Here is a 107,936-nt window from a genome sequence, read left to right on the forward strand (position 1 = left end):
TCATTTGCCTTCAAAAACAAGCACTTTAGTTTCACCATTGTTACAATTCCCCATGCATTGCTTAAAGCAGTGTTCTTCAACCACCGGTCCATGGACCAGTGCCGGTCCACAGAAATTTCCTGACAGTCCACAGGGCCAGCATGTGCATCAAGCCCAAAACAGTGTTCTTCAACCGCCGGTCCATGGTGAGATCAATGCGGCGTTATCTTCGAGCCAGCTCCCTCTTCCTAACTGATTCAGTGCACAAAACCATGGGCAGTGGCTCCTACGGGCATCCTGTGCCTGAACCGATGAGGCGCAGGATGCACGGGATGTGCAAGGTGCAATTTGTACTATTATGGGGCGGGGTCTGGGGGTAGAGATTGGGTAGAGATGGGCGGGGTCTGGCCCACGACTTAGCCCAGTGTTCTTCAATCGCCGGTCCACAGAATAATTCTTTTATTTCTGCCGGTCAATAGGTGTAAAAAGGTTGAAAAACACTGGCTTAAAGGACTTTAAATAAATAACTCTCAAACTGATTTATTTGTTGCTCGAGTTAGGATAGCTAGTGTATATTTATGAAGGAAATCTTTTAAGTTAAAATAAAATTTTGGAATCTCTCATGGTGCACCACTGTGCCTTTGGGAGACACTGAGTTTGAGTTTGAGTTTGAGTGACACCGAGGGCCTGTTGGACAAAGCCGTGCGGCAACAGCTCTGAAGCCCTTTAAATCTCTTCGTTACCGCGCTGCAGCTGCTAGCGCGGCTTTGTAAAACAGGCCCTGAGTTACACTCATTCATTTACTCCTTCCATCGCTCTTGCCTCATATTCTGTCCCTTATCCTGTCTATACCCAGAATATATAACCACTAGTTGTTTGTAGATGCCTTCTAGATATTGACCGCTGACTTTTGAGAACTTTTTCATAATTAGTTGTATAAGCCTCTTTGGACAATTGTCTTCCTATTGCTGAATTTCCTGAGGATTGTTTGTTTGCCTGTTTTTTATTTTGTTTTATAAACTTATGTATGTAACATTATGACCCTCTTTTTCTAAGCTGCGCTAACCGATTACCGCACGCTAAACGCTAACATAGAAAATGACGGCAGAAAAGGGCCATAGCCCATCAAGTCTGCCCACTCTACTGACCCACTCTACTGACCTACCTACTCTTCTAGAGATCCCACTCCTAATGACCCATCTCCTTAACTCTACCCTCTTAGGGATCCCACATGGGCATCCCATTTACTCTTAAAATCTGGTACGCTGTTGGCCTCGATCACCTGCACCGGAAGCTCGTTCCAATGATCAACCACTCTTTCGGTGAAGAAATACTTCCTGGTGTCCCCATGAAATTTCCCGCCCTTGATTTTGAGCGGATGCCCTCTTGTGACAGAGGGTCCTTTTGAGAAAGAAAATATCATCTTCCACCTCGATACGGCCGGTGATATATTTAAACGTCTCAATCATGTCTCCCCTCTCCCTACGTTCTTCGAGAGAGTAGAGCTGCAATTTGTTCAGCCTCTCTTCGTACGAGAGATCCTTGAGCCCCGAGACCATCCTGGTGGCCATCCGTTGAACCGAATCGACTCTCAGCACATCTTTCCGGTAATGTGGCCTCCAGAATTGCACACAGTACTCCAGATGAGGTTTCACCATGGTGTTGTACAATGGCATTATGACTTCAGGCTTCCGGCTGACGAAACTTCTGCGGATACAACCCAACATTTGTTTTGCCTTAGATGAAGCCTGCTCCACTTGATTGGCAGTTTTCATGTCTTCACTAATGATCACTCCTAAATCTCATTCTGTTGTAGTCCTAGCTAAGGTCTCACCATTCAAGGTGTAAGTTCTGCACGGATTTCTGCTGCCGAGGTGCATGACCTTACATTTCTTAGCGTTGAAGCCCAGCTGCCAGGTCGAGGACCAATGTTCCAACAAAATGTGCATGTTAGTCTATGGATGCGTTAGCATGCGCTAATTGGTTAGTGCAGCTTAGTAAAAGAGAGGGTATGTAAACCGTTTAGGTTTTAAATGGTATAGAAAATTTTAAAATAAAATAAATAAATAAATACATAACCGCACTGTTTCTTTAATAAGCAGCTTCTTGCCATCACTGTTACCTTGGGAGAACTGAGGTAATTCATTTTGAATGAAGCTGATATTGGATGAAATTTGAGGTACATTATTCCACTGGCTGAAATACATATTTTTGCCACTATTAGCTGTAGAAAAAAAAAAAAAAAAAAATCAGAGTTGTGGAAGTAATTGTCTGAGAAAGGTGAGCTCTGTGGGACTGTTCTGAGCCTTAGAGCCCTTAAATGGCAACATTTTCTACGTTTCTGGAGGTTGCCAAAAGTGAAAATGCTGAAGTTTTTGCGGGTTCTATGTTTGAGAAAACAGGTTCTACACATAACACCTCTCTAGGCTTTGAAAGTCATAAGCTAGATTTACATTTTACGAAATAACTATAAAATACAGTTACATCATCACACGCAAGAATCATTATATAAATAGCAAATATTATGGGCCGTGTTTGAACCTCAAGGGCTGTTAGTGACGCTGCAATAGGTCCTCCCAGTGGATGGGCTGCGAAAACACTTCTCTCTCTAGCCACAGCTCATAGGTGTAGTGGAAATCCTCTGGGAGCTCCACCCTCTGTCCCAGCACACTCTGCAAACAATTGTCCACTGGTAAAAACTCCCAGCCAGGGTTCTGGTCATATCGCCGGCTGTTAAAACTTTCAATATTGGCTCTCAGTATGCACTCTTCGGCTTGGAAGTCCCATGGCCTGGCATCGATATCTTTAGAGGTTTAAAAAAGAAAAAAAAGTATCAAGAATGTATGTTTGTGCCGGTATATTTGAAAATAAAACTCCACCCCTCAGTTTATACTTGAGTTAACAGTTTTCCCTCCTTTTTTGAGGGAAAACGTAACTTGGCTTATATTCAGAAAGGCTTATATTCAAGTATATGGCGGGCCTTAGGGCCTGATTGGGCCAGTTGCCTTAGGCCCCTCCTGTGGGCGGGGCCTTAGGCACCTGGCTCAATCAGGCCCTAAGGCCCGCCATTCGGTGGATGGCGGGGCGGACAGGCTTGGGACCGTCCATCTGGCCAACTGATTTTAGGTAAGGGGGTGTCGGGGGGTCATGGGGTTGCCGGTTGGGGCCAATCAGGGGTTCAGGGGCAGTCAAGGGGGGGGTGCGTTGTGGGCAGGAGAGCCTGGGATCCCTACTGCCGGTATCGGATCGGGGTGGGGGGGTTGCCAGGGCATGAGGGGTTGGGATCCCTCCTGCCCATATCGGTTTGGTGGGGGAGAGGGCAGATCACGGCAGGAGAGATTGGGCACCTCTCTTGCTGTGGATCGCGGCAGTTCAGAGATGGGCCGATCGCCATTGCGATCGCGGCAGGGGAAAAGAGCCATCTCTCCTGCAATGATCGTTATGGGGGGAGGGGGTGGATTCTGTTACCAGTGTTTTTGACAGACACCGGTTACAGAATCCAGCTTTTAGGTGAAGGACTGGCCCCTCCTTCGCCTAAAAGGTCTCGTTTTGGGCGTTTGAGGTTGATAATGTGTTGTAAGTGTAGACGTAGTGATGGTATGGTCGTTTAAACTGCTGAACGTAGAGGTAGGCCATTCTCAAAAAAACCCCTCATTTTGGACTTTTTTTTTGAGAATGGACATTTTCCCTGCTTCCACTTTCAGCGTTTAGGGCCTAGGCCAAAAGGGGCTTAGACGGTTTGTTTGTTTTTTTGTTGTTTTTTTTATTTATAATTTTGAATACTTTACAATATCCAATAATTCCAAAGAAAAAAAGGATAAGCACATAAAACAATACATAATCAAACCATACATACATAATTCCTTTTAAGCCCACATTAATGGGGAGCACATATTGCTATTTCTAATCAAATAAATTCAAGAAAATAAAGGACAATAATTCTCGGTTCGCACTAGAGAACCTTGAATCATTCCTTAAAATGGGATATTAATTTGAATTAATTCTCCTCATATTCTCAGCTAGATGAAACAAATCTCATTTCTGTTCTCTTGCAACTAAAAATTGTTGTAGTTGTATGGGATCCCAAAAGGCGTACTCAATATCTTGTAACTTAACCAAACATTTACAGGGAAATTTCAGGTAAAAGGATACCTCCAGGGCCAAAACTCTTTCCTTCAATTTCAGAAATTCTTTCCTCCTCATTTGGGTGGTCCTGGATACATCCGGAAAAATCCTAACCAAATCCCCACAAAATTTCATTAACCTGTTTTTGAAGTAAAGTCTCATTATCAACATCTTATCCATCTCGCTCATGCATGTTATTACCAGGGTGGACCGACTCTGAATCACATCCTGTGTATCTTCCAAAAATTCAGTCAAATTTACCTCTGGTGTGGTCAGATGGTCCACCTCCTGGGCAGATTCAACTTTTTTTGGAGGAATATAGTAATAATTATTTATTGGAAAATTCTCCGCATTGGCCATTCCCAGTACTTCTTTAAAGAACTTCCTTAACAAAATCTCAGGTGGCAATAAATGAGTTAGACGGGTTTTTTTTTTTTATTATGCCCTTCAAGGTGTTTAGGGTTACCAGATTTTACATTAGTAAAATCCGGACACTTAGCCCCGCCCCCCCAGGGATGCCCAGGTCCACCCATCCCATCCCCCACTTCCTGCTCCTGCTCAACGTGATTTGGAGGAAGCTTTTCAAAACCCAGACAAAGTGCCGGGTTTTGAAAAGCCATCTGGACCCCCGGACATGTCCTTGAAAAGGAGGACATGTCCATGGAAATCCCGACGTCTAGTAACCCTAATGGTGTTGCACTCTAAGAAAGACCACTTTCAACTGAGCTAGGATGGAAACCATCAAGGCGGACCAGAGGCATCTCTCACCATTGCCGTATGCCCAGTCATCATTCATGCGGTGGCGCACTTTCTGATAGATGGCAGACATGGTCTTCATGTTGCTCTTCCTCCACTGGCGGCCCAGATACTTTGTCTGGATCTTCAGCAACTTCAGGATGTAGAGCTGCATCATGGCTTGTTTCACTTTTAGGGCTCTTTTCAGGATTGGGGCCGATTTAAATACCACCAGCATCTACCAATCAAAGCGTGTGTTAGAAGAAGGAGCAGCAACATTTCCCAAGCAGTTACAGTTCTTTGAATTAAACAAATACTCAATATGATCCACCAAAAAGAACTCTGAATTAGGGATGTTGGTGCCCTCCTCTGAATGCTACAGTTCCAGCAAAGGTGGTCTTCGGGGTATAGAAATAAATCTACTTTTGAAACCCACTCGGGTGTTTGTTGCTTCTGCATCTTGGAGCACCCTCCTTTGAATGGTTCACCGGAGAAGATATCGGAAGACTTTTGAGTCCTAGGGGAGAAGCTGAAGCAGATGGAAGCACAGGTGGTTGTCTCCTTCATCCTACCAGTAAGAGACAAGGGAAGAGCTAGAGAAGAACGGATCTAGAGGACAAACGAATGGCTATGGGGATGGTCCAAAGAAATGAACTGTGGCTTCTTGGACCATGGAGAGGCACTGCAGGGACTGCAGGGATCAGATGGGCTACACCTAACCAGAAGAGGGAAGAACGTCCTGGGAAGACGTCTAGCTCACCTGCTCTGGAAAGCTTTAAACTAGGTGAGCTGGGGGAGGGGACCCACTCTCACACTAGTAAGGTAAGTAACTCCATCTTGGAGCCTGAGGTAAGTAATCGAGCGAGTACTGATGGGGATACTGAAAGGGACACAGGCAACACTAAGAGCGACAAAGGCATGATTAGGGGGACAAACTATCTAAGAGAAAACACTCCATGCAAACAGAAAGAATGGACGGCCAAGTACGCTAATGCCTGTAGCTTGGGCAATAAAATTCTGGAACTGGAAACAGAAATAAGAAAAGCCGACCTTGATGTGGTGGCGATATCAGAAACTTGGTTCTCGGAGTCCCACGGATGGGATATAGTTATACCAGGATACAACTTACTCCGTCACGACAGAGAAGGCAAATCAGGAGGAGGAGTAGCTCTATACATTAGAGAGGACATCAAAGTTACTAAAATCACAGGCATCAAGTATACAGGAGAATCCCTCTGGGTGAACCTTGCCAGGGGCAATAACAAATGCCTGTATCTTGGTGTTGAGTATAGACCACCATGACAAAAGGACGATACGGACCAAGAACTAATTGAAGACATTGAGACCATCACACTGCGAGGAGACACAGTTCTTTTGGGAGACTTCAATATGCCTGATGTGGACTGGAACAAACTTTCCGCCGCAACCAGCGGCAGCAAGAGGCTACTATCCTCCATACGAGGAGCACACCTTAAACAGATGATGTTTGAACCCACCAGGGATCAGGCGATCCTGGACCTGCTGCTCACCAACGGGGACAGTGTCACAGAGGTATCGGTGGGAGAAGCTTTGGCCTCCAGCGACCACAACATGGTGTGGTTCCACCTAAAAAAAGGAACCACTAGGACAAATACTTCAACTAAGGTCCTAAATTTTAAAGGAACTAACTTTCAGTGCATGGGGGACTATGTCTACAAAGCGCTGCAAAACCAGAGCACGGCGGACAGTGTGGAGGTACTATGGTCGGCTCTGAAATCCACCCTGCAAGAAGCAATCAACATTTACATAAAAACCACTAGTAAACGGCGCAGAAAAAATAGACCACATTGGTTCTCTGCGGAGATCTCAGAACTAGTAAAGCAAAATAAGAAAGCATTCGTAACCTACAAACAATCGCAAAGGCTGGAAGCTAAAGAAACCTATCTGGCAAAATCTAGAAATGTTAAGACGGCAGTCAGGGAGGCCGAACTCCAGATGGAAGAAAATATAGCAAGACAGGTTAAAAAAGGGGATAAATCCTTTTTTAAGTACGTTAGCGACAGGAAGAAGAACTCAAGCGGTATTGTGCGCCTAAAAAAAACCTGATGGTAACTTCGTGGACTCGGACATAGACAAAGCAGAACTATTCAATAACTACTTCTGCTCAGTCTTCACCTGTGAAGCGTCAAGATCCAGACCTCAGCTACAGACAAAGGGGTGCTCGGAGGACCCATTCCGGGACTTTGCATTTACCGCAGGCAATGTCTACCACAAGCTATCAAAGCTAAAAGTGAACAAAGCTATGGGCCCAGATAATCTACACCCCAGAGTACTTTGGGAATTGAGTGATGTCCTAGCAGAATCTTTAGCTGAGCTTTTTAATCTTTCCCTAAGCAAGGGAAAAGTTCCCTTGGACTGGAAAACTGACAACGTTATTCCGCTCCATAAAAAGGGATGCAGGTCAGAGGCCAAAAATTACAGACCAGTGAGTCTCACATCAATAGTATGTAAACTTATGGAAACATTGATCAAAAACAGATTGGACATGTTTTTGGATGACGAAAGACTAAGGGATCCCTACCAGCATGGCTTTACTAAGGGAAGGTCTTGTCAATCCAATCTGAAAACTTCTTTGACTGGGTGACAAAAAAACTGGATAAGGGAGAGTCCCTGGACATCGTGTATTTAGACTTCAGTAAGGCTTTTGATAGTGTCCCACACTGAAGGTTATTGAACAAGATGAACACGATGGGCCTTGGAGAAACACTAACAGCATGGATAGAAGACTGGCTTAGCGGCAGACTTCAAAGGGTGATGGTAAACGCTACTCCCTCAAAAACGTCAGAAGTGACCAGTGGCGTACCGCAGGGCTCGGTCTTGGGCCCGATACTATTCAATATCTTTGTAAGGGATCTGCCTCAGGGACTTCGAGACAAAATTACATTATTCGCTGATGACGCTAAACTATGCAACGTTGTGGGCAGCGCAGCAGAACTTAATGGCGCAACCATGCCCAACACCATGGAACAGGACCTAGTTTTACTAGAACAATAGTCCAGTACTTGGCAACTGAATTTTAATGCCAAAAAATGTAAGGTAATGCACCTTGGTAACGGAAATCCATGCAGAACGTACACCATGAACGGTGAAAACCTAACAAGAACTGCAGCAGAACGGGACTTGAGAGTAATCATCTGGGATGACATATAAAGTTGCCAATCAGGTGGAGAAATATAATTTCTTTATAATGTCACTGGGGTACTAATAGTTAAATATTAGTGGAAGTCAGAAAAATATTAGAGTTCAAATAAAAGAACTGTCTTCTCATTCAAATTGGTAACCAAACTTCAGGATTGCAACCGTCACGTTTGAAAGTCACTCAGAGGTATAGAGTTCTTCAAGAAGAGAGTTGCGCCCTCTAGTGATGAACCAAAGTATATTTTTCAGTCGTTGCAACTTATATTCTCTCAAAGAGCACAGAGAAAGGGGGGACATGATAGAAACATTCAAATACATCATGGGCCGCATGGAGGTGGAGGAAGAAATCTTTTATCTTACGGGTCCCACGTGACAAGAGGTCACCCGCTAAAGCTCAGGGGGGGGAAGATTTCATGGGGACACCAGGAAATACTTCTTCACCGAAAGGGTAATTGATCGATGGAATGGTCTTCCACGTCAGGTAGTTGAGGCCAGTACCACGCTCGACTTCAAGGGACGATGGAACCGTCTGGTGGGGTCGCTCCAGAGGAATGTTGAAAAGATGGATCTCGAGGAGGGAGGGATCTTGAGTGGGCAGACTTGTTGGGCCATCAGCCCTTTTCTGCCGTCATACTCTATGTTTCTATGCTGCTTTTTCAAATGTTGAACCCTCCCCCCCTCCAATTGGCTTACCATTGTCCGTGAATGTTTCCACTTGGTCAGCTTGTTGAGGACCCTCAGCAGGTTGATACAGGAGTAAAGGTTTCTCCAACAGAACTGACTGTTGTCTCCAACTTCCTGCAATGAAAAACTTTGAGAGATTTCAAGTTTCCAGCAAAAGCACAGCCTGTTCTCCTAACCCATTTCTCACGGTGCACATTCTATCACAATCACTGCTATCCTTCTGCATGCTGGACCCTCAAGTCCTAGGCCAGGATGTTGATTTTAGTTGAAATCTTTGTTTTATTGATATATCACATACCAACCAAAACAGTATCCAAGACAAGACACAATTTTTATTTATTTATTTATTTTACAAATTTTGTGTTCATACATAAAAACATACCTCCTTTCTTATTAGAAAACACCCATGCCTAACTAAATGCTAAGATGCCTAGTTCCTTATAGCCTCTCATCCTTCTATACAACCCACCCCTATACCCGACAGATTCAAATTTAAACTTTTCCCCATCTCTAAGCCCCCTACTCTCCCCAACCCTCCAATTACCTCTGTTCCTCAATGTCTCTGCAACTGAGAGCTCAATAACATGGACTACAAGGAGGAAAGTGTTAGTATTATACAGCTTTTATCACTAAAACGCACGTTGTAGACATGAAAAATAACCACTATGGCTGGTGTAAGTGCCTGTGTACATTTGTATTTTACAAACAGTGCTTCTGATCGAATTATGAGTGTGTTTAAGTTGTAGAGTGTGTGGCACGGTGGTTAGAGCTACAGCCTCAGCACCCTGAGGCTATGGGTTCAAATCCCTCGCTGCCCCTTGTGACCCTGAGCAAGTCACTTAATCTCCCCAGGTACACTAGATAGAGTTTGAGCCCACTGGGACAGAAAGGGAAATATGATAAAGTACCTGAATGTATACCACTTAAGATATAAGCGGTATATAAATAATTAAATTAAAAAATTGTCTTCTGAAAAACACTACCTGATCCTCAGGCAGGCATCTACATAGCCATTTCCTCTCAGCCTTCTGCATCTCCAGCTTACTCGATTGATCTGAATATGTTTATTAGCACTTACATACCACTCTTCACTACAACATCAGTGTGGTTTACAAAAATTAGGAAAAGAAGAATGCCAGTACTTCAAGAACAGATTGGAAGAAGAAGGAGCAAAAAACAAAACCCGAATAATTTATTAGTTGATGCAGGACCCATTTCTCAAAAAAAAAATTGAATATAAAAATTAATAAAATTAAGGGAATGCCAATCAAAAAAGATAAGTCTTCAATGAAGATCTAAATTGAATATAAGAGAGCTCGCATCGTAATTCATTAGGAAGAGAGTTCCATAAATTTGGAACCGAAGCAAAAAAGGCAGAGTTACAAGTTGACGTTAGTCTCACCAGATGAATTGAAGGTAAGGTTAATCGATTTAAGGTCGATGAGCATAGAGTACGAGTAGGTTTATATGGAACAAGTAATTTTGCTAGATAGGTTGCCCATTGTGTAGTACTTTAAATGCTAAAATTAAAGCTTTATGCATTAAACGATATTTGATATGAATCCAGTGATATTTTTTAAATAACGTAGAGACGTGATCATAGTAAGAATTCTAATAGCAGCATTTTGAACAGTGTGTAATTTCTTTTTTGTTTGAAGTAATTTTTATTAAACAGAAAATAGGATGAACATACACAGCAGGCCAACATGGCACACATAGCTGATGGAGATACAAAGACAGAAAAAACAACATAGAGACCCAATACTGGGGTTGAGGACAAAGCCCCAAAACCATCCCCCATGACCAATCCCCAGCTATCAACCAGTAAACGGAAGGCAACAATCAGAGAGAAAATATCCCCCACTTCACCATTTTCCGCAATTTTTGTAAAGAGAAAGAGAGAAAAGAAAGAAAACACCTCCACCCCACACACAGACCAAACACATAGAAGCACCTTGACGCACCCGAACACCAATCTGCAGGCACACCCACACAGACACACACACACTCATAGACCCACACCCAACCCCCCCATCCCCCCCACCCTACCCAGGTGATTGGAAAAGAGGAAAGAAAGAGAATGAAAAGGAAAATAGGATTAAGAAAGGGAATGAAGACAAAAGCCATCACACTGAAGGAGCCCCCTCTAAGGCTGCCTGCCAAAGAGAACGATACAGCCGCTGGGAAGTTGTCATCCCCCTCCCTGCACCCCGGAGTTCCCAACGGGCCACCTCAACAAGAGACCTATGCCAGCCCAGCACATCAGGGGCACACTGATCCATCCACCGTCGGAATACCCCCCGCTTAGCCACCAACAGCGCAGTATAGAGAAATCGCCAGTGTTCCGTCCCCAGGCCCTGGTCATGCACCGCTCCCTCGCATCCCAGGACATGGAGCAAATAGGACCACTGAATGGGCTGCCCCACTATCCCCGCCAGGAAATCCAACACCCCATTCCAGTAAGTATGCAGCTGGGGACATTCCAGCAACATGTGCAAAAGGGTCCCCCGCAGTCGCTTACATTTAACACACAAATCAGAGACCCATAAGCCCGCCCTGGCTCCCCATGTCCTAGTGAAATACGTACAATGTAGTAACTTAAACTGTGTTTCTTGCAACTGAGCAGTCCTGGCCCCCCTAGCAACATCCTCAAAACAAACCTTCAAAAGGTCAACACTAACGGGCTCACCCAACTCCAACGTCCATCGAGAGGCCAATGGAACGAGCAAAGAGTCTCCCCGTTCCTCCCGGGCCATCCCATACCAAAGAGACAGGGAGTTTAGAGGTGCAGGTATGGACAGAAAAAGGTGGTCCACTTTTAAGAAACTAGAGCCGGAGGTGTTCCGCCGACGATAATCGTCAAAGTAGTGTCGCAGCTGAAGATACGCATAAAAGGGCATGGTGGGCAAAGACCAGGTGCGACGTAGTTCGTCATGCGAAGGGAATTGCGATACACCCGGAGGGGTGTGTAATTTCTTAATAGATATCCGAGGAAGTCCAGAATGCACGATGTTACAATAATTCAATTTCAAGATAACCCAATGCATACCATTGAGGTCTAAAATCTCTCTGATAGCACTTCCTGTCCTGAATCAGTATTTACATCTAGAGCACTCACAATAAGGCTATTCCATTTGAATACTGAGATCCTCCTCAATGAGAGACTGGTCAACCAGGCCCTTTATTTTCGTCTAATCATATTCCTGATACCAAGCTCCCATCTTGGGATCAGTCTTTGAGTAGTGATCAGTTTACAGTGACGAAGGAAAAGACATTCCCTTACAAAAAGTAACAGCCCCTACTCTCTACCTCATAGCAAGGAAGAAATAGCAAATCCAAAATATGCCCAGCAATATGCACAGGATCTCCCACCAGCTGAGAAAACCCTAGAGCAGCCATTGGATTGACAGACATAGGGACTGCCCAAATTTTCTGCCTGAATATTGAAGTCCTCTGCTACTATTGTATTCATCAAAAGTTGTGAAGAGACAGAGGTCAAACGTTCCATGACTTTGTGGGAACCTGTAGCATACGCATTTGGCGGACAATAAATCAAGAATACGGAGCAAACGCTAAACTTCACCTACAGCCCCTCACACTCTTCATCTAGGATGACCTTACATGGCATTAGACAGGCTTCATTATTTAGCTTATACCTTTTCGTGTGTAGTTTATTTATTTATTTAAAAATTTATAGCCCGCATATCTAACAATTCTATGCTCGTATCATAATAAAATCACAATATAACTCTTTTGGAGACCTCAGTTCAACAGCAGAAGGTTGAACTTTCTAAACTAGAGAAACTAACAATTGAGAATAAAAATTTGGTGACTAAACAAATGACTGATAGAATGATGCTTCTGAGGAAGATAGAAAACCTGGAAAATCAACAGAAAAACTTGAATTTAAGGATTCTTAATTTTCCAATAGCTAAATTTCTGTCTCCTCAGGAACTCTTTAAGAACTTTATGTTGACAGTCTTAAAAGTTCCGGAATCGAATCTTCCCACGACGCAGAGAACTTATTATTTAAAGAATGTGCAAAAAGAAAAAAGTTTTAGAAGCTGAAACTATGCAACTAGATCAGGGGTCTCAAAGTCCCTCCTTGAGTGCCACAATCCAGTCGGGTTTTCAGGATTTTCCCCAATGAATATGCATTGAAAGCAGTGCATGCACATAGATCTCATGCATATTCATTGGGGAAATCCTGAAAACCCGACTGGATTGCGGCCCGCAAGGAGGGACTTTGAGACCCCTGAACTAGATGTATCAGCTATATTAAAATCTTCTGAAATTGAAACAGTGGGTCGGGCGACATTGTTGGTCTCTCTTGTATTTTTACAGGATAAAGAAATGCTGTTGAAATTGTACTTTAATTTAAAACAAGTCACCTTTTTAGGTGAAAGGCTATACATATTTCCTGATGTCTCAAAATGGACACAATCCAGGAGGAAAGAATTCTTGCAATTTCGTCCTAAAGTGATTTCTATGGGGGCAACTTTTCAATTAAGATTTCCTTGCAAATGTTTTATTTCCTATCAAGGGAATAAATATATATTTTTTGAGCCTGCCCAATTAGGTTTTTTTCTTGGATAGTAAAGGGACTCCAACACAGCCAGAATGAATCAAGTGTTTAGTGCAGAATTTAGTTAAATAGTAGGTTAATATCTAAGTACTGCTCTTTTGCTTTATGTTTTAATTGTACTTGTATCCCTTCTCCCCAGAGTTTTTTCTGTTTACGTCTTGCCTACCTCCTTGAATAGAGGACTTTATAAATTGTATATTGCTTTGTACATTTTTCTTTAGTCAGTGTTGACTAAATTATATGTATTTCAGTATTTCTTTGTACCATTTTTGGTTGTATAGAAATTATAAATAAATTAAAAAAAAATTAAAAAAATCACAACAATAGACATAAAAGATATACAATCAAAACAAATCAATATAACGAGACAATAAACATTCAAAATATAATTTACTACAAAACTAACAACATTCTCTCTTACTTTTAAAATCACCAAAAATACATAATAAAAAGCAGGTCTTCAAATCACTAAACTTCATTAGAAGCCCTGAGTATTAGATCTTCCAGCAGACACCAAACAGATGTCGAAGTACTCCAACTCCTATTGCAAGAGGTCATGGACTGAAACTGAGAGGCAGCAGGCCCAGGACAAATGTCAGAAAGTTCTGTTTCACACAGAGAGTGGTAGACGCTTGGAATGCTCTCCCGGAGGAGGTTGTGACGGAGACTTCCATTCTGGGATTCAAGCGCAAGTTGGATGCACACCTTCTTGCAAATCACATTGAGGGATACGGGTAATCAAGGTCTCCATCAGGGAGCACCTAGCTTGGCCTCCGCGTGTGTGGGTGGCCGGACTAGATGGACCTATGAAGGCGTTTCTTATGTTCTAAATGTCCTTTCAAACAATACAGTTTTTAACATCTTCCTAAACTGTAAAACACTTGAAGCTTGCCTTATTTCCAAAGGCAACATATTGCAACAGATTGGCCCCTGTACTGTTAACATGGTCTTACGATGCCCATAGAACCTCACCACACTCAAATGAGGCACATCCAAACATATCCTACCCATGGACCATAAATTGTGTGTTGGCTTATGAAAATGTAACAGTGATCGCAAAGCCGTTGGGCAATCATCATGCAACAACCTAAAAATTGCACAAAGAACCTTAAATTTGACGCATACGCTGATAGATAACTAATGCAGTTCCCTCAAGCTTGGAGTAATATGCTCAAATTAGTTACAAATAGTTACAGATTCAGATACAGTAAATAATTTTTCCCTGCTTCCAGAGGGCTTACAAGCTGAAACCCCCCCTTTTATTTTGCGAAGCCGCGTTAGGCTTTTTTTTATCGCCAGCCGCAGCGGTATTAGCTCCAACGCTTATAGGAAATCTATTAATGTCGAAGCGTCACTTAAAAATGATGACAAGTACTCACAGAGGGATTTTAACCCTGGATTCCCTGATTCTGAGAGGTTAGCTGTTCTAACTTCAGGTGGGGGGGGGAGGGTTTGTCTTGAGTAGACTTGTGGGTGGGAGGGTTATTGTGTGAGTCGCCGGCCCTTTTCTGCCGTCAAACTGTTTATATGTCTCTAACCACTAAGCTACTTATCCATTCCTTTAGTTTTATTTGAAAAGAGGATCACCAAACCAAGGGTGGCGAAGAAAATTTTATTTCAATGTAAGAAAGAGAGGGCCTAGTTCCAAGTGTTAGAAATTATTGAGGGGCTCAACTATGGGCTGCCACCAACCTTTAACACAATGGGTGGCTGTTGAGTGATCTTCCATCAGGCCAGTGTCCTGAGGGTTGATATGGGTCCCAATGAACCCGTGTCATACTCCTATCAAACATTTGGAAGAGGTGAAAAGGTTGAAGGGTTGGTGATAGAGATGTACTTTTCACTTAAAAATGATTTGATATCAGATTCATGGTTGCCATAAATGCTTGCCTCACCTCTCACTAGTCAAGGGAACAATTAATCAATAGGAAATGATTAAACGACAGTTCTAGTTCCCGAGAAGGGTCCCGCCTCAGAGCTTTCTAACTCCTTTAATGAAGAGATCACTAGGAGTCAGTGGCTACTTCCTGTTTTCTCTCATAGCCTTCAGTCTCTAGGTCCCTTCCTGACATCAGAGGAACCTAGTGAGAGGTCCCTGAACACCATCCTAGCTTCATACATACTGCTGGAGGGGGGGGGGGGGCTGTGTGTGTGAGAGAGCAGATGACAGAATATCTACGACAAACAGCATCAGTTCAAAAGTAGTGCTGGCTTTGCCTAAGGGGCAGGGGTATTTAAGTAATTAAGTGTGTGGAGTGTGAAGTGTGTGTGATGCGTGTATGCATGTGTGTGGTGTGTGTGTGTGTGCATTGGGCAAATGTGGCAGGTAATAAGAGTGTCTATGGCACAGATAATCAGTGCATAGTAGTCAAGGTACTTATACCACAAGACTTCCTCTACTTTCTGCATGGAGTAAATTAGGGCCTTGGATTCCAAGTCACCTGCCCTGAATTTGAAGAGACAATCCCTCACTGGGTGACAAATTGACAATTATTGTCATTCTCTCCAGTAAAATAATTCGTCTACTCTAGTGTATTTGAGTAGGTCTTTATGATACCCATTTTTCTCTCACGCACATCCCAAAATGTCCCTACGTACAGTGGAGGAGTCGCCTAATGGTTAGAGCAGGGGTGGGCAACCTGTAGCCGACCGCTAAATATTACAGCCTGCAGAACTATGGGAAAATGCACAAAAATGGCCTGCACAAAAATCATTAACCAGAGTTTGGCGCTTTTGCAAATATTCTCAAATTAGCGGCAAAGGTCTCAACTAAACTTTCAGAATAATGACAGAAGTAAAGGGTTACAGACCGTTCTGATATTCATTTACAAGGGTCATTTCATAAATAATGCCCACTATTTTTAAAAAATTTACATGTTTGGTTTTTGGGTTTTTTAAAAATTTTATTTATTAATTTTTCATTCTTACAGCAATTGAATCATACATAATATAATTAATAATTACATGACATTTATAACTACAATCAATACATCATATCATATATGTTAAATCCCTCCCCTTTTTCCCAATTCCTATTTCCAAAAAAGTATACAAATCCCAACCCATCCCTATATACCTACTGCCAATGTGCTAAGAAATCTGATCATTAGAATAATTAGTCAATGGTTCCCAAATTTTCTTAAAATTGTGAAGATTCCCTTGTTGTAGCGCTAACACTTTTTCCATTTTGTATATATGACAGACAGAGTTCCACCAGAATGTATAATTTAATTTGGTATAATCCTTCCAATTTTGAATAATTTGTTGCATGGCGACCCCTGTCAATATTAATAGTAGTTTGTTTTTTTTCTTTCAAGTATTTCTTTACAATCCTTCAATATAGTCTCCCTGCTTTGCAATGACCGAGTTCCAACAGCCGGGAAGCTTCATTATTCCATCCCAGACACCTTTTATGTTCAGTTGCCGAATGGCTCGGGTAACAGCGGAAGAAAGCTCTTCCAGAGATGCAAAACGATGTCCACACATAGGTTGTTTCAACTTTGGAAAAAAGTCGAAGTGGACTCATGTCTGGACTGTAGGGACCATAAGGTAACACCTCCCAGCCGTATTCGCATAGTTTTTCAATGACGACATTCCCTATGTGCGGGCGAGCGTTGTCGTGAAGAATGAGTGGCCCAGCCAAGAGCAACTGAGGTCGGGTTTTATATATTTTTCTGCGCATTTTTTGCAAAAAAATTCACGATAATACACTGCTGTGACACTTCTTCCGCATGGAACTTTGTTTGTGATGATGATGCCTTCATTATCATAAGCAAAAATCATCATTTGTTTGACTTTTGATTGAGCTTGTCGAAATTTTTTTGGTCGTGGAGGTCGTTGGACTGTGATTTCAGCTCCAGCTCAAAGTCTCTGACCACGTTTCATCAATAGCAACAATACGATTCAAGAATGCCTGACCTTTTTCCAAAGTTGAAACAACCTATGTGTGGACATCGTTTAGCATCTCTGGAAGAGCTTTTTTCCGCCGTTACCCGAGCCTTTTGGCAACTGAACAAAAACGGGGTCTTGGATGGAATAATGAAGCTTCCCGGATGTTGAGACTCGGTCATTGCAAAGCAGGGAGACTATATTGAAGGATTGTAAAGAAATACTTGAAAAAAAAAATAGAATAAAACATGTAAATAAAAAAAGTGTGCATTATTTATAAAATGACCCTCGTATATTCATTCAGTCATCACATTGGAGCATTTTTTCATTTTCTGTGTGTGCTTCTCTGTATATAGAGGTTATCCACCCCTTACTGCAATAGACTTGAAAACCAGGGAAGCCCAGTTCAAATCACATCGCAGCTTCCTATGACCTTGGGCAAGTTACTTAACCTTCCACCTTAGATTGAGAGCCTTCCAGAGATAGAAAAAAACCCATTATCAGTGGCCTAGTGAGGGTGAGAGGTGCCCAGGGCGTGGCGCCCCTACCCCGCCCTCATCTCCATTCCCCCCTGCTACGCGCACTCCCCCCTTCCCAAGTGACATCAGCAGGAGAGCCGATGGGGTTGCGAAGAGCACATTATGGACCGCCACGAACAACTACTTCAACTAGAAGTATGGGGAAGGGAAGGGGGGGTGCACACATGGAGGGGAGGACTGGGAAGAGGTGGGGGGGCAAAGAGGAGGGGTGTCGGTGCCCGGGTTGGACCAACCCCCATCCCCCCTTATTACGCCACTGCCTATTAGACCTAAATATAACTCATTTTTAGCTAGGGTGGGAGGCGCCCGGGGCCCTCCTCTCTGTCCCCCGCACCTTCCCCGTCCCCCCACACCATACTCACATCCTCCCTTCCCCCATGTACTTCTATAAATCTTCGACAGTGCGAGCAGTTTCTCCTGCCTGCTGCTCGCGCTGGCATTGGCATTCCTTCTGATGTCACTTCCTGGCCCCATGACCCAGAAGTGATTTCAGAGGGGAGCGAGGCCAGCCGGCCTGAGAAGCTGCTCACACTGGAGAAGATTTAAAGAGATACCAGGGCAGCACAAGCATGGCGTGGGGGGAAGAGAAGTGCCCCTACCAAGATGGCGCCATTGCTTTCAGCTACAATTGAAAATGAAGGGGAACCAACTACAAAATCTTTTCCCGTCCCTTCCCTATTTGCCATGTAATAGAGAGCTTGGATCCAACAGATCATGCCCAAAGTCCCTTATCTCTTATTGTTTCAGTTTAACAGCATAACTGATGAGCCAGAAGTCTAATACGAGGGATCTTTAAAAAGTTTCTGCAGTTTTATTTTCGTAAGTAAAAGGACACTATTCTGACTGGGAAGCAGACACGAGCGGTGTCCCGCAGGGGTCAGTGCTGGGACCACTGCTGTTCAATATATTCATTAATGACCTGGAAGTGGGGACGCAGTGCGAAGTTATAAAATTTTCGGACGACACAAAACTCTCCAGTAGGGTTAGAACTGTTGAAGAATGTAAAGAACTACAAAGGGACTTGAACAAGCTGAGTGAATGGGCAAATAAATGGCATATGTGCTTCAATGTAGAGAAATGCAAAGTCTTGCACATAGGGAAAGGAAACCCGATGATCAACTACAAGATGGGGGGGGATGATATTGGGGAAGAGCAACCTAGAAAGGGACTTAGGGGTCTTAGTGGACCAATCAATGAAGTCGGGAGCACAATGCGCAGCAGCCTCCAAGAAGGCGAACAGAATGTTGGGCATTATTAAAAAAGGAATCACTACCAGAACCAAAGAAGTTATCCTGCCGCTATATCAGGCGATGGTACGCCCGCATCTGGAATACTGCGTTCAATACTGGTCGCCGTACCTTAAGAAGGATATAGCAACACTCGAGAGGGTCCAGAGAAGAGCAACAAAGATGATAAGGGGCATGGAAGGCCTCTCATATGCTGAGAGGCTGGAGAAACTGGGGCTCTTTTCTCTGGAAAAACGGAGACTTAGAGGGGACATGATAGAAACTTACAAGATCATGAAGGGTATAGAGAGGGTGGAGAGGGGCAGATTCTTCAGACTGGCGGGGGAAACAAAAACAAGAGGGCACTCAAGAAAATTGAAGGGAGACAGATTCAGAACAAATGCTAGGAAGTTCTTCTTCACTCAGAGGGTGGTGGATACCCGGAATGCATTTCAGGAGGAGGTGGAAGAGCAGAGTACGATTTTGGGTTTCAAAAAGGGGTTGGACAAGTTCCTGAAGGAAAAGGGGATTGAGGGGTATAGTTAGAGGGGTACTATATAGGATAAAATGTCTTAAGTAAAGGATCACTTACAGATCACAACCTGGGGGGCCACCGCGGGTGCGGACTGCTGAGCACGATATACCTATGGTCTGACTCTGCAGAGGCGATGCTTATGTTCTTATGTATTAAATATCTCTACAGCAATTTGCATCATTTTTCCACATTATGACCCTGTTTTGCGATACATTTTTCCCAGCATCCTACTAGCTTCTTAATGCTATCCGAAAAGAATGTTTTTTTGTTTGAGTACGAAAATATGAAAGTGTGGAAACTTTTTTGAAGAACTCTTATATATTATGATGTGCCCATTGGCTCCAATCTTTTTCAGTTTTACTGTATCTCAGACCATCACCTCAAGACAATGCCTGTGGAAAATGGCACCCTGATGCTGAACGGCAAAGACCTGTAATTAGCAATGAAATCACTAGGTGGCGCTATTGCACCACACGAAATAAAGCAAAAACAATTTATCTTTAACATTTACATCTCCATAAGTCTAATTTTTTTTTGTCCAAGAGTACTTTCAGTCTTAACAATGAAGTCTTAGCAGAAAAGATTACAGCCAAGGATTTAAAAGTGCAGCCTATATTTTCTATATAATAGAGAATTAACACGGTGACAAAATTCATCACCGTTCCCGTCCCCTCGGATAACTGCAGGAAACAATCCCATGTCATTCTTTAGTGTATGTCTCAACCTCAATCATAAGAACATAAGAATTGCCATTGCTGAGTCAGACCAGTGGTCCATCGTGCCCAGCAGTCAGCTCACGCGGCGGCCCTCTGGTCAAAGACCAGCGCCCTAACTGAGACTAGCCCTACCAGCGCACGTTCCTGTTCAGCAGAAACTTGTCTAACTTTGTCTTGAATCCTTGGAGGGTGTTTTCCCCTATGACAGACTCTGGAAAGGCGTTCCAGTTTTCTACCACTCTCTTGGTGAAGAAGAACTTCCTTACGTTTGTACGGAATCTCTCCCCTTTTAACTTTAAAGAGTGCCCTCTCGTTCTCCCTACCTTGGAGAGGGTGAACAACTTGTCTTTATCTACTAAGTCTATCTCCTTCAGTACCTTGAATGTTTTGATCATGTCTCCTCTCAGTCTCCTCTTTTCAAGGGAGAAGAGGCCCAGTTTCTCTAATCTTTCGCTGTACGGCAGCTCCTCCAGCCCCTTAACCATCTTAGTCGCTCCTCTCTGGACCCTTTCGAGTAGTACCGTGTCCTTCTTCATGTACGGCGACCAGTGCTGGACGCAGTACTCCAGATGAGGGCGCACCATGGCCCGGTACAGCGGCATGCTAACTTTCTCCGATCTGTTCGTGATCCCCTTCTTTATACTTCCTAGCATTCTCACCCTTTTTGCCGCCGCCCTTTTCTATACCAGCATTTTTCAATGCAAGTCTTGAGGGTCGGTGGTTGGGCCCTTTCAAACTGGGTTCTTTTCATCTAGCTGCCCCCTATGCCTGGAATAAATTAACCGAGTTTGTCCGTCAAGCCCCTTTCCTTGTTTAAAAGCAGACTGAAAACCCACCTTCTTGATATAGCCTTCAATCCTTAACCCCACTGCCAACAGATTAATCTTAACTGTATCCATAGCATCCTGTTTGTATGTCTTGTCTGTTTAGATTGTAAGCTCTTTTGAGCAGGGACTGTGTTTTTTGCAACCCGGGTCTAGGAAGTGATGTCAGAGAAAGCCGATGCTGGCACGAGGAAGGAATGGGGGGGTAACAGAGAGGATGATGATGGATGCCGACATCCCCACCAAGATGGCACCCGGGGTGGACCTCCCCCTCCCCCTTAGTACGTCGCTGTCTCACTGGAATTCTGACTTTGGGCCATTGATTAGACGGTCTATGATTTATATGCATTTTAGAAAACTTTAAAAAACTTATTTATATGTGGATAGATAGGTTAAAGGAAGAACAGTGTTAAAGCAGGTCCTTGTGGCTTTTGTTTCGTTTCGTTTTCCTTACCAGGGTTTCAGCAGTGAGCTCTGGCAGCTCATGAACTGTGCAGTATGGGTAATCCAGAATACAGATGCTGCAGGAGATAGAGACAGGAAAGATTGGTCACCATTGGGGCAGTGCCAGTTCTTAATAGAGGCCGGCACAGAGGTTCCATATGCCAACCTTGGTTTCAGGTATAACGACTATATTCCAAGCAAGAGATAAGGAAAGTGGCACAAATGATTTTAAAAAATACACAAATACCTTCCAATGGTTTAACTGACTAAAAGAGCGAATTTAACACGAACAGGCATCAAAATATCAAAGTCAGCATGTATTAGGCTTACACATAACTGCAGTTTTTACACACAACAAGAATATATACATGGTATCAGGTTGTATTCAGAACACGCTCCGCTGAATTTAGGGTTAGAGCAGTGGTCTCAAATTCGTGGCCCGGGATCCACATGCTGCCCACTAGGTACTATTTTGAGGCCCTAGGTATGTTTATCATAAACACAAAAGTAAAATAAAACCGTTTCTTGATCATCTGTCTCTTTAGCTATAAATGACAATATTATGATTAAGACTCAGCCAAAAGGAAAGATTTATAAACTATAAAGAGTTTTACCTCATGCAAAATTGTCATTTCTTTAATAAGACATTAACTCTTTTTTCTGAGGCCCTCCAAGTACCTACAAATCCAAAATGTGGCCCTGCAAAGGGTTTGAGTTGGAGACCACTGGTCTATAGGAAGAGGAGATGCAAATGTTAAGAGCCTTAGCCAATAGGGAGAGGAGGAGATAGTGGATGCTGTGGACGGGCCATTTGGCCTTTATCTGCCATCATGTTTCTTTAACCATAAAGATCTATGACCTCACAATGCAGATGTAAAGAGTCTTAGCCTATAGGAAGAGGAGATGAAAATGCTAAGAGCCTTAGCCAATAGGGAGAGGAGAAGATAGTGGATGCTGTGGATGGCCATCGTGTTACTATGTTTCTATAATCATAAAGTTCTATGACATCACAATGCAGGTGTAAAGAGCCTTAGCCAATAGGAAGAGGAGAAGATAGTGGATGCTGTGGATGGCCATCGTGTTACTATGTTTCTATAATCATAAAGTTCTATGACATCACAATGCAAATGTTAAGAGCCTTAGCCAATAGGGAGAGGAGGAGATAGTGGATGCTGTGGATGGGCCATTTGGCCTTTATCTGCCATCATGTTACTATGTTTCCATAACCATAAAGTTCTATGACATCACAATGCAGGTGTAAAGAGCCTTAGCCTATAGCAGTGGTCTCAAACTCACAGCCCACCAGGTACTAGTTTGAGGCCCTCGGTCTGTTTATCTTAATCACAAAAGTAAAATAAAACAGTTTCTTGATCCTATGTCTCTAGCTATAAATGACAATATTATGATTAAGACTTAGCCAAAAGGAAAGATTTATAAACTATAAAGAGTTTTACCTCATGCAAAATTGTAATTTCTTTAATAAGACATTAACTCTTTTTTCTGAGGCCCTCCAAGTACCGACAAATCCAAAATGTGGCCCTGCAAAGGGTTTGAGTTTGAGACCACTGGGTTAGAGGATGACCAAAACAAGGTTTTTCTTGGTTCCGTCTGAAACTTAATCTGCGGCTGAAATTTGCCATAGAGCAAACATTTTTCTTGGCACACTACACGAACCAATTTTTTCGTGGCACATTATAACAGAAATTATAAAATTGCAAAACCAACAAAAAGTTCAATTTCAGAGTTATTTATTTAAAGTTCTTTACGTTATGTATGGATAAAGAGCCGCTATACTCACGTTCCTCCTCTCCTAAAGTCACGTCATTGGCTTCCCATCCGTTTCTGAACACAATTCAAACTCCTCTTACCAACCTCCAAATGCACTCACTCGGCTGCCCCTCACTCTCTCTCTCTTCGCTTATCTCCCCCTGTGTTGATTGGGACTTGTATATCTCTTTTTTGGGGTTTTACAATCACACTCAAAGCGGTTTACCTACAGGCACTTCAAGCATTTTCCCTACCTGTCCCGGTGGGCTCACAATCTGTTCCTCCCCCTATGAGCTCCGCTCAGCTGCTAAGTCCCTCCTATCTGTGCCCTTCTCTTCAACTGCCAACTCCAGACTTCGTCCTTTCTGCCTTGCTGCGCCGTGTTGCCTGGAACAAGCTGCCCAAATCCCTATGGCGGGCTCCGTCTCTGGCATCTTCAAGGCCCAGTTATAAGCCCACCTCTTCGAGAGTGCTTTCAACTCCTAACTCCTTTTACCTTGTGTTCTGCATCTCCAACCCTATATGTCGAGTCTGTCTGTCCTAGTTAGATTGCAAGCTCTTCCAAGCAGGGACTGTCTATAAATGTCAAAACGTACAGCGCTGTGTACGCTTTTCAGTCCTATATAAGTGATAAGAAGTAGCAGTAATCGTAACAACAGTGAAACTAGATAGAATAGCATTGCTAATCAATACGATGGATGTGCTTGTTTCTGAGTGTAAATTAACTCAAAACGCATTTACATCTTGGATTCTGATTTGAGGACTTGAGTTAAAAAAAAAAATTCTTCTATTTCTTTATAAATGTAAGTTTCTGTATTATTAAGCCTTAATCATACTTTCTGCTCAAGATTATATGCTTGGAAAATTATTTTGAAATGAAAGAAAGACAGGAAAAGAGGGAAAAAAAAGAAGGAAAAGAGAAAAGAAAAGAAGGAAAAAAGAAAAGGAAAAGAAAGAAAGAAAGAAGGAAGGAAGGAAAAGAGAAAAGAAAGAAAGAAAAAAAGAGAAAAGAAAGAAAGAGCACTATACCAGATCACAGATTGGAGGATGGGGAGAAGGGAGAGAAACATAATAGACTTCAGAGTTAGGGGTGTGCCAATATAAAAGTATGCTCAAGACACCACAGTCCCTGGAGCCAGCCCTGGATGAGAGGATGTGAACATAGACTCCACCCTATCGCAACAGTAGAAGATAACAAGGCGATTAGAGGGGGTCTTTCTTTTTTTATAATATCAAGTTCTATGTTTCTGTGGTACATTCAATGTTAGATCCACTCGTGGTGTCAGATGCTACATTTGTCAGGCTGTACACACAATCACACACTAAACACACAGTGACAACTGGCCAACCTCAGGCTCCCCACACAACCCTCGGCATTAGGTGCGAAGTTAAAGAGCAGATTCTAAACACATCAGGCTCTTGGCTGTTAGTCAGGCTCCACACCGAACACTGGTTTCCGCATGCTACCTGTTCTTTGCGCAGATGTAGGACATGATATTCTGGTTGAAGAATTTCAGGACCAGGGGTATGCAGTTTGCAAACACCAAATGCTGAGAGACATATTCGAACTATAACGAAATACAAAATAAGAGAACACTGCATGTGAAGGATCGGTAGGTTTCAGATAAGAGCCAGATGCTACCTGCCTTTAACCACTGTGACCCGTTTGAATCAGAATGTGTGGTTCCTGGAGATGGCTAGAATTATTCGTGAGGAGCACACCCCAGTATTTCAAGAGTAAGATGACCATTTATCAGCCCACAAGATCATTGCGCTCTGAAAATTCTGCTCTGCTAAAGGCCAATGTTAACCCGAAATATGTAGGAATGTAGGGCAATGGACCTTTTGTTGTGCTGGGGTGAAATTATGGGATTCGATGGTAGGGGGAGCTAAGGAAATGCGCCGACAGAGGAACTTTCAGAGAACGCCTCCAAACACAATTGTTCGTTAAATGCTTTTTTTATAGGGTCTGAGTTGTCCTGATCGAGGATTAACTGTAAACTTAAATTCTGATGATTTGTCCCTTTTTTGTACCGCTTTTACATATTATGTCTGTGGATATATGGAAAACCGTCTAGAAACTAGATGGTATAGAAATTTTAAAAATAAAATAAATACATAAGATGGGAAGCCACAGACTACAGGCCTCATCCTCTCATTTTCTGCACCTTGGAAGCAATTTTCATAAGAGACTTCATCCTGTGCAACGACATTGTACATGGTCAAGTAGACGCTCATAGAATTACCCATATGTATAAGGGCAAAACAGGGGCATAGAAATACATTAAGAGCCTGATTCTCTAACCATCTGGCAGCCATTTTGGACTCATGCTTTCCAAAAAAAAAAAACACAAAAAAACTCGGGCAAGGTAGGACGCCTACATTGTAGGCGTCTGTTGCGGGTCTACAGAGATGCGTAGAGACACTTTAAGCATGCCCAAAGTGTGGCATGAGCATGATTTCGCCCTGAAGTGGCCTTGGGTGTGTTTAAGCATCCCTACGCATCTCCGTAGACCCGAGACAGATGCCGGAAATGTAGGCCTGCAAAATGACGGCCTACATTTCCCAAACATAAAAGTAGATGCCGAAGCCGGCTGAGCTGATCGCGGTAGGGGAATTTCCGCTCGATCAGCTGAGCTGTCAGGATGCCCCAAAGCTGCAGTTTCAGCTGATCGGGGATTCCCGCGCTGCGATCAGCTGATGGCAAAGGATCCCTTGGCAAATATAGGCATCTGCGCCACCTATCTTTGTGATCGGGCAGGCATGATTCTCTAAGCATCACCGGTTGACATGGGCGCCGCTTAGAGAATTTGGAGGAGTAAGGGATCTGTTCCTTAAGGTATACATTAGAGAATGATACCGGTAAAAAATCTGTCCCTGTCACTGCATCGTCCCCGGCCCACCGTTCCCTTCACCGCCCCATCACCGTCACTGCCATCCCATTCACCGCCCCGTCACCTTCCCCGCAGCATCCTTACAACGCCTCAGTACTGCAATATTTAGCTTATTCCTTCCTTATAAATCAAAGTTCTGGCTGCTGAACTGGAGAAAGAGATGTTCAGCTAGCAGGGCTTTGTTTATAAATTTTTATCAACACAACTAATATACTACTTTATCCTGAAGCAAAAAAAAAAAAAAAGAAAAAGAAATAGAATTTTTTTTCCTACCTTTGTTGTCTGGTTTCTGCTTTCCTCATCTTCTCATTCAATTCCTTCCATCCACTGTGTGTCTTCTCTCTGCGTCTTCCATTTGCCCTGTTACTGTGCCTCTCCCTTTCTCCCCCTTCCAAATTGGTCTGGCATCCATCTTCTTCCCTCCACTCCCCCCATAGTCTGGCATCTCTGTCTTCTTCCCTGCCAGCATCTTCTCCCTACTCTCTCTTCCCCATTTCCCTTCAGCGTCTTCTCCCACTCTGTCTTCCCCATGTCCTTTCAGCGTCCTTCTCCCCACTCTGTCTTCCCCATGTCCTTTCAGCGTCCTTCTCCCCCCTCTGTCTTCCCCATGTACTTTCAGTGTCCTTCTCCCCCCTCTGTTTTCCCCATGTGCTCTCAGTGTCCTTCTTCCCCCCTCTGTCTTCCCCATGTGCTTTCGGCATCCTTCTCCCCACTCTGTTTTACCCATTTCCCTTCAGCGTCTTTTCCTCTCCACCCCACCTTTCCTCCCTTTCTCCCTCCCTGCCCCTTACCTTCGTGGCGCTTTCACACCCCACCCACCCCGGACAACAGGCCCGGTCCGACAAACCTCCCTGCCCTTTACCTGTGGTCGGCGATGTCTAAAATGCCTTCTTACAACAGCCGGAGCGTTGAAGTTGCATATGGCTGCCGAAAAGGTCGTCTCTGATGCAACTTCTGGTTGCGTCAGAGATGACTTTTACGGCAACCACACACAGCTTCAACACTCCAACTGCTGTAAGAAGGCAGTTTAGACATCGCGGCCACAAAGGTAAGGGGCAGGGAGGGAGTAGGGAGCTGTTTAAACTCGGCGGCGGTGGTAAGGAGGGAGGGAGCACGATAGGTGACCACATGCATTCCCTCCCATAATTGCGGGGACAAGGCCATTCACTGCTCCACGGGGCAGTGAATGGCCTTGTCCTCGTAGCCACGGTGAACACAAGTTTTTCCTCACCATTTTGGCGGGTTACCCACGGCTAGCCACGGGTAACAGCCAACATGTCATTCTCTAGTATACATGATTCTGTATCGGATGCCAGTGTGTGATTGACATGCGATTCTCAGCCGCTACTTAAGCTACCTCATATAGAGTACCCTGTCATCAAAGAAAGGAGCTGGCAGCAGGTGTGGTGCTGACTGTAGAGAATGGCACAGGGTCAGAATTTGTCCCCATCCCCGTGTCATTCTTTAAGGAGAGAGGGGAGAATTAGAGTGTGAATGGGCCCAGCCACTGGCCCTCAAGCCTTCCATTGATGAATGCTGGTGTAGAAGGATTAAGGTCAAGATAGACACTAAAGAATGACAGTCTCTGGTATCCAGAGCAGATATTGTGATGTCATAATGCCTCATTCCACCAATGCCTAAGAGCCAACCTCATCAGTGATGTCACAATGGCTTGATTGTCCTTTACTTGGCTCACATAAGAATCAGAGTACGAATGGGCCCAGCCACTGACCCTAGAGCCTTGCATTGAAAAATGCTGGTGTAGCAGGCCTGAGGTTCAGACAGACACTAAAGAATGACACGAGATGGTTTCCTGCTCTTATCCGCTTCCCCTCACCTGGTATATGTGGTTGAGCTTGAAATGCTTGAGCAGCAGGAGCAGCAGTGCCGAAATGCTCTTCACGATGATTTCCTTGTGCCTGTTCACATCCATTCCAAGTTTCATGCTCTGCAGGATGGTAATGCTGCTTGCCAGAGAGAAAAATGAGTGAAATGGTGTGGTGGCTGGGTTAGTCCACTGTCCAAGAAATAAAACAAAAACCAAAGGAAATAAGGCGATACCCTTTTTTATTGGACTAACAGAGAGAACATAAGAATTGCCGCTGCTGGGTCAGACCAGTGGTCCATCGTGCCCAACAGTTGGCTCCCACAGCGTCCCCTAGGTCAAGGACCTGAGCCCTAACTTCTAGCCCTACCTGCATACGTTCTGGCTCAGCAGGAACTTGTCTAACTTTGTCTTGAATCCCTCGAGGGTGTTTTCCCCTATAACAGACTCCGGAAGAGCATTCTAGATTTCTACCACTCTCTGGGTGAAGAAGAACTTCCTTACATTTCTACGGAATCTATCCCCTTTTAACTTTAGAGAGTGCCCTCTCGTTGTCTCTACCTTGGAGAGGATGAACAACCTGTCTTTATCTACTAAGTCTATTCCCTTCAATAGATAGCTTTACGTTTTGGAAAAAAGCCAGGTTTTCAGATGCTTTTGGAATGAGCCTAGGTTCAGCAGCGGGGCAGGGAGGTTATTCCAAAGCTCAGTGAATTTTAAGACAAGGGATTTCCCTAATTTACCTGCATACATGACACCTTTTAATGAGAAAGAGAAAGAGAGAAAAAAAAAAAGAGAGAAAGAGGAATAGAGAGAGAAAAAAAAAGAGAGGAAGAGAGAGAAAAAAAGAAGAGAGAGAGAGAAAAATAGAGAGAGGAAGAGAAACTAAACTAAACTTTAAGTTTGTATACCGCATCATCTCCATAAAAATAGAGCTCGGCATGGTTTATAGGTAATTCAATAAATGAGGGAAGGACATAATAATAAATTAGAGGTTAAGAAGAGGATTGCTAGCTTTACATTTTCAATAGATAGCTTTACGTTTTGGAGAAAAGCCAGGTTTTCAGATGCTTTTGGAATAATTGGAATGAGCCTAGGTTCCGCAGCAGGGCAGGGAGTTTGTTCCAAAGCTCAGTGAATTTGAAGAAAAGGGATTTCCCTAATTTACCTGCATACATGACACCTTTTAACAAGGGGAAAGATAGTTTGAGTATGTGGGCGGATCTGGTAGTGTCAGGTCTCGAAGAATTCCAGGATAATGGGATTAGGGGAGGAAGAAGGCCATGTAAGATCTTGAATATTTGGCAGCTACATTTAAAGTGAATTCTAGAAATCATCAGAAGCCAGTGAAGTTTTGACAGAAGCGGGGAAACATGATCGAATTTGCTTTTTGCTATCAGTAATTCCTATGAGTTTCAGAGCTGTTACCGCCGCAGCCGGTGATAAAAAAAACACACTTTGGTTTTGTAAAAGGGAGGGGAGGGGGGATAGTTTTACTAAAAGCAAATGAGTGGTTTGAATAGTATAGAAATAAATTTGTTGAGAAAAACCCATTAAAATGAGTTGCATTCATTGTAGTCATGATAGTTTCACTTTTACTTAAGTATTATATCAAGCAATAACTTTATTTTTTTTTACTTTCTCTTAGCTAAATTTTTTGAGTTCTTCATTGTATTTCTTTTCACTTCTACTTAAGTACCTTTGGGTTCATAGACAACGGCGCGAAAGGCAAAGGCGCGCCCGAACAATTGAGCGCGGCGCGGAGGCGCGCGCCGCTCAAGATTACTGTTTTTAGGGGCTCCGACGGGGGGTTTTGTTGGGGAACCCCCCACTTTACTTAATAGACATCGCGCCGGCGTTATGGGAGGTTTGGGGGGTTGTAACCCTCCACATTTTACTGTAAACTTAACTTTTTCCCTAAAAACAGGGAAAAAGTGAAGTTTTCAGTAAAATGTGGGGGGTTACAACCCCCCAAACCCCCCACAACGCCCCCACAACGCAGCACTATGTCTATTAAGTAAAGTGGGGGGGGTTTCCCCCCACGCCCCCCCGTCGGAGCCCTAAAAATAGTAATTTTGAGTGGCGCGCACCTCCGCGCTGCGCTCAATTGTCTGGGCGCGCCTTTGTCCCGGCGCGCTTTTGACCTGACACCGTACCTTTGACCGCTGTTTCTCTAAAGTCACAAGCAGCAGCCATGAGATTTGAACCCTGACCACTCACACTTTACTGACAAGTTGTTTTTAGCCTACTTCCTGCCTGATATAGTGCTTTTAAGCTTTTGGTTTTCAATTTGCTAGAATTTGTTTAACATGCTGTTCTTCAAATTGGTAGTTAATTTTTTTAATGAGATTTTGATCGTTTGTTTTTATATATATATATATATTATTATATTATATTATATATTATATATATTATATTATATATATTATATTTATTATATTATATATTATATAATTATATTATATATTATTATTATTATTATATATATATATATATATATATATATATATATATATATACACACACACACATTTCATTGGTATGAGAGCTTTTCAAAACTACCAAACAAAATTCTCATCACCAACTCAATAAGGCCTGCAATAACTGAGTTATCATGCCTTAAAGTCCAGTCGTGACAGGGAGATATCAGTCATTTTGACTTCAGTAGGCCTCATTCTTTCTTTTTCCTGGACTTAGCTGCCATAGTTCTGTTGCTTTTGCTTATGTATCTGTCCACTTGTCAATCACATTTTCAGGGGGTAAAATTAATTAGGATTTAAGGGAAGACGGAGAAAGAAGCAGAGCTGACCCTTGCAGTGACAATAAAATACATCCTCTCCCCGCATGACACAATCCCAGCTTGCATTGTTTCTGTGCACATATTTTTTTCCGAAGGGGGTTATTTTATTTACTGAGTAAGTTTGCTGCCATTTGGCAACTCTGTCAAAAATACTTACGGCATCTCCTCAGGTAACACATCTGCCAGGATGTTGATGGAGTCGGTCTTTGCTTTGGAAGTAGGGGCCGCAGCTAGGAGAATCTTTAGCAGCGCAATCTATAGAGGGACAAAGGTGGTTTATCAGAGTAACTCAAGCAGATCAGCAGCTATCCTCTCACAAGGCTCCAGGCAAAAGGCTTACTATGGCTATACTAGACTTTCCTTCGGGAAAATCCAGACCCATGGTCACGCCCCCAGGACCGCCCAGTTTCATCTCTGCCCCCCCCAGTCCCTCCCCCCCCCAGACAACATCCAAGCATGCCCCTTCCTGATGCAATTTTGTCGGGAAGCTTTTCAAAACCCGGACAAGGGGTGGGGGTGGGGGGACTCTCAAAAAATTGTCTACAGTTAGGCGCTAGGATGACACATTAAGTGCAAATTCTATATCGGTAATTGTGTGTGTGATTGCCATTATAAAATGTTAGCAAATATAATAATTATAAATCGCTTTGATTGTACCACAGAAGGGCAGTACAGTAAACCCCCGCGACTTCGCGAATCGCGGACTCAGTAATTCGCAGTATTTTCCGACCGCCTCATCCTGGTACTAAAGTCAGGCTACACCAATCAGGAGCTGCTTTGACCTGCTATCTGGCGTGTCAAAGCAGCTCCTGATTGGTGTAGCCTGACTTTTAGTACCAAGAAGAGGCGGTCGGAAAATACTGAGAATAATTTTCAGCACTTGCCGGCGCCCCAACTGCCTTCGATCAGCTCCTAAACCGCATTTGCGGTTTTTCAAAATTCGCAGGTGGCTCCTGGAATGGAACCCCCGTGAATTTCAGGGGAGTACCGTATATCATATCCCATTACCCATATTCCTTTAATGCTCTCTCTGGACTCCCTGTGACCAGCCGTTAACTGGAAAAGCAACGACTTAGAGGAGACACGATAGAAACCTTCAAGATCATGAAGGGCAAAGAAAAAGTGGACAGGGACAGATTTTTCAAACTATGGGGAACCACAAGTACAAGGGGGCACTCAGAGAAATTGAAAGGGGAAAGGTTTAGAACAAACGCCAGGAAGTTCTTTTTCACACAGAGGGTGGTGGATACATGGAACGCGCTACCGGAGGATGTGATAAGCAGAAGCACGCTACAGGGCTTTAAAGAAGGTCTGGACAGATACCTGGAGGACAAAGGGATTGAGGGGTACAGATAAGAGTAGATGTAAGGTTATAGGGATAGGATTAGAGGTAATTTATAAAATTAGTCAGAGACCACTGTTCAGGCAGTGGGCCTGATGGGCCGCCACGGGAGCGGACCACTGGGCGAGATGGACCTCTGGTCTGCCTCAGTGGAGGCAACTTCTTATGTTCTAACAGTGTCACAGATTCTCTCCCTTTCTCCTGCCCCGGGAGCTTCAATCGTCGGGTAAGTCTCTCTTATCTGTTCCCTTCTCCTCTATAGCCAACTCCAGAATCCGTCCCTTCTACTTTGCTGCACTGTATGCTTAGAACAGCCTGCTTGACTCGGTACGTCAGGCTCCGTCTATGGCGATATTCAAATCCAGGCTTAAAGTCTACATATCACCCCATACTTCCAAATACTCCACTAGTTGCCGGTGGAATCCAGAATACTCTTCAAGCTTGCCTGCATCAGCTACAAAGCGGTCTTTGGGATGCTACCAACTTACCTCGCCTCCCAATTCTTCATCAACTGCCCGAATAAGAGCTCTCGCAGAATAAACCTCTTTAATTACCCATCTCTGAAATCATTTCACTACAAGAAGTTCCTGGACAGAATGCTATCATTCCAGGCAGCTAAACTGAACACATGGCTCGCAAAACCCATACTCGAGGCCGCGTCTTACGCTGACTTCAGAAAAAGTGTAGTTACTTATCTGTAACGTAGGTTCTCCGTGGACAGCAGGATAGTCAGCCACATATGGGTGTTGTCCCAACAGCTCCCAATTTGTGGATAAGCTCTCCAATAGCTCAGAGAGATTTTTTTTTTTCTCTCTCTCTCTCTGAGCACGTGCAGTGCCCAGGCCCCACTGGGCATGCCTGAGCCCTACCCATTTCCCCCTGCTTCAGAAAATCACTGAAGATCTGTCTCTTTAACGCAATTTGAGTTCTCTTCCTCTGGCAATTTTGTATCTCTGAAAGTCCTTTCTCTCCCCATTACTCCTCTTACCCCCATTGCATGTATATTGCTGTAAACCTCTCTTATTCTCATTACATCAGGGGTCTCAAAGTCCCTCCTTGAGGGCCGCAATCCAGTCGGGTTTTCAGGATTTCCCCAATGAATATGCATGAGATCCATGTGCATGCACTGCTTTCAATGCATATTCATTGGGGAAATCCTGAAAACCCGACTGGATTGCGGCCCTCAAGGAGGGACTTTGAGATCCCTGCATTACATGTATCTTCTTGCAAACCACTCTGAACTTATGTATCTTGCTGTAAACATCGCATACTCTCATTGCACGAATCTTGTTGTAAACCGCTTTGAACTTATGGTATAGCGGTATATAAGAAATAAAATTATTATTATTAGTATTACTCCCTTTAAGCCCTGAGCTTACCAACTTGCAAAGCACAAAAATCTGTTTGCCATTCCCTCTATATCCCACATCCTCTCTACCTCTCATTTTCTCTGTGATTCTATAACTAAACATAGGGTTACCAGATTCTTTGGAACTAAAACCTGGACCCATGGCTCTGCCACAGGCCCACCCTCAACCTGTTCACTTGTAAGGAAAGCATCTGCACATGAACTGGTGTGAAGCCATGTGACCCGCATGCGAGTGACATCACCTGTTGCATCCGCACATGAGCAGATGTCGTCCTGACGGTTTTGAAAGGAGGACATGTCCAGAGATTCACCATTTGTCCTGTATGTCTGTCATAATTAGATTGTAAGCTCTTCCGAGCAGGGACCATCTCTTGCGTGTTTAATGTACAGCGCTGTGCTCATCTGGTAGCAGTAGATCTGGAGAGATTTTGAGTTAAATGACTCATCTCGTAAATCAAGCTGAAGAAAAATCACACTTCAGACATAGGAGAGGAACTGTTAGCCTTCTGAGACAGAAATCTAGGTTGGCGCCTGAGGCAAGTGAGGAAGAGTCATTTGCCCAAATGGGAGAAGCAAGAATCTCTGGCTCTCGGCCCATTGCCCTGAGCACTAGCAGCCCGTTCCTCCAATTAAAAGCAGTCTGAGTGAGGTAATTTGAAATCTCTAAAAATAACATTGAAATTGAATAATCAGCAAGACAGATTATCTAGTGGAGTTGCTGTAACGGCTCCAGTAGCCACCAGATTGTTTATCTGTCGGTATGAAGCAGTTAAATAGGAAATAATACATTACCCAGAAAGAACACTCAGCATCACCACTTCTGATCTGCAGCACCCCCTGCTGTCCAGACACCCACACAGCTTTGTTTTCTGCACATAAATCCTCCCCTGTTGTACCCTTGGTACTTCAGTAGTAAAGATGAACATATAACCCTGCCAATGCACCTTTAGCCCCGATCTGCAATACAATCCCTTTCTAATCAGGATGGACAGTTCTTGGTGATCATTTTTGACCGGCATACTGAAAGTTAAAGCACATTTACTTACCATGTACTGTGGAAGGTTGTAGAACATTGCGCGGTACAGTATCTCACACGGGGTCTCCTCCACTTCCTCTTCTCCCTATATGGGGACAGAGAAAGCTAATGTACGTGGGGCACAAGGAGAAGCAGGAGAGATAAACTGACAGGCTGTCCAAGCTATATTTATTTATTTAGTCCTTCCCAGAGAGCTTAGAACGGGTTACAAGGTAACCTCAATAATAATAAAAGGCTAAGCGCACATGCGCTTTTCAAAGATCGTGATTCCTGGTGGCGTGAGGTGTGCTTCTGTGTCACACCTCACGGCACCTGCGCTAGCTGGAGGCGCGTGTTCCAGGGACTCCTCCCTCCCACTGCCGCTGCTCTTCAAAGCGGCCTGCTGAGGGAGAGAGAGAGAGGGCGGGTCAGAGGGCGGAGTAACTCAGGGCAACGCCCCTGATTTCCCGGTGCCCGGGCTGCTGCTACTGGTGCTCCAGTCTCCCCGGTAACCGTCTCCAGGGGCAGTAAGCAGAGCAAGAGAAAGATCCCAGAGCGCTGCTGCTCAGGTACCGGGGAGGGGGCCGAGAGGGGGAGGGGTCGCAATAACCACCGAAGCCCGGGATTGACTGAACTGGGCAGCTGCAGGGTGCGGTCGGGGCTCGGTCTGTCTCGCTGGCGGAGCTTCAGACCCTTCCCGATGCAATGTAAGAAACAAAAAAGAAAAAAAAGCTAATTCAAGTAGGCGAAGGCAGAACGGAGGCTGCGATCGGCAGCGGCTGCTGCTACTCCTCCAGCCGCCTAGCTCCTCTCCGCCGGCCCCGGCCGGCTGCCCCCTCCACCCCGTCCTCTCTGCTCCGGTGGCCTCTCAGGAGAAGGAGTGGATGAATCATGATCACAAGGGAGACCGTGCAAAGGGAAATGCAAGGGGGTTGAAATAGCGAAAGGTGGGACGGGAAGGGAAAAGGGAGGGGGGAGGAAGCCTAAAATGAAAAAAAAAATCTTTATACAGGAAGAGGAGTCTCTAGCACCCGTTAATGTAACGGGCTTAAAGACTAGTACATAATAATTGAACAAAACGAGATACAGAAAATTAAGGAAGTACGGGCTACAGTGATACTTTCGTGTAATACGATTGTCTAATGCATTTATTAAAAGATTTACTATACCATCTAAGATCCTGGCAGTTTACAACAATCAATAAAAATTCAAAGAACAATAAATTTATCACTACAAAATCAATCGTCTATTTTTACAGGCTTTTAACACCACAACGGGGATCATGCTTGCAATGAGAAAAAGTTGATAGATTCCAGCATAGGACTTTTCAAGAATTTAACCAGATATCTTTAGAAGGAACAGGAGGTGCTGGGCTGCAAGGCTTAAAAGTTAACCAGAAAACACCGATATTTTAACTCAATCCCGTTAATTTTAGCCAGGTAAAGCGGCCACAGTTAAAGATATCTGGTTATTTTTCACCGGCTGTATTCAAAGGCAACCAAATAGCCAATTATCTAGCAAAATATCTGGTTAATTTGGCTAAATTTAACCAGATAGCTCGCTGCTGGCTATCAGCTCCATTTTATTTTATTTTTTTTACATTATTTCAAACGTTCATATGACAAGTGGTAATAACTAACCTGTATTAATTACACATTGTATTTGCCAGTTATTAAAATAAAAACAGGGGCTTAGAAAGCCCTTTGCTTTGGGGAACCCAGGTTGAACTGGGAGGGGGGGCAGCGCCTTTCCTCCTACCCCCATGTGTTAAAAATATCATCACTGCCCGAGTTGCTCCCCTCCTCATGCAGCTGCAGTAAAAGACCCCCTAAATGCGGCCACCCAGGGTTTACAAGAAGCCAGTGTAATCCACAGAAACAGGAAAAACAACCCCATGTAAGGTAAACCTGAACAAAGCAACTGTACACATCAGCCTTGGGAACAACTAAAATTTATTTTATGTTATTATAAAAACATATAATAATTCAAAATGTTGTGTGATCGTGGCACTGAGGTACCCCCCTCTTCAAACCCAGCATGCACCCAAAAAGAGGGCAAAAAAGCCTCAGACTAATGTAGCAGTATAGAACCAAAGGTACAAATCAAAGCTGCTTTAAATCCTTTCACTGGCAAAAAAAACTCCCTCACAGAACAGCTCAGGTTTAGAAAAGGGTAAAGTCACCCGGAGGCACGTTCAAGGACTTAGCTGACGAAAGACGACTTGAGCTCCAACGCTGTCACGTCTTCTCCAATCTTCCCAACAAGTGACCTTATTTCACCAATCTTTGGCTCATCAGGGGAACAAACAATACAGCCTTGAAAAGTGCAGCCACGCTGAGACCAGCCCCCTAAATCTGAGCTGTTCTGTGAGGGAGTTTTTTTGCCAGTGAAAGTATCAAAAGCAGTTTTGATTTGTACCTTTTCTATACTGCTATATCTTTTTAATGTTTGCTTTTGAAATATACAGTACATGGTGCAAAGTAAGAACAGATTTTGTGACCTTACCAAAGACACAGGACATCTCTCTAAATCTTCCTCATTCTTGATCTGTATATCAGCAATAGAGATGTATTTGTGCTGGTAAGAAATTCAGAAGAAAAAGAGATCCGGTTAAAGAGAGGAATAAACTGAAATGAACACATTACTAGAGGTAATAGGGTACTAACAAGTATAGTATTCCCTCAGGATGCTTCTGGTTGACCCTGGAAACCCAGTGTGCTCCACCCAAGCCAATGAAGATGACTGTGGATTGTTTCCTACAAATGTTACAAGTGCATACCGATGTTTGCCATAGATTTGTTGGCCTTATTAAAAACAGCAGGCCAGTGAGGGATGAATATTTATGCTTAGCTAGCCTTCCACTGGCTCTCTCAATATGTAAATTAGATTCTGGAATTCTTTACCAGAGAATGGGGTGAAAGCAGTTAGCTTAGCAGGGTTTAAAAAAGGTTTGGCTAATTTCTTAAAACAAAAGTCCATTAGCCATTATTAAGATGGCTTGAGGAAATCCACTGCTTATTCCTAGGATAAGCAGCATAAAATCTGTTTTACTTCTTGGGATCTTGCCAAGTACTTGTGACCTGGGTCAGTTGTTGTTAGAAACAGGATACTGGGCTTGATGGACCTTCATTCTGTTCCAGTAGGGCAACTCTTTATGTTCTTATCACAGAAAGACAGAAGTTTGACAATTAGAAGAGAAAGGAACTTAATGAATCTCTGGATATCTTTATCCCAACCATCCTTGGATTATGGCTTTCTGGAGGGTTGAGGACACTGCAGGACATTCGCCTGAAAATGTTATGTCTGTCAGGGGCAGATTAAATGCTAGGATTAGTAGACACATGATTCAGGTCTGAACATTTAAGGGGAGCCCACTGATTTTAGGAGGACCTGCCACCTGCTGCCAGTGTGCTGCTCCAATAATAATAATAATAACTTTATTCTTTTATACCGCCATAACCAAAAGTTCTAGGCGGTTTACATGAAAAAGAGCTGGACAATCAGCAAAATACAAATATTTGTATAATATAATTTCAATAATAAAACTCACTAAGTAATAAACTTATCAAAAAAAAGTGGTCTTAATTAATTTTCAAAAATTGCAATAGGATAATATAGCTTGCTAAATACATTTACCTAAGCAAGATTATTGCCTACTGCTGGCTCTCCCGACTCCCCCCCCTGCCCCCACCTATCTCCTCCCCACTGCTGCATTTGAATCTTTGGGCAGCCAGCAGTGGCAACAAGGTGAGCCTGCCGCCATCAGCCTGCCCCAGAAGCCGCCTCTCTGCAGCCATTTCTTGTTCCCGCATAGGTGGGACCTGCAGAGAGGCGGCTTCCGGGACAGACCACAAGGATGTGCTGAGAGTGGAATCGGTCCAGAGAATGGCCACCAGGATGGTCTCGGGACTCAAGGAGCTCCCGTACGAGGAGCAGTTAGGGAAATTGCAGCTCTACTCACTCGAGGAACGTAGAGAGAGGGGAGATATGATCGAGACATTCAAGTATCTCAAGGGCCGCATTGAGGTGGAAGAAGACATCTTCTTCTTCAAGGGTCCCATGGCAACAAGGGGGCATTCGTGGAAAATCAGGGGCAGGAAACTGCACAGTGACACTAGGAAGTTCTTCTTCACTGAAAGGGTGGTTGATCGCTGGAATAGTCTTCCACTTCAGGTTATTGAGGCCAGCAGTGTGCCAGATTTTAAGGCCAGATGGGATAGACATGTGGGATCTATCTGCAAAGATAGATAGGGAGGGTCACTGGAGTGGGCAGACTTGATGGGCCGTGGCCCTTATCTGCCGTCTATTTCTATATTTCTATTTCTATGTTTCTATGATGGCAGCAGGCTCACCTCACTGCTGCTGCCGACTGCCTGACGAGTCAAATTGCAGCACTGGAGAAGGTAGGTGGGGAAGTTTTTCATCTTTCCCATGCCTCCTTGGCCTTCCTCTCATCTCCGGGCTACTGGGCTTGATGGACCATTGGTCTAACCCAGGAAAGCTATTCTTATGTTCAACAGTTCATCTGAAGTACAGGAAGACCCAGTGACGTAGCAAGGATTGGAGGCGCCCCCTCCAATGCCATCCTCTCCACCCCCCCAACACCGCTCCTTCCACACTTCCCATGCCACACTCGCATCCTCCCTTCCCAGCCCAAAAGCTTCTTTAATTTTTCGCCAGCATGGACAGTTTCTTTGGCCTGCTGCTCGCGCCAGCATTGACTCTCTCTCTCTCTCTGACAATACTTCCTGGTCCCTAGACCCAGAAGTGATTTGAGAGGGAGCCAGGCTGGCGCAAGCAGCAGGCCAGAGCAGTTGTTCCCGCTGGCGAAGAGGTACGGGGGAGCAGAGAAGGGAGGGCGTGAGTGTGGCTGAGGGGGGGGGGGGACGGAGTGGGGACGGAGTGGGGGGGGACGGAGTGGGGGGGGGACGGAGAGGTACCGGCGCTCCCACCACGACGGCATCCGGGGCATCTGCCCCCCCCTTCCCTTACTATGTCACTGGGAAGACCGCAATGTGAAAAACACTTGAACCCCCCCTGCATGAAAAGCACGATTCACAAGAAATGATCAAGGGTCAAGTGTTAGCTGCAGGTCCAGTACCTGTTTCAGGGTTTTCACACTTTCATGGATAGGCCGGGGGAGTCCCACTAAGGTGTCTATGTCACTGAGGAGTGAAAAAAGGTCAACAGATTACAAACACGGCATAATGACTAACCCACGGTGTTGACAACCTAAAGATTCTAATTTGATTCTGTTGCACTCTTAGCAAGCGAGGGGGAGCAGTCCGCCCTCAGGCACCATCCTGTTGGGGGCGCCGGTATCCATCCTCCTCTCCGTTTCCCCCTGCTCCTTCCCCCCCTCTCCCCACTACCACACATGCCCCCTTCTCTTCCCCTTTACCTCCTTAACATTCCTGGCGCGATCAGCAGCCCCACAAACCTGCCCCTCACACCAGCGTTGGCTCTTCCTCTGATGGCGCGAGCAGAAGACTGGGGTTGCTGCTCGCGCCAGGAACGTTAAGGAGGCACAGGGTAAGGGAAGGGGGCGGGGAAGGGTGCCACGCCCCCTCGCTACGCCACCGTTTGCAAGTCACGTAACTTCCCTGTGCTCACACTTAAATTGTAACCCTTTTCCCTTGACATCAATTATCTTGTGCAGTGCCACAGACACCGATGATGCTAAATAAAGGTGATTTTTTGGGGGATGAGAAATTATCTATTTTCTTAAAGTGGACACAGATTAGAAGGAAAACATTTCTTCTTTATTGACAGGAGGCTCTAGCTCAGTGGTCTCAAACTCGCGGCCCGCCAGGTACTATTTTGCGGCCCGCGGTCTGTACTAGTGCTGCCCGCTCTTTGCAGTGTCCTCCGGCTTCCCCCCTGGCCTCCCACTCATACCTTCAGATAATTACCGCAGCCTGCAGAGAGGATTGCCAGTGCTATAGCAATCGTTGCAGGCTGCCGTCATCCTCAGCAGCACGTTCCCTCTGCCGTGATCCTGCCCCTGACGTCAGAGGAGGGTCAGGATCGCGGCAGAGGGAACGTGCTGCGGAGGCCAATGGCAGCCCGCAAGGAACGCTACAGCACCGGTGATCGTCTCTGCAGGCTGCAGTAATTAGCTGAAACTAAGACCCGAAGGCCAGGGGGAAGCTGGAGGACGCTGCAAAGAGGGGAACATGCAGGCCTTTGGGGAGGGGGAGAGAAGATTTATAAACTATAAAGACCTTTACCTCATGCAAAATTGTCATTTCTTTACTAAGATATTAACGATTTTTTCTGCGGCCCTCCAAGTACCTACAAATCCAAAATGTGGCCCTACAAAGGGTTTGAGTTTGAGACCACTGCTCTAGCTCTAAGAGCAACATTTCAATTATGTTATCCCCGTAAATGTTTAATTTCCTTAAATAATAGCAGATATGTTTTCTTTGCGCTTCTTTTTAGAAAGGAACGGAGCATCCGTTGAATGAACAAGGCATAGCATAGTTTAGAAGGAGTTTTCGTGTTTTCTTTGATTTATTCAGTCTTAATTGCTTTCTGTCTTTTTTTTATCCCCCCCCCTTGGATCCCTAATATTGTGGGCTATCATTGTATCTTAACTTACCCCCCCCCCCTTTTACAAAAGCGTAGCGCAGTTTTTAGCGCCAGGCGCAGCGGTAACAGCTCTGATGTTGATAGAATTCCTGTGAGCATAGGAGCTGTTACCACTGCGGTTACGGTAAGTAATTTCTTTGTAATTATTCCTATTAGATCTTTGGGTTAATTGATATACTTTTCCATCAAAGTTGTTTTTCTTTGATTTGTTGCATAACTAAAAATTAATAAAAGAACCAGTATTCACAAAAAAAAAACTCCTCTAAAACAGACCACAGACAAAGATAAAAATTTTAAAAAACCATAAAATAAGGTTGTTTTTTGGTTTTTTTTTATAGTTTTATTTTTTCAAATTTTAAAGATATGTACATTCAGCAATTAACAGCATAAATGAAAGAAATACATCGTAATATTATTTGGAATTGAACAAACATTAAGAAATACTTTTTTTTTAGCCCACAATATATGGGAAAAGCCCATCTGAGAATTTAAAAACCAGAAAAAAGAAAATTACTTCACATCTTAGGTGTACAATTCTCTGCGACCAGCTGGTTAAGGTATCTCTGTGGGGCAGTTAACTACTACAAGATTTTCCCTTGCTATTATAAAATTCAGCGGCTGTTTGGAATCTGTAAACAAACGTTTCTTCCCCTCTAAAGCAGGGGTAGGCAATTCCGGTCCTCGAGAGCCGGAGCCAGGTCAGGTTTTCAGGATGTCCACATAAATATGCATGAGATAGATTTACATCTCAAGGAGGCAGTGCATGCAAATCCATCTCATACATATTCATGGTGGAAATCCTGAAAACCTGACCTGGCTCCGACTCTCGAAGACTGGAATTGCCTACCCCTGGTCCAGAGCAGTGTTTGTCAACTCAGTCCTGGAGTACCCCCTTGCCAGACAGATTTTCAGGATTTTCACAATAAATATGCACAAGATAGATTTGCATCTCAAGGAGGCAGTGCATGCAAATCCATCTCAAACATATTCATGGTGGATATCCTGAAAACCTGACCTGGCTCCGGCTCTTGAGGACTAGAATTTCCTACCCCTGCTCTAGCAGTGATTCCCAACCCTGTCCTGGAGGAACACCAGGCCAATCGGGTTTTCAGGCTAGCCCTAATGAATATGCATGAGAGAGATTTGCATATGATGGAAGTGATAGGCATGCAAATTTGCTTCATGCATATTCATTAGGGCTAGCCTGAAAACCCAATTGGCCTGGTGTTCCTCCAGGACAGGGTTGGGAACCACTGCGTCTAGAGTAACAAGGTTTCAAATCTTAAATGTGCCAATACTCACTGCCCAAGAGTGAATCCAATGAATTTGCTCCTGCTTGCTTCCAAGAAATGTTCAATGTCTTTCTCTCTAATTGATCAAGAGGCACGTGAGGGAAGAAATGAAGAACACAAATCATTTTATTTATTTATTTATTTATTCGATTTTTTAGCCCGTCCTCCCAAAAGAGCCCAGAACGGGTTACAATGAATATATTGGTGCATTCAAATTATAAATAAGATAGGTACTTAGAAATTCCCTTACTGTCCCGAAGGCTCACAATCTAACTAAAGTACCAGGAAAAATGTCAATTAGAAGAGTAATAAAGAAAGAAAATAAAGATAGAGGAGAAAAATATGTAACAAGTATTATCATTCATCTCAATTAATATCTGCAAAATGTGTAGTAATAATAAAACTCCTAATTAAAATAATTCCCTAAAAGATTGTAATATATCCCCCCCAAAAAAACCCATGTTTATCCTCCCCAAATTCATTATTATAATCTATATTTCCCAAAAACCAATATAATTATTCTTAAACCATAAAACTGACCTTAAAAATTTTATACTAAGGTATATATTAAAAAATTTCATTAAATCAAGAGGAAATATCATAAAAACAATAAATTTCATTAAAGATATAATAACCCATTACCACTAATCTCATAAAGCTTTCCACATATATGTAATTAAATCAGAAAAATTTTTACATTTTTGACTACAACAACAAATTAAAAATTTCATAAACTAAAACTTTTCCTCAATAAGAACATAAGCAGTGCCTCTGCCGGGTCAGACCACAGGTCCATCCTGCCCAGCAGTCCGCTCCCGCGGCGGCCCAAACAGGTCAAGACCTGTCTGAATCATCAGAAGGGGCTCCCTTGCCACCTTGGTTTCCCATTTAAGTCCTGCCTTCCTATCGAAGTCCTAGCCCTCCGGTCTTGCACATGCACGACCTGGTTGGTTTATACTCATTACCTGGTTAACTTCCTATACTTGTGTTACATCCCAGCTCCTCCCTCAATATCCCACGATCCCTTTATCCCTCAGGAATCCATCCAATCCCTGTTTGAAACCTTGTACCGTACTCTGCCTGATCACTTCCTCCAGTAGCGCATTCCAAGTGTCCACGACCCTTTGGGTGAAAAAAAACTTCCTTGCATTTGTTTTGAACCTGTCTCCCTTCAGTTTCTCAGAATGCCCCCTCGTATTTGCTGTCCCCTTCAGTCTGAAGAATCTGTCCCTATCCAATGAATAAAACCTTTTCATTAATATGGTCTATTTGCAAAAGTAAAACTCATTCATAAATTCATTTTCCCAAAATCTTGAATGTGAACTCCACTCCATAAATTCTGAAAAGTGAGTCTTCTCATTCCTTTCTTATCCCTTCAAAATAAAGTCCTTCATGTAGACATTGGTTCTTCTTGTGACAGGAACTCTTTAAGTTTAACAGGATCCTGGAAATACAATGACTTATTTCCATTAGACACTCTCACTGTTGATGGATAATACAATCCATAAATGTAGCCCTTCTCTTTCAACTGCTTTCTCAGCATAAGAAACTGCTTTCTTATATTTGCAGTTGGTTTTGCAAAATCCGGGACCAGCATCAATATAGAGCCTTTGTAGTTTAAATTTTTATTAGCTTTTGCCACTTTTAAAATTTCCAAAGCTTGCTGAAACCTTAAAACTTTGAAAATCAAGGGTCTAGGGCTAACTTGGTTTGCTGATCTCTTTGAAGGGATTCTATGTGCCCGTTCTATTTCCAACGGCCACTTCGAATTTAACTGTAATATCTTGGGCAGTAAATTCTCTAGAAACCGTATAGCGTCTCCCCCTTCAAGATTTTCAGCCATACCAAGAAGTCTTATGTTCTTTCTCTTTCCCCGATTTTCCATGTCCACAAGCTGATTCTTTAACAACTCCACTGGTTGCCTATCAGCTTCACACTTTTGTGTGATCACTTCCACCCGATCGACTCTCTCCTCAATCAGTGACATCCTCTGCCTTATCAATCTGGATCTGCTGCTTTAGACTCACTACTTCCTCTTTGACTTCCGATATTTTGTTGGCATTGTCTTTCAACATTAGTTTAATTTTGAACAACTCTGACAACAATTTTGACAACTCTTAGAACCTTTCCTATCATACATACTCTGATTCCTATATAAACATTTTCCACACTATCCAATAAACTTCTTATGACATTATTAGGTAACTTCCAATCTGTAAACCGTATATACTGATATTCTCCACTATATTCTCTTATCACTTGATTCCCTGATATGTAATTTTCATAATTGAATCCTCTACCACACCATGTAATGTACATGAATCACTGTTATGTAATTTATCTAGATAATCTTTATTACGCAATTCTTTTGGTAATGTCCAAATCTCCTATAATTTGTATTCCGCCTTGAACAATATATAATGTATAATGTATTCAAAATTAATTTTCCTATAAACTGTTTTCCTACCTTCTTCTACTCTATGTTTATAACCTAACTAATTTATTTTTCTCAAGTACTTTAGCAAGAATGTGAGCCTTTGGGACAGTCAGGGAACTCTAAGTACTCTCTCTTCATCTTAATTAATCTTACTTATTGCATTTCTTCTGTTTCTACTGTAAACCGCTTAGAACTTCACGGTACAGCGGTATATAAGAAATAAAATTATTATTATTATTAATTATTATTATTATTATAATATCCACTTTTTCAGAGTATTCTTCGTTTTCCAGCGGGATTGGCACTTTCGACGGCGACAGCTGAGAGACCTTCGATCTTTCCGCCGTTACACCCGATGTGCACGGCTTCTCCGACTTTCCCTGTCGCATAGCTGCCATTTCCGACGCTGATTTCACTTATTTTAAACATCAGGGAGCGAGCATAAACTCCACTTTTCTTTCAGTTAGTTGCCTGGCTTAAGGAGCTCCACGGCTATGCCACCATTTTGCGCGCTCCAAGCCACGCCCCCCCTTTGATTGATGCTTCGTACAGCGCTGCCTGAACTTGGTCATAGGATGCTTAGAATCCATCCAGTGCAGTTTGCAAGAAGGGGCCCATCCTGTAATGACGAGTCATTAACTCCCATCATTCCGTTAACTTTAGAATTCTAGCACTTACAGAGGTAAGCGTACATTACGACAGTAAATATCACGTGTGCGCTAGCAGTATTTTCTAAGTTAGTTGCATTGTTTGCTTAGCATGGAAATGCAAGAAGGCATCTACGTGGCCAGAGTGTGGATGGAAGGGGCGTGACCAGCCTGCCAATTTTTTTTGGGGGGAGGCAACATACAAACATAAGAATTGCCATACTGGGTCAGATAAATGGTCCATCTAGCTTAGTTTCCAATAGTGACCAACCCAGGTCCCAAGAACCTGGCAGAAACCCAAAGAGTAGCAACATTCCAGATTGTGATGTCATAATGCCTCATTCCACCAATGCCTAAGAGCCAACCTCACCAATGATGTCACAATGGCCTGATTGTCCTATACTTTATTTATTCCGTTTTCTATACTGTTCTCCTAGGAGAGCTCAGAGCAGTTTACATGAATTTATTCAGGTACTCAAGCATTTTTCCTTGTCTGTCCCCATGGGCTCACAATCTGTCTAATGTACCTGGGACAATAGGGGGATTAAGTGACTTGCCCAAGGTCACAAGAATCAGCATGGGCTTGAACCCACAATCTCAGGGTGCTGAGATGTAATTTTAACCACTGTGCCACACTCTCCCCCTTGGCTCACATAAAAACCTAAGAATAGCCATACTGGGTCAGACCAATGGTCCATCTAGCCCAGTGGTTCCCAAACCTGTCCTGGGGGACCCCCAGCCAGTCAGGTTTTCAAGATATCCCTAATGAATATGCATGAGAGAGATTTGCATACCTGTCACTTCCATTATATGCAAATCTCTCTCATGCATATTCATTAGGGATATCTTGAAAACCTGACTGGCTGGGGGTCCCCCAGGACAGGTTTGGGAACCACTGATCTAGCCCATTGTCCTGTTTCCACAGTGGCTATTCCAGGCCACAAGTACTCAAATTGTAGGTACATTCCACACTACTGATCCCAGGGTAAGCAGTGCCTTCCCTTATGTCTGTCTCAATAGCACATTTCTTCTCTAACCTCCCCCCCCCAAAAAAAAAACAAACAAACAGGTAATTAATCATGCACCGAGAAACACAGGCTAGATTTGGATTTGCTAACAGACATCCAGTTTCCAGTGTAACGGGATGATGGCTGACATACCTGACTTTAGTTGCCCATGGAAGGCTCTTGGGAAAAGACACTCTTTCACTGTTCAGGCGGGGCTGGGACTGAAGGATGGTATCCCGCTCCAAAGGGTCTTCCCCCTCGGTCCCATTTTCCAAGTCATCATTGTCTTCCTCGTCCACTCCAACTTCCTCATTCTTAAAGGGGTCCCTCTCATTGTACAAGTCCAAACTGTCCTGCTTCACCAGTACCTGGAATGCAAGGATCGGGGTTAGACACTCTTTGCAAGTTTGGGTCCAGTTCTACGTCCATTCTGCCACATATTATGTGAAATAATCAGAGATATCTCAAATGACACTAAACAAGAGCAGCTCTAGTCAATAGGTCAAGACAGGAAGCCAACTGTAACACACTTCACTCATATAAAAGTTAATGGTGAATAAGACGTGCCCTCAGTGTGAGGGAGTGTTTTTCTTTACTCCAGCGCATAAAGCAGAATCTGATTAGGAAGGAGATTTAACTCACTTCCAGCCGCACACCATCATCGGGCTCGTCAGTGTGCATAAATCAAACAGTGATAATAAACAATTCAATATATTTTGAAAAACTGAATGTGATTAATTCACTAAAACAGTGTGGCACTATGTAATGACCAACTCCATCCTTTTTATATCTTTTTGAAGGTGCGGCCTCCAGAACTGTACACAGTATTCTAAAAGAGGTCTCACCAGAGTTTTCATACAGGGGCATCAATACCGCCTTTTCCCTACTGGCCAAACCTCTCCCTATTCACCCTAGCGTCCTTCTAGCTTTCGCCGTCACCTTTTCAACTTGTTTGGCCACCTTAAGATCATCACATACAATCCCACCCAAGTCCCGCTCTTCCGTCATGCACATATGTTCTTTACCCCCTGAACGATACCGTTCCCTTGGGATTTTGCAGCCCAAATTCTTGACCTTGCATTTCTTAGTATTACATTTTAGCTGCCAAATTTCAGACCATTCTTCAAGCTTCACCGCAGCCAGGTGGGCGAGCGGTCCTTCGGGGGTGGGGGGGACTGAACGGCAAGGCCGGGAGCACCCCCTCAGGGCTTGTCACCCGGGGCGGACCGCCCCCCCCCCCCGCTCCCCCCTCTTAGTACGCTACTGCCTTAGCCTATAGGAAGAGGAGATGCAAATGTTAAGAGCCTTAGCCAATGCACTTCCAGAGAGCGTAATAGGGCAGAGTACGGTACTGGGGTTCAAGAAAGGATTGGACAATTTCCTGCTGGAAAAGGGGATAGAGGGGTATAGATAGAGGATTACTGTGCAGGTCCTGGACCTGTTGGGCTGCCGCGTGAGCGGACTGCTGGGCACGATGGACCTCAGGTCTGACCCAGCGGAGGCATTGCTTATGTTAATACCTGCAATGTATAAATGCACAAGAGGTGAGTTTCTTGCCATTGAAAGGAAGCTCTGGAATGAGTGGGCATAGAATGAAGATGAAAGGGGACAGACTCAGGAGTCGCCTGAGGAAATATTTTTTTTAACAAATTGTATTTCAGTCTTAACTAGGGTTGCCAGATTTTACATTCGTAAAATCCAGTCCCCTAGACCTGCCCCCAGGCTCCCACATCCCGCCCCATTATGCCCCAGTCCTGACCCTAATCTCGCCCTAGTCTCACCCCTGCAGCTTGCTCTGGTCGGGCAGGAGGGCATCCGTGCATGCCATGCAATGATGTCACACTCGCGTGTGCATGATGTAATTGTGTAATAATAAGTAGGAGACTGACTATATTGATACTATATACCAGTGGGAAGAGAGCAAATGACTCCTAAAAACGCTCAGAGAAGTGAAACTCTGAAGGGGAGGTGGATACCTTCCCTTGGGACAAGAGTTTACCGTCCAGTCATTGCATTTTACTTTACAGAACTTCACTTTCTAGCCACTGGTAAAATTGTGAACAGTTTAAATGTTTTGTAAATTGACAAAAAATGTTCAAAAATTTTTACAAAAAGACTCTTGCTCATTGGAAACTGTACACTAAGACCCCTAAGAGCCTGTACAACCACAATCTTTAAAAAGCTTGCACAGATAAGTGTACAGTTTCCAATGAGCAAGAGTCTTTTTGTAAAAATTTTTGAACATTTTTTGTCAATTTACAAAACATTTAAACTGTTCACAATTTTACCAGTGGCTAGAAAGTGAAGTTCTGTAAAGTAAAATGCAATGACTGGATGGTAAACTCTTGTCCCAAGGGAAGGTATCCACCTCCCCTTCAGAGTTTCACTTCTCTGAGCGTTTTTAGGAGTCATTTGCTCTCTTCCCACTGGTATATAGTATCTACATAGTCAGTCTCCTATTTATTATTTCATCTAATTTACTGACTAGTATTCACATGAGTCCCTGTATGTTTTTCTAATGATGTAATTGTGTGGCATCCACGCATACTCTCTTGACGGACACAATTTTGAAGGAAGCTTTTCAAAACCCGGCCAGAAGGATTACCAGTGGAGTGGGATGGTAAGATTTTAATTGGAAAGAATAATTTGTGGTACAGCCTCCCAGTGGAGATGAAAACTGTCTCAATTCAAGAAAGCATGGGACATGAAATTCCTCATTTGATACTGGATCTCCACCTATGTTGAGGATTTGAGCAATGATTTGAACTTTGAATTATTGTTTTCATTTGTTTTTCCTTTCCATCGTTAAGCTTTGCTGTAACGTTTTCTTTGCTTTATTTACTATTGTAAATTCATTTTTAAAACTCCCCAGCATGGAACAGGTGCTGAAGTTGGCTATGAAGCAGACTCCTATGGATGCCCTTTGGCTGAGGTGGCAGAGAGATTTGGGGATACCATTTGAGAAACCACAATTTTTAAAATCTTTTTACCCAAGTCCATGATATGGGGGGTACTGTGGACCTGAAAGGTGCAATATAAGATCTTGCATGGTGCTTATATCTCTCGAACATGGGGTGTGACAATGGGTTTATGGGAGGAGAGTTTGTGTACTAACAGCTTTACTACCCTGCTTCGAAGCCTGGCCTCCCTCCAACTCTTTCGAAAACATTTGAAAACTTGGCTTTTCTCTAAAATGCTATGACCCCCTCCCTCATCGATATACGAAGTCCCTCTAAACTTTTCTCTCTAAGTCTTTCTACTTTTCATTGTAGTTCCTTTCTATACCAACTCCTGTAAACCGTGTCGAGCTCTACTTCTGTGGAGATGATGCGGTATACAAACTTAAAGTTTAGTTTAGTTTAGTTTAGTTTAGTTTAGTTTAGGAACTCTATGGGATAGACGGTATGGATGAATAGACTGGGTGAGACATATGGTTTATATTTGCAGTCATTTTCTCTGTTAAGAACCAGAGCCGTTCCTCGAAATGCAAAGATTAAATGACTTTCACCCTAGAGAATGACACGGGGACAAATTTTTCCCTGTCCCCATGGGAACTCATTTTCCCATTCCTGCCCTGATCCGGCAAGATTCACACAGCAGGCCAACCCAAAGAAATAATAAATCAAGTGAGCCGCACAAGAACCCGCACAGTACCAAAGTTGCTCATACCCTCCTACGGCGCCGGCCACGCTTCTGTTGCTGTTCCGTCAGATCACCAGCGGAGGCAGGCGGAGACACAGCCCTCATGTTGCGGACCACCTGGATACTGTCCTCAAGGAGAGGAGGCAGCCCCAGCTCTCTCCGTTTCTTCACCTTCACGGCCTGGAGCTCTTCAAAGCCACCGAGGGTGAACTGGTAGGGAGGCAAGAGAGAAAAGAGTACGAGGGTGAACGCAAAAGAGGGCCAAAGAGATACGGAGAGGCCAATGCATAATAAACATTTTGCCCGTGTTATTTTTTTTTTTTTAAATAGAAGTACCGGTATGTGTATATTTCAATTTTAAGAAATCACCACTAGCTTAGCAGGGAAAAGTATGTGTTTACTCTTTATATGCAAACTCATTTATTCAGATAATAATAATAATAACTTTATTCTTATATACCACCACACCACATAGTTCTAAGCAGTTCACAACAAAAAGGACTGTACAATCAGTATAATAATAAAAAAAATACAATTAACATGGAAGTACATTCAAGAAAGGTCAAAGTTATGACTTTACATTGAGGTACAATATCAATTTACAAATTTACCAAATAAATCAGTTTTCAATAACTTCCTAAAAGACAAATTAGAATGAGCCTGAGAAATAATGGTGCACAGCCAAGAATTCATTTTGCCTGCCTGAAATGCAAATGGTTTATCAAGAAATCTCTTATACCAACAAGATTTTATAGGTGGATAAGCAAACAAATGATTTCTTTGGGTGATCTTGTTCGGTTTATATCGTTCAAAACGTGAGGACAGGTAAGCTGGAGCCAGACCAAATAGAGCCTTGAAACAAATACAACCAAACTTAAACACTATTCTTGCCTCAAATGGAAGCCAGTGTAACTGTTGATAGAATGGACCAACATGGTCGTATTTTTTTCCAGCCAAAAAAATCAAGTGAACCGCTGTGTTCTGGATGATTTTTAATAAGAACATAAGAATTGCCACTGCTAGGTCAGACCAGTGGTCCATTGTGCCCTGCAGTCCGCTCCCACGGTGGCCCTTAGGTCAAAGACCAGTGCTCTAACTGAGACTTGCCCAACCTGCGTAAGTTCTGGTTCAGCAGGAACTTGTCTAACTTTGTCTTGAATCCCTGGAGGGTGTTTTCCCCTTTAACAACCTCCGGAAAAGCATTCCAGCTTTCCACCACTCTCTAGGTGGAGAAGAACTTCCTTACGTTTGTACAGAATCTATCCCCTTTTAACTCTATAGAGTGTCCTCTCGTTCTCTCTGGAGAGAGTGAACAACCTGTCTTTATCTACTAAGTCTATTCCCTTCATTATCTTGAATATTTCGATCATGTCCCTCTCAGTCTCCTCTTTTCAAGGGAAAAGAGGCCCAGTTTCTCTAATCTCTCACTGTACTGCAACTCCTCCAGCCCCTTAACCATTTTAGTCGCTCTTCTCTGGACCCTTTCGAGGAGCTTTTTATGAGATCCCAAATATATTATATTACAGTAATCAAGAACAGACAAGATGGAAGATTGTACTAATAACCTAAAGGATATTTGCGGACAAGATGGAAGATTGTACTAATAACTTAAAGGATATTTGCGGAGTACCCCTTTTCCCTTACCTTCTCTCAGTCCTTGCATCCATGGTCCTCTTAGACGAAGTAAGGGCGGGAGGGGGGAGTGGAGTGAGGGCAGGAGGGGGAGTCACCACCATGGTGGTCACCATTTTAAACTGTACACCTCCGCATGCGCAGTAGGAGCCAGAAAACCACTGCACACAAAACGCCACAGGCTCGTTCTACTGGCATGGAGTTATGGATCACAGACGCAGGGAACATGAAGTTTGAAGTGCACATGTGCGTTTAGGGTTTTATTATAGTGGGAGCTCAGAATGGTTTACATGAATTTATTCAGGTACTCAAGCATTTTCCCTCACTGTCCCGTCAGGCTCACAATCTATCTAATGTACCTAGGGCAGTGGAGGATTAAGTGATTTGCCCAGGTCACAGGGAGCAATGCAGGGTTTGAACCCACAGCCTCAGGGCGCTGAAGCTGTAGCTCTAACCACTACGCCACACTCTGCTCCCTAATTGATGTTTGTAAAAAAAATGTAAACAGACCCTATTAGAAACTAACGCTGGCATTTACAAAGCCGCAATAGAGGTTTCTACTGCAGGCTGGCAAAGTAAATGCTCAGACGCTTATAGAATTTCTACAAGCATAGGAGCATTTACCTCGCCAGCCCGCAGCTTTGTAAAAGGGGACCTAAATGTGTTAATATTTGAGAAAAAAAAAAAAAAAAGCTATGCTGTTTACCTGCAACAAATGTTTTTCATAGACAGCAGGACTGAAATCAGCTACATAAGTGGGTGACGCCATCTAATGGCACGGGGATGGAACTGCTCAGTACTTGGTAAAGAGTTCTGAGCATCCAACAGTTTCCTCAATTCTTGAGTTAGTTCTAAAGCTGCAGAAGGAAAGACAACTCTCAGGGAGGTGGGTGGTATTCTGTGCAGTGGCGTAGCGAGAGTGGGAGGCACCCAGGATGGTGGTGCTCCCCCTCCCCTTTTCCCTGCCCTCCATCTCCACATGTTCCTTCCCTGCCCCCACCTGCCACTCACACGCAACTTCCCTTCCTCCGTACCTCAGACACATTCCTGGCGTGAGCAGCAACCCCCAAGCTGCTGTGACGCCAGCGTCAGCTCTGCCTCTGACATCACTTCCTGGGTGCGGGTCCAGGGTGGAGGGCTAAAGTGTGAAAAGAGGTCTGTCTTTAGTTTCTTCCAGAATTCCAGATAGTCGATGGGTTGTCTTAGGTGCATTGGCAGGTTGTTCCACATGAGAAGTCCCTGATATTCGAAGGTGGTTTTGAACACCTTCTAAGTGCATGAGTTGAAGGAGTATGGGACTTTGATGCCAGAAGTTAGTCCCCTCAGAGTTCTCTCCATTTGTTCATAGTGGAATTGGTTAGGACTGATCCATGTCTTTAGATGGACAAAATGCTATGGCCACTTGATGAATAATGATCACCAAATCAAGCTCAGCACGTGTGGTTTGAGGCCTGTGCAATCTGAAGTAACTGCTTGGCCACTGCTGGGAGGGAATGGGATTTGTAGACTGCTTTTTTGTGGTTACACATTCAAAGTGGTTCACATATACACAGGTATTTATTTTTGTACCTGAAGTAACAGAGGATTAGGTGACCTGCCCAGGGTCACAAGGAGCAGCTCTCGGATTTGATCCCACAACCTCAGGTTACTGAGGCAGCTCTACCATTAAGCCATGCCTCGCAGGGCTAGATGGACCATTGTTCTGACCAAGTATGGCACTTATGTTCTTATTCCAGAATGCCCAACATTGCCGGATGATAGTATGTACTTATGTATCTGATTCAGACCTGCTTGTTAATGGGAAATACATATTCCTCTCAAGCAACTGTTTTTCCAAGATGGCAATTGGCATTTCTGTGGTCCTAGAGAATTACTACCCATTCCCAGGTCATAAGAAACAGGGAAGTCAGTTTTTGTGTCAACTCTTCACACTAACTCCCGTGTCTTGGAGTTTGTCAATTTGATCTTGTACAGGAAAGTAAAAGAGAGAGAAAAGGAATGGATCACCCACCACAATCACTTTCCAGAGCAAAAGCAGGACCTTCTTCATTGGGAAATGCGGAGCGTGCCCACTGCAGAACTTTGTCACCATAGTGAAGAGCACAAGAGCAAAGGGTTCGTCACCTTGCACAGGAAAACCTGTGAGGAAGAAAATATGAAACAAGAAAATAAATCTCATCCATAGTCTCCTCATTCCCAGAACTGTATCAAGCTGAGACTCACGGCTGAAAGAGTTGCCCCGTAGTTCCCGTACCATGTGGCTTGAACTTGAGAGTTGCGCACAATGATACTGGTCAGTCATCTAGGGAAGAGCTTTTTAACCCAGTTCTCACGGCACACCCAGCCAATTGGATTTTCACAATGAATATGCAGGATATAGTTTGGCAGATCTCTCCCCTTGACATGCAAATCTCTCTTGTGCATATTCATTGGGGATATGCTGAAAACCTGCCTAGATGGGCGTGCCCAAGGACTGGGCTGAGAAATCAGCGATCTAGGGCAGCAGTGAGCAGCTATGGTCAAAACAAAACATTAGATCATGACAGCTTTCACTTGTCCCTGTAAGTGGCTTTTGGAAAGGGCCTTCACTATGTGTATATTTGCCAAACAAAGTTTAATATTTATGGTTTATTGAGGCTTGATAGTAACATAGTAACATAGTAGATGACGGCAGATAAAGACCCGAATGGTCCATCCAGTCTGCCCAACCTGATTCAATTTAAATTTTTAATTTTTTCTTCTTAGCTATTTCTGGGCGAGAATCCAAAGCTTTACCCGGTACTGTGCTTGGGTTCCAACTGCCGAAATCTCTGTTAAGACTTACTCCAGCCCATCTACACCCTCCCAGCCATTGAAGCCCTCCCCTGCCCATCCTCCACCAAACGGCCATACACAGACACAGACCGTGCAAGTCTGCCCAGTAACTGGCCTAGTTCAATCTTTAATATTATTTTCTGATTCTAAATCTTCTGTTGTTCATCCCACGCTTCTTTGAACTCAGTCACAGTTTTACTCTCCGTAAAGTAGAATTTCCTAACATTGCCCCTGAATCTACCACCCCTCAACCTCAAATTGAAATACCGCCTTTTCCACAAATGGGTCAATGCGGTTTACATGATAAAATGTAACATAAAAATTAAAAAGTATAACGTCCAAATATATGTTTACAGTACATAGGATTATTCTGGGAGTGATAGTTTTGGAATGCCATGACTCTTGAGTTAATTATCAAAATTTATTTAGCTTTTGTCATGTGCTAACAATTTGAACTGCCATCTATAGTTCCAATGATTTTACAGTTTTCTGTATACAAAGTTAACATCTGGTGTCGCGGACTAAACCTTCCCTCTCTGCACATACTAACAACAAACATTCCGCTTCAGAACTTCCCCCGGGGTCTTTTTAAAGTTCCAACCACTTTCCTTTTCCCTCTCAGGAGGTGAGATGGGAAAGGAAGAGTTATAAGACAGTCTGGAGCATTCCCAATGTAGCCGAGGCTGAAAGGGTTCAAGAGGCACGTTGCCATTTGCGATGCAATACAGGAGAGGATAAGCAGTGATGCGGTAGGTTGGTTATGGCTTGATATTTTGTATTTTGCTTATGAGGATACGCTAAGGGTTATTTTACATCTAACATAAGAACATAAGAACATAAGAAGTTGCCTCTGCTGAGGCAGACCAGAGGTCCATCTCGCCCAGCGGTCCGCTCACGCGGCAGCCCATCAGGCCCACTGCCTGAGCAGTGGTCCCTGACTAGCTCTATAACCTATCTCTACTCCTATTCCTATACTTACCTCTACTCCTATCCCTACAACCCATATCTACACCTATCTACACCCACACCTCTACTCCTATCCCTACAACCCATATCTACACCTATCTACACCCACACCTCTACTCCTATCCCTACAACCCATATCTACACCTATCTACACCCACACCTCTACTCCTATCCCTACAACCCATATCTACACCTATCTACACCCACACCTCTACTCCTATCCCTACAACCCATATCTACACCTATCTACACCCATACCTCTACTCCTATCCCTACAACCCATATCTACACCTATCTACACCCACACCTCTACTCCTATCCCTACAACCCATATCTACACCTATCTACACCCACACCTCTACTCCTATCCCTACAACCCATATCTACACCTATCTACACCCACACCTCTACTCCTATCCCTACAACCCATATCTACACCTATCTACACCCAGACCTCTACTCCTATCCCTACAACCCATATCTACACCTATCTACACCCACACCTCTACTCCTATCCCTACAACCCATATCTACACCTATCTACACCCACACCTCTACTCCTATCCCTACAACCCATATCTACACCTATCTACACCCACACCTCTACTCCTATCCCTACAACCCATATCTACACCTATCTACACCCATACCTCTACTCCTATCCCTACAACCCATATCTACACCTATCTACACCCACACCTCTACTCCTATCCCTACAACCCATATCTACACCTATCTACACCCACACCTCTACTCCTATCCCTACAACCCATATCTACACCTATCTACACCCACACCTCTACTCCTATCCCTACAACCCATATCTACACCTATCTATACCCATACCTCTACTCCTATCCCTACAACCCATATCTACACCTATCTACACCCACACCTCTACTCCTATCCCTACAACCCATATCTACACCTATCTACACCCATACCTCTACTCCTATCCCTACAACCCATATCTACACCTATGTATACCCCTCAATCCCTTTGTCCTCTAGGAACCTAACCTATCTGCTTTAAATTGTTAATGAGGCCAGTGACTAGACCGTGTATCATGGTGCTTTCCATTCTTTGGTGTAGGTCTTTGCTGGTTTTGACTGTTCAGAGATTAAGATTTCTATTTTTATTATATTGTAAACCATCTATGTTATAAAGCTAGGGTTACCAGACGTCTGGATTTCCTCGGACATGTTCTCCTTTTCGAAGACATGTCCGGGGGGGTCTGGATGGCTTTTCAAAACCCGGCACTTTGTCCAGGTTTTGAAAAGCTTCCAGCTAGCAGCGACGTCGGGATGGCATCGGCGGTTCATAGACAACAGCGCTAAAGACAAAGGCGCGTCAAGACAATTGAGCGCAGCGCGGAGGCGCGCGCCGCTCAAAATTACAGTTTATAGGGGCTCTGACGGGGGTTTTTGTTGGGGAACCTCCCCACTTTACTTAATAGACATCGCGCCGGCGTTATGGGGGGTTTGGGGGGTTGTAACCAGTGTTCCCTCTAAGCGGGCGGGTGTTGTGAGCAAACTTTTTTCACCGTGAGCCAAAAATATCGGGCGCCAGCAAGTTATGAGCCAACTCGCCCGATTCTCCTCTCGCCGCCCTGCCATCTGCCGTACGCCTCTTCCGATCGTGCGCTGTGACGAGAAACGTGTGCGCTGCGATGTAATATTTTGTGCGCCAGCGCACGCCAGCGCAGCTTAGCGGGAACACTGGTTCAAATGGTTTTATTTATTTCCCCAAATTTATTTTTGTTATACGCATTGAAAATATTTGATATTGCGTTTAAATCAAAATCTCAATAAACTTGAAACGAGTGCCCGTGAGATTGTGGGAGGGTTAAATACTCAAAACTTAGAAGTTTTTGCTACGCCAGCTTTCTGGTATCTTTACATACAGTGGCGTACCTAGCATATGTAACATCCGGGGCCCATCATTTTTTGGCACCCCCCCCCCCATCTGTAAGAAAAACATGATTTTTAGTAACAAACCACACGTCACACATGAGTACCTAGGAAAAGGCAGCATCTTACATATTGCAGTAGTACATCAATACACCCATTGTAAAACTAAACAAGCCAGACCAGCACAGATCAATCCTACACCGTCAATCCTAACAGAAAACCATGTCTTTCGAACACACAGAACACAGAAAACACCTTCGCCTAGTAAGGAATATGTAATCACAAACTAACCCCTCCCTCTTTTACAAAACTGTAGTGTGGATTTTAGCTACGGAGGTAACAGCTCTGATGCTCATAAAATTCTGAGCATCAGAGCTGCTACCACCAAGGCTGGTGCTAAAAACGCTTCACAGTTTTGTAAAAGGGGGGATAAAATAAAAATACATAGACAAAGGTTAAATTGAACCAGCAAGAAGCTGGACTCTGCATACAATGCTTCACAGAAACAGTGACACATGTCTCCTAAAGCAATAAATAAATAGAAATTTTTTTCTACCTTTGTCTTCTGTGGTTTCTCCTTTCCTCATCTTCTTGTAACTCTCTTCCTTCCATTCACTGTCTGCCGTCTCTCTTCCCCTATATGGCATCTTCTCTCCTTCTATGCCCCTTCCAGAAACTGTATGCCTCCCCCTTCCATCTCTCCTTTCACCCCATTGGTCTGGCATCTCTCTCCTCGCCTTCCCTCTCCCACACCTCTCCTCATAGTCTGGTATCTCCCCTTCCCTGATTCTCTGGCATCTCTCTCCTTTCCTTTTCTTCCATCTTTCGTTCCCCCTCCATGCTCTCACATCTCCCCCTTCCTTTTCCCTTAGACTGGCATACCTTCCTCCTATGCTCCAAGCCCTGGCATCTCCTTTAATTCCCTCCCTCATCTTCCTTCTCCCTCCAGCTGGGTACCGCAACACTCTTCCCTGCAGCTCTGCACTTCCCCACAATTGCCATGCTTCGGTTCCTCTTCTTCCTTCCTTCCTCCCCCCCCCCCCCCGCGGGACCCTGCGGCACCATCAACTCTTACTCCCTCTAATGTCGGCCCTGCAGCTCCAGACTTCCTCGCACCTTCTCCCCTCCCCCTTTGGATCGCTATTATTTTAAATGTTATAGCCGCGGAGCTGTATCCATCAGTGGAGATGTCTAACCTCGGCCTGCCCCGGAACTCTTACTGCAGCAGCCGCCCGTCTAGGCAGGAACAGGAAGTCACTGTTGCAGTAAGAGTTCCGGGGCAGGCCGAGGTTAGACATCTCCACTGATGGATACAGCTCCGCGGCTATAACATTTAAAATAATAGCGATCCAAAGGGGGAGGGGAGAAGGTGCGAGGAAGTCTGGAGCTGCAGGGCCGACATTAGAGGGAGTAAGAGTTGATGGTGCCGCAGGGTCCCGCGGGGGGGGGGGGGAGGAAGGAAGGAAGAAGAGGAACCGAAGCATGGCAATTGTGGGGAAGTGCAATCCCCCCAATGCGTCCCCTTACCTTACCTCCCCTTACCTTTGCGACGCGTGTGTGCGCTGTGAAGAGAAACTTTGCGCTGCGATGTAATATTTTGTGCGCGCGCGCAGGCCAGCGCACCTTAGCGGGAACACTGGTTGTAACCCTCCACATTTTACTGTAAACTTATCTTTTTCCCTAAAAACAGGGAAAAAGTGAAGTTTTCAGTAAAATGTGGGGGGTTACAACCTCCCACACCCCCCACAACGCGGCGCGATGTCTATTAAATAAAGTGGGGGGGTTCCCCCCCACGCCCCTCCGTCGGAGCACTAAAAACATTAATTTTGAGCGGCGCGCACCTCAGCGCTGCGTTCAATTGTCTGGGCGCGCCTTTGTCCTGGCGCGCTTTTGACCTGACACCGCATCGGCGCATGCAACGCGGTCCGGATGGCTTTTCGAAACCCAGCACTTTGTCTGGGTTTTGAAAAGCTTCCAGCTAGCAGCGACGTCGGGACAGCATCGGCGCATGCAACGCGGTGACATCATGTGCATGCATGTGACATCGCATCACACCAGCGCAGATGCCCTCCCAGCAAGCGACCTCATTGAGGGGGTGGGGGCAGAACAGGGTGTGACTCAGGCAGAAAGGGGCGGGCCTGGGAGGCGGGGCCATGGGTCTGCATTTTCATTCCCGAAAATCTGGTAACCCTATATAAAGTCATTCTTGTATTGTAAAGCACTCTGGTTAATTTTGACTGGAAATGGGTATCTAAACTTTGCAAGGAAATGAAATATTTGTGCAATGAGCTGGATCTGGGATTCTATGTTCCGTACATTACTTTACAGTCAGACTCTATACTTTCCTTTAAGCTACTCACTCAGTTCTGTCCTGAAAGTCCCTCGGATGTTCTTCCAGTCAAGCTGATCATTCTCCCGCTCCAGTCGAATGTTCTCAACCATTAAGTACATGACGCTTACCAGAACCCTGAAACGGACAATGCAACTGTGCCAAGAAATGCAGGACTGCAGGAAGGTCCCCCACAGGTCTCATACGCTACCCACATCACATACTTTACAGGTTGACAAAGGACTTGAATCTATAAGGTCCAGAATCAGAGGCAGCACATTATTATGAAATGATTCCACTTTCTTTTTAAAAAGGTCAAGAGAAATTTATTTATTTAAGTAATTATAATTTTATTTGAGGTTTGGGAGGTTCGTACATTTCCTAGACGAACTCGTCTCTTTTTGAAAATTTGGACCCATATATTCAAAATCTAGAGCACGAAGTAGGATTCGTAATGTTTTATATTGAAGCTTTGGAAACATTCATTGCATTCCGACATCTGGTAATTTGTTACAAAAATTAGATACAAAAATAGGTTACAAAAATTAGATAATTCTTTGTCTAATAGATGTTGGCATTGTAATTTGGAAGCAGGAACTTTACATCATTGATTGTTTCATTGCCCATATATTATGAATTTTTGGAAATCAATTTGGGACCAAATTAATAATTTATTAGATAACCCAGTGGCATTATCCTATGATACTGTGATATTTGGTTTGGAAATGAGAGCAAAAAGTCAAATTTCTGCAAATAATAATAAATTACTGCTAATAATGACTGGTGTTGCCATTCAGCAAATTACATATAATTGGAAGGATTGGAGGAGATTGAATTACACCTTTTGGTGGAATTCTTTATGTCACATCTATAAAATGGAAAGATTCATTGCATTGCAAAAGGGATATTTCAAGAAGTTTCAGGATGTGTGGGAACCATTGACAAGATATTGTACAGAGTAACTGGATACGTTTCCCTTAAATATATCAGTTTAAAAGGGTAGGGTGGGGATTGTGGTATTGATGTGTATTTATATGATTATTAGTTATGTGGTAGGGAGGGATGGGAGGGGGTGGGGTAAGAAGTTATGTAATTAACCAAAGATAGAATGTAAGTGAAATTTGCAATGATTATCTGATTGAATATGTACTTACACTTTATGTAATTTTGAAAATGAATAAAAATTTTGAAAAAAAAAAGATTTTCAAGCTGCAAATTGGGATACAAATTAGATTTAATTCTGTATGGATAATTGCACAAATCTACAGCTTTATGGACCGTACTGTGGAGTCTTGTAAGAGTATCAAGTAAGGCAGCAGTGACTGCACAGAGAACTTTGTCTGAATTGGATGGTGCCAACACAAGGTCTTCATGACGTTTCAGCACACAATTACCTTCATTTACTTGATTCTCTAATAAATTCACTGATTTTCTCTCAGGAATAAAGTTAAGATGCTATAAAAATTTATTTCCCGAAGACCTGGTTGGGTCTGGTAATTTTGGATCCACTGTAGTCCAGGGCTTACATGCCTTTTCCGAGGACTAAAAGAGATGGCTTCTTTGGCGGGTCATCTGCAGGGATCGGTGAGTTTGATGCTTCATTTGGAGTTGTTTATTTTAAAATTGGATTGATGGCTACAGCATCTTTGTTATTATGTCTGTATAGGGCAATGGTCTCAAACTCAAACCCTTTGCAGGGCCACATTTTGGATTTATAGGTACTTGGAAGGCCTCAGAAAAAAATAGTTAATGTCTTATTAAAGAAATGACAACTTTGCATGAGGTAAAAAAATACTCTTTATAGTTTATAAATCTTTCCTTATGGCTAAGTCTTAATAATAATATTGTCATTTATAGCTAAAGAGACATAGGATCAAGAAACTGTTTTATTTTACTTTTGTGATTATGATAAACATACCGAGGACCTCAAAATAGTATTTGGCGGCCGCATGGGGCCTCTGGGCTGCGAATTTGAGACCACTGGTGCATGCATGCATGTGATGTCATTACGTGAAGGCCACTCATAGGTGGACTTCCTACCTGCCTGACAAGAGGAGGCTGCAGGAGCGGGATTAGGGCAGGCTTGGGGGCGGGATTAGGGCAGAGATAGGTGGAACTAGGCGGGCCTGTAGGCGGGGCTAGGGGGTCCAGATTTTCCAAAAGGAAAATCTGGCAACCCTATGTCTGTACCTTTCTTCTTTTGTGTTTCTTGGTTGACATCAATAAAAATTGTTTATCCATAAGATGCTATAAAAAACCAAGCAGAATCTTGAAGACGGTCAACGAAACATTTTAAACCCTTTTCTGGGCAGTCCTGCTGCCTTCAGGGCGAAGCAAAAGCAAGCAGATAGCTCAGCTGATGACTGGGGTGTTACCTGAGCTCAGTGCTGTCTGCAAGGGAGATGGCTGGCTTCCTCAGGGCACTGCTGCACGCCTGGCTGTTGCTGGAACGAGGAAGGGAAAACATAGCAATGTGTTACTTCATTGGACAGTAGGGGATGATTCTCAAAGCCATTTCCAAGCGGTGAACAATGGTTTATGGATAGAAACAGTTCGTTATAAATTTGCATGGAGTTTATATGGGTAAACTATGCAAATAGTTGTACCAACAGCAAGCAGAGGTGTTTCCAGTTGGAACGGGGTTTGAACAGGTTTTTCAGAAGTTGTTTCAAAGTTCACAGAAATGTTGTGCAATTGGAAGAATTGTGATCGGCCCAACTTTCTGTTTTGGTGGGCCAGTTTATGTTTAGGGTACAAATACGAAAAGATGAATGCAGATATGTTGGGGCAGAGCAAAGTATTTAATTTGGTTTGGTTGACATCCTTTGTTAATTTAACATAGTTTCTTGGTTTAAAAATCTTTTGTTTATTTTTATACATGTCCAGGACGGGGTGGGTGGGTGGGGGGGATATATTTCTGGATTCCTGTTACCAATTGTTGGAGGGGAGGGGAGGGATATTTATTATCAGCATTGTTACTGATGGAATTTAAGTGCTTATTTTGTTATTATTGTATATATAATTGATGGTACTTTGTATTAATTATGAAAATTAATAAAGATTTTTTTTTTAAATGTGTGCATGTAATTTTGGTGGAATAATTTTCAAAGGGAAACTATGCATAAAGGTATAGGGTTCCCATATTTTGCATTGAAAAATCCCAGTTGCATGGCCACGCCCTGTTCCACCCCCAGACCTGCCTTGTTCTGCCTCGAGCCCAACCCCGATCAGCTTCGCTCCCCCAGAAAGCTTTGTCTTTTCATTCCTGATCTCTGGTCCACATCCGAGGGCCTCCGAGCATGCACGGATGCGTGCAACATCATCCACGCATGCTCAGAGACCCTCCAGATGCAGCCAGAGCTTTCCAAAACCTGGACAAACTGCTGGGTTTTGGGAAAGTCTATCCGGGCACCCGGACAGCCCTCTAAAAAAAGGACATATACAGGGTTTTTTGGATATCTGGTAACCCTATATAGGAAATGGAGGGTTTAGTGATTTGCCCAGAGTCATAAATATCTGCTCCAGCAGTGGAAATTGACCTCAGTTCTCCTGGTTCTCAGCTACTCCATATAAATCAGTGTCGGGCCATATCTGGGCATGTGTCTCTCAAACTTTTTTAGCTCTGGCGCACTAAATTGAGAAAATGTTCTTCGCGACACGTTATAATTGAAATGCGAAAATTGCAAAACAAACAAAAAATTAACACCCCCCCCCCCCCCCGCTGACAGTGGCGGTAACTGCTCCGATGCCCATAGGAATTCTGTGAGCATTGGAGCAGTTACCGCCCCTGCCGGCGTTAAAACCCGCGCTACACATTGGTAAAGGAGAGGGTAAATTTGAGGGTTATTTAAAGTTCTTCAACCTATGTATGGGTAATTGTAGCAATGGTGAAACTAAAGTACCGTATTTGCCGGCGTATAAGACGACTTTTTAGTACCTTAAAATCCTCCCCAAAGTCGGGGGTCGTCTTATACGCCGGGTACAGTTTACATGCCCTTATTTGCGCCCTCAGTCGCGCGGCTCTTCTTCTCCCTACCTTCTCTGCTTGCAGCACAGAGCCGAACGGAAGTCTTCCCGACGTCAGCGCTGACGTCGGAGGGGAGGGAGGGCTTAAACAAAGCCCTCCCTCCCTCCGACGTCAGCGCTGACGTCGGGAAGACTTCCGTTCGGCTCTGTGCTGCAGGCATGGCAGGTGAGGAAAAGGAGAGTAGCCTCGCGGTTCGAGGGGCGGCCACCCCGCCCCGGTTGCAGCACAGCCGGCCAGGTTCCCTTACTTTTGTGGCACTTCCCTGACCGACCGATAACAGCCCGGGTCCGACAAACTTCCCTGCCCTGTAGCCGCGAATCTAAATTACCTTCTTACAGCAGCTGTAAGAAGGTAATTTAGATTCGCGGTTAAGGGCAGGGAAGTTTGTCGGACCCGGGCTGTTGTCGGTCGGTAGGGGAAGTGCCACAAAAGTAAGGGGACCTGGCTGGCTGTGCTGCACCCGGGGCGGTAGAGAAGGAGGGGGGGAGAAAGACGCTGAAATGCCATGGTGAAGACAGGAGGGGGGGGGAAGGACTCTGAAAGCACTTGAAGACAGAGGAGGGAGAAGAACGCTGAAAGCACATGGGGGAATACAAAGGGGTGGAGAAGGAAGAAGGGGTCGTCTTATACGGCGAGTATAACACAAAGCTCTATTTTTTAACTAAAAGTTGGGGGGTCGTCTTATACGCCCAGTCGTCCTATACGCCGGCAAATACGGTAGATAGAATTTCTAATCAATGCGGTGGAATGTGCTTGTTTTTGAGTACAAATGAACTGAAAACGCAGCTTGATAGTCAATAAGCAAACACGCATTTCATCATCAACCACCTGCAGGCGATCTTTTTTTTTTTTTTTTTTTTTTTAATTTAATTTCTGTCCGAGCTGAAAATCCAAGTTCGCAAAGATAAGAAGATCCCAACGGTAACAAAGCCTTGATTGCTTTGTTGCTCAAGTCAGGATAACGACTGCATAAGAAATAATAAAAATAAAATGACTTGCCCTTAGTTTTCAAGGACCAATCACGTCAAAGAATGAGACTTGTCTGGGCGGTTGCATTCTTACGCACACAGACACTCAGAACATGGACAGACTCCTGCATACGCGACTTACATGTCATCTATTCTAGTGTATATTTACGAAGGGAACCTTTTTTAAATAAAGTAAAATTATGGAATTTCTCATGATACACCTGAAATCTCTTCGGGGTACCCCACTGTGCCCTGGCACACAGTTTGAGAGACACTGGAATAGATGGATCAGAGGCACTACCTGAAAGTTATGTGGGTAGGACCGATATTCAGTGACGTACCTGCATAGCTAACTGGGCAAAGACAGAATTGCTGTTTAAGTGGTCCTACTTGCCTGGTTAGCTGTATGGATACTGGCATTAATATCACTGGTGCCTCTATTACTCCCAGACCACCCTAGTGCTGCTCAGACAGTCCCATGCCATTCAGAGGGGACCTGTCTGGGCAGCGAGATTTAGCTGGACAGAAGCCTCTCTTGCCCGGTGAAATCAGTTTGAAGAATCAAGACAAGTGTTTGTAGGCACTCATTTACAGAGCCTTTCATCTCAAAGAAGTCCCAAACAACGGCTTCGACACAACCCAACCATCTTACTCAATCTCCATATTTAGGAGCTCCATGAAAGCGCTGAATGTCCCCATTTCATAGAGCAAGAAACTGTTGTGACGAGACCAGTGGAGGACCTCCGAATCGGAACCGCACTCTCCAAACACTCCTAAGACAAAGAGATACATGTAATAGAGCGAGACTTAGTCATTCAAATACCAATAGCATCGAGAGATCCTCTCAACAGGCAGCATTACCCACTGACCTTTAAGGGTTTACTGCTGTCTTCTTCAATGTTACTCTTGCTTTTCATATTTAAGCACTGGACTAGTAAGGGGGAGGGGCGAGGGGCGGTTCGCCCTAGGCGCCGTCTTGTGGAGGCGCTGGCAACCATCCTCCGCTCCTTCCCCCCGCTCCCTCCCACTACCGTGCATGCACGCCCCTTCCCCGTACCTCTTTAACATTCCAAGTATGAGCAGCAACCCCCAATCTGCTACTCACGCCAGCGTCAGCTCTCTCTGATATCACTTCTTGGACCCACATGAGGAAGTGGGGGGAGGCGAGGGTTGTGGGCACCACCACCTGTCCTCCTCCCCCCCTCCCCTCGTACCTCTTTAATGTTCCTGATGCGAGCAGCAATCCTAACCTGCTCTTCCTCTGATGTCACTTCCTGGATCTGACCCTAGTAAGTGACATCAGAGGAAGAGGCGGCTCTTGCGCGAGCAGCAGGTTGGGGTTGCTGCTTACACTGGTAACATTAAAGAGGTATAGAGGAAAGGAAGGGGCGTGTTCAACAGGAGTGGGCGTGGAACAAGTACATAGGGGAGGGGGAAAGGGCGGGGGAGTGGCTCCACCACTGTTCCCATTATCATTAAAAAGCCACCTGTAACAAATCACTTCACAATCCCATCTGTAAGCCATATCAGTCAGGGGAAGCCTTTCATGTAGCTCAGCCTTACAGCTTCTCTTGTCCTGTTAAGTGTTACAGTTTTCTGTGCCTCTAAATTTCAACCTGTAGTTAACGTTATATCCACTGCACCTGCTCTGGGGTGGGGCTATGTGTGAGGAAGCCTTGAACTCTAGCTCCCTTACGTGTTTCTGGAAAATGAACAAGAAACTCATCCTTTGTAGAACGGACGAGCTCCCCAGTATGGGATGTCAAAATCCTGTACAGAAGGTAACATTGAGAAGGAACCCAGTTGGCAGTGTTCAAGTTTTCAAGTTTAATTTAAAAAAAAATTTGATAAAATCGCTTTTCTTGGTATACTAAGTGAATTATAATAAAATATTGCGTACAATTGAAAACAATAGTATAACACTTCAGACAATACAGGACATCAACTAACTGGTACAAGAGGGTAAAAAGGGAGAAATACAATCTTTTTGAGAAAGGAAACAATAAAGGCAAACACGACAGGAATGGGGAAAAAATCAGCTAAAAAGAGAGCTGCACTCTGAAGACAGCCCTGACATGCTCTTTAAAGAAACCACAAGGAGTCCAACAGGATACAGAGTAGACCCACGTAGACAACAAAGGAGCAAAATAGGAGTGGGGTGGGACGATGGACCTTCCACCAAACAAAGCCAATGGCTAAAGCCAAAGGGTGCTGTTAAAACTATTTATCAATGTCCAAGTTAAACAGTCCAAACCCAACACAGTACTGTGTTTCGGCGTGGAGAACATGCCTGCATCAGGGGTACTAAGAACTTGAATCTCGTTCACTACAGATGATGCTTAACAAGTATCTGTACATAATATAAAACTTTGCCACTCTCTGTTTCCTCCCAACCCCAACAGTTTCCTGTGGTTTTTGGACGGTATTCACAATTCAGCCAATGAGTGTTCAAATTCTCAGGATTCTCAAGTTCTCAGAGTCAAGTTCTCAGATTCAAGTTTTCAAGTTCAATGAATGTTCTAAGCCTCAGATTCAAGTTCTCAAGATTCTCAAGTTCAATGAGTGTTCTAAGCCTCAGATTCAAGTTCTCAAGATTCTCAAGTTCAATGAGTGTTCTAAGCCTCAGATTCAAGTTCTCAAGATTCTCAAGTTCAATGAGTGTTCTAAGCCTCAGATTCAAGTTCTCAAGATTCTCAAGTTCAATGAATGTTCTAAGCCTCAGATTCAAGTTCTCAAGATTCTCAAGTTCAATGAGTGTTCTAAGCCTCAGATTCAAGTTCTCAAGATTCTCAAGTTCAATGAATGTTCTAAGCCTCAGATTCAAGTTCTCAAGATTCTCAAGTTCAATGAATGTTCTAAGCCTCAGATTCAAGTTCTCCGTACCCCTGATGCAGGCGTATTTTCCATGTTCGTTAAGGAGTCAGAATGCAGCTACGACATGTACTTCTTTCTGCACTTACCTTGTGCCAAATAGAGAATAGCTCGGGCCACCCTCAGTCTTCTGTTCCTGTTGACTACCTCCAGGCCATCCAGCAGTCGCATAACATAGGCTTTCTGATGAGCCACATCCAGTTCCACCCATTTTGCATCTCTCACTGGAAATCAAAGAAGAGTTATCACATCATTGTTATTTTAATTTCCTTATCTTGGGTTTTATTAAATATAATGAGTGAACGAATTAGGAGTTATTGTTTTCCTTGGTAAAATAATTTATTTCCTTTGGATTAATGTGAAACGTGTTTGTTAACAATATTTTTATTGTCACTATCAAATTTGAAATATTCAATAAAACATTTTTTTTAAACCCCATAATTCTTGGCCAAGCTACATATTTTGGCCTGCATCTGTCTTGGAATCAATGGCAGATGGCGTCCTCCTTGAAAAGCATCTATTTGACACAGTGCAAATCTAAACCTTTAGGTGGCCTATATCTGGCTTCTGCTCATATCTGCTTAGGTTACAATGCGAGGGGATATGATAGAGACTTATAAAATAATAAAAGGATTCGACAAAATAGAGCGAGAAGCATCGTTATTCAAGTTGTCAAATGTGAATCAGGCAAGAGGCCATGGACTGAAGTTGAGAGGCGACAGGCTCAGGACAAATACCAGGAAGTTCTGTTTCACGCAGCGAGTGGTGGACACTTGGAATGCTCTCCCGGAGGAGGTTGTGACGGAAACCACCATTCTGGGTTTCAAGGGCAAGTTGGATGCACACCTTCTTGCAAATCACATTGATGGATACGGATAAACAGGTCTTCATCGGGGAACACCTGGCTTGGCCTCCGCGTGTGCGGGTCACCGGACTGGATGGACCAAAGGTCTGATTCGGTGAAGGCGTTTCTTATGTTCTTATGTTTCTTATGTTCTTAATGGACCAATATAACTAGTCATTGGAGTTAGCTATTAATCTGGACTGGAGTCGGCTATTAATTGGCACTGGAACCCTTCTCTCATTCTTCCAGTCATGGTGTCACCTCCTATCAGGCACAAGGTTACTTCTGTAACCCTGTCAGTCATCATACAAGTTATTCCCCAGGCATTGAGGCATATTTGCCACTATCTGCAATGATACCAAATTCGTAGTGGATGGCAGCTGTCTGGAAAAATTTCAGCCGAGTCAGAATGAGGAGGTAAAGCGACCTGCCCAAAGTCATTGACAAAGAGTCAATAGTGGAAGGTATTAGGATTTTTGTTCTAGGAGGTCTTCTGAACCATGCTTGAAAATTATGGGGCTCATTTTCAAAACACAAAGATGGCCAAACAACGGCATAAACTGGCACTTGGACGTTTTTCTCTTCAAAACGTTCAAGTGCCGATTTTCAAAACTGACTTTCTGGATGTCTTGCTAGGCTTCTTGTCTGCTGAGCATCCAGAGGTCAAGAGGGTATTTTGGAGGCATTTTATATGTGGGCTTTGGGCGTTCTTAGCACCTGGATGTCTTGTGGTGATAATCAAACCTTTCCCAAGATGTCCAGGATGGAACTTAGACCTTCGGAGCTAGACCTGTTTAAAAGCATCTAAGTGCTAAAAAGATATCTTAACTGACCAGATGGCCACTAGAGGAATTAAGTAATGACACCCCCCACACACACACTCTCCCCCAAATATCTGAATGAAACAGGACATACCTGCCTCTAGAACAGTATGGGAAAGTCTAGTAGAGTAGCAAACAAGTGTCTAGAGTAACATGGTAGGCTGTGTAGTGAACCATAGAGAGGGGGACCCAGGTCCATATCCCACTCTAACCACTACAATTTATGGTAGAAACTGCGAGATCACCAAAACCCTACTATACTGCCATATAGTTGCCACCTGGAGCCATAAGAGTTATTGGGGTGGTAAACAGGTGGGTATATGGGTTTTGGGGGAGTTTTGGAGGGTTCACCATACATTATAAGGGGGTTATGGTGATATGTACATCTGACGCCCTTTATGTGAAGTTCACAGCAGTGCCCTCTAAGGTGCCCCACTGCTCTGCTGGCATGTCTGTGTGGCCAGTGTAGTATAAATAGTGGCTCTGCCTACATTCAAATGGCTTGGGTTTAGACATTTAGATCTTGAACGCTTTTGTGTTCAAAAATGGCCCAAAAAAAGTTAGGCATCCTAAGGTTGAACGTCCTTGAAGACCAAGATGTCTAAATTGGCCATTTTCAAAACCAAAAGATGGACATCTAGCGGTTTCAAAAATGGACATTTTTGACACCCGAATTTTGGACGCACTTCTCAGGACATCCAAATCGGACATGGGCGCACTGTCAAAAATGACCCTGCAGGTGAATAAGACCATATCATCCTTCCATTTGCTAGGACAATTGTGGTTATCGTTACTGGAAGCAAAGGCCATGGATGGGCAAAGTCAAATACCTTGAATTTTGAAATCCTCTTCGAAACATGCTCTATTGAGGTTGAACTCTGGCTCTTCAGTGTAGCTGAACAATTCTAGCCAAAAGAGCAAGAGATCGTGAAAGCAAAGAAGAGAGAAAATTAGAAATTCTGTTGGCCATTAGATACCTTCTGCAGCACTGGTAGAAAGACAAGTGTCTGGTTTTCTTTAGTACTTCTTGTCCAAACTGAACAGGCTATTTTGGAAACACACATGTAAGCATATTTGAAATGAATGGCTTGATAGATTACAAAGAAAATAGTAGTAACAGGCTCATTTATAACTGCAGTCATTATTTTCTGCATCCAAACTGTGCCCATACATTTTCTCTTAACCTCCCACTTCCCAAACCATCATCGTATCATCATCCACCCCCTCCAAAGGTATTGAACATAAGAACATAAGAATTGCCGCTGCTGGGTCAGACCAGTGGTCCATCATGCTCAGCAGTCCGCTCACATGGCGGCCCTCTGGTCAAAGACCAGCACCCTAACTGAGACTAGCCCTACCAGTGCACTTCTTGTTGAGCAGGATCCTGTCCAACCCTGTCTTGAATCCCTGGAGGGTGTTTTCCCCTATAACAGCCTCTGGAAGAGCATTCCAGTTTTCTACCACTCTCTGGGTGAAGAACTTCCTTACGTTTGTACGGAATCTATCTCCTTTTAACTTTAAAGAGTGCCCTCTCATTCTCCCTACCTTGGAGAGGGTGAACAACCTCTCCTTATCTACTAAGTCTATCCCCTTCAGTACCTTGAATGTTTAGATCAAGTCCCCTCTCAATCTCCTCTGTTTGAGGGAGAAGAGGCCCAGTTTCTCTAATCTTTCGTTGTACGGCAGCTCCTCCAACCCCTTAACCATCTTAGTCACTCTTCTCTGGACCTTTCGAGGAGTACCGTGTCCTTCTTCATGTATGGCGACCAGAGCTGTACGCAGTAGTCCAGGTGAGGGCGCACCATGGCCCGGTACAGCGGCATGATAACCTTCTCCGATCTGTTCATGATCCCCTTCTTTATCGTTCCTAGCATTCTCACCCTTTTCGCCACCGCCGCACATTGCATGGACGGCTTATCAAATAACCGTTTTCAAATAACCGCTTATCAAATAACCGTTAAACCTTTTGAACATTATTCTCACCACTCATCTCCCAGCACATGTTAACCTACATCACCTTTAACTCACTCTTAGTAGACGCAACATAAAAAAGAATAAAAATATAAAATTGACAGACTGCCAGGCTACAAACGCCTTCCACCTTTGATCAAAAATTGCAACGTTACTGTGAGATCCCTTTGTCCATCTTTCACGCCATTCAAAGATACTTTCAATTTATAGTCATTAAATACCACATATCACACAGATGAAAACCCCTTTCTAACGTACTTACCATTTACTATCGAATTTCTACCCCCTACCCTATGAGCTCACTGAATTGCCTCATCTTACCTCTCCTGAAGTTTGGTTGCTGGAGGGCTAAACATACATAGTAACATAGTAACATAGTAGATGACGGCAGATAAAGACCCGGATGGTCCATCCAGTCTGCCCAACCTGATTCAATTTAAATTTTTTTTTTTTTTTTTTAATTTTTTCTTCTTAGCTATTTCTGGGCAAGAATCCAAAGCTTTACCCAGTACTGTGCTTGGGTTCCAACTGCCGAAATCTCTGTTAAGACTTACTCCAGCCCATCTACACCCTCCCAGCCATTGAAGCCCTCCCCTGCCCATCCTCCACCAAACGGCCATATACAGACACAGACCGTGCAAGTCTGCCCAGTAACTGGCCTTAGTTCAATATTTAATATTATTTTCTGATTCTAAATCTTCTGTGTTCATCCCACGCTTCTTTGAACTCTGTCACCGTTTTCCTCTCCACCACCTCTCTCGGGAGCGCATTCCAGGCATCCACCACCCTCTCCCTAAAGTAGAATTTCCTAACATTGCCCCTGAATCTACCACCCCTCAACCTCAAATTGTTATCTGTCTATTGGCTGTTCCAAGTAGTTTTCCCATAGATAACACACGGGGGAAAATCTCTAACAAATCTCTCTCAGGTACTCAAATTTGGATAAGGTATAATTCCATCTGTAAGTGAGATTTTAGTTACCTGATAACTCTGCAGGGAAGCTATCAGTGTCCCCATATTCAAATTCCAGACCAGGGCAATCCATCGAGTCCTAAAATGTAGAAAATGAACTCTCAATAAAACACCCACAATAGTGATAAAATACAAAGTTTTGATGATTTACATAAACTGGACAATCTAAAATCCTAAACAGAATTACACATTCCCCCCATAACGTGGTTTTTAGCTCCGAATTCTATGAGCGTCAGCTATTACTACCGCGGCCAGCACTAAAAACCACGCTAGAGTTTTATAAAAATGGAGGGTTATTTAGGAAGGGGCTGGAGTCTGGCATGAACAATAGTAGCATCATATTGCCAGGACATGATTGCTCTTTACCGTGGCTTAACGGGAGATTTTTCCGGATGGTACCTTTTGGGGATGTCCCTACTATATGCCATTGCAGATCATGTGATAGCATGTGGCGGCGTGGCTTAATGGTTAGAGCCGCTGCCCCAGAAAGTTGTGGGTTCAATCCCAGTGCTGCTGCCTGTGACCCTGGGCAAGTCACTTAACTCTCTATTGCTCCAGGTTATCAACAGGGACAGATAGGGAAAATACCTGATTTCTATTCAATGTATTTTAAGAAGAAGAAAGCTTTGGGTGAATCTCTTCATGAAAAGGCAGTTAAATAAACATTCAGATTCATGTCTGGTGCCTTGGGGGAAAATTCTAGAAGTGGTACCCAAAATTCAGTGACAAAAAGAACAGGCACGGAACTCCTAGGGTTACCAGATTTTCCAGTGAAAACCCCAGCCCCACACAAAACTCATCTCTTCAGGGCCGCGTCTGGAGGGCTTTGAGACGCAGTTTCCATTGTTGTATGTACTTTGATGTCTGTCCTGATTCTCTGAAGAAGATATTGCGAAACGAGCTCGTCAGAATCAGAAAGAATCAGAAAGTAGTTAATAAGCAAATAAGGAAGACAAGGCAGGAAGGGACAACTCAGACACAGGAGGGGATGACCGTACAGCAAACAAGGAAGACAACACTGGAGCAGTTAAGGAAATCGTGAAAGAAACAGTAGAGACAGTAAAGAGTAGGAAGTCCAAAAAGGTAACACGAAGAGAACTCAAATGTATGTATACGAATGCTAGAAGTCTAGGAAACAAAATGGGGGAACTAGAGACAATAGCAAGACAAGATAAGTTGGAAATCATTTGCATAACAGAAACATGGTGGAATGAAGAAAACAAATGGGACACAGTGCTACAGGGATACAAACTATATAGAAGAGATCGAGTAGGGCAGAAAGGTGGAAGTATTGCCCTATATGTTCAGGAAGGAGTAGAATCTGTTGAAGTGGCTACGACGGAAATGAAAGAGAAGCTAGAGTCCCTCTGGATCAAGATTCTTGGCCAAAACAGCGCAGACACAAAAATTGGCCTTTACTATTGTCCCCCAGGACAGGCGGAGGAAACTGACTCAGAAATGATAGAGGAAATCAAACAAGAATGCAAGACGGGCAATGTAATAATATTGGGAGACTTCAATTTCCCGAGGATAGACTGGAAACTAGGAACCTCCAACTGCGGCAAGGAGGCCAAGTTCCTGGAGGCGCTAGGGGATTGCTTCCTGGAACAAATGGTAAAAGAGCCGACAAGAGGCAACGCCACCCTGGACTTGGTACTAAATGGCCTCACGGGTCCGACAAAAGAAGTGGAAGTTACGGTACCACTGGGGACGAGCGATCACAATGTGATCAGCTTTAAGCTTGACATCGGGAATAGAAAACATGCCAAAACCTTAACCAAAACCTTAAACTTTAAAAAGGGCAAATACGATCGCATGAGAGCCATGGTGAAAAAACGACTCAAGAAAAAGGTGGACAAACTTGAAACGGTAGACCAGGCATGGTCCCTACTGAAAAATACTATCACAGAAGCACAAAATCTCCACATTCCGAGGATCTCCAAAGAGGGGAGAACAAAAGGTAAGGGAGAACCGGCATGGCTTACCAGACAGGTGAGGGAAGCCATAAAAGAAAAGAAGGACTCTTTCAAAAAATGGAAACACATGAAAACAACCGAAGCATGGAAAAAACATAAAGATGATCAGAAGAAATGTCACAAGGCGGTGAGGGATGCCAAAAAGGACTATGAGGAAAAAATAGCGCAAGAGGCCAAAAACTTCAAACCCTTCTTTAGATACGTGAAAGGGAAAAAACCCACAAAAGAGGCGGTGGGACCCCTGGACGACCAGGGAAGAAAAGAGTACATCAAAGAGGATAAACAAATTGCAGATAAACTAAATTCCTTCTTTGCGTCCGTCTTTACGGAGGAGGATACCGCAAAAATACCAGAAGCAGTGAAAGTGTTTAGTGGAGAAATAGAAGACAGCCTCACCACAGTTGAAGTGGAGTTGGACCAGATATACTACCAGATCGACAAACTTAAAAGTGACAAATCCCCTGGACCGGATGGAATTCACCCGCGAGTTTTAAAGGAACTGAAGGTTGAAATCGGAGAGCTATTGCAAAAACTTGCCAATCTGACAATCAGAACTGGACAGATACCAGAAGACTGGAAGATAGCGAACGTCACGCCAATTTTCAAAAAAGGATCGAGAGGGGAACCGGGCAACTACAGACCTGTGAGTCTTACGTCTGTCCCTGGAAAGATGGTTGAAGTACTGATCAAGGATAGCATAGTCCAGCACTTAGATACACACAACTTGATGAAACCCAGTCAACATGGGTTCAGGAAAGGGAAATCATGTTTAACGAATTTACTTCAATTTTTTGAGACCGTGAACAAGCAAATTGATAGTGGAATGCCGGTGGACATAATATATTTGGACTTCCAGAAGGCATTCGACAAAGTTCCACATGAAAGACTTCTCAGGAAACTACAAAGCCATGGAATAGAGGGAGATATACACAGGTGGATAGGCAAATGGCTGGAAAACAGAAAGCAGAGAGTGGGCATAAATGGGAAGTTCTCAGACTGGGAGAAAGTGACTAGTGGTGTGCCCCAGAGCTCGGTTCTTGGGCCGATCCTATTTAATATTTACATCAATGACCTGGAAGAAGGAGTATCCAGTGAGATCATTAAGTTTGCAGATGACACAAAGCTATGCCGGGCAATCAGATCGCAGGAGGATAGCGAGGAACTCCAGAGCGACTTGTATCAGTTAGAGAAATGGGCAGAGCAATGGCAGATGAAGTTCAACGTGGAGAAATGCAAAGTAATGCATTTAGGTAGTAAGAATAAGGAACACGAGTATAGAATGTCAGGCGCAACTCTGGGTAAGAGCGAACAAGAAAAGGACCTGGGTGTACTGATAGATAGGACCCTGAAGCCGTCGGACAATGCGCGGCAGCGGCAAAGAAAGCAAACAGAATGTTAGGCATGATAAAAAAAAAGGAATCACGAGTAGATCGGAGAAAGTCATAATGCCGCTTTATAGAGCAATGGTCAGACCACACTTGGAATACTGTGTCCAACATTGGTCTCCCAACCTAAAGAAGGATATAAAACTGCTGGAGAGGGTGCAGAGACGAGCAACGAAGCTAATAAGAGGTATGGAGAACTTGGAATATGAGGAACGACTCAAGAAACTGGGACTGTTCTCCCTTGAGAAGAGGAGGCTGCGAGGGGACATGATCGAGACGTTCAAAATGCTGAAAGGCATCGATAAAATAGAGCAGGAAAATAAATTATTTACATTGTCCAACGCGACACGGACAAGAGGACATGGTTTGAAGCTAAGGGGGGACAAGTCCAGGACAAATGTCAGGAAGTTCTGCTTTACACAGCGAGTGGTAGACGCCTGGAATGCTCTCCCAAAGGAGGTTATTAAGGAATCCACTGTGCTAGGATTCAAAGGCAAATTAGATGCACATCTCCTTACGAGAGGCATAGAGGGATATGGGTGACTAAAAGTACATCAGGTGTATACCTGACTGGGCCTCCGCGTGTGCGGATCGCCGGACTCGATGGACCATGGGTCTGATCCGGAGATGGCAGTTCTTATGTTCTTATGTTCTAAGCGTTTTTAGGACGATTTGTCTGACGCCACCGAGATAAGTGGTTTTTCATCTTTTGTAGTATTTCTATAATATAAGCGTGATTTTGCACAGGAGGTGGTAGGAGGAAGGCCAGTGGTTGAAACTTTTTGTCCGTATTGGCTGGTATGTGACACTTGGCTCTTATGTGGATGATTTACTTTTATGTGGATGGAATTATTTTATGTGGATGATTTACTTTTATGTGGATGGAATTATTTTATGTGGATGATTTCAGTGTACCTTTGGAACTTTGATACTTTCAAATAAAGTCCATTTGGGAACATCGTCACTCCACAGAGTTTTTTTGGTTTTCTCTGGTATGTGACACGGACATATAGTCTGAGGCCTTTCCTCCCTGCCACAGATTATCTAACCTTGTATGAATTGATATGTTGGATAAAATGATGATGTATTAAGTTTTATAGTAAAAGTTCCCTTTTGCAATTGTTGGTTGTGGAATTTTTTTTGAAGTTTTGGTTTTGTTACGCACACGCATGTGCGTGTATGCTGAGGCCCTCCGAAGAGATGAGGTTTTCAGAACCCGGACAAACTGCCAGGTTTTGAAAAGGACAGGTCTGGGTAAATCTGTTCATCTGGTATCCCCTGGGCCTTCCATAATCAGTGTCCACTACAATGGAGGAGTGGCCTGGTGGTTAGAATCCCTGCCTCAGCACTCTGAGATTGTGGGTTCAATCCAACATTCCTTGTGACCCTGGACAAGTCACTTACCACTCTAGTGCCCCAGCTACTGTAGTTAGATTGTCAGGGACAGATCATAATAATTTATTTTCTTGTCTACCGCCCCACCAGTAGTGCTGGGCGGTTCACAAGAGGAAAAATACTGAGACATTTCAACACATGGTACAGTTTCATAGAACACACTATCTATGTAGAGTCTAAAATTATATAGTAAAAGTAATGCAATTGTTAAAAACATTCAAGTATAATATTAAAAATTAGTAAAAATTAAAACATACTGTGACAATAAGAACAAAAACATAAGACCTCATTTAAAAATATATAAAAATTAATATTCTTGTTTGTCAAATAAATAGGTGTTTAATGATTTTCTAAATGTGAAGTAAGAATTAGATTGAACAGTCATTGGACTTAGCCGGGAGTTCATCTTCCCAACTTGATACTCCAAAGATTTTTCCAAAGGGAGAAATACTTAGGGCTCCTTTTACTAAGCTGTGGTAGCGTTTTTTAGCGTGTGCTGCAGATTAGCACGTGCTGCCCCCCTGTGCTACATGGAAAAACTAACACCCAGGGCAGGATTAACCAATAGGCCTAGGGCCCGAAATGGTCAGGGGGGTCCAATGAAGGATAGCATCAACATTGTTTTTTCCAAACGGCGATGGGCCCCTCCAGCATCAATCGGCAACGCGGGCCCCCCCCCCAATCGGCATCATGGGCCCGCCGATCAGCAACGCCCATCAACGGAAAGTAAGACAAGCAAGCAACGCAGGTAAGAAAGGCAACGGGAACTGTAATTGTGTAAGCGGTGCTGCTTGCCCAAAGCTTCCCTCTAACGTAGCTTCCTGTTTCCGCCTGGGCGCAGGGTGGGGTGGGGCGGGGCAGGGGGGCCCAGTGTACTTGTGTGCCTAGGGGCCCTCAACGAATTAATCCTGCCCCGCTAACGCCAGCACACAGGGCAATGTAACGGGTGCTAAAACCACTAGCGCACCTTCATAAAAGGAGCCCTTAGAGTACCTGAATGCAAATATAAGAAATGTGAATAATAAAATAAATAATAGCAAGCAGAGCCAGGATTCATGCTCAGCTTTGGGCATAAGGAGTCATCTTGAGGGAATGGTACAGTTTAGGGGGTGAAGAACTTTTGTGCACAAAAGAGCAGCAGGATTTGGGTGAGATAGAAACATAGAAGATGACGGCAGAAAAGGGCCACGGCCCAACAAGTCTGCCCACTCTAATGACCCACCCCCTAATTTCTTCCTTGAAGTGATCCCATAGCTTATCCCATTTTCTCTTGAAATCCAGCACGCTGCTGGCCTCAATTACCTGCAGTGATGACTATTCCAATGATCAACCACTCTTTCGGTGAAGAAATACTTCCTGGTGTCACTATGAAATCTCCCACCCCTGAGTTTCAACGGGTGTCCTCTTGTCGCCGAAGGTCCTTGAAGAAAAAAGATATCCTCTTCTACCTCAACATGGCCCGTGACATATTTGAACGTCTCGATCATGTCTCCCCTCTCTCTACGTTCCTCGAGTGAGTACAGCTGCAACCTACCCAGCCGTTCCTCATACGGGAGATCCTTGATAGTATTTTTTTTTTCTCTCCTCTTCTTCTTCTTTTCCATTCATCTATTTTTCTTCTTTTTTTCCCCACCCTCTTGGTTTGTCCCTTCCCCATCTCCTCCTATTTTAATATGATGCATCCTCTTATCGTTTTTTCCCTTTTGTGTCCAGCTGGTCTGCTAATGAGTTTTAATAATCCTTGTAAGTTTTCCCTATTATATTTTTGTAAAAATTTGGATGGAAACCGCTTAAGCTTGAAACTTGATCATCTTTAGGTGGCCAAACGGGTTGAAAAAGCGACAGCGAAAGCTAGAAGGCTGCTAGGGTGAGCAGTGGCCAGTAGGAAAAAGGAGGCATTGATGCCCCTGTATAAGACTCTGGGGAAATCTCATTTAGAATATTGTGGACAATCCTGGAGGCCTCACCTTCCAAAAGATATAAAAAGAATGGAATTAATCCAGAGGACGACTATTAAAGTGGTCAGTGGTCTTAGTCATAAGGTGTATTAAAGATTCCAATATTTATACTTTGGAGGAAAGGTGAGATATGATAGAGATTGTCTTTTAAGGTGAGTGTCTTTTAAGAGGAATCTCCAAAATGAGAGAGCTTTTCAATTCCTAACTCCAACCCATTTACAAAGCTCCCATCAACCTCTTCAATTCCCCCTCCCCAGCTGCCTTATCGCTCCCTTTGTTATTCCCTACCTAAGCAGCATGAATTGATGCATCCTTTCTCTCCTGTTTGTCGTAATTAGATTGTAAGCTCTTTCCAGCAGGAACTGTATCTTGCCTGTTTAACATACAGCACTGAGTGCATCCAATAAAGCTACAAAAATGATAAATAGGATTGGTGGAGGGGATAAATAGAGATCCAAGGTGTAGAGAATGAACACGGGGACAAATTTTTTCCCGTCCCTCCCAGGAACTCAATTTTCCCGTCCCTTCAAATTTAGTCATCGTTCCTGTCCCATTCCTGTAAGCTCTGCCTTAACCACAAAAGCCTCAAACACTTACGATTTTAAAGTGAGGCTTGTGCAGATGAGAACGGAGCTTAGGCATTGGCGGAATGAAGCATTATGAGATCACAATCTGAGCTCTGGAATGTTGCTAATCTTTGGGTCTCTGCCAGGTACTGTGAACCTGGGTTGGCCACTGTTGGAAATACTGGGCTTGATTGACTTTTGGTCTGTCCCAGTATGGCAGTTCTTTTGTTCTTATGTGAGCCAAGTATAGGAAAATCGAGCCATTATGACATCACTGATGAGGTTGGCTCTTAGGCATTGGTGGAATGAGGCATTATGACATCATAGTCTCAGCTCTGGAATGTTGCTCAGTGGGTTTCTGCCAGGTACTTGGGACCTGGGTTGGCCACTGTTGGAAACAGGATACTGGGCTTGATGGACCTTCGATCTGTCCCAGTATGGTAATTCTTATGTTCTTATGACTTGTTTTAATAATGAATAAGTACCTAAAAGGCGCTCACACTGACCAGATGACTACTGGAAGGATGTAAGCGTGAACCCCGCCACACTTTCCTAGTCGTCACTGACCCCCCTCTCACCGCCTAAGGATGTGAATGAAACAATACATACCTGTATGTATGACAGCTTCAGATGTTATGGCCACTCCCAGTAGAGCAGCGAGAATGTTCCTGGAGTAGCTTGGCGGACAATGAAGCAAATCGTAGAGATGGGAACTCCGACCCATACTCCACTGTCCACTCTTACCACTACACTTCCAAACCCTATCCTAATCCCACTGTACCCACATATAGGTGTCACCTGCAGGCATAAGGGCGACTGGCGTGGGTACAGTGGGTTTTGGAGGGATCTATGGTGAAATGGATACCTCTGACTTATGTGAGGTTCACTGCAGTGCCTTTTAGGTTGCCCCACTGCTCCGCTGGGGTGTCTGTGTGGCCGGACTACTAAAAATGCTGGCCCCTCTACATCCGAATGTTTTATTCTGTGTGTTTTTCTTTTGGATGGTTTTTTTTTTTTTAAGAGGGGGGGGGGGGGGTTTAATGGTTCGAAAAGATAGCAAGCACAAACACATCCAGCTTCAAAAGAGACAAGATAGACGTTTTGCAGTTTAGAAAATAGGCACGTTTGGTACTGGATTTTTGTGCGTACTCCAGCTTTTTTGTGGCAATCGGAGCTCTTTCGAGCAGGGCCTGTTTCTTCTTCTTTGTGACTCTTTGCAGTGCTGCGTGCGTCTGCATAATTAATAGTAGTAGTTATAGTAATATTGCACATCCTTGATGGCATTTGTTGGAGGGGGGGGGGGAACCCAGTGAATCACTAACAGGATAATAGGTCCTTTGAATCCTGCTATATTGGTTGCTTTGAACACATCCTTCATCAACAGATTCAATAGCTTAATTAAGCATTGCAAAAACATCTTTCTATGATTTGTTTTCATTTTTCTGGTCATTAATTTCATGCCGTGTCCTTTTGTTTTCAGACGTTTAAAAGGTTAAACAATTATTCCTTATCTAACATTGCACTCCACTGATGATTTTTTTGTTTGTATGATAAAGCAAAAGGACAATTTTTTTGCCTCAAAGAAATACAACAGGAGTCTCCAATATAATATGAGGGTTCTTTGAAGACCACTTTGTTTAAGAAATTCTTGTCCTAGCCAGACACTCTCCCGCGAACATAACTTCAATACCTTATCCCGAATTTCTTCCTCACACTAGGTATCCACATTCCCTGTCTGCTAAAAATTCCCTCTTCATAATTGTATCCTGATATTCGCTGATGTTAGAATATTTTCAATTGTAGGATGTAAAATAGTTATTTATACATTACTTGTTGGACTATTCATATTTATCTCTATATTTCTACCTCTGTCTTTATATCTTTATCTTTACTTTTCATAAATTGTTTCTTCAGGTACTTTAGTTAGATTGTGAGCCTTTGGGACATTTAGGGAAATTTTCCAAGTACCTATCTTATTTATTTTTATCTATTGTATCTTTTTAATGCATCATTTTTGTAAACCGCTTAGAAACCTCACGGTAATTAGCGGTATATAAGAATTAAATTAAATTAAAATAAGGAAGATGATGAAGTGAGATTGAAAGGAACCTTCCACAAATACAAATCGCCCCACTTCAGAGTGTAATGTATAGGGAAGGAGGGTAAAGGGTCTCAGCTACCCGCTCGATTCAACACATACATGTGTAATCTCAAAGCTAAATGGGTTCGTCTTAATCACTGACCCTTGTTACCACCTCCTCCATAATGTTTTGCCAAAATCTTACTGTTTGCTAATTTACTCTATAATTAGATTTTAATAAAGCATTGTCACAGTAAGTTCTATCACTTATCTTTTAATGTGCAGAATTACTAACCAGCCCGACGGGACCCGTTTCGTCATACAAAGGCTTTATTAAGGGTTCGAAAGGAGCTATTTTGAAGCATCCTTCCTCATTTAAGGGCTAGGTTTAACTGCACCTGTATGGGTTGAATCAAGAGGGTTTCTGAGACCCTTTCACATCCTTTCCTATACATTACACTCTGAAGTGGGGTGATTTGTATTTGGGGGGGGAGGGGGAAAAAACCCAACAAAACGTTTTGAGTGCTCATTCCTTCTCAGCTTTGGTATGCCTTCACTCTTATCCTCGTCACTGTTTAGCCAGCATGAACACAGGTGTGGTTCCAAAGCTGCCCCGCTTATAAAAAAACTTTTTTATTAGACTAACTCAATTCATTTTATAATGAGCTTTCGAAGGTAACCCTTCTTCAGATCAGAAAAAAAGCAAATGTTGACAAGCATCAGTATATATAAGGAAAACAGGAAAGCATTTCAGGGATAGAGAGAGGGAGGGAGGGCTGGGCGGGCAGGAGACAGAAAGGTGGCAGCGTAGCTTTAACCCTTTATTGGCTGGGCGGGCAGGAGACAGAAAGGTGGCAGCGTAGCTTTAACCCTTTATTGGCTGGGCGGGCAGGAGACAGAAAGGTGGCAGCGTAGCTTTAACCCTTTATTGGCTGGGCGGGCAGGAGACAGAAAGGTGGCAGCGTAGCTTTAACCCTTTATTGGCTGGGCGGGCAGGAGACAGAAAGGTGGCAGCGTAGCTTTAACCCTTTATTGGCTGGGCGGGCAGGAGACAGAAAGGTGGCAGCGTAGCTTTAACCCTTTATTGGCTGGGCGGGCAGGAGACAGAAAGGTGGCAGCGTAGTTTTAACCCTTTATTGGCTGGGCGGGCAGGAGACAGAAAGGTGGCAGCGTAGCTTTAACCCTTTATTGGCTGGGCGGGCAGGAGACAGAAAGGTGGCAGCGTAGCTTTAACCCTTTATTTGGCATTGTTGCTCAGAAGCAACTTGTGTCTTCTATGGCTCTTATGGGAGAGCTGCATTAGAGAATGACACAGGGACAAATTTTTCCTCGTCCCTATGAGTTTTCTCACTGTCCCCATCCCTGTCCCATTCCGGTAAGCTCTGACTTAATCACACAAGCCTCAAACACTTTATGATTTTAAAGTGTTTGAGGCTCGTGCAGATGAGGACAGAGTTTGCAGGAATGGGGCAGGAAAAGAACTTTCCGGGATGGGATGGGAAAATGAGTTCCTGTGGGGAGGGGGAAAAATTTCTCCCCCCCCCGTGCCATTCTCAAATCTGCATCTCCAAATGCCTGTTTACTTGGCCCTGTTGCTCTTGTTCAATATTAACGTAAAGCAGTCGTTTCACCATCTGCCAATTAAAGGGTTAACTCAAGTTATATAAACAAATTCAACCAGCTGGAAAACTTGGAGAAGGGCACAGGTTATTACTTTTGTACGGATCCTCACTTTTTTTTTTTTTTTTTCAGAAATGCGGAAGTGAAGAACTGCATTACTTACCAGAGAGAAAATCCCGTTCCAATGCTCGCTTCTCAATGCTTCTTTGAACGAGTCTGGTGAAGCAAACCAACCAGATGCCACTCTTAAAGGACCAAAATCATTTTATTCAAAAAGTACCCAAAATGGCTTATAATTTGCAGAAGAGAAGCCTCGCTCTTGTATGTTGTTTGGGTATATTCTTTTTTTCCTCTTCCTCCATATTTTGGGATTAATGCATTGCTAACATGATCTCAGTTTTTCAAAGTCAGACTTCCAGAGTCACCAAGCTGATAGCTTCTGACGTACAGAGGCGAGCAGGGACTAAAAATAAATATGAAGGGGAGGGGCGGAGTTGAGGCCAGAATGATGCCGGAAGCCCTCACAAGAGACAGCCATCCATCCACCCTACTGCAAGAAGTTATTTTGGGCAGATGGACTGATCCCCAAAGCATATGCAGGAATGATACTATTACTTCACACCACAGCTAGGCTCAGTCATCCAGGAAGGAAAAACACTGCTGCTGTGACAGTAAAGGCGATGCCTGCTGGAAAAGGCGGCAGTCCCAAACCTTGGGAGTCAATTCTTTCCTCTGTCAGTTCAACTTTATGTATCTCATCTGTATTGTCTTCTGCCTTTTCTTCTTAGAGCTGATTTTTTTTGTTTCCGTGGCTTTACTTTCGCCACAGCTCTAAACATACGAATTGCCATACTGGGGCAGACCAAAGTTTTATCAAACTCAGAATTCTGTTTCCAACCCAGCTCCCAAATACTTAGCAAGATCCCCATAGTAAAACAGTTTTTATGCTGCTTATCCTAGGAATAAGCAGTGGATTTCCCCAAGTATAATCTCAATAATGGCCTATGGACTTTTCTCTTAAGAAATTATCCAAGCCTTTTTTAATACCTGCTAAGCTAACTGCTTTCACCACATTCTCTGGCAACAAATTACACATTGAGCGAAGAAATAGTTTCTTCTGTTTGTTTTAAATCTGCTTAGTACTACTACTATTTATTATTTCTATAGCGCTGAAAGATGTACGCAGCGCTGTACATTCTAACACACAATAGACAGTCCCTGCTCAGATGAGCTTACAATCTAATTTAGACAGGACATTTCAGGGTTGGGGAGATTATAGTGGGTCTAGGTATCTGACAGCAGCAGGGTTTATTGCATGTCCCACTACTCCTAGTATTGTTGGAAAGAGTAAACAAGCAATTCACATCTACCCTTTCTACTCCACTAAGTATTTTATAGGCCTCTATCATAACTCCCCCTGAGGCGTCTCTTCTCCAAGCTGAAGAGCCCCTAATTGCTTTAGCCTTTCAAGTTTCAAGTTTATTTAACTCTTGATATATCGCCTATTTAAACATTCTAAGCGATGTACATAATATAATAAAACATAGAAACATAATATAATATAATAAAACATAGAAACATTAATATACATTTAAAAACAGCAAATTTCAATAATGACTAACAGGAAAGCGAGGGAAAGGGGGCAAAGTTACAATAAGGGCATAGGAAAAAAGGGAAAAAACGAAAGGTTGGGTAAATAGTTACAAGGCACTCTTTAAGAAAGTTAATTTAAGCAAAGTATATACATTAGAGCTTTAAAGATCATAGGCGTCCATAAACAAATAAGATTTTACAAGTTTTTTAAAAGCTGAGATATCGTGTTCCATTCTGATATACTGAGGAAGGGAGTTCCACGATTGTGGACCTGCTACAGTAAAGATGTCTGCTCTTCGCGTACCGATGATTTTTAGAGATGGGATAGTTAGTAAATTTGATTCGGATGAACGTAAAGATCGTTGTGGTTTGTAAGGGATCAAAGATTTTGATATGAATTGTGGCTCGCTAGATGTTAAAGTCTTAAATATTAGAAATATAATTTTGTACAATATCCTATGATTAATTGGTAACCAATGCGCGTCAATCATCAGTGGGGATACATGGTCGAATTTTTTAGCGTTGTAGATAAGTTTGATAGCCGTATTCTGGATAATTTGGAGTCGCCTTCTTTCCTTCTGAGTGATGTTTAAGAATAGAGCATTGCAATAGTCGATTTTTGCAATGATAAATGAGTGTATTAAGATTTTTATGGAGGAAGGGTTTAGAAATTTGGAAATAGCTCTTATCTGACGTAGTTTGAAGAAACAGTTTTTGACAATAGAAGAGATATGATCATGGTAAGATAAACTGTCATCAAGTATAACCCCGAGAATTTTAATTGATGCTTCAGTACTAATAGGAAGGTTATTAAGGAAAAATGGTTTTGCAAGACAAATGTCTTTTTTCCAGTTGAATAATATGGATTTGGTCTTATTAATATTTAATGATAATTTGTTTGAGTTCAGCCAATTGTGTATTTGTTCTAGTTTATGGTTTATGGAGGCAATGTCTGTGACATTTTCGGGATCTAAAGGATGGATTAGTTGGATATCATCAGCGTATGCGTATGGAATAAAACCTATGGCCTGACAAGTTTCTAATAATGGCGATAAAAAGATATTAAATAAAAGTGGAGATAAAATGGATCCTTGAGGGATTCCAAATGATGAAGTAAAAGTAGTAGAGTCTTCGTTGTTAAAATTCACAGATGAAGTACGATTGTTAAGATAAGACTTAAACCAATCTAGAACTGCGCCGCTTAAACCTTTTTCTTCTAGTCTATTTAAAAGCAAGTCGTGATCAATGGTGTCGAAGGCAGCTGAGATATCTAAGGAAAAAAGGATTACGGATTTGTGGTGGTCAAGATAGTATTGAATGTTGGAAGTTAGACCTATTAATGAGTGTTCTGTACTATGATATTTTCTAAATCCAGTTTGATGTGGATGTAGTGCGTTTGTTTTTTCAAAAAAATCGGAAAGCTGGTTAAATATTAGTTTTTCAGTGAGTTTGGCCAAAAATGGAATATTCGCTATCGGACGGTAATTAGATAAATCGTTTATGCTGGATTTATAATTTTTAACGATTGGGGTGATTGATGAAGACTTCCATTGAGATGGTACTATTGATGTAAGTAGGCTGTTTTGGATAATGGACAAAATAAAAGGACCAAAGTGTGAAAAGTATTTTTTCAGATAGAGAGGAGGGATTATTTCTGATCGAGAGCTTTTTATGTTGACTTGGGAGAAGAGAGATTCGATATCTTTTAGTGATGGGATTGAAAAGTTTGAACATTTAGCTGTCGGAAAGAAATTTTCCTCATAGGGAAGCCGTCCCATCCCTTTTATCATTTCCATTGCCCTTCTCTGTACCTTTTCTAATTCTGCTGTATCTTGAGATATTGCGGCCAGAATTACAAATAGTATTCAAAGTGTGGCCATACCATAGAGCGATATAAAGGCATCATAACATTTTCATCTTTGTTTTCCATTCATTTCCTGATAACTCCTAACATTCTATTTGTTTTCTTAGCTGCCAATGCACTGAGTTGAGGGTTTCAACTTATCCTCAACGATGACACCCAGATCCTTTTCCTGGCTGGCGACTCCTAACGTGGAACCCTGCACCATCTAGCTACAGTTCAGGTTCCTTCTTGCCCACGTACATGACTTGTTCACATTAAACGTCATCTGACATTTTGACGCCATGTCTCCCAGTCTCCCAAACCCTGTGTACCACGGAGGCAACATAACATAACATAACAATGTGCTTATTGACCATGTAACCAGAAGTTCAACGCAGTTTACAAAAAGTTTCAAAAGTAAACATGTTACATGAAATAAGATGATTCATTAAACAGTCAAATATTTAGAAAAAAGATAGGTCTTCAATTGTTTTCTAAAATGGCCATAGGAATGGGTAGTAAGCTTCAATATTTGGAATTCGTTGTCATGAAGAGCTGCCTGAGATGCCAAAGTATGATTTAGAAATTTCTTCCTCCTGCAACCCTGGACAGATGGAAAATTAAACAAAGGGCGAGTTCTTCTACTATGTCTGTATGATGCTAAAGAAAATCTATTGACGAAGTAAGAAGGAGCTGTACCAGAAACAGCCTAGTTTAAACAATCCCAGGGCCTCCATTGGCAGCCAATGCAATTCGGGATAAAAGGGTGTAACATGATCAAATTTCTTCAGGCCATAAATCATTCTGACCGCTGTATTCTGTATTATTGTAAGTCTTGCTAATTCTTTCTTGGTGACTGTCAGATAGATAATATTACAATAATCGAGAAGACGCAATAGTAACGATTGAACCAGAAATCTAAAAGCAGTAAATTCAAAATAAGATCTAATTGTTCGCAATTAGATCCTAAGGAGGAAAAGAGTTTCTAAAGTAACGGAAAGGACCTTTTTTGTTTCAAAGGAGATATGGGCAGTGCGCTCTTTACAAGATAAAATGATTATAGTGTTCTTATTCACCCTTTTATCAAGTGTCTAGCTTATTTTAATTCACTGTACTAAGGCGTGAAATGTTCCCAAGATGGTTGGCAAGTTATCCAGAATGCTTCAATTAAGCTTCACCTGAAGATGTAAAACTAATATTACCCCCTCCTCTTAGGGAGGAACATTAGTGGCCTGGGGCCTGCTGCAGCTCATTTAAGACAACAGGAGGGGTTATTTTCTTTCCATGGTCGTCTTGTGTACTCACACTTCAGTCTCCTGCAAGTGTTCTGATGAAGTGCTCCCACACAATCCAGTTGTAAATCCATCACACCCTAGACAAATCATGGGCTGTATCCGTAGAAGTTTCGTCAGCCGTAAGCCCGAGGTCATAATGCCGTTGTACAGATCCATGGTGAGACCCCATCTGGAATACTGTGTACAATTCTGGAGGCCGCAATATCAAAAAAATGTGCGGAGAGTTGAGTTGGTTCAGCGAATGGCCACCAGGATGGTCTCAGGACTCAAGGATCTCCCGTATGAGGAACGACTGGGTAAGTTGCAGCTGTACTCACTCGAGGAACGCAGAGAGAGGGGAGACATGATCGAGACGTTCAAATATGTCACAGGCCGTATCGAGATGGAAGAGGATCTCCTTTTCCTTAAAGGACCCACGGCAATAAGAGGGCATCCGTTGAAAATCGTGGGTGGGAAATTTCATGGCGACACCAGAAAATATTTCTTCACCGAAAGGGTGGTTGATCGCTGGAATAATCTTCCACAACAAGTAATTGAGGCCAGCAGCGTGCCAGATTTTAAGAAAAGATGGGATTGGCATGTGGGATCTCTTCATGGAGGTAGTTAGGGGGTGGGCCATTAGTGTGGGCAGACTAGATGGGCCATGGCCCTTTTCTGCCCTCATGTTCTATGTTTCTAGAATTCATTTGGACCGCATTAGGTGCTCCTGTTTTGCTGCGTTTGCAACGTCATTCGGGAAAGGTCTGCTCACACCTTTTCAGAAGTTGCTCAAAGTTTATTTATTGAGCGCTTCTATGCCGCTACTGATGACTGGGGGGGAGTCAATTCAAAGCAGTTTACATGAGCTTCTGCCACGGGTGCGGGCTTTGTAAAGGGTACAGGCATCCATCCTCTGCTCTGCCCCCCTCGCCGCACACGCCTTTTCCCCTGCATGAGCAGCATTACGAACTTGCTGCCCGCATCGGTGTCACCTCTGACGCCACTTCCAGGCCCCATACCTCAGAAGTGACATCAGAGGGATAGCCAACACCATGAGAGCAGCAAGTTCGTGCTTTTTCTCTTGCATGGAAAATTAAAAATGGAAGAGGGCACGCCCGGCAGGGGGGAGGCACGCTATGTCACTGAGCGAGATCACAAGAGCAGCAGGCCTTGTCCTCTGGATGTTGAGCGTGCTACTCCACCGATTAAAAACTTCATTTCAGAAATGTAACTGCCTCTGCCTAATCTCCTACTACTCTGACTATTGTGTTTGTTTTCCCTTCCTTTAATATTATGTATTTAAAGAATTTATAATGAATAACAAGCAAGCAAGCCTCGGCCACAAGAGGGCACCCGCTCAAACTCAGGGGCGGAAAATTTCATGGCGACACCAGAAAGTATTTCTTCACAGAGAGAGTGGTTGATCATTGGAACAAGCTTCCAGTGCAGGTGATCGAGGCAGACAGCGTGCCAGATTTTAAGAATAAATGGGATACCCATGTGGGATCCCTACAAGGGTCAAGATAAGGAAATTGGGTCATTAGGGCATAGACAGGGGGTGGGTAAGCAGAGTGGGCAGACTTGATGGGCTGTAGCCCTTTTCTGCCGTCATCTTCTATGTTTCTATGTTTCAAGCGCGCCTGAATGCATAAAAAATAATTTGCTGCTCAAGATTTGCTGTTGTGCTTTCTCAAGCCTGTTTCAAGTTATCTTTATTTCCAGTTTTAGTTCCTTTGTACGAAGGTCATTTCATAAATCATGCCCACTATTTTTTTTTTTATTTACATGTTTTATTTCAAGTATTTCTTTACAATCCTTCAATATAGTCTCCCTGCTTTGCAATGACCGAGTCCCAACTTCCAGGAAGCTTCATTATTCTATCCAAGACACCGTTTTTGTTCAGTTGCCGAATGGCTCGGGTAACAGCAGAAGAAAGCTCCTCCAGAGATGCAAGACTATATTCATTCATAGGCTGTTTCAACTTTGGTAAAAGGTCGAAGTCTTCTGGACTCATGTCTGAACTGTAGGGAGCATGAGGTAACACCTCCCAGCTGTATTCGTGTAGTTTTTCAATGACGACATTCCCTATGTGCGGGCAAGCGTTGTCATGAAAAATGGCCCAGCCCAGAGCAACTGAGGTCAGGTTTTGCACATTTTTTTGCAAAAAAAATCACGATAATACACTGCTGTGACGCTTCTTCCACATGGAACTTTCTGTGATGATGATGCCTTCATGATCATAAGCAAAAATCATCATTTGTTTGACTTTTGATTGAGCTCATCGAAATTTTTTGTGGTCGTGGAGAAGATGGAGCTCTCCACTCAGACTGTGATTTCAGCTCCAGCTCATAGTTTCTGACCCACATTTCATCAATGCGATTCAAGAATGCCTGATCTTTTTCCAAAGTTGAAACAACCTACGCGTGGACATCGTTTTGCATCTCTGGAAGAGTTTTCTTCCGCCGGTACCCGAGCCATTCGGCAACTGAACAAAAACAGTGGCTTGAATGGAATAATGAAGCTTCCCGGACGTTGGGACTCAATCATTGCAAAGCAGGGAGTCTATATTGAAGGATTGTAAATAAATACTTGAAATAAAACATGTAAATTAAACAAAAAAATAGTGGGCATTATTTATGAAATGACCCTCGTAAATCACTTGGACTGCTGAGATGCCTAGTTATCAATTACAGATATACTATAATGTGATGTAAAGGGAGCTTCGAAAAGAAAGCCACTTCTGTCGTTTATACCATACTCTCAGCAGTAGGTTATCAACTATTTGCCACAATTGCACAGCCACAGGGATGACAAGTTTGGGCTTTTTTTGTTAAGATCCCTCTGCCTGAATGTTTGTGGTCGGGGGCTTGGTTCCTGAAGAAGGGCTCCTCCCCGAAACCAGCTTGGTTGAACTTCGGCTCCTGGCGCTCTCATTGTGGCAGTTTGGTTTGATAAGTATAATTTTGATTTAGTTTAATTAGGGTTTGATTTTGCTTTGTAGTTAGCTTGGCGGGTTTCGGCTGGCAGGGTTTGTGTGGGGGTCGCTCAGTTTGTATCTCCACCGTTTGAGTTTAAATTGCTCACGGGTTTGTTTGGATTATATTATTTATTTAGGGCCTTATTATAGGTGTTTTCATTATTACATACACATAGGGGGCTCAATGATGGTGTGGTGGTGGAGGCTTCCCGCCTCAGCCCGGAAGTGAAGCATCGGAGCTTTTGCTCCCATTGCTGATGGTTCACACTGAGAGCACCCCTTACTTCTTCAGTGGAGTTGCTTCAGGCTAGTACTATTACTCATTCTGAGCGTCCCCCATCCAAACCCTGTTGTGACTGGTTGTGCCTCTTTGTTGTTACTATTATAGGATTTTTGGCATATTTATTGAGTGTATTGTTGTGTGAATGTTTTAATGTACAGCACTGCTATAGAAATGATTAGTCGTAGTAATGGATTATTTATTTACTTACTTATTAGCACTTGTAGTGTAAGAGTGCTTCACAGCAGTGGCGTAGTGAGAGTGAGAGGTGCCCCTCCCCCAATCTAGTCTCCCCACTCCTGCTTGCTGCGCGCCCCACACTGCTTCTTCGCCGGTCCCACATGTACCCCTCCTTCCCTTGTACCTCTACTTGAATTTGTTGTTCCCGGCGGTCAACAACATGCTCCTCGTGACCCCGTCGGCTCTCCTTCTAATGTCACTTCCTATATGCGGCTCCTGGAAGTGGCGTCAGCGGGAGAGCCGACGGGGTCACGAAGTGCACATTGTTGACCATCGCGAACTTCTTCGACTAGAGGCATGGGGGAAGAGGAGGGCGTGTACATAGAGGGGAGTAATGGGAAGAGGCGGGGGGCAGAGAGGAGGGTGTCAGTGCCCCCAACATGACGCCCAGGGTGGACCACCCCCTCCCTTATGCCACTGCTTCACAAGTGCCTATACAAAGTCCCTGCTCCTCACAGCTTCTAAATAAAGACCAGCAAGGGGACAAATTTCTCCTCGTAGAAACTCAGTTTCCCCGTCTGTCCCTGAGTTTTGTCGCTGTCCCTGTCTCATTCCTGTAAGCTCTGCCTTAACTGCGCAAGCCTTGAACACTTATGATTTTAAAGCGTTTGAGGCTTGCGCAGATGAGAACAGAGCTTAGGCATTGGTGGAATGAGGCATTACGACATCACAATCTGAGCTCTAGAACAGGGGTGTCCATCCTTTTGGCTTCCCTGGGCCGCATTGGCCGAAAAAAATGTTTCTGGGGCCACACAAATGCACAAACGCTGCAGCAAGACAGAGGAGGGAGCCGGCAAGACGGTAAACACCCGGGGGCAGCAGAGGAAAACACTGCATCGCCCTCAACCGGGGCCGCACAAAATACTTCACGGGGCCGCATGTGGCCCTTGGGCCACAGGTTGGACACTCCGGCTCTAGAATGATGCTGCTTAGGATTTTAGAGCGTTTAAGGCGTGTGCAGATGAGGATGGAGCATGCAGGAATGGGGCAGGGGCAGGAAAATTAATGAGACAATGAATTCCCGTGGGAAAGGGGAAAAAATTTGTCCCCATGTCATTTTCTACTTCTAAACACAGACCAAAGAAGTGCTATGAATGATGGGACCTGTGATTTCCCAATTTGCTTTAGTGGTGTATACTGGAACTTATTCCAGTGAATATCAGGACAAAGAGCATTAGGTCTTTTCCTTCCAATGTGTTAAATAAGGTCAGGCTAGGGGTAGGTTCTGTTACTACAATAGACTCTCTGTTAACTGGAAAGCAATTAACCAGAACTCTCAATCAACCAACAGAAAAGAAATTCAAGAAATACTGTAATACTTTAAATGAAAATAAATTTAAGTGTGAACTTGGCACGCCCACACCCGAGTACGTCCACGCTTTGCCTACCTATGGTCTGGGTATAATTATTAGTTAGGCCTATTTTTAATAGTAACTCTCAAGCAATCAGAAACTACATTTATCTGGCATCTACCAAATTCCATGGATGCTGGTTAACCGAGAGTTTACTGTATGTATGATTGTCACTGTTCACACATATAGCATGGGAACAGCAAAACAAGCTAAGGGAGCAATTCTAGAAAAGCAAATTCGTGAGAGGCGACATTATGGCATCTAGAAACATTACCACATTCCAAGTACACACTGGGAACTGAAAAATGTTTTATTTCTCCTGGGATAGTAAAATATCTATATTCAATAAACACATCAATCTACAATCAGTTTTAAACTCTGATTTAATATTGGACCATCAGAGGAGTAAGCCCAACCAATTCTTTATGGGCAGCCATCACCGCACATCTCCGTCAGTCTAATGATCAATATTTTTCAATCTCCTGCTTAAGTTCAATCAGCTGTGGCTGTAAATAGATGTTATTCTTTTTAAAGTTTTGGTTACGTTGATTGTGGGATGAAGTATTTATGGAATACAGAATAGCATCCCAGCACATGTGTCGGTGTATGCTGTACACAAGAGATTCCACTGATAGAAGAATGTGTACACATAAAAACATTATGGCAGATAAAAGGCCAAATGGCCCATCCGCAGCATCCACTGTCTCCTCCTCTCCCCATAGGCTAAGGCTCTTTACACTTACATTGTGAGGTCATAGAGCTTTACGATTATAGAAACATGATGGCAGATAAAGGCCAAAAGGCCCATCTAATCTGCCCATCCGTAGCATCCACTATCTCTTCCTCTCTCTAAGAGATCCCACGTGCCTGTCCCACTCTTCTAAGTTAGTGCAGGGTTGAGGACCAAAACTTTGGCAAGACTCTTGGGTTAGGACATTGTACGCTAGCTAATTGCACATCTAATGCAAGGTTTATGCATCTGCCCCTGGGTTCCCTAGTTAATTTGCATTTTGTCTAAATACTCCTGAATCTGTTTACCGGGTTTATCAGGTTTTCTGATAGATTGCGATGGACAGTCAGTATCAAAACTGTTTACACCCCCCCCCCCCAACACCTTAGAAGAGAATTCCATTCAATAAATAGGATTAGAGACGCAAAGAAATAGGCTTCACAAAGGCCATAAGCACCCTATCTTAAATAGCTTACCCTTTGAATTATGAGTAAGAGAAAGGATAAGAATAGAGTTGCCGATACTTAACATTTTCAAATGTTTCTACTGCTCATGATTCCTGGTATGGTTGTCCTGCAAGAGATGGTTTTCTATGTCACAGATGGGAGCTTGAGCAGCAAATCACATTCAGCACAACTTCAGAGTTCCTGCTATCTCAAAGATGATGTTAAATTTGCAGTACATTAGTACCTAGTTTTGACTGATTATAAGAACATAAGAAATGCCCGCACCGGATCAGACCGTGGGTCCATCTAGTCCGGTGGTCTGCACCCGCGGAGGCTCAGCTAGGTGTTCCCCGACGAGGACCTTGGTCACTCGTATCCCTCAATGTGTCTTGCAAGAAGATGTGCGTCCAACTTGCCCTTAAATCCTAGAATGGTAGTTTCCGCCACAACCTCTTCCGGGAGTGCGTTCCAGGCGTCCACCACTCGCTGTGTGAAACAGTATTTTCTGACATTTGTCCTGGTCCTGTCTCCCTTCAGTTTCAGCCCATGACCTCTTGTCCGACTCACATTTGACACCGTGAATAACTGTACATGTGACTGTTCCGAGAGCCAAAAGGTAATAACTATGATACAGAACACCTGCCCGATACACAAAAGCCAAACAGAAAAGGATCTGTGCCTCGCTTTCTTTGGGTTAGATAGGTGTATCTTGATGCATTAAATATCTGACCCCTGGGGAACTTTATTTTATATTTAAAACATCTTAAAAAACATTTAATGATAGGCTTGCATTTTGGAATATATACCCGGCAGCAACCCTAGCCAGCTGAAGTACAAATCAAGGACTTCCCACCACTCACTCCTTCCATTTGTTCAAGAATCTGAGTCAAGCACAACCTTCCTTTTAAAGAACAAACTCAGGCAGCTCCGTTTCTAGAATATTTTTATTAATTTTAAGATTACAGATTTTCTTATTGCTGACTAATATAATCACCCATATGTTAATATTTAAACATCCTTTTCAAAGAAATTTCCTTAGGGTGGAATTAAAATAATAGATGATTCTATTTTTAATTAGAAACAACGTTTAAAATGCAATTCTCTTGCGTATACAGTTTGCTGGTGTCTCTAAGGTTATTTCTTATGAAAACAATCACAGAGTAAATTCAAAGATGGTTACACATGGCGTGCGAATCCAGATCAATGAGCAGCTCAGCAGCATAAGCCTTTTCATCTACTTGTACGCTTATTTTACAGAAATGCTTAGCAACATGGATAAGGCTACGAAATCTTTAGAATAAAGAAAAGATGACTGGTAAATCATTTAAAAGCTTAAAAAGAGCTGTGAAACTGAAACTCTGGACTTGAAATTAATACAGGTTACCAATAAGCACAGCCAGCCTACCCTCATCTCTGACGTATTGTGGACAGAGGTACCAGCTCAGACAGGAGTCTAGTGGGGGTGACCCATGGGCGTAGATCACAAGGAGCATCACAGCAGCCTAAATAACATCAGTGCCATGCTGAGTTAGTTCCACTAAAAATAACAATCTGTCTCCAGAAGTGATTTAGGGTCACTTAAGAACTTAGCAGGCCCTAAGGGGGCAGCCATAAAGACAAACACAATGAGAAAACATGGAGTAAAGTTGGCTTAGACCAGGGGTCTCCAAAGTCCCTCCTTGAGGGCCGAATCCAGTTGAGTGTTCAGGATTTCCCCAATGACTATGCATGAGATCTAGTTGCATGCACTGCTTTCAATGCATAGTCATTGGGGAAATCCTGAAAACCCGACTGGATTACAGCCCTCGAGGAGGGACTTTGGAGACCCGCTGGCTTAGACAATGACAAATAAAACAAAGCTCTGTGTAGAGCAGAGGTGTCAAAGTCCCTCCTCGAGGGCCGCAATCCAATCGGATTTTCAGGATTTCCCCAATGAATATGCGTGAGATCTATTTACATGCACTGCTTTAATTGTATGCTAATAGATCTCACGCATATTCATTGGGGAAATCCTGAAAACCCGACTGGATTGTGGCCTTCGAGGAGGGACTTTGACACCCCTGATGTAGAGTAAGACCAGCACAGAGCAAGAAAAAAAAAAAGAGAATGACAATATAAAGAGCAATGAACAGCTGATAACGGCATTGTCTCAGAGATAATAGTATAACAGATTTGATCTTTCCCTAGGGCTTTTACTAAGGTGCGCTAGGGCTTTAACGCACGGAATAGCTAGACCTTAACGCCAGCATTGAGCTGGCGTTAGTTCCAGAAGCATAGCGCACAGTGTAGCGCGTAGTAATTTCCTGCGTGTGCTAAAAACGCTAGCGCACTTTAGTAAAAGGAGCCCACAATGTTTTTACTTCCCTCCAAATCCCATATTAGTTTAATTTTGATGAAACTTCCAAGAATTGCTGCTGAGGCTGTGCTTTTGTTTTTAAGGCATGCCTAAATACCTAATCCGGTGCTCTTTACTATAAAAGCCCAGGTGAAAGTGATGGTCCTAATATCCTACAAATGAGGCTCTCAGACTCCCCCCCCCCCCCCCCCCCCAACACACTTTCTCTGAAGGTTTGCAACCAGTGTGTGTTCCTGGCATCTTATAGCTCTCAGTGAGTGATATATAGGGGGGGAGGGAATTCTATAATCAGTGCCAGTATTGGCGGCCACCGATAGCGTATCACAAATTGGCGCCGATCATAGAATTATTATTTTTTTTTTTCAATACCATCACATAAAATGTAGGCCAGCATTTCAGAAGCCTACATTTAAGGCACTGGTGTTGCGTTTACAGAAGCGCCTAAGGCCACTTTTGGCGCAAGTCACACCATGCCAGCCCTAGGCATCCTTACATGTCCCTAAGTGCTTCTGTAAGTGCAACACTCGTGATGTAAATGTAGGCGCCTCTAATTTTTTTAGAAAACATGCTTCCAGATTGGTTGGTTAGTTGGCGGTTGGGCGCCACACCGCCGTCTAACCTCCGGCACATCTTCGAGAATTTCCCCCAAGATGTCTAAACCCCAGTCTGTCAACCAAGGCACTAACATTTAAAAGTGATTGGGGATAATATAAATTACCTCTTCTAAGACATAATGGAGCTTGCTCTATTTTAGAGGTACTAAAAATGCAAATGTTTATAAGAAATATGTTTAGCTCTGAATAATAATGAGCTGGTTTACTGCTTTTACTGTGAATCAGGTGACTTTTTGCCCAAGCCAGGTGTTTCATTTTGGAGTAGCCTGTTGGGAACCTAATCAAGGCTCGAGTTAAGCACTTTCCTTTAGCAATATTGGGCTAGATTCACTAAGCAAACTGATCATGTACCGATCAGTTTGCGACCCCTTTGGGACCAGATTTCCCTCTGGCCCGATTCACTAACCTCTTCTGCGATCCGCTTCCAATTCATGCATGCAAATGAGGGGAAACGCAATTCACCAAATAAATTTTTGAAACCGACTGGGTTGGCCAATCAACCCTAGAAGCGACTGCTGGGGACCAGTCATAAACGTCTTTCCAAATCTCCAGCTCCATTGAAGCCCTGCTCTCTGTTGCCTCAAATCTCTCCTGCCTGCTGCCCCAATGCTCTTCCCCGATCTCTCCTGCCTGCTTTGCCCCAAATCGCCACCCTGCTCTTCCCCAAATCTCTCCTGTCTTTCCCCGCACTGCGAGTCCGTGGTTTTAACCCACGGGTTAAAACCACGGACTCGCTGGGCTACAAAAAAGTTTAAAACAAGTTAAAAATTTTTTAAAAAGTCACATCTCAGAGGGGTCTTGATGCATGCGCAGACCATCTACAGATGGTCTGCACATGTGCAAGATTGCACACTAGTGATCCGTGTCGGTCAGATGAGGGCGTTCCTCCGACTGCCCTCATTTGAATTTTTTCCAATTGTGAATTCGTCGGGCCTGCTAGGATCGGCCACAGAAGACAGGTTAGTGAATCTAGCCCAAAGATTCAGGAAATTACAAAGAACTGTGCTATTTGAGAATTACCCCCCCCCCTCCCCAACAAACAACAAGAAATCAGCCAAGCAAGGGATTCCTCTCTGATGAGCTGGGATTATGTGCTCTGTTCTGTAAAAAAATCCTCATCTTCACAGTCCTCCTGAGACAGTTCTCACATGCAAGTCCTCTGAAGGTCTGCTGCATTCTTGATGGACTCCCAGAGGGGAGTGTTCATTTAGTCTTCCCAGTTCCCCTTCCAACTGTTATACTACCAAGGCCTAAATTCACTAAACTCACTGATCTGGATTGTAGTTGGCGATTCTTGGCTGAGTTTTGCTGAGCGACCGATTCACAACAGATTCTGCATGCAAATGATCTGATCAGACGCATGCCTTACAGCAATCCCACAGATCCCTGTAGAGCGATCAAGATGCATGCGCAGATTATCCCTGTTGGTTGTAGATGCAATTTGTGCATGTGCTTGCTCTTTGCACAAGCGAGCTCAAAAGAAAGGGGGAGGGGTGGCTGCAGTTTACTTGCTGACCCTACAAGTGGACATTTTAAAAGGAATGATTTAAATTTTTCTGCAGCCAGATTATGGAACAGAGCACGCTTTAAACCCGCAGGTTAAAACCAATGGCTCGCACTGCGCTTTTTGCAAAATATATAAAAAGGGAATTTGTATGCATACGTACAGATATTTTACAGTTTTATTTTGATGGTTGTTTTATATGGGGTTGTAACCTCAATACTGAGATTTCAGGGCAGAAGAGAGCAGGAGAGTCGGTAAGGATAGTAAAGCGACTGGTCCTCAGCAGTTGCTTCATTTCGGATCGCCAAACCCAATCGGTGTTTCTTCTTCTGCTTAGTGAATCAATGGCTTCCTACTTATGGATGCCATTTCCCCTCATTTGCATGGGTGGATCGGATCAGGTAGGAGATTTAATCCCACAACAGTTTAGTGAATCGGGTCGGGAAACGATCGCAAAACCATCAGTATAGGATCGGTACGTTTAGTGAATCTAGGCCAATGTCTACTTCCTATTCACTTCCCTGTACTAAGGCTCCTCTTCCTATCCATGCTGTTTGCCTGTTAAGAAATATTTCCTTATGTTACCCCAAGTCTATACCCTATACACCAGAGATGTTTGCTGTTTTTCAAGCAGGGGCCAATTTGTAAAAAAAACCCCAACACTTCAGTGTGAGAGCCAAGACCTTCACTGGACAAAGCAAGACATCCTTGTCAACCTCTAGCATCCTGTCTCTTACCCCCAATCCCTTCAAGCTGGAACCCCCCTCCAGCTATTCTGTTTTCTTCCTGCACCACATAGCTTGCAGTAAGTTTGAACTAACAGTGCTCTGTCTTATGTGAATAGCAAGGAATTTGGGGCAGCACACAGCTAAAATTCACCAAGAGCTGTGTAGTACAGGATGGGTATTAAACAGAATATCTCTTAAGAAGGTAAGTCTGAGGAAAAGTTGGGGGAAAGAGACAGGGGGCTCCATTTTGGGTTGGTGGAGGTCCTCATTGGCCTCCAGGGCCTTGCAATTAAAAATACTGCCCTATATATGCTTATGTTCTTCTGTTGTTTGCATTGAAAAATGCTTGGGTTTTGTATACCGTTTTTAGGTTTTAAACAAAACACTGATATAATACCTTGGTGCAAGCTAAAATGAAAATGAACAAGCATTTAAAGGTAAATTTTAGAACAGAATACCTATATAGGGATGAGCGAAGGGGAATAATGGATGCTGACTTTTATGCATGGGAAGAATGGGAAAATTTGAAATATATATATATATATATAACATTGTGGAATTTGTTTGTAACTCGTGATACATGCAGGCTATAACATGAGCTAATATCAAAGGCCAAAAAAAGCACCTATTTTAAGTGCTTTGTAAAGGCCCAATATAAAACTATTGATATGGCAACCATAGTAACATGCATATATGAAGACCTTCATATTAGGGAGAATACAATAGGCAAACAGTCTTGTAGTGTAAGTCTAACTCACAATTAGTGGTTTGATGGATATCTAACAATATATCAGTTCAATCTCCTTTGTCACCACAATTTTCTGCAATACAAGTTCATAAACTTTCAAAAAGAGCAAAGCAAATTGCTTCGGTCCACTGATCATTTTGATCTGTCAATTCCATCTGGGCGGGACTTGAGGCTATCATCGTCCAGGAATAGCGTTTTCCATTGTATTGGTCCCAGGGAATGGAACAACCTTCCAGAATATATTCGCCAACAGCAGACTATACATAAATTTAAGAAAGTACTTAAATATAGGGTCTGAGATTGGCCTAGGGAGGAGGAGTGGAGACTGTTGAGTGCAGGGTGCTGGTCATTGATGTATTCCATGGTCTGGTCAGTTTTTATTGGTTAGAATTATGTTTGTCGTTGAAGCGACTTGTATGTTATATATAATTTTACAATCTGTATGTAAGTGTGTAATTTGTTTTATAGTGAGGTTTGTTGTTGATGTGACTTGTATGTTAAATGTAATGTTATATGGATAAATAAACAAAGTACAGTATGTGGTCTAACTTGCTTTAACAGTCCAGGCCATTAAATGTTTGGAGGGTTTTCCCTGATGCAGTCATGTCAGACCATTGGACAAACCTGGATCGTTACAGTAGATTTACACTCAGATTTGATTAGCTCTACTTTTGAAAGTGCATGAACTTGTATTATGGAAAATTGCTATGACCAAAGAGACTGAACTGATATATTCTTAGACATCCATCAGACCAAACTGTTATATTGTAAGATAGACCTACACTATAAGGCTGCTTTGCCTGTTATTTTCTGTCTTGTATGGAAGTCCTCATATATGAATATACTTAATATTACTATGCCTGCTGTATCACTAGTTTTAAACTGAATGGCGCTTTCTACTGTACTAAGCTTTTTTGATAATAACCCTGTTGGGAAGTTTCATTCATTATTACTTTGGGTCTTTCTGTTATTTACTTATTTTATGAAAGTAACATAGGTGAATACGTGCGTTTATAAGCACAATTCACACCCCCTCCGAAGGTGCATGTCTTCTGTGCCTGCACCCAAACCTTGGGAAAGCCTACAAACAAACTTGTCAGGACACTCCCTAATATATGCATGTATTCAAGAACCATGTTCTGCTTGTAAATAAATGCTGGAAACCACTCTATGCAAACTCTCCCCCCCCCTGCCACTGTGTTGTAGCTATGTAAGGGAAGCAGTGGATAGGGTGTAATTTTGGCATTCCCACCTCCTTTTCACTTTGTTGCTGCACTGCACTGCCCGCACATAGCATGTTACAGTCCTACATGTTTAACCCATGGGAAACACCATCCACCTCGGTACTTTTGAGAACTCCTAAGGGCAGCTACTCAGCTGCACTCCTCCTCCTGTCATCCCTGCTGTGAATCTGTCCCCAATAAGACAAATTGGTGCGAGGATTAAGAGAAGAAAATGAACAAATGTCAGAGAGAGTGTGTGTGTGGTGTGTTTACTGAGGGAAGGGGTTCTCCAACAGTTAAAACACCTAAAAATAGAAGCTCTAATTAAATATAACTTTGAAATATCTGAGCATCTGTTACATCTCCTCTCGTCTCACACATCGGATATGCTAGATGAAGCAAAGAATACACTGCCTACTCCAGCCCTATGCATTTTAAGGGAATTTTGTAGCAAGAGGTGAGGGTTCATTCAACAGTTCTTGACGAGCAGTCTGAGTACTTTATTTGGCAATGAGTGCCCTAGATCTTTCAAATCCCTCGTCATACATTTTGGATATCATTTGTGCAGCTGAGGAGAGAACATCTTTCTTACTGTCCTCAGTGCATAAGCTGCATTAATGTGTGGAGAAACTTCTTCCAAGCGTTCTGACATTAATAATTATGTTGGGGGACGGGAAGACATTTTTCAGCTTTTTGAAAATACCCAAAACGTAGAAGAACTTGTTATTCCATTAAACTTACTTGGTACATTGTCCTTCTTCAAAAAGCAAGGAGATAGACATAGCTAGTCTCACACTCTAGAACAGTGTTCTTCAACCTTTTTACACCTATGGACCAGCAGAAATAAAAGAATTATTTTGTGGATCGGCATCGGTCTGCGGACCAGCGGTTGAAGAACACTGTTTTGGGCCTGATGCAAATGCAGACCGGCAGGAAATTTCTGTGGACCGGCACTGGTCCATGGACCGATGGTTGAAGAACACTGCTCTAGAATACATAAGCACAGCAGTCTATAATACTTTAACTAAATAAAAATCATTTAACACTGAATTTAAAACTACAGATTGAACACCAATGTGTCTTCAGTTAACTATTCTAAGCATTTCCTAATGACATATCAAAATCTGCTGTAATGAAAGGCTGATACCCCTGCTATCCTATCCACTGTCCTCACCATGGTGTGGCACTAATTGTGCCCCTTTTAGATTTGTAAGCTGCCCAAAATGGTCTGTCTATTTTAATAAACTTGAAAGTTAACCGTCCTAAGCATTTCCTAATAATGTGCAAAAGTTTGCAGTAGTGAAAAGTTGATAGAAGATCAATTTAAGTTAAAAAGAAAATTACATTCTTCCAACCATTTTAATAACGAGTAGTCCTTTCTTTAAAAATCATATTATAAATTTGCATGTGTGTTCTGATTCTTCACGTGTCATTGATGGTGGGAGATTACATGGATGAAGTCATTCCAGAACTAATGGAATTTTTACAGCTTCTGTAAGTCCAGATTCCCTGCTATTTTCTGATTGTTAACGTACTACGCCTTGTTTAATCGGTTCAGATAAGAATACCTAAATAACCTGCTGAAAAATAGCCTGGAGCCATCAGGAATATTGACAGAGGGCACTGGCCAGGCATATTCAAGTTAACGATGCCACAATAATTAAGGAACAGCAAGTTTTCAATAGATTTTGCAGGGACAGTTTTCTCTACAATCAGTTGATATAAAAGTCTATTAAATCTAAAAGCCTTGCCTTGTATGAGATTTCATTACTCAGTTCTCTCATTATCCCCAAGGCCCATAAATCGGTGTGGTTTCAAGACAACCAAGATTTACTTATACTTCATATTGAATACTGACTATGAATATCTTGAAAAGCATACATTCCTTGAGGGCCGGAATGGACGACCCCTGCCGTAGGATTTCAAGGACTCCACCCTGCACATTATCAGAAGTCCATTCAGGGCATCTGGAATTTTCCTGTAGCAGGATTTCACTGTGTTGGACCTTTTAGAAGACTCACTTTTCACCAATTCATTTGGATGGAGCAAATACCCCATTATAATCGTAACCCTATGGCAGTAAAAAACAAATGGCTAAGGAAGCATTGGTTATTTACAAGAAGCCTTTATACCTATCACAAAAACAAAATCCATGATTCACAGTTACATGATATGCTAACATATGAGCTTTATTCCACAAAGCATATATATCCAGTATGTTTTTCCTATATCCCTGACAAATAAAAGGTGAGAAACCTGCTCCTTCCTGATGCAGTGAAAATTTTCCTTGAAAATAGGCATTTACTAAGAGCGTTTTGTATCCACTCACACAGAAAAAGCAGCAAAATCTCTAAACACCACAGTCTTCATTGTTTAGATAATTCTATTAGCAGTCAACAAGATCTTTAAAATCTTTTTTTTTTTCTCTTTTTGATTTGCATTTAATTCCTGAGGAAACATTAGTATTTGAAAACTCCACCTATTTAGATATGTAAATTACTGGCATGGTTAATTAAACCAGGGCTCTGCTTTGTTGATCATTGTCAGTACCTTATGCGAGGCACTATATATATATATATATATATATATATATATATATATATATATATATATAGCTAAAGCATTAAAACCATTAATGGCTGAACAGTTTAAATTTGCACAATTTTTAAATAGATCTGTTCAGAAATGTTCATATCTTTTATAGAATAAAAGTTTTTAGAAGCTGTTGGCTAGTACTTATGATGATTAAACCATTATAAAATCACAGAAGTGGGCACTTAATCCATCTAAGAACATAACTTATAGAATCACAATATATAACTGAGAGGGCTCTGATTAAAGAAATCTGATGCTTCCTATGTAGCTTGATTCAATCTGGCCAACATTTTTTTTCCTTTTAACTTTTAAACCTAAATAAACAAATTGTTCCTTCTGTTCTTTTCACCAGTTTCATATGCATACCTTACCTATCTACTAGAGAATGACACGGTGACAAAATTCATCACCGTTCCCGTCCCCGCGGATAACCGCGGGAAACCATCTTCATGTCATTCTTTGAAGAGAGAGGGAAGAATCAGCGTATGAATAGCCACAACCACTGACCCACAAGCTTTGCTTTGAAGAATGCTGGTGTAGAAGGATTGAGGTTGAAACAGACACTGAAGAATGACAGTCTCTGGTATCCAGAGCAGATATTGTGATGTCATAATGCCTCATTACACCAGTGCCTAAGAGCCAATCACATCATTGATGTCACAATGGCTTCATTATCCTTGGCTCACATAAAAATCAGAGTATGAATGGCCACAACCACTGACCCGCAAGCTTTGCTTTGAAGAATGCTGGTGTAGAAGGACTGAGGCTGAAACAGACACTACAGAATGACAGTCTCTGGTATCCAGAGCAGATATTGTGATGTCATAATTCCTCATTCCACCAGTGCCTAAGAGCCAAACACATCAGTGATGTCACAATGGCTTCATTATCCTTGGCTCACATAAGAATCAGAGTATGAATGGCCACAAGCTTTGCTTTGAAGAATGCTGGTGTAGAAGGACTGAGGTTGAAATAGACACTAGAAAATGACTTGGGATTATTTCCCGCGGTTATCCGCGGGGGCGGGGACGGTGATGAATTTTGTCACCGTGTCATTCTCTACTATCTACCATTCCTAGGTGGATATCATCGCCAATACACATCTATGTAAGCCCTCCCAGGGTCTAAGAGCAGTGACTGACAGAGAAGCTGTGTGCAAGCAAACACCATGGCAAAGTATGAGAAAAGATAGGGAAAGAATCAGGGATGAAACAGCTGGAGCAGTTATCCTTATATAAAACATCTTTTTGCAGCTATCTGGGCTAGCCAAATGCCACAGAAGCCGAACTCACAGTGCTCAGCAGAACCTGGGCAAGTGAAGGAGCCACTTTCAAATAGCTACAGGGAGAGAACACAACTCTGTCTTCCTTATTGTGAGAAACAAGATCTGCCTCAGAGGGCATACAAGGATGCCAGAGTCAATCTGTGAACAAATTCCAGGACAGATACTCAAAACTGAAGAACATATTTTTTAAAAAACCCTTACAGATCCCTGTTTCAATATGAATTCAAAGCAGTTCCCACATTTCTGCATGCTGAAGTCTTGTGAGGAAGAGGGTTAGAGCTCTGTGCCCTAGAAATGACAGGTAAGAGATTCTTCAAACTTAGACTGAAAGCTGCTTTTAAAAATTAGTTCGGCCTCTTTTAACAGATACTCAACTCTGCAACAGTGACCTTCTGAAATAAAATGCAGTCTTGCAACATCGACCATTAAACAAACCAATACCGTTAAGCAAAAGTATTGCTGTCTACCTTCAACAGAAACACTAGATAAAAAATTTTCATGTTGACCAAGTGTTTTTTTGCTAGAGAGACTCTAGATTTCTCCATGATATATGAGTTTGTCTAATGGTCAATGTTACAAGACTGCCATCTGCTGGACATTAACTGGGCCATTATGCCAAAATACGGACCGTGTCGGGTCCACAATATATACATGTCTTTAACTCAGCGCCCACCAAACAGATTGACTTCAGCACTTTTTAGGACTTTTTGATCCAATAAGAGATATAGGACTGTTTACAGTTTTTAAATTCTGTTTTAATACTGGATTTCTTTTATTGTTTTAATAAACGTGAATTGATGTTTTTAACATACAAGAGCATATTGTCCCAGGTTGATGTGAACAGCCCCTTCCCCACTTTTCCTTTTTTGTGTTTGTTCAATGTGGGGTTGTGTTTCCTTGATTTTTCCTCTGTGTTAAGTCATAGGATACATCCCAGAGCTAAATGGATATGTCTAGATTTTTTTTAACTTTCTACTTCCCCCAACATTTTCATGACCAAGGCACATCTCCATTTTCAAATACGTTTTGTAGCACATGGATCTCCACATAGCAGGTAATATAGACTTATAAGGGCAGGACTTATAAGGGCAGGAAAAAAGCTAGAGAAGACCGAAGGGCTTTACAAGATGCCCTTGAGACAGGACGAGCTCAGAGGAGGAGGAGATGGGTGCAATGTGTGTACTGTACAATGTAGGGCTCAGCTGGGTGGGCTCTACTTGTTGCCTGTTAATTCTCAAATTCCAGGGCTCATGTATCTAAGTTGAGAGGGACGAGAGACTACATGTGTGCTTAAAAAATTAGCTTCTGCACATTTCAGAGTCGTCATTGCTACTTCTTGTTGCTATGAGGTACTGAGTGCAGAACCTGGTCTGGACAGAAGATTCCTCCCCCTCTTCTTGTCTGAAGGTCGACACTGTTCTAGGTTTTACTTCCTATGCTTATGTGCCCGTATACATTTCTCCCTCCGTATTCGCGGTTTCAGCACTCACGGTTTTGCTTATTCATGATTTTTCGCATGCTGACTCCTCCCCCACCCCAATTACATCATGAGTAAAGTATCTGTACTGTACTGATAAAAAAGTTTGGCGCTTACCAGCCTTCACTCAGAAAATCACTGCTTCCATGCTTTCACCCTCAAAATCGCTGCTTCCCAGCATACACAGAGAAAATTGCTGCTTGCCTTCTATCAGCCTGAAAAGTTATTCGCGTTTTTTCCGTATTCACGGTTATGTCCCGCCCCTAACCACCACGAATACGGAAGGAGGAGTGTACTCCAAAACATTTTGTGCATATCAGATATAGAGGCTGCCTATTTGTGACCGTGCTAGGATTCAATGATTTTGCTCTTCTGATTAGGACTAGGGGCCATGCGATGAAGCTACTAAGTAGTAGATTTAAAACAAACCAGAGAAAATATTTCTTCACTCAATGTGTAATTAAACTCTGGAATTTGTTGCTGTGGTAAAATCAGTTAGCGTAATGGGGTTTAAAAAAGGCTTGGATAATTTCCTAAAAGAGAAGTCCATAGGCCATTATTGAGATGGCTTGAGGAACTCCATTGCTTATTTCTAGGATAAGCAGCATAAAATCTGTTTTATTACTTGGGATCTAGCTGGGTACTGGGGACTGGGTTGGCCCTGTTGGAAACAGGATACTGGTGGGCTTGATGTACCTTCGGTCTGTCCCAGTATGGCAATTCTTATGCCTTTTCCTTCCCTATGGCAACATGGTTACTGTGGAGGGATGTTCAAACAGCCTGTGCAACTGAGCACCTGAATTGGGTTTTTTTCCTAGATTAGCTAAAGAAATGTAAATGTCCACAACAGATGCACGGACTCTGCCCCAACAATTTGTATGGGTTGCTGAGTATGGGGGTGATATAGCATGACTATACACTTCTCTGTCCGTGTTCGCTGTGATCGGGGATTAACAGACCCACGAATAAAGAAAAACTGCAAATAACTTTTCATATGTTATTTGCTGTTTTCTATTAAATATGATGAAACCGTGAATAACATGGTGGGAGACCTGGCCTGTTCCTGAAGGAAAGGCAAAACATGCTGAAGAAAGTGCTAGGAATCGGCAATTTTTTTCAGTAAATGCTTGGAATCAGCAATTTCTCTATGCAAGCTGATGTCATTGGGGGGGGAGGAGCCAGCAAGCTAAAAACCACGAATAATCGAAACCGCGATTGCTAAAACCGCGAATACGGAGGGAGAAGTGTATTTGAAAATCAAGATGTTTATGTTCCATTTTCCTTCCCCAGCCCAAACATGGTACAGAATACTACACATACATGGAATAGCCAGTTTCGAACAGACTAATTTACCTTTGAAAATATTGCTTTCTGTACCATGGCATGAAGATATTGTGGCTGGAACTGTTTCACTGATAAACAACCAAGGGTATAAGGGAACTTAACCTGAAAACAGAGCTAAGTTTCTGCTATAAAGTATT

General features: G+C 43.2%; 1 protein-coding gene across 2 annotated transcripts; it reads right to left on the minus strand.

The window, feature by feature from the left end:
- Nucleotides 1–1,936: 1,936 nt before the first annotated feature.
- On the minus strand, nt 1,937–83,619 carry STRIP2 (striatin interacting protein 2). 2 transcript variants are annotated; one of them, XM_033959408.1, is made up of 21 exons: nt 83,354–83,619; nt 72,220–72,289; nt 70,098–70,172; nt 67,692–67,826; nt 65,384–65,504; nt 62,112–62,180; nt 59,768–59,874; nt 53,729–53,856; nt 50,113–50,295; nt 46,597–46,811; nt 42,363–42,428; nt 39,571–39,634; nt 36,975–37,046; nt 34,501–34,575; nt 30,901–30,998; nt 27,956–28,082; nt 24,692–24,792; nt 21,468–21,534; nt 8,710–8,814; nt 4,873–5,077; nt 1,937–2,782 (listed from the first exon to the last, which is right to left on the minus strand). In XM_033959408.1, the coding sequence occupies exons 2-21, from the start codon at nt 72,281–72,283 to the stop codon at nt 2,532–2,534; spliced, it is 2,328 nt and encodes a 775-aa protein (XP_033815299.1). In that variant the 5' UTR covers nt 72,284–72,289; nt 83,354–83,619; the 3' UTR covers nt 1,937–2,531. The 2 variants fall into 2 exon arrangements, with proteins under 2 accessions (XP_033815299.1, XP_033815300.1); XM_033959409.1 differs by lacking the exon at nt 70,098–70,172.
- Nucleotides 83,620–107,936: the final 24,317 nt, after the last annotated feature.

The sequence above is a fragment of the Geotrypetes seraphini genome, chromosome 9, assembly GCF_902459505.1.
Source record: "Geotrypetes seraphini chromosome 9, aGeoSer1.1, whole genome shotgun sequence".
Taxonomy (NCBI): domain Eukaryota; kingdom Metazoa; phylum Chordata; class Amphibia; order Gymnophiona; family Dermophiidae; genus Geotrypetes; species Geotrypetes seraphini.

Bases quoted from the DNA above. Each gene is read 5' to 3' on its own strand.
- STRIP2 (XM_033959408.1), bottom strand. From the start codon at position 72,283: ATGGATTGCCCTGGTCTGGAATTTGAATATGGGGACACTGATAGCTTC. The intron at 59,875-62,111 runs GTAACACCCCAG...TGTCCGTTTCAG, and splicing joins GCAGACAGCACTGAGCTCAG to GGTTCTGGTAAGCGTCATGT. The intron at 34,576-36,974 runs GTAAGGTCACAA...GTCCCCATATAG, and splicing joins AGAGATGTCCTGTGTCTTTG to GGAGAAGAGGAAGTGGAGGA.